The sequence below is a fragment of the Peromyscus californicus genome, unplaced genomic scaffold, assembly GCF_007827085.1.
Source record: "Peromyscus californicus insignis strain IS unplaced genomic scaffold, ASM782708v3 Scaffold_10__1_contigs__length_136768540, whole genome shotgun sequence".
NCBI classification, from domain to species: domain Eukaryota; kingdom Metazoa; phylum Chordata; class Mammalia; order Rodentia; family Cricetidae; genus Peromyscus; species Peromyscus californicus.
The window spans coordinates 101037615-101180977 of record NW_026294391.1 but is presented as its reverse complement, the minus strand read 5'-3'; the positions used below and the strand labels follow the sequence as shown (position 1 = coordinate 101180977).

General features: G+C 43.4%; 8 protein-coding genes, 1 non-coding gene and 1 pseudogene across 9 annotated transcripts; 8 read left to right on the top strand and 2 right to left on the bottom strand.

Moving 5' to 3' along the window:
* The first annotated feature begins 1516 nt into the window (after positions 1-1516).
* Positions 1517-5898, top strand: LOC128115780 (rhox homeobox family member 1-like; annotated as a pseudogene).
* Positions 5899-17091: 11193 nt separating this feature from the next.
* Positions 17092-20669, top strand: LOC128115772 (rhox homeobox family member 2-like). Its single transcript, XM_052746820.1, has 4 exons — positions 17092-17158; positions 17327-17705; positions 19213-19258; positions 20619-20669. Exons 1-4 carry the CDS (start codon positions 17092-17094, stop codon positions 20667-20669), a joined length of 543 nt encoding a protein of 180 aa, XP_052602780.1.
* A 33477-nt stretch (positions 20670-54146) lies between these two features.
* Positions 54147-58968, top strand: LOC128117497 (homeobox protein Rhox5-like). Its single transcript, XM_052749434.1, has 4 exons — positions 54147-54201; positions 54371-54788; positions 57205-57250; positions 58918-58968. Exons 1-4 carry the CDS (start codon positions 54147-54149, stop codon positions 58966-58968), a joined length of 570 nt encoding a protein of 189 aa, XP_052605394.1.
* Positions 58969-64458: 5490 nt separating this feature from the next.
* Positions 64459-64565, top strand: LOC128118424 (U6 spliceosomal RNA). Its single transcript, XR_008221212.1, has one exon. It is a non-coding gene; the product is annotated as a U6 spliceosomal RNA (small nuclear RNA).
* A 2864-nt stretch (positions 64566-67429) lies between these two features.
* On the top strand, positions 67430-70138 carry LOC128115765 (rhox homeobox family member 2-like). Its single transcript, XM_052746808.1, has 4 exons — positions 67430-67626; positions 68751-68947; positions 69212-69542; positions 69799-70138. The coding sequence occupies exons 2-4, from the start codon at positions 68866-68868 to the stop codon at positions 69872-69874; spliced, it is 489 nt and encodes a 162-aa protein (XP_052602768.1). The 5' UTR covers positions 67430-67626; positions 68751-68865; the 3' UTR covers positions 69875-70138.
* A 10759-nt stretch (positions 70139-80897) lies between these two features.
* LOC128115758 (protein BTG1-like) lies at positions 80898-81539 on the top strand. Its single transcript, XM_052746795.1, is given in 2 exon segments — positions 80898-80996; positions 80998-81539. Coding segments are annotated over 2 exon segments (519 nt in total). The 5' UTR covers positions 80898-80912; the 3' UTR covers positions 81433-81539.
* A 4400-nt stretch (positions 81540-85939) lies between these two features.
* Rnf113a (ring finger protein 113A) lies at positions 85940-87009 on the bottom strand. The gene has a single exon (XM_052738215.1). It carries the CDS (start codon positions 87007-87009, stop codon positions 85981-85983), a length of 1029 nt encoding a protein of 342 aa, XP_052594175.1. The 3' UTR covers positions 85940-85980.
* Positions 87010-87187: 178 nt separating this feature from the next.
* Ndufa1 (NADH:ubiquinone oxidoreductase subunit A1) lies at positions 87188-90510 on the top strand. The gene is made up of 3 exons (XM_052738218.1): positions 87188-87404; positions 89347-89436; positions 90357-90510. The coding sequence occupies exons 1-3, from the start codon at positions 87303-87305 to the stop codon at positions 90375-90377; spliced, it is 213 nt and encodes a 70-aa protein (XP_052594178.1). The 5' UTR covers positions 87188-87302; the 3' UTR covers positions 90378-90510.
* Positions 90511-103182: 12672 nt separating this feature from the next.
* On the top strand, positions 103183-115741 carry Akap14 (A-kinase anchoring protein 14; the record flags this gene model as incomplete). The annotated part of the gene is made up of 5 exons (XM_052738204.1): positions 103183-104020; positions 104111-104202; positions 107710-107913; positions 114727-114779; positions 115541-115741. Coding segments are annotated over 5 exons (1281 nt in total), but the record flags the coding sequence as incomplete, so codon positions are not given.
* Positions 115697-141698, bottom strand: Nkap (NFKB activating protein). Its single transcript, XM_052738196.1, has 9 exons — positions 141173-141698; positions 137658-137738; positions 131755-131825; positions 131437-131577; positions 129877-129940; positions 124473-124582; positions 124309-124384; positions 123022-123171; positions 115697-119635 (listed from the first exon to the last, which is right to left on the bottom strand). The coding sequence occupies exons 1-9, from the start codon at positions 141550-141552 to the stop codon at positions 119461-119463; spliced, it is 1248 nt and encodes a 415-aa protein (XP_052594156.1). The 5' UTR covers positions 141553-141698; the 3' UTR covers positions 115697-119460.
* Between the last annotated feature and the right edge of the window lie 1665 nt (positions 141699-143363).

Below are 143363 nucleotides of genomic sequence, written 5' to 3'. Positions count from 1 at the left end.
CAGCCACTCTGGAAATCAGTATGGCGGTTTCTCAGAAAACTGGGAATCAGTCTTCCTCAAGACCCAGCTATACCACTCTTGGGCATATACCCAAGGAATGCTCAATCATACCACAATGACACATGCTCAACTATGTTCATAGCAGCATTATTTGTAATAGCCAGAACCTGGAAACAACCTAGATGCTCCTCAACTGAAGAATTGATAAAGAAAATGTAGGACATTTATACAATGGAATTCTACTCAGCAGTGAAAACAATGAAATTTGCAGGCAAATGGATGGAACTATAAAATATCATCCTGAGTGAGATAACCCAGATTCAGAAAGACAAACATGGTGTGTACTCACTTGTAAGTGGATACTAGATGTAAAGCAAAGGATTACTAGACTACGATCCACAGCTCCAGAGAAGCTAGCTAACAAGGAGGACCCCAAGAAGGACACATAGATTGCCCAGTGAAGAAGAAATAGATAAGATCTACATGAGCAAACTGGGGATGAGGGGGGTTAATGGAGGGCGAGGGATGGGGGATGAGAACATAAGGGAACAGGAGGTTCGAGCTGGAATAGGGACAGTGTGGGAGAGCAAGGAAAGAGATACCATGATAAATGAAGACATCATGGGAATAGGGAGAAACAGGGTGCTAAGGAAGCTCCCAGGAATCCACAAGAATGACCCCACCTTACACTACTAGCAATAGTGGAGAGGGTACCTGAACTGGCCTACTTCAGTAATCAGATTAGTGAACACAGTAACTGTCATCGTAGAGCCTTCATCCAGTGACTGATGGAAGCAGTTGCAGAAATCCACGGCTGGGCGACAGGCCAAGCTCCAGGAGTCCAACTGATGAGAGAGAGGAGGGATTCTGCGGGCAAGGGGCATCAAGATCATGATGGGAAAATGTACAGAGACAGCCATCCAAACTAGTGGAAACTCGTGAACTGTGGACCAATAGCTGAGGAGCCCCCATGGTACTGGCTAGACCCTCTGGATAGGAGAGACAGTTGTTTAGCTTGAACTGGTTAGGGGCCCCCCAAGCAGTGGGATTGGGATCCATCACTGGTGCATGAGTGGGCTTTTTGGAGCCCAGTGCCTATGGTGGGACACCTCACACAGCCATGGTGCAGGGGGGAGGGGCTTAGACCTGTCTCAACTGAATGTACCAGGTTCTGCTGACTCCTCATGGGAGACGTTGCCTTGGAGGAGGTGGGAATGGGAGGGGGGAGGTTGGAGGGCAGGAGGAGGGAGGAGAGAGGGATCTGTGGTTGGTATGTGACATGAATAGAAAATTGCTTAATAATTAAAAAAGAGTAAACTTCATAGGCAACGATGTCTTGTCACAATGCCATGCAAAATAAAAATGTAATGTTCTCGCCACCTGTTTTTAAAAAAAAGCCATTTCAGTATCTCTACTTGCCCAGGAACTTTGCCCTCCCTACAAACACATCCTGCTCGTTGAAGTATCAAACTGCTCTCATTTGGGTACTTCAGGGCCCAATACACAGCAACAGGTAATGGGTATGAAGCCAGAACAGTACATCTATAACTGGACACATAGTAATGGGGAGTAGGCTGGAAGAAATCTCTTCCAGGTCAAGGGTCACAGTTCTACTCTATAACGGAACTAGAAGAGGTTACAGCTCAGTCTACAGATGTAGAACAAAAATGAACAGCATCCAAGGTATAGAGTGTTACAAGATCAACTACTTGTTCAATCTTGGAGTTGATGAGGATGAGGGAATAGGAGGAAATGGTCAGTAATCAGTTCAGAATGGTGGTTTAACAATCTCCATAAGAATAACGGTTCCACACACTTCCGGCTTCGCTGCAATTTCACACCTACACTGGGCCCTCTCCCAGGTGCCTCACCTTCTTGTTTCCCCACTTCCAGGTACGAAGGTTTTACCAGCTAAAGAGGGAAGAAATGAGAAAGAGTGGGGACAGCGTGAGCCAGGGTGGAGAGCCACAGCGGCAGAAGGGGAAAGAGCCGGAGAATTAAGTGGAGAAGGCCACACTGCTGCTGGAGCTGCAGGCCTCGTAGATGACGACATGAACCAGGAAGATGGTGGAGCTGGAGGAGGCCAGGAGAGTGAGCAGCAGCCAAAGGAGCTGATTCCTGAGGGTATGGAGAGGGAGAGCGTGCAGTCTGTGCCAAGGCAAGTGCCTCGACGTCGCCTACGACATAGATTCACCCAGTGGCAGCTGGAGGAACTGGAGCGTATTTTCCAGACCAATTACTTCATCAGCATAGAAGCAAGGTGAGGATTTTGCGGAGCCTGGTGTCTTATTTGAGGGAAGCACGCGCTGGTCCACGATGACGGTTGACTTTCTCTCTGGTCCCCCACATGCCCTCATTTTTAAAAATTACATATTTTTTAACTTCATTTATTTGTTGGTGTGTGTTAGTGAGTGAGTGAGTGAGTGAGTGTGTGTGTGTGTGTGTGTGTGTGTGTGTGTGTGTGTGTGTGTGTGTGTACACGCACCATTTGGCACATGTGGATGCCAGAGGACACTTGCAGGAATAAGTTATATGATCCATCATGTAGATCCGGGAACATCAAACTCAGATCATCAGGCTTTCAGGCAAGCGCAGTTTCCCACTTTGCCATCTTGTCAGCTAGTCACTTGGAAAATTCAGGCTTCTGTATCCTGTCTTCTGCACTATGATTCTAGGGCAGGGGTAAGAGTCATGCAAAATTTGAATGAAGGTATTTTCATACAATATGTAAATAAATCAAGTGGAAAACTTCAGGTAATGTCTGCTATATTAGTAAGGTCCTTTTAAAAGAGGTGCACAAGGCGGGGGTATGGTTGGGATAGTACAGAGTGACATCCTGTACTTGTTAAAAGTTTTAATGAATCTGTACATCGTGTATTTTCTTTTAGTTTTTATAATTATAAACTCATTGGAACATTTTTCTCCTTAACCCCCACCTCTATAGTCTCACTATGAATCCCTTCCTGGCCTGGAACTCACATTTGAGGCCAGTAAAGCATACTGGACTCAAACCCACAGAGACTCACCCACCTCTGTTTCCCAAGTGCTGAGATTGGCCAAGCCTGGCCCCCCAACTTTCTCCTGCTATTTTTGACCTCCCTTTTTTGCCACCTTTTCCACCAAAAAGAATCCATAAAAAATGATATTTAATATTGGGCTGAGATCTAAGGCATACTCCAGTTTACCTGGGTTTTTTTCTGTTTAGTCTTGTTTTCTAATGGATGATCTCACTCTGTAGTCCAGGCTGGCCTGGAACCTGAGCCTCCCTCATTCTGGGAATTCTGGAAGGGACTGCTGGTATTGTGGAGGATTTTTTTTTTAATTTTCCTTTTCTGTCTGTTGTGGTTTAAATATTTTATTTCCCAGGGCTAGTGAGATGTTCAGCAGGTAAAAGCACTTGCTATCAAGCTGGAGAACCTGAGTTCCATCCTCAGAATCCATATCCATGGTGTCCTCTAACCTGCACATGTTTACTATGGTGCTGGAGCACACGGGCGTACACACACACACACACACACACACACACACACACACACACACATACACACACACACACAATTAAATGTAATATTCAATTTTCCCCAATGATCAGCACATTGGATGTCCTCGTTAGAAATCCTCATGTGCTCTTTATTTGTCCATCTTCTTTTGAGTTTATTCTTCTGTCCTGACAAAGGACCTCACACAGGGTTTTGTGTATATATTTGCTTTGTAAGCTTTTTTCTTTGTTTTGTTTTCTTTTGTTTTTAGAGGCAAAGTCTCCTATACCACCACACTCAGTGTTAGGATCATATCTTTTGAGGTTGTTGGTGTCTGTGTTGGTGCTTTTAAAATTGCTTATTGGGGACATGAATGGGTTTTCATGTCTATAAATGGCATATTAATAATAAAATAAAATTGCTTGTAGAATTTGTTTAAAGCTTCAAAATCTTTAAGGTGAATGTCACAGAAGGTAGGTGATGGGACTAACATTTTAAAATAAATATAAAATGTCCTTCACATATTATTTCATCTATAATGCTAAATACTGAACATCTGCCATTTTTACCCTCAGAAAACAACTAGCCAGATGGATGGGTGTGAGTGAAGCCACAGTGAAGGTCAGTAAACTGAAGAAAGCCATTTGGCAGGAGAGCCATTCTAGAACTTGTTTTATGTCTTGGGCTCTTTTATCTTATCCATGAAATTATTTTGTTGTTGACATAACACTGTTTCAAAATGATTATTAAGATTTACTTTTCTAATTTTATTATGTGTGTGTCTCTGTGTACATATACAACATGTGTGCAAATACCTAAAGAATCCAGAAGATGCCATAAATGCCCTCAAGCTGGAGTCACAGGTAGTTGTGATCCACCCACGATAGGTGCTAGGAACCAAACTCTGATCCTTTGCAAGAGCCACAAGTGCTCTTAACCACTGAGCATTTCTGCATTCCCCTCAGAGTGACTTTTGAGCTTTATGGTCTTTGTAAGTAGAAACAGAATAAGGAAGCCTCCCTACAGAAAGGGCACATTTCAAAATGGAACATAACTTTCTAAAGAAACAAACTACTTTTACTCCATACACACATATATGTTACATATACGTATATCCTATGGATAAGTTACAAACATACACTTTTTAACTTATAAAATAGGTATATAGTGTTGTGGGATGTTCTCTATGCTGTGAATGTATTGCTATCATTGATTGATAAATAAAACCCTGGTTGGCCAGTAGCCAGGCAGGAAGTATAGGCAGAACAAATAGAGAAAAGTCTGGGAAGTGGAAGGCTGAGAGAGAGGAGATGCTGCCAGCTGCCACAATGAGGAGCTGGATGTAAAGTACTGGTAAGCCACGAGCCATGTGGCAAAGTATAGATTAATAGAAATGGGTTAATTTAAGATAGAAGAACTAGATAACAAGAAGCCTGCCATGGCCAGACAGTGTGTAAGCAATATAAGTCTCTGTGTTTACTTGGTCGGGTCTGAGCAGCTGTGGGACTGGCAGGTGAGAGAGATTTGTCCTGACTGTGGGCCAGGCAGGAAAACTCTAGCTACATTTATGGCCAAAAGACCAAGCCTAGCTATGACATCCTCTGCTCCTTAATAGTCCTACCCAAAAGTATTATAAGTAAGCAATATAAGTCTCTGTGTGTTTATTCGGTTGGGTCTGAGCGGCTGTGGGACTGGTGGGTGAGAGAGATTTATCCTGACCGTGGGCCAGGCAGGACTGGAGAAAACTTTAGCTACAATGTAGTATATATACATTTATATTAATTACATATAGATAAATAAATATATACATTCAGTGTATAACTGTGCAATTCCTTGTAATGCTGATGTCCTTTAGGTAGGGTTTCTCTGTGGAGTCATACTGGGTTTGTGACATACAAAGGATTCAAATTAGTGTAGCTGGGGGCTCCACGGCCCTGAACTATTTGAAACACTAAAAATGAAGCATAAATTCTACTCTTACAGGAGCAATTTGAGTGAGGTGATAGCTCACAGACTGAATCCAGGACTCATAAAGCTGATATAGACACCGGTGTAGCCACCTGAAAATGCTGCTAACATTCTCCAGGGTGCATTGCAGTACAGAGGGAAACAAGGCATGCAACCTTTGAACACTTTTCCTGGGACTATTTTGCAGCTCTGGGGTGGAAACCAGGGCCTCCCACATTCTAGGCAAGCACTGGACCCTGGGCCAGCTCCTCAGCCCCTCACAGAATTAGAGCAATGAAACAGCAGGTTCTTCTGTGCGATCTAAATTATCACTGATATGCAAGGGTACATGATATGTTTTTCAGTTGTGGTCCTTTAAGTTTACTACGCTGAACCAATTCCTTTTTCTCACTCATTGCAGAGATGGTTTCGGAAGAGGAGAGAACAATACAGGAGATATAAGAGGCTCTAAACACTCAGGGGTTCTCCTCCTGCTTCCCAGAACATCTTTCTCTGAAGATTGTGGGGGAGCCCTAGAGTGCCACTCTCACCCAGGTGCCAGATACAGATGACATTTTGCTCTGCCACCAACAATTTATTATTATACTCTTATCTCCAAAGCACTTGTATTTCAATAAAGATTATGGATTCACAATAAGTATACTTCATGTGTCTTCTGGTTTAGTAAAGTATATATGTAAGCTATCAAGGAAATTTCCTTTAGACGGACTAACAAGGCCTCCTTGCATGAGATGAAATTGCTATTCTACCTTAGGCAGGCCTTTTATATCACAAGACCTTTCCAAGTTGCATAGTAGGTCTTCACTGACCCACACATTCTTTTTTGTTCACCTGTCATGCTGGGCTCACCCCTTCTCCTACCATTTAGAACCAAAAATATATAAGAGAGGTGGGACAAGACCCTGGGCAGAGAAAGTGTTTATCTAGACAGAGCTGATTCTGGCTATACTCAGAATTTTATTTCAACCCTGATCTCTGAGAAACTTCCTTATAGGCCACTCATAGGATTCTTGGGAAGCAGCACAGTGTCTTTTCATTTAGGCTGCTCCACAAACTCTTCTCTTCTATCCCTTTCCATGGCATACAGAGGGCTCTTCAGCCATTCTCTCAGAAGTCTTGCTGCTTCAAAGGGAAGAGAAGAACCCATCCTCTCCAGGCCGTAATAAGGCTTCTCTCTGTCCCCCAACCCAAACCCAGTAGGCGTATTGTCCCTCTTCCCCAGAGCACAAGCTGACTGACACTTAAGATATCTTCTTGCAGGTGGATCTCTGTGAGTTCGAGGCCAGCCTGGTCTACAGAGCGAGATCCAGGAAAGGCACAAAGCTACACAGAGAAACCCTGTCTCGAAAAACCAAAAAAAAAAAAAAAAGAAAGAAAGAAAAGAAAAGGTATCTTCTCAAAGTATACATTTCTTGTGATTTCAGAATGAGACTAATACTTGAAATCTTTATTTTATCAATATTGTAACTTCTTAAATAGTTCCTGTAAATGAGATACCCCTTAAAAATTCAAGAAACCCCCAGCATCCTACATTATTGTATCTACCTGTGGCTCTTCGTGCCTGGAATGTTCCAGAGTCACAGATGATGTGGAAAGACACTGCGAAGAAGCAGGATGTCTCCACTCCCAAAGCTCCCAGTCCCAGTGATTTCATTATTGATGCAGAAGTTGACACTCACCCCACCCCATGTATGGCTGGAATTCCTCAGCAGCTGCTCTGTCAGACTCAGACCCCAGCTGCCCGCATCTCCTGTTGTGCTCTGCCCCTCACTTCTCATCCTGGAAACACAGACTGATGCTCCCAAGAGAGGCAAGAGTGGCGTCCTTCATGTAAGTGAAAAGAGAGGCTTGGGGTGATGTCTGCTCTCGGGACCTAGAGCACATAGCTAACATGCAGGCATCCAGCAGAAAGCCTCAGTTTCAAGAGTGACTTTTATGATACAAATATACAAAGACAGCACACTAACGCTGACCCTGTTGTCAGGGACTCAGGTAAGCTAGCCCTGAGGGTGTGAGAGCAACAGAGCTGACCCTGCCCATCGCATGGCAGATGAGGGAAAGATGCCCTCCCCGCTCCACCCCTTGCTAGGAGAGAGAGCTAGCCCCAGGGTCATGAGTGAGAGAACTGGTCCTGCCCTCACCTGCTGCAGCACACAGGAGAGCATGCCCTGCACCCCACCGGGGCAACACACTACAGCCAGCCCTGAGGGCATAAAAGCAGGAGAGCTACTCCCATCCCTGTATTCCCCTACAGTAATCCGGAGAGAGGCCCCCGCACCTTGCCTGGGCAAAACAGTAGAACAGGCCCTGGTGGGGTGAATGTGAGTGAGCTGGATCTGAGGGCCTGAGAGCAGGAGAAATGGCCCCCACTCCTTGCTGCAGGCTGAATTGGATGAGCTGTCCGAGGCAGTGCTAGAGGGCTCATTGGGGTAGTGATGATGAGGGAAAACTGGCAGGCTGACCAACCCAGCTACCACCCAGGCCCAGAACCAGGGCTCTGTTGGCCCACCCCAACATCCACAGAATCTATGAACTGTTAGAGCACGTCAAGGGGACAGACCTATAGATTCAAATCAGCAGGATCTCTACGACACAGGACAACAACAAGAAATCCAAGAACAGCCCCAGTGAGGGCCCATTATCAGTGGTGTAGCAGAAACTAGACGCCTCAAACCAGACCAGTGACTTGTGGCAATGAATACTTGCAAGTAAAGAAGAACGGACTAAAGGGCAAACTGTGTGACTCAAAGGGCCACACCACAGCTTCCACGATGAGATTCTGCTCCTTTTTTGTTTTGTTTCTTTGTTTTGTTTGTTCTTTTAAATTGAGTTTTGTTTTTGGAGGGAGGTTACAAAGGCAGAGGGTAGATGTGATGGGACAGGGAGACAAGTGGGATTGTAATGTATGATGTGAAATCCACAAAGAATCAATAAAAGTTAAAAAAAAAATCAGAGACCATCTTGCTCACACACTCCAAACACATGGCAACACTCTAGTCCCAGGACATCCATCCTCTCTCCCATCTTTTAGACTGCTCAGGTACTGCATGCACATGGTGCACAGACATTCATGCACACAAAATCCCAATATATATAAAACAAAGGTATTTTAAAAGAAAAATCTAGAAAAATATACAAACAGACAAGTAAAATCCAAAGAAATGTCCCAAAACCTTGATAACAGACAAAACTTAATTCTAGGCAAAAGACTTCAGTGAATCAAAGATCACTTCAAAATCATATAAACTGATATTAAAATAGGGAGGTAATACCTTACTTCCAAATATTATTGATTTTTCTTTACGGTGTTGTGTGTGTTGATGGGGTTGCATGTGTGTGTTTATGGATGTGGAAGCCAGATATCCATGTCAGGTGTCTTTCTCAATTGTTTTCTACCTCTTTGTTGGGGGTGGGGAGTTCCAGACCAGGTTTCTCTGTGTAACAGCCCTGGCTGTCCTGGAACTTGCTCTGTAGAACAGGCTGGCCTTGAACTCACAGCAAAACACCTGCCTCTGCCTCCTGAGTGTTGGGATTAAAGATGTGCGCCACCACCTCCTGTTCTCTACCTTACTTTTTGAGACAAAGTCTCTCAATGAACCTGGCATTCCCCAGTTCAGCCAGTTAGCCCTGGGGTCTTTGTATCTCCACCCACACCCAGCTCTGGGTTTAGAGGTGGCTACTGCAATTGCATTACCTGAACTTTTTATGGGAATAAAAGATAAAATACTTGCAAGCCAAATACAAGCATATATATATATATATATATATATATATATATCAACAGAGTAGCAGGATACAAAATCAAATTACAAAACCAGGCCAGATGGTGGTGGCACATGCCTTTAGTCCCAGCACTCAGGAGGCAGAGGTAGGAAGATCTGTGTGAGTCCAAGGCCAGCCTGGTCTACAGAGTGAGATCCAGGACAGCCAGGGCTACACAGTCAAACTCTGTCTCAAACAAAACAAAACAAAACTGCAAAACCAGTAGCCTTTTCTATACACCACTAACAAACATGCTGAGAAAGAGATCAAGGACATGCTCCATTTACATTGGCCCCAAAGAAAATAAACTGTCTACGAATAAACTGAAACAAAGAAGACCTCTCCAATGGAACAAAAATTGATACCAAATGGACTAAATTGCTAAAGGCCTCGGTATGAAACCCTGCAAGATACCTACAAGATGCATAGGAGAGGACTTTCTGAATAGGGCTCCATTTGCTCAGGAATTAAGACCAATGATTGACAAATGGAAACTCATAAAATGAAAAACCTTCTTACAGCAAAAGAAATAATCAAAACTTTTTTTCTAATTCTGTGAGGAATGTGGGGATTTTGATTTGGATTGCACTGGAAGCCCTTAAAGCGAATGAGAATCTTTGCCAGCAGTATATTTGAAGAACAATTACTAGCCATAATGTAAAAAGCACTCAAACAAACTAATAAAACCACTAAATTCAAGAAAACAAATGACCCTACTTAAAAAAAATTGGCTATGGATCTAGACAGGGAGTTCTCAGAAGAAGAAATAAAAAATGATTAAAGAAAATCTCAAAACGTGTTCAACATTCTTAGCAATTACAAAAATGCCAATGAAAACTACTTTGAGATTCATCTTGCCCTGTCGTCAGAATGGCTGAACTCCAGAAAAGAACCGACGACAAAGACTGGTAACGATATGGAAAAGGGAAAGGTTTGCTCACTGTAGATGTGGCTACAAAGTGTTGTTGCCACTCTGAAAATCAGTTTGGAGAAGTCTCAAAAAGGTAAAACAAAATCCACCAGATGACCCAGCTACTCCTTGGCACATGTCCAAAACATCCTATTCCACAGAAATGTGTTCAGCCGTGTTCACTGTTGCCCTATTCATAATAACTTGGAAATGGGAACAACCTAGATGTCCTTCAAGTGATGAATGGATCGTGAAAATGTGGTACATACACACTATACCATAGTACTCAGCTGTAAAGAAAAAATGAAATTATGAAATCTGCAGTGGATGAAACTAGAAAATTATATAGCGTGAGATAACCCAGACCCAGAAAGACAAACGTAGCATGGTCTCCCTCATGTGAGAATCATAGTTCCAAACCTTCAGATGTTTGTACATAACCAGAAAGCAGCAAAGTAAAAAGGGACCATGGGAAGGGGGTAGCACTAGAGAAGAGAACAGCGCTACCCAAATGATTTGAAGAGGGAAATAGGAGTTGGGAGGAAGGTCAATAAAGAGAGAGAGAGAGGGTAAAACAACACTAATGATGTCTGAAAAAAAAAGGAATTATTTACCTAAAATTACGCATAATACATGTAAGTCTATGTGTATAAGCACACATACATACGCTTAGAGTGTGTGTGTGTGTGTGTGTGTGTGTGTGTGTGTGTGTGTGTGTGTGTGTGTGTGTGCTTAGAATAACTTAGGAAAAAATACATTTTCTAAGCTAAGTTATCCCACTCGGGCTGACAGTGCTCCCCCCAAGAGGCATAGACTATATAACAAAACCCCCAGTACCAGGCATGAGAAACCCCATTTCAAGTTGTTGGCCAGGGAAGGCAGTTGGAGAGAGTGAAAAGATCTGAGAATCATCTGGCTACTGCTGTTGCTTTTAGTGGCCTCCCAGAACTGACAGTTAGTCCGTATTGCTGGAGACATGACACACTTCACACACAGGACTTGGAGGAATAATACAGCTGGAACTGACCTGGAAGCCTCCCCTCCCCCACCCAGGACTGGTCTCAGAAGGTGCAATGCAAGCTGCCAAGGGAGAAAAGCAATCAATAGTCTACCCAGCTATAACTCCTATGTATATTGTAACCACAAGCAGTAAAATGCACTTCTCTTTTCAAACATCCTAGGAACATTTTTGAGGAAAGATCACGTGTTAAGACAAGGAGCATGTATCAGTGAATTCAAAAATTAAATCAGGTCCCATTGCCTAGTACCATATTTGAAAATGGAGATTTTGGAATTTGGGGGAGGAGATGGATTTTTTTTAGACAGTGTGCATGTGTCCCAAGCTAGGTTCAAATAAACTGTAGCTGAAGGTGAAGTTCTACTCTTTCTGCCTCTACCTTCTGAATGCTAAGATTACAGGCATTAAAACCTCAGACTCCAGGCTGCCTTTATACCTTGCTGAGGAGTAGCCATGAATAGTGTTATGCATACTAGGCAAGGGCTACATGCAATAAGCCACACCACCAATTCAGAAATGAGTATCTTTGCAATCTTGACCAGAATTAGAGAGTAAAAATTCTCAGGGTCTGTGCTCCTTGACGCTAGCAGTTTCGGGCTACACAGCAAAGAGCAAAGAGCAGGAAACAACATATGGAGATTTAGTTGGAGATAGTTCCAGATTCTGAGGTATGTCTTTCAGTGGGAGAAGAACTCCTCCTCAGGCATGCTAGAAAAGGAACTGCCTGGGGATAGAGATATTGGAGCTTTGGGATCCTTTCTAGTCTCAGAGTGACCAGGACATGTTGTGAAAACTTGTCTCCTTAGGACCAGTCTGACCACATGTCAGTGAAGGGGCTGCTTGACTGACAGTTCCTAGATGGAGATCAAGGCCTGGTCTTGACCCTTTGATCATTCAGAGATGACATTAGAAGTGTATGTGTTCAAGAAAAAGGTGAGGAACCTCAGCACAGATGTGACAATTCTCACAGGTTCAACAGTACTTAACAGCACTAACAAGGCTTAACAGTACTACTAAACCCCAATCCACGCCCAAGCTCCAGTAAAGGTAGACCATGCAAATAAGACAGACTCTAAATTCACTTTCTATGAAAACCCAAAGGAAAAGACTGTAGATGTAACCAACCATCTTATTAAATAAGAAACACAGAGCCGATTCAGAGAAGAAAGCCAAGAGGTCAGAACTAAGAGCCTTACCCTTCCTGCTTCAGCCAAGAGAGCTCTCCGAAGAGGGAGCTACTTCCTGTCTGTTCATCTTTATATAGACTGTCTGTTCTGCCTTCTTATTGGTTGTAAACCCAAACATATGACTGCCTCGTCATTGCCTGTATGTACAGCCCTCCAGGTCCTCTATGGTATTGAGATTAAAGGCGTGTGTCTCCAATGTTGGCTGTATCCTTGAACACACAGAGATCTACCTAGCTCTGCCTACCAAGTGCTGGGATTAAAGGTGTGCACCACCACCGCCATGCTCTTGCTATGGCTCTAATAGCTCTGACCCCTGGGCAACTTTATTAACATACAATTAAAATCACATTTCAGTACAAATAAAATACCACCATATTTCCCCTTTTCTATTTTAATAAAAAGAAAAACAGAAAAAGGTTATAACTAACAAAAGAAAAACTATATACAAAAGTACAATAACTATATACAATATATACAAGTAATAAATACCTAAACAATGTCTAGTCCATTTGTATTTGACAAATTCAGAGAAAATAATTTCATTATCTATCTTATTTTGGTAAGTCCAAAATGTATCTAATTCACTTTCTATCCTAAATAATCTTCAACTATGACTAACTAACCTTCAACTATAACTAACTAATCTTCAACTCCCTCAGAGGCCCAAGAAGGAAATAATATTAGTTAACAAAAACAAAAACAGAAAGTGCATGCAGGCAACTTCCAAAAAATTTGTGAGTTGACAGAAACAGCCAGCTGCCTGGACAGTCACCTGAGGTTTCTCTGCAGTGCTGGGGCATCATCTTCAGCCTATAGGCTTAGCGTATCTGACAAACTCATTTGTGAAGTAGGATGTACAGAAGGTCAACAGTTCAACCTCACATTGGGTGAGAGCAGTCCATGTACCAGAAACACCTGAATTCCACTAGTGTCATGTCATGATTCAGGATTTTAAATTCTGGAAATTGTTGATGGTTTTTTAATTCAACTGTCCATTCTTCTTGGCTGTGTATATATGGCTTCATCTCAGCATCCTGTTCTTCTCCACATCCCTCTATCAAATGCCAGTCTACTATTGAGAGGCGTGAGCTTAGTTACTCTTCAAGAATAACTGTTTCAGCTGCTGTTCCATTGCACATCAGAAGCCATCGGCCCACTGCCTGTTCAGCTGCCTTCGAAGAAAAGGGCACTGTACCTTTTCTGGATTGTGAAGGCCACTTCAGGGATGGTGCCATATTGTCCTGGCCTCAGAAGATGCCTTTTGATAAAGCCATAACCACACTTGTTTTGGCAAGAATCAGTAGTCCTTTGTTTCATGTCCTGTCTGTCCATTTTGTCAGCAGTTGATTCAAGGATACTTTGTTGTCCAGTAGCTAACTTTTGCCACAATGAAAGTTAACTCCATATGCAGTTTCTTCAATGCCCATATTTTCTCTGAAGTAGATTGGTACTGCCAGGAGCCAACATGTCTCAAAAAAGAAAAATTTTCTAAGTTATTAAAACATTTTAAATGCCATATTCTGTAGATCTCTGAAGGGTTTGAAGATGACTTGTCTAAAATATATCTGCTCAATTTTTAAAACATATCTAATATGACTACAAGTTCTATTGTAATGTCTAACTGCTAACTTTCATTTCTTTATATCCTAATAGTTGGTAATAATAACATTCAAGGATCAGAAAATTGCATTGTTAAATGAACGGTATAAGTACGATTAGAAATATACATATAGCATTTTCTAACAATATCAATTTCAATATATATAATTTGTATACAATATGAAACAATACAATCCAATGTAAAGTATTTAAAACTAGTAATTGTCTTTTTCTTCTTTTCTTTTTTTCTCTTTCTTTTTAAACAAGAACCTTAAATCTAATCTCCTTTGCTTAGCCTTTTTCCTAACCCTTGACGACAACTTGTAACCAACCCCCTTAAACAATGAAAATTATCCCAGACCCAAAACCCATTAAAAAGACCAAAAAACAACCCGCCCCACACCACCTCTTTGGGAATGTGGGCGTCGTATTCTTAAAATTGCTTCCTGCTGGGTATGGGCGAAGTTATCTTTATCCTGAAAGAAAAATTTTAGGTTAATTGTCAAATTCTAGGAAAGGTAACTATATCCTTCATTATCCAGTCTGTGTATAATGCCAAAGTTCAGGGTTTATCTCAAGTCCTTATTCAAGTAGTCTTTGAGACTGGATCATCTCAGCTAGTCATCTCAAAATTAGCTCTACCTTTAAAATGGTTAACAGACAAGCCTGTATGGGTCCAGCAATGGCCTTTAACAACAGAGAAACTACAGGCTTTAGAAGAGCTGGTAGAAGAACAGTTAAATGCTCAGCATATTGAAGAATCAACCAGCCCTTGGAATTCTCCTGTATTTGTTATTAAAAAGAAATCGGGTAAATGGAGAATGGTAACAGACCTTAGAGCAATTAACAAAGTAATTCAGCCAATGAGCTCTCTACAATCTGGAATTCCTTTGCCTACTCTGTTACCAAAAGGATGGCCTCTCATAGTTATTGATTTAAAAGACTGTTTCTTTTCAATACCCTTACAAGAAAAAGACAGAGAAAGATTTGCTTTCACAGTGCCTACTTATAATAATTCTCAACCGGTTAAAAGATTTCAATGGAGGGTCCTCCCACAGGGAATGTTGAATAGCCCAACTCTGTGCCAATATTTTGTACAACAGCCATTGGAAGTGATATGTAAAAAATTTCCTAAATCTATAATTTATCATTATATGGATGATATTTTACTAGCTGACTCAAATGCAGATACTTTAGAATGTTTGAAGAAGTAAAGAAAATTTTGCCTTGCTGGGGATTACAAATTGCTCCTGAAAAGATATAAAGAGGAGATTCTATTAATTATTTAAGATATAAAATAGGTCTACAAAAAATTAGACCCCAAAAGGTGCAAATTAGGAGAGATAGATTACAGACTCTTAATGACTTTCAAAGATTATTTGGAGATATTTCTCATCTACGAACTATTGTTGGGGTAAAAAATGATGAACTGCATAATTTGTTCAAAACCTTAGAAGGTTACAAGGACTTAAATAGTCCAAGAGAATTATCACCTGAAGCTGAGAAAGAATTGGCCTTGGTAGAAAAGAAAGTACATGAAGGGCACGTGGATCGTATTGATCCAAAGCTAGATTGCATTTTGGTTATTTTACCTTCTAGGCATTCTCCTACAGGAATATTAATGCAGAGGGAAGATATTATATTGGAATGGATATTTTTACCAAATAAACCAAATAAAAAATTAAAAACTTATGTGGAAAAAATCTCTGACTTGATTTGACCCAGCAGAAATTGTCATGCCTTTAACTAAGGAGGACATTGAAAAATTATGGACAGAAAGTGAACCTTGGCAAAGAGCTTGCAGTAATTTTTTGGGAGAAATTAACAGCAAATATCCCAAAAGCAATAGAATTGATCTTATAAAGAGAGCTGATTGGATCTTGCCTCGAATTGCACGGGAAAAACCCATGTCTGGAGTTCATACATTTTATACAAGGCAGGTTACAAATCAGAAAATTTAAGTAAAGTGGTTCAAAGTCCTTATAATTCAGTTCAAAAATCAGAATTGTATGCTATTCTGTTGGTATTAATGGATTTTTCAGAACCTCTCAACATAGTAACTGACTCTCAGTATGCTGAAAGAGTAGTATTACATATTGAGACTGCAGAATTTATCCCTGATGCTTCAGAATTAACTTCACTATTTATTCAATTACAAGATACAATCAGGAAAAGGAATCATCCTTTATATATAACTCACATTCGATCCCATACTGGTCTGCCAGGCCCTCTAGCACAAGACAATGATGAGATTGATAAATTATTGATAGGAAATGTGCTGGAGGCCTCAGAATTTCATAAAAAACATCACGTCAATAGTAAAGGTTTAAAAAAGGATTTTTCCATAACCTGACAACAAGCCAAAGAAATAGTAAAGAAATGTCCTACTTGTTCCTTCTACAATCAAACGCCATTACCAGCAGGATGTAACCCAAAGGGTACTCAAAGGAATGAAATCTGGCAGATGGACATGTTTCACTTTACAGAATTTGGAAAATTGAAATATGTACACCATACTATTGATAATTATTCAGGATTTCAATGGGCAAAAGACCTCATGGATAATCTTTATTTCTGTTCTCTGTCAAGTAATAGGTGCCTAGTGTGAACTACTAGGCCTTGAGAAGGGATTGTCTCACTGTGGTTCTGTCTGGCCTGGAAATCACTGTGTAAAACCAGACTAGCCTGGAACAGATCCACTTCTTCTGTCCCCAGAGTACTGGGATTTAAATCATGAAAAAGCACCCCCAAGTAACCAAGTGATAGTCTAAAAACATTTCTCCAAAGCCTCCAGAGTTTTTCTTCTTCAGTATAAGTCTGTTGGCACAATTGACCATCACACCTTTCCTAGGAAGATAATTCACCAAGGCAAAGCTGCAACTTGGAGAGTCTCGCGTGCATCCCAAGGACAGTGCCTTCCCTGCAAACACAGCTTGCTCATTTCTGACCTAACTTCTCTGTTTTGTACTTCAGGGGCTCAACTCATAGCAGCAGGAGGTCAAATGGGAGCCAGGATAACCTTCTCATGATTGGATAGTTAGTAACCTGTGCTACTGGCCCCCAGGGCAAAAAGAGAACTCTTCCTGGTTGAGAAGCCCGGGCTTTCGCAGTCGCCAGGAGCTCCACCTCAGAATCTGCTGAGGCAAGCTGCAAGTGAGCATTCAAGACATGGAGCGCCGAAAGACCAACTACCTGCTTCATGGGGGACTCGATGAGGATGAAGAAAAACTGAATGGTCAGTGCATGTTGGGAATGGTGGGTTGGAGATATCCATGAGGAGAGGAGTGTTCCACAGAGACGACTAGACAGGTGCTGTGCACTGCCGGCTTTGCCGCAACTTCACGGCACCGTCAGACCACCCTGGGCTCTGACTCTTTATCTTCCTCTGTTTCCCTACTTCTAGGTGCAAAGGCACAGATGCTTTTGCCGGCTGGAGAGGGGAGAAATGAGGAAGCGAGTGGACAGGGCCAGCCTGGGCGGGAAGCCGCAGCAGCGGAAGGGGAAAGAGCCGGAGAATTAAGTGGAGAAGGTCCCTCGGCTGCTGATGCTGCAGGCCTCATAGATAATTTGAGCCAGAAGGACCATGGCACCAGCGGCAGCGACCAAGAGAATGAGAAGCAGCCAAAGCAGCCAGTTGGAGAGGGCCCGCGGGTTGCAGAAAGTGTGCAGCCAGTGTCGGTGCTGGTGCGCCAGCGTTGCTTCCACTACAAGTTCCGCCAGTGGCAGTTGCAGGAGCTCGAGCGGATTTTCCAGCATAGTCACTACATCAGTGCAGAAGTAAGGTAAGCCGATAGCCTGGCCTTTACTCCCTGTTTCCTGGGATGGCTTTTGGCTTTCTCCCTGGTCCTCCTCCTGCCACCCCTTCAAAACTGCATGTTATTTATTCCTTTGTTGTGTTTTGTTTGTGGGTGTGGGAACGTGTTTCTGTTGGCGTAGGTTTCACTTGACACACGCAGTGGTCAGAATACAGCTTGAGTTAGTCTCTTCTCTCCTTCCACTGTGTGAGTCCCAGGATCAACCTCAGGCCATCAGGCTTGCTGGCCATCACCTTTACCTTCTGAACTATCTCCTCAGCCTCTCTCTTACCCTATCTAAATAAAAACCCCTTCCAAAATCAAGGCCGCCAGACATCCTGCACTAGTGTGCTAGGGTAAGGGTGAGAGTCATGAAAAATGGGTGTCCTGGCTAGTTTTATGTCAACATGACACAAGCTAGAGTCATCAGAGGAGGGAGCCTCCATACGATCAGGCTGTAGACAAGGCTGTAGGGTATTTTTGTAATTATTGATTGATATGAGAGGACCCAGACCACTGTGGATTCTGGGTTCTAGAAGAAAGCAGCTGAAGGAGCCATGAGGAGCAAGCCAGTAAACAGCTCTCCTCCACAGCCTCTGCATCAGCTCCTGCCTCCAGGTTCCTGTCCTATTTGACTTCCTATGCTGACTTCCTCCAATGATGATCTGGAAGTACAAGCCAAATAAACACCTTCCTCCCCAATTTGCTTTTGGTCATGGTTTTCTCATCACAGCAGTAGTAACCCTAAGACAATGGGAATGAAGGTATTTTCATATAGTATTTCGATGAATCAGAGTGGAAAACTTTGGGCAATGTCTTCTATATGAGTAAAGTCCTGTTAAAAGAAGTGTGAATGGTTGAATGGTTAAAATAATAGAGGGTTACGTTCTCGGTGGAAGGAGAGAACCACCACCCATCAGTTGCCCTTTGACCTGCCCAGGTGCACCATAGCACAGGTATGCACACCCCTACACCTATGGAATGCATGCACTAACACATGCTAAATAAATTAAACAAATAAATGTAACATGTCATTTCCCTGGTGATCTGCAGGCTGGACATCCTCATGAGTTAATTAAACATTAGAAATCTTCAGATGTTCCCCATTAATCCATCTTCTTTTATTTGAGCTTGCCCTTCAATCCTGACAAAAGCCTCACACAGGTTTTTCCTCTTTATGTTTGTTTTGTAGCTTTTGTTCTATTATTTGAGAAAGTCTCCTGATGTCCAGAGCATTTCTTTTGAGGTTTTTGCTGTCCATATTAGTGTTTTTCAAATTGCTTATTAAGGATGTGGTGTGTTTTTATGTCCGTTAATGGATGATGATAATAAACAAAATTACCAGTAGAATTTTTTAAGCCTCAAAATCTTCAAGGTGAATGTCACAGAAGGTAAAGGATGGGACAAACATTTAAAAACACATATAAAGTATCTTTCACATACTTTATTTCACCCAAGATGCCCAGTACTGAACTTCTGCCGTTTTTGCCCTCAGAAAACAGCTGGCAAGATGGATAGGTGTGACTGAAGCTAGAGTTCAGGTAAGGAGAAGACAATTTGGCAAGACAGCTGTTCTAGAACTTGCTTCTTATCGTGGATACTTTCATCCTGTGGGTAAAGTTGTTGTGTTGTGATTTTTTTTAACCTCATCATGTTTCAAAATGACACGTTTTTTAATGATTTTTTTAAACAATTCATGTGTATAGATATGTCTGTGAATTCAGGTACCCTCAGAGGCCAGAAGAGGGTGTCAAGTCCCCTGGAGCTTGAATTACAGGTAGTCATGAGCTACCTTATATAGGTGATGGGAACCAAACTTGGGTCCTCTACAGGAGCAGCAAGTGCTTTTAACTCTTAGAGATCTCTACAGGCCCCTTAAAATGACTTTTAAGCTTTATGCTACTTGTGGGTATAAAATGGAATAAAAAAATCCAACCCACTTAAAATGGCTCATTTCAAGATGAAGCGTAACTTCCAAAAGGAGCACACTCCTTAGACACGTATGTATCACACATACATGTATCCTGTAGATAATTATGAATATTTGTGTTTTAACATATAAGATATGTACACATTCTATGAATTAATTGTATTAATAACATATTGATATAGAAATGTGTGTGTAACTCCTTGTAACACTAATATTCTTAAGATAGAATGTCTCTGTGGAGACATCCCACTAGAGTTATGAAATATAAATTTTTCAAATTAATTCAAATAAGTTAATCTGAATTAATTTGAAAAGAATCAGAGAGTTCCGTGATCCTAAATTGTATTTTATTTTATTTTTTTGGTTTTTTGAGACAGGGTTTCTCTGTGTAGTTTTGGTGCCTGTTATGGAGTTCACTCTGTAGACCAGGCTGGGCTGGAACTCACAGAGATCCGCCTACCTCTGCCTCCTGAGTGCTGGGATCCTAAATTATTTGAAATACTGAAAACTAAGGATAGATTTATCCTTACAGGGCAATTTGAGTGTGTGGATAGTGGACAGGCAGAACCCAGCACTGATAATGCTGATGTAAGCTTGGTTAAACAGAGACTGATGGGAATGGGAAAGCAGAGTGCAAATGTCTGGTCCCTCTGTTGTTTTAAAGCACCTGGTGAAGCCACACAGATAAGAACACCCAACCTTATAATTATCTGAAGCACCGCTGGTGCATCTGCCTGGAAATGCTGCTGACTTCCTCCAGAGTGAATTACTGTAGGGAGAGGGGAAGGGCATGCAACGTTTGTCCAGGGACTATTTTGCAGTCCTGGGGTGGATACCAGGCCCTCCCACATTCTAGAAAGCAGGTTCTTCTGTGCCATCTAAATTATAGAGGGCAGCTAATGTTACACGGTGTGTTTTCTGATTATTATCGTGATTACTCTACTGAACGGATTTTTTTTTCTGGCTTGTAGAATTGGTTTAAGGGGAGACGAGAACAATACAGGAGAGATCAGAAGCTATAAATGCTCAGAGGTGCTTCTTTCCCCGAAGACTGTGGAGGAATTCTAGAGAACCACCTTTGCTCAGGAGCCAGATGCTCATAAGCTTTTGCTGACACTAACTCTCTTATATTTTCAATAAAGATGTGACTTCTCTGTACATTTGCTCCATTTGTTTTCAAGAATTAACAAGATGGCTGTGTAAACTATCAAGGAACTGTCATTTAAACCCAATGACAAGGTCTCTTTCCATAAAATGACACCACTGAGTCAGCATCAGTATACCCTGAATACTGCCGGCGTTTCCCAAGTACCATAGTAGGTTTGCACTGACTCATTCATTCTTTTCCATCCCACTATCATCTGTTCCCCCACTCTTAACTTGACAGACCACAAATGTTGAAGAAGGGGAGGACAAGTCCCTAGGAAGAAACAGTCTTTCCCAAAAACAGAGCTAATTCTGCCCATCCTGGGAATCTGGTTCTAACCTTGGACTCTGACAGAAACCTTCTAAGAGAATATTCAAAGACTTCTTGGGAAGCAGGTAGCAAAAGTCTATCTTTCTGCTCCAATTCTCTCCACTGCCCTCCCACCGTATGAAGCACTCAGGGAACTTAGGAGTGACTCTGCCAGAGGAAAAAAAAACACTAGAATCCATCCCATCCAGTCTGTAGCGGGGTTTCTGTCTCTTCTGTGTCCTACCCCCAGTCCAGGAGGTATATTATCCCTTGTCCCCAGAGCAGACGTTGACTGACACTCCTTAAGGTGCATTTTTCAAACTGTATAATTCTCATGATTTCAGAAACAGGGTAATACTTAAAAATCTTTTTTATACTCCTGATAAACTGACCATGACTTTAAAAAATCAAAAAAGAAAACAAAACACCCAGTGTACGACGTTATTGTGTCCTTCATGCTGACTCTATGTGGCAGCTGTACACTGAATAGTGTCAAAAAGAAAAACAAAAAGGTTACCTACTGCAGCCAGGATCTGTGTTGATGGCCATGGCTCCTGTTACCATCAAAGGCTGGGCTGATGCCTGGGGTTTGGGCTGCCACCTGGTGACATATTGGCTTTTGGGGTCCACGATGATGATCTTGGTGATCTGCAATGTCAACTAGGGTCAGGGTGACATCGGGCCCAGGCTGTTACCAAGAACCTACTCTGTGCCTGTGGTCCTACCACAGCCTGAGTCTGTGCTGATGTCCATGGCTCATGTTGCCACCAAAGGCCACACTGATGCCCAGGGTCTGGGCCTCCACCTGTGGCCTTCTTGGTGCCTAAGGGCTGTGCCACTGCTGGGCCTATACAGACCTGAATGACAAGCAGCTACCACCCAGGGCCAGGGCATCACAGGGGTCCAAGCTGTGGCTGGGGCCAAGTCTGGGTCTGTGACCCTGCCACTTCCAGATTCTGCACTGATGTCCAAGGCTCCTATTGCCATCAAAAACTGTGCAGATGCCCAAGATCAGAAACCCCACCTGAGGCCATGTGAGTGTTCAAGGGCCATGCTGCCAATGGGTCCATGCTGATCAGAGGGACCTGCATTGCCAACTAGGGCCATGGTGACATCAGGCCTAAGCTGCTGCGAAGGACCGTGTCTGGGTCCATGGTCCAACCACAGCTGGGGTCTGTATTGACATCCGTGGCCCATATTGCCACTAAAGGCCATTCAGATGTCAGGGGTCTGGGCCACCACTTAGGGCCATATTAGTGTCCAAGGGTTGAGCCTCTGTCGGGGCCATGCAGATCTGAGTAGCCTGTGCCACCACCAAGGGTGAGGGTTTCATCGGGGCCTGGGCTGCTGCCAAGGTCCGTGTCTGGTCTGTGACCCTGCTGCAGCTGTAGCCTGTGATGATGTCCCTGGTTCCTGTTACCCCTGAAAGCCGTGTGGATAGGCCTGCACAGAGTTGGTCCTGCCCCTCACTGGCTGCAGCTTTAGAGAGAACCGTTCCTCCCCCCCCCCACCAACTGCAGCACTCAGAAGAGTGGGCCCTGCACTTTGCCTGGGCAGCACAGTAGAGTTTTCCCTGCTCGTGGAGGTGGGATGAGCCGGCCCTGAAGATGTGAGAGTGGGAGAGCTAGCCCCATGGTCTGTCACATGGTAGCATGAGCAAGGGAGAGATGCCCCCTTTTCCCTCACCCCTCGTCCCTTGCCCCCAGCCCTACCTTACCTACTGCAGGCGAGAAAAGCTGGTCCCAGCATCACAAGAGTAGAAGACCTGATCCTGCCCCTCACAGACTGCAGCACTCAGGAGAGTGGGCTCTCCCAGGCAGCACAGAAGAGCTGACTCCCCTTGATGGGGGTACGAGTGATCCAGCCATGTGAATGCAGGAGGGAGGTTAGGCCCCACCCCTCATCTGCCATGTGGTGGAGTGGGCCAGAGAGATGACCTCCTTCCTCCTTCTCTCACCCCTTGTCACCCCTGGTGGGTGAGTGAGCTAGCCCTGAGGCAAAGGCAGTTGGAGAACAGGCACTGCCTAGCACTGGCAGTAGCACTCTGGAGAGCAGGCCTGTAGTTTGGTTGTGTTTTACTCTTACTCTCTTGCTCTTTGCTCTTTGGGGGGGCCAGCCACCCAGCTCCCAAATAATCAAATGGGGTTTTATTCTTACTTATGAATGCCGACCTTAGCTTGGCTTATTTCTAGCCAGCTTTTCTTAAATTATCCTATCTATCTTTTGTCTCTGGCCTTTTACATTTTTCTATTTCTGTATATCTTTCTTTACTTCCTACTCTATAGGTGGTTTTGTGGCTGAGTGGCTGGCCCTTCGCATCCTCCTACATCTCTCGCTCCTAGATCTTTCTCTTCCTAGATTTTCCTCCTATTTATTCTCTCTGCCTGCCAGCCCCACCTATCCTTTCTCTTGCCTGGCTATGGGCCATTCAGCTCTTTATTAAATCATCAGGTGCTTAAGACAGGCAAGGTCACAGAGCTTCACAGAGTTAAATAAATGCAACATAAAAGAATTTAACACATCTTTGCATCATTAAACAAATGTTCCACAGTATAAACAAATGTAACACATCTTCAATTAATATTCCACAACACAGGCCCCGTACCTTACCCAAGAAGCACAATAGAGCTGTTGTCAGGGATGCAGGTGAGCTAGCACAGGAGGAGTACATGGATGAGGAAAAGATGCCCTCCCTTGTATGTCATGGGGTGGCAAGGGTGAAGGAAATATGCCCTCTCCCCTCAACACCCCTTGCCACTTGCAGCAGGCAGGAGAGCCAACCTCGGGTGCATGAGAACGGAAGAGCTGGTCTTGCCCCTCACCAACTGCAGCAATTGAGAGAACAGGACCTGCACTTCTCCTGGGTAAAACAGTAGAGCTGGCCCTGGTGGTGTGAGTGTGGGTGAGCTGAACTCAAGATCTTGGGAGCAGGAGAACTAACCCTACTCCTTGCTGTCTGCTACATTGGGTGAGCTAGCCAGGGCAGTGCTGGAGAGCTTGTCTGGGTGGTGAGGATGAGGGAAAGCCAGCAGACTGACCAACCCAGCAACCACCCAGGTCCAGAACCAGGGCTATGAGTTGGTCCACCCCAACATCCACCTCATCTATGAACTGTTGGAGCATGTAAAGGGGAAAAACCTACAGATCCAAATCGGCAGGATCTCCATGACAAAGGACAACTTCAGGATATCCAGGGGGAGTCCCAGTGAGGGCTCAGTATTGATAGTGTAGGAGAAGCCAGCAGCCTCGAACCAGACCAATGACTCCTTGCAATGAACACTTACAAGATATATGGATTAAATGGTACACTGTGTGACAGTACAGCTTCCACACCAAGATTTGTTTTGTTGTTGTTGATGTTTGTTTTGGGGTTTTTTTTTGTTTTTTCCTTTGGTTTTACTTTTTTTTTTTTTTTTTTTGAGGGAGACGTTGCAAGGGCAGAGGGCCAAAGTGAGGGGATGCATGATGCGAAATCCACAAAGATTCAATTTTTAAAAGTTAAAAAAAAAACACAACAAAGCAAACATGAAGACAAATGCTGGTGTGGATGAGGAGAAAGATGAACATTTATTCATCGCTGGTGGGAGTGCAAACTGGTACAGCCAGTGTTGAAATCAGTGTTAACTTTCCTCTAAAAAGAGCTACCACATGATCCAGCTATACCATTCTTTGGCATATACCCAAAGGACATATATCTGACAACAGAGATACTTGCTCATTCATGTTCATTGCTGCTCTATTTACAATAGCCAGAGGTTGGAGATAGCTTAACTGCCCATCAACTGATAAATGGATAATGATTTTAGATACAGTTGAATATTATCCAGCTGTAAAAGTGAAATTATGAAATTCACAGGTAAAGGAATAGAGCTGGAAACAATTATTCTAAGTGAGGTAGTCCAGACCCTGAAAGACAGATGTTGCACGTTTTCTCTCATTTGTGGATGTTAGCTTTGAATCTTGAAATATGTGTGTTCCATTTGAATACCCATAGATATCAGAAAATTATCAAGAATCCATAGTTGGAGAAGGGGGCTATCATGAAATGAGAAATAGAATGCACCAGTATAAATGGTTAGAGGGGAATAATGGAACAAAAAGTGTTAAATGAGGTGGGGGAATGGGAGAGCAGAATATAGGAAGGAATATGAGGAGGGATAACTGACACCCAAAAAAAAGTCATATGGAAACCTGTTATATGGAAGCTTCCTAAAATATATACACACAATACATGAAAAGATATTAAATGGGAGCCGGGCAGTGGTGGCACATGCCTTTAATCCCAGCACTCAGGAGGCAGAGGCAGGCGGATCTCTGTGAGTTTGAAGCCAGCCTGGTCTACAGAATGAGTGCCAGGACAGGCACCAAAACTACACAGAGAAACCTTATCTCAGGAAAAAAAAAAAGATGTTAAATGGAGTATAACCCATGGTTATACCCTTTGATATGCTGATAGATGGCATGGGTCTCTTCTGCCAGAGGTAAGGGAAACGGTTCCTTTTGGCAGATGGGAACCAGTTTCTTAAATTCCTAAGGAATACGGGCTTTTTATCTAATCACCAGAAACCCTCCCTTAGTCTAGGTTGAGCTCATTTCTGGCTATTTGGAATGTCTTTTGAAGTGTGGGGAATTGGAATTCCTTTGGCCCTGACAGTAAATACCTTCCTTTGAAACATAATTATGGACCTCACTGAACTGCCTCAGGTCTAAGGCTGCAACCTGCTAACCTCGGAGCAATCTTTCTCAGACTGGGTGGAGGCTTTCCGTACCGGCAGACAAAAAAGGATATTTGGAGGCCCAATTGCTCTTTTTTTTCCTTTTAATTTATTCTTCCTCATATATTACATCCTGACCTCAGTTTCCCCGTCCTCCTCTCCTCCCAGTTCCCCCCTCCTGCCTGCCCTCTCCCCCAGATCCACTCCTCCTCCTTTCCCTTCACAAAAGGACATACTTCTCAGGGATATCAACCAAACATGGCATATCAAGTTACAATAAGATTAAGCATATCCCTTCATGTTAAGGCTGGACAAGGCAATCCAGTAGGAGGAAATGGGTCCCCAAAACAGGCCAAAGAACCAGAGACAGCCCCTGTTCCCACAAGAACACCAAGCTACACCACTATAACATATATTCAGAGGACCTATGTCAGACAGGCTCCCTGATTGTCAATTCAGTCTCTGTGAGCCCCTGTGAGCCCTGGTTAGTGGGGGTGGGAGGGTAGGGGTAGAGAGAACTGGGAGAGATGACTGGAATTGGGGGGGGGCATTTCAATGGTGAGGTAGAAACCTAGTACAAAAGAAACTCCTAGGAATCTATGAGGGTGATCCTGGCTAAGACTTCTAGTAATGGATGACACAGACCCTGAACCAGCCATCTCCTGTAAGCAGACAAGACTTCCAATGTAGGGATTTGGACACCAACCCACAAAACTTTTGACCTACAATTTGTCCTGCCTGCAATATGTCCTGGGGTCTGTCCTCATTATGCATCTGTCATGTGGCAACATGAACAGGGGAGAGCTATCCCTGAGGTCATAAGGGCATAAGAACTGCCCCTGCTCCCCTCTCCATAGCTGCAACACTCGAGAGAGCAGGCCATGCACCCTGCATGGGCAAAACAATAGAGCCAACAGCATTGGTGGAGGTGTAGATGAGCCAGCCCCAAAGTTGTGAGCATGGGAGAGCTGTCCCTATTACTGATCTGTCATGTGGCAGCATGGGTGGGGGAGAGATGCCACCCTGCCCCCCAACCAGGCAGGTGGCAGAGCTGGCCTTGAGTCATAAGAGTGAGAGAGCTGGTCCTGTCCCTCATCAGCTGCAGCACTTGGGAAAGTGGCTCCTGTGCCATGCCTGCACAACACAGTAGAGCTGGCCCTGAATGTGTAGGTGTGGGAGAGCTGACCCCGAGGACATGAAAGCAGGAGAACAGGCCCTGCCCCTTGCTCATCACTGCAAGGGATGAACTAACCATGGCAATGCATGAGAGCTCACCCTGGTGGTGAGGACAAGGGAGAGCTGGCAGGCTAACCAACCCTGCAGCTGCCCAGGCCCAGAACCAGGGTTATGTGTTGGCCCACTCCAACATCCACCCCATCTATGATCTGCTGGAGCACGTGAAGGAGCTGGTCCTGCAGACCCAAAGCTGCAGGATCTCCACAACCCAGGGCAACAGCAGGATAACCAAGAGGAGTCCCAGTGAGGGCCCAGCATCAATAGTATAGCAAAAACCAGAGGCCTCGAACCAGACCAATGACTCTTTGCAATGAACATTTGCAAGTAAAGATAAATGGATAAAAGGGTTTACTGTGTGACTCACTGTGTCACACTACAGCTTCCATAATGAGTTTTCCTTCTCTTTTTTTCTTTTTTCTCTTAAATTTTGTTTTATTTTATTTTGGGGAGGAGGTTGCAAGGGCAGAGGGTAGATATGAAGGGACTGGGAAATGAATGGGATGGAGATGTATGATGTGAAAGACACAAAGAATAAATAAAAAGAAAGAAAAAAAGATATTCTGGGGTAAAGGTGGCACAAAAATTGTGGGAGTGGCCAATCAATGACTGGTCCAGCTTAAGATCCATGTCATGAGAGGAACCCCACCCTTGACACTGCTTGGAGGGCCAGGAACCAGAGGCTGGATAGCCCAGAGACCTAGGATAGAACCAAACATGCCCAGCAGGAAAAAAAAGTCAATGAAATGATTCCTAATGATACTCTGTTATACTTGTAGACAGGAGCCTAGCATAATCATCATCAGAGAGGCTCTATCCAGCAACTAATGGAAACAGATGCAGAGCCCCACAGCCAAACATTAGGTGGAACTAGGGGAATCCTGTGGAAAAGGGCAAGGAAGGGTTACAGAAGCCAGAGGGATCAAGGACACCACAACTAAATGCCCAACTTCTCTTAAAAGAGCTCTTCCCTCATTTAGGAATTACTGTTACCAAAAGATTAGACAGTGGACCAGCAATTATGGCTGAAGTAGTACAGGTAGTGGCTAAGGGGCTAGAGAAGTTTTACACGTAGCAAACCACCCTGCTCCGGGAAGATGGAGTATATGAATCAGACGCTGAAACCACAACTAAGAAAACTGTTTCAAAGACTCACTTCCACTGGAATGAACTGTTATCAATCACTTCACTAAGAATTGGATCTCTCCCTGCCAAACAGACAGGGTCTTCCCCTTATGAAATTCTTTATGCTTGCCCTTCTCAAATTGTTAAGTGCATATAGAAAACCTTAAAATACCACTTTAAAAGAACAAACGCTTGCCTTAGTTACTACACACCACAGTGTCTGGGAACAGTTGCCTGTGAGCTTGACCCCAGATGCCCACTCCTTTAAACCAGGAGTTGCAATATGGGTACGAGAATGGAATACCTAGCCCCTGAAAGCTCTCTGTAAATGTCCACCCAATGTTGCTTTATTCACCCCCCACTGCAGCAAAGGTAGCAGAGGAGATTTCTTGGATCCATCCATTTCCTGGTGGCGAGGCACATGTTCCTAACCCATCAATACCATGCAAGCTGACCATCTGGAGAAGCCAAACGTTGGCACCAGAGAACTCAATGAAACCAGAGGGCCTGAATAGACCAGAGGCCTCTGAGAGGTCTCTACAGCCCTGTACTGATCACACCAGAAGCTGGCCAGTCCATGTGTGGAGGAACCTTAAGGAGTTGATGAGTCAACCATCCAATTCATTAAGTGAACTGTTTTTGTGCCATTGTAATGCTCTGCAACCTTTTGCCTAGATCTATTGCTCTGATCCTCACTTTGGCTCTTGCTGTAGATTTGGTTGAAGCAGCCCCAGCTGACTGGATTTGTGGTGAAAAGGGTTTCGGGTGGTTTCACCTCTTTGGGATAGGATATATAATCTTCGTCTGCTGCTCCTAATCTGCTCTCCTATTGTGATTCAGAGCCCTCCTCCAGTGAACACTGTATTCATCTAACTCGATCAGGTCAAGGGCTTACTTGGATCCTACTTTACTGTAGCCATTTATTTATCAAAAGCTACCTACCCCTCGATGGGCTGGTGAGATGGCTTACCAGTTAAGAATGCTGCCTACTCTTCCAAAGGACCCAGACTTGATTCCTAGCATCCACATAATGGCTCACAACCATCTGTAACTCCAGTTCCAGGGGATCTAGTGACCTCTTCTGGCCTCCACCAACAAACAGCAGGCATGCATGTGTTGCACAGACATATATGCATGAAAAACGCCTGGCTTAGTTACTGTCCTATTGCTGTGAAGAGGCACGATGACAAACAAAGGTAACTCTAATAAAAGAAAGCATCTAATTGGGGGCTTGCTTACAGTTTCAGGGGGTCAATGCATTATCATCATGGTGGGAAGCAAACAAGCATGGCACTGGAGCAGTAGCTGAGAACTTTACATCTTGATCCATATGCAACAGGCAGATAGCAAGACACTGAGCCTAGCAGGGGCTTTTGAAACCTCAAAGCCACCCAAAGTTCACCCCCAGTGACACACCTCTTCCAACAATGTCACACCTCCTAATCTTTCCCACGCAGTTAACTAAGCTGGCAAATATATGAACCTATAGGGTTCATTCTCATTCAAACCACCACAACACCCATATACATTTTTTAAAAGATTTGGGTTTTTAAATTTTTTTATATGTATGGGTGTTTGCCTGCATGTATGTCTGTACACCACATGTATGCAGTGCCCATGGAGGGCAGAAAAGGACACTGGATCCCCTTGGAACTGGAGTTACAGGTGGTTGTAAGCCTCCAAGTAGTTGCTGGGAATCAAACCCAGATCCTCTGGAAGAGCAGCCCGTGCTCTTAACCACAGAGCCATCTCTCCAACCTCAACACACATAATTTTTGTAGTTGATCATCTAGCCAGAGGTTGAATGAGTCAAAAGATAAGGCTCACTAATTTAAAACAGCCAGTGTCAATACTTTTTGACTTAAGTGAAATCATAATCGAGACCTAAAAGCCCTTAGTTGAATTATGCAGTGGGCTATCCTGGGAATAAGAAAATGGGCTAAATGATAAATACTGTGTGAACAGACCTCACCTTGGAGTTTTGTATGTTATCCCCTCTCCCCAAACCTATCATCCTACCTGAACAGGAATTATTTGGGCCACTTGGCAGAAGACAGACTAAATGGTACTCCTTCAAAATGAAATTACAACGCAAGACTTTTAACTGGGAACCTGTAACCCTTTTAATTTCACTATTCCCAGCACAGAATCAGGGACCATGTTACACTTCAAAAAGGTTTCTGTCACCCTCAAAGCCATGTTATACCAAGTCTTCCAGTTCTTCTATGAAGAAATAAATAGCATCCTACCCACCAAATCCCTGCTGTAACCAGAAGTGTGTTTCTAAACCTGGCACAAAACAGTTCAGACTCTTAAGGTCTCTTCTTGCTATGTATGTAGAGGAACTATTAGAGGAGCTCAATGGCCTTGGGAAGCTAGAGAGTTTGATCATCTCAAACTTTATGATAAAAAATGGGATGCTCCCAGTCCTACTACCAGAATTTGGCTTCTTAAAACCTCAGTGATAGGGGAAAACTACTTTTCCCCATGGGAAAAGCAGTTCAGTGTTTCTCTGGGAAGCCTAGCATGTCTGAACCAAAGGCTCTATAATAAAACTGCCCAGAAAACTCAGTAGTGGGGATCCCCCAAACCATTCAGAACCAGTCTCCCAACTTTTGTGTGACTTATCTTACCTCTGGCAGGCACAGGGCACTGTGGTGCTAACATCAAAAGGTAAGGGCCCAGGTACACTCTATTGGCTATGTGGGAGAACAGCTTATGCTATACTTCCTCCAAACTGGTCCAGATCTTAAGATCTATCCAGCCCTCCTCCTTCCTACTCCCATTTGCCAGAGGAGAGTGCTTGGACATACAGATATATGAGGACTGGGAGAGCCAAAGACTGAGCAATCTTATAGATTGTTGACTGTAAAGCTAACAAATGGCCCCATGAACATATAATTCATATTATGATTCAGCTACCTGGGCAGAGAATGGATCCTGGGGTCACCATATCTCCATCTATCTATATGTTAAGCCACATCATCAGATTACAAGCTGCTGCTGCTGCTGCTGCTGAAATTATAACTACTGAAACTGCAAAGGCCCCTAATATCTTACCCAAACCACAAACCAAAATGCACAATGCTATTTACTAAAACCATTTAGCTTTAGACTATTTACTTGTTTCTAAAGGGGGAGCTTGTGAATAGTCCAACATGAGCAACTGTTGTATACAAATAGATGATGAAGGAAAAGTCATAGAAGAAGCCACCAATCAGATGAAGATTGCTCGTGTTTGGATCCAGACATGAAGTGGCTAGAACCGAGATAAATGATCTGGGGATGTTTTTCCTCTTTGGAGGGGATTTGAGAGTATCATTTTGATTCCAGGAACATGTTTTATTTTAGTTTTCATAGTTACCCCAGTCATAAGATTTATCTCTAGCCTCATAGAAGCCATGGAAATATAGACCCCTAAACCAAGGTAATATTCTTTTACCCTGAGGAGGGCTTGAGCACCAATGTAGAAGAAGGGGCCCTAAAGAGCAAGAAGAATGAAAAATAGGAAATAGCCATGAGGTCTGGTCAATGTCCATATGTACATGCAGCTGACCAGTACTCTCATGTGTACATGTGAACTGGCTGTACAACCGAGGACATGGCCTCTCCATGTGTGGCTAAAGGAAAGTTGGGTTTTGTTTTTTTGGTTTTAGGTATTTTTTCTGTAGTTATGAGGAATAGTAGAGCCAGAGGCCTCTGGAAGAGTACAGAGCAGAGAGAGAAAGTAGTCGATTAAACATGGCCAGTAGACTGGACCAGGCCAGAGTGGGGGTTGGGGGCAGTAAGGAAGAGAAAGAGTGTGGGTAAAGGAAACCAAGAAATAGAGACAAGAGAAGGGGGACCAAGAAAGGAAGACAAAAGGGAGGACCAAGAAAGTGCATGGCTGAAATGGCTGGGTTATACAGGAATGAGAAGCTGGGGGAGGGAAGCCCAGGAGCTGGGGAAGCTTAGGGCAAGGGCCCAGAGCCACAGGTAGTTTCAAACCTGAGGAAGCCTGGAGGCTATCATGAGCTCTGGTATGCAAACAGGCGCCACAATTGCTATCTTTCCCTTTCACACAGTGATAAGGAAATGGCTCCTTTGAGAGAGGGTAACAGACCAGAATTTGGAGGAATGGAATTTCCTTTAGACCTCACACTGACCATGTAGCCCCTGCAGCTTCTTTCCTTACCCCTCCCTTCTCATTCTATTAGTCACTGCCTACAGTAGCTTAAAAGCACTCAACCAGAGTGTATGTAACCATATATAAAAGACAAAGACACCAATGATGTATTAATGCCTCAACCTGGTGCTGTTTGGGGCTCTCTAGCCTTCAGATATCAATCCTCTAAATATATTGTTTCCTGGTAAAACAAAGCCGTTGAATCCTGTTTCTTGAGCTGGAAAGCCTGCTACAAAGTTAATGTACTGTACAACACTACTAAGTTCAGAGGCCAGCTTGGGGTGGACTCTCTCCCCTTGAATCACACTACAGCAGCTTTTGTTTGCTTTCAAAAAGCAGAAAACTACTTAGGGTCTCTTTCACAAGTTGGAAGCTTAGTTCTAGGAGGTCTTACCCTGAGGGTCCTTCCTATTGGACGAGAGTAGAGTAGGAGGCCTCACTTTGACTCTGCTAATCTTCACAACTACAGCCTCAACAAGCCTTGCTTGCAACATCAAGCTCCCTAGAGCTCTTCTTTTCTCCAAACTGAACACTTTGTTTTTCTTCCTGCCCCACTTGTTTTTCATCGCAGAGCCACAAATGCATTATTATTACTACTAACCGTGCCACAGATTCACTATAATGCTATCTGGAACTTTCCCTTCATTAGTCCATTACTTTTCAATTTAGCCTCAGGCAAATTATTAGGATGAGCAGATGGCAGCCAGATTCTTTGCCAAAATATCACAAGAATGTCCTCTACCCCAGTTGCTCCCATTTTCCCGCTCTGAAGCCTCTTAATCCAACCCTCCATGGTTTGCAATGCTCCCAGCATTACTGGCTTCCAGGCTCCCACTAGGATAGTCCCCTAGGCTCTGTTTACAGTGTGCAACTATGTTTCAAGTCTAAAATTCCAAAGTCTTGCACATTCCTCAAAACAAAAACAAAAACAAAACATTGTCAAGTTCTTCACAGCAGTAGCCCACATTCGGGTACCAATTCCTGTATTAGTTACCTGTCTGTTACTATGATAAAATGCATGACCAAAAGCATCTTATAGAAGGAAGAATTTAGGGGCTGGAGAGATGGCTCAGAGGTTAAGAGCACTGCTTGTTTTTCCAAAGGTCATGAGTTCAATTCCCGGCAACCACACGGTGGCTCACAACCATCTGTAATGAGAACTGGTGCCCTCTTCTGGCTTGCAGGGATATGTGCAGACAGAACACTATTTTTTTTAATAAATAAATAAATCTTTTTTAAAAAAATCACTCCCTTAGACCCTTAGACCTTTATAACTTACAGTTGCACTCCTTAAATCACTTTCTGACACCCTAACAACTTACTGAAGCTTTTACATCCTCAGACCTCTACAACTTGCATTTATATACCTTAAATTACTTTCTTAGACCCCCACAGCTTACATAAACTTCAAATCTTTTCTTTTTCCTTACAATCATTTACCATGAGACACAGGTGGTTGATTACTGACAGCAGTCATGGCAAAGCAAGCTCATTCAAATAAAGAGTAGTAAAGAGTGACATTGGAATCTGTGTTCTGAGTTTATCTCTTTATAGGTGAAGTCTACCAGCAAGCTAAACTGTCTGTGAGTCTGATTTTTACATATGAAATGGACTGACCAGGCAGCTGCAGCCTTTGGGAGGAAGGAGGAGCTGTGATTGATACTGTGAAATTGATACAACTACAGTTGGCCATCAATCACCATTGGAGAACTGAGAAGGATAAATTAGAGCAGTAATTATTATCCAAAGGGCCTCTGTATCATTTAAAATGACAGACTTACCTGCTATATGGACAGTTACCCTAGGCTCCCCCCCTCATGGTGATCACAAAGGGCAGAGGGCATTGATTTTCAGCTGTCACATAGTACAGCATTAAGCCCTCAGCTGCCACAGAGGGCAGCATTGGTCTTTGGCTGCCAGACCAAGAAGATTCCAGAGACTTTCCTGTAGATAAGGAACTTGAGAAAACTGACCTACCTCAGTGAAGCAGAATAGGGCAGTCAACCAGTCTCCATAGTTTGAGCAGGCCCCCAGCATCAGGCAAGGCATGAGGCATTTTTTCCCCAGTTGTTAACATTACCACAATCCAGGTGACATCGTCTGTGCCCCCATCATCTTCTCTGGAGACCTTGCGGTAGCCTCTAGGAATTGATATTTTTGTCTGCCATGGGGAGATTTTTCATTAAACATTTTAAATGTCATATTCAGCAGATCTCTGAGAGGTTTTGAGAACTGTGATCTATTAAACATACTCATTTTAAGAAAACTACTTGGTTTTAGTTACTTGTTTCAGGATTAACCTTGAAAACATAAAGAAGGCTAAATAAAGCTTGTCCCTGTAAATGAATTACATTTCTACTTAGCATGACTACAAACATATATACATACATTAAAGAACTTGACCATTTATAAGGCGACTGCCCGTTAACTTGAATGTATTATCTTTAGCATTTTACAACAAATTAGTATATTTTATAAGATTAGGATTTTATATCTTTACTCCTGCTAAATTTTAGCCTTAAATTTTTGAGTTGTAGATTTAATTGAAGATACTTTAGCATCAAAGTAAAATTTTAAACCATAAATACAGTTGCAATGACAAAGAGGCTAGACGTGTATCTTCAAGTCAGTGTCTGCTACCTGAATAGACTTTAGGAATTTATAAGCCTTATTTACCAAATATACCTTATTCATCAAAAATGTTGTTTATTTAAAATGTTTTACAAGTCTGATGTTGAACAGTTAGCAAATACATAAGTTGTTAGACATTCATCTCTAAGCCAATTTCTGTTAACCTGAGTATACCTTTATAACCTGAGGAATTTATAAATTTTGGCATCCATATAAAGGCATTGAAAGATCCTAGCTTTCTTTATCAGGATTTGGGGCCTAGGCCCCACCCCACCCCCCATAGCAGGTCCTTGCAGAAGACACCATGATTTTATCAATGCCAGGTCTAGTTGCTTGGTAAGGAGTTTTGTCTGTTGGGATTGAGATGGTCTGGGATTCCTAAGCTTGTAGAGTGCACTAGCCTGTTGCCTGTGAGGTTGGGGAGCAGGATTGAACACACAGCTTATGATCACACAGCCACATACCTTGAGCTAGGCCTCTCTTTGTGCTGGATTCCAAGATCTCCTCTTCTACGTTGGACTGGGCTCTCAGCCCTTGAATCACATGGCCACTAGTCACACTAATAAGTAGTATGGACACAGGAAACCCTCCTATAGGCTTCAAGGACTAAGATTTATGGGCTCTATTCATCCTTATTCTTATTCTAAACCTTCAAAGAGAGAAAAACAGGGGCTGGAGAAATGGCTCAAAGGTTAAGAGCACTGGCTGCTCTTGCAGAGGTCCAGAGTTCAATTCCCAGCAACCACATGATGGCTCACAACCATCTGTAATGAGATCTGGTGCCTTCTTCTGGCCTGCAGGTATACATGCAGACAGCACTGTATACATAATAAATAAAATCTTTTCTTTTTTAAAGAGAGAGAAAGAGAAACATTGGTCTATTGCATTGAACACTCAGTGACATAGTAACAAACCCCGGTGGGCACATCTATTCAACATTGAAATTTAAAGCTACAACAGAACACAGACTCTAGAAGATTTACAGCACATGTCAACCTTCAGCTTCTTCTTAGTGACCACCTACCATGAGCAGAGCTCTGGAAAGGCCCTGGTGTTTCGTCTCCTTTCACAGTTGATGAAATGTAATGGCTCTCCGGTGTGAACACTCTGCCTGGAGACAGGACTAGGACAACTTTGTCATAGCTGTCACCCTGACAGCTAGCTGACAGCAAGCTTTGTAGTAGCCATTATGCCCATATTTAGGAATGATGTCACTCTTGTTTGAGGGAAATATGATCATGACAAAACCCTGTTGCCCCCACCCCCCATTTTAAGTCACATCACAGAGAACTGTCTTTCATTTAAAAATTCATTTTGGACTGGAGAGATAGCTCAACAGTTAAGAGCACTGACTGCTCTTCCAGAGGTCCTGAGTTCAAGTCCCAGCACCCACATGGCAGCTCATAACTGTCTAACTCCAAGATCTAAGACCCTCACACAGACATATGTGCATGCAAAATACCAATGTACATAAAATAAAAAGAAATAAATTTTTTAAAAAAATTATTTTCAGCAGGAAGTAAGTATTCTACAGGGGGCAGGAACTGTTCTTAAAGCAAATCATTTCCTTGAAGGAAATCTCAAGGATATTTATGCTTTAAACTAAGCCTCTTGGGACTGGAGCTATTGCCCAGTGATGAAGAGCAGGATTTGATTCCTAGCACCCCCATAATGGCTCACAACCATCTGTAACTCCAGTTCCAGGGGATCTAGCACCCTCTTCTGGCTTCTACCAGCACCAAGGACATGAACATTGCACAGACACACATAGGCAAAACATTCATACACATAAAGATAATTAAATTAAATTAAAAATAAACTAGCCTCTAAAGAGTACAAGTGTGCTTGGAGCAAGGGATATGCATTGCAAGTACCCAGATAGTTTCTGGATTGTCATGTGTCTTCACCAGAGAGATGTATGTGGTCTGAATACATCTATGGTAGTTTAACCTATGTTTGAGGGACATTGAATCACAACTGGCTCACTTTCACAAAAATGCTCAGAAACTATTCAAGTAGGGTGTAGCCGCTCACACCTGCAAACCCAGCATGTGGTAAGGAAAGGCAAGAACACCCCAAGCTTGAGGCTAGCCTGCACTATGTACGAAGCACATAAAAGACTTGCCTTAGAGCAGACTGTTTGAAACCTTCCTAGTGCTGTGACCCTTTAACACAGTTCCTCATGTTGTGCTGACCCCAATCATAAAATTATTTCCGTTACTACTTCATAGCTGTAATTTTGCCACTGTTATGAATTGTAATGCAAGTATCTGTTTTCTGATATTCTTAGGCAATGAAATGAAAGGGTCATTTGACCCCCAGAGGGGTCATGGCCCACTGGTTGAGAACCACTGTTTTAGACCCACAGGGGAAAAATTCCCTTGATGTCCCAGAAGGCCCTGTGTCCACTCTGTAGTGCAGGTTGCCAGTGTTCCACAAGTGCCAACACAACTGAGCACAGTTTGGCTCTGAAACACAGAGTAGAATCCAGATGGGAAAGTAAAGGGTGACCCTGGATCAGTCCTTGAACCATGTGCCATGGCAAAGAGAATCTGCATAGTACACAAACATGCAGCCTGAGGAAAGTGTTCTCAAGATGCAGAAGTTGTGAAATGGGAGCATGGGATGAGTCAAATGTTACATTCAGGCTGTCTCTATGATGCAGATTTTTGTAGGAGAAAATGCAAGTATGATCTGGCGACCAGCCTACCTGGCACACCGCAATTCTTTTTTTTTTTTTTTTTTTTTTTTTTGGTTTTTCGAGACAGGGTTTCTCTGTGTAGCTTTGCGCCTTTCCTGGAACTCGCTTTGGAGACCAGGCTGGCCTTGAACTCACAGAGATCCGCCTAGCTCTGCCTCCCGAGTGCTGGGATTAAAGGCATGCGCCACCACTGCCCGGCTGGCACACCGCAATTCTAAATAAGCATTGCACACCATGCTCCTGGGTATTCCCAGAAGTCAGAACACTGAATTATTCTGAAGTAGCGTGACTAGACAGTAGCTGGCCTGCACTCTCTGCATAGTCCCCTTTAATATGCTTTTCTGCAGAGACCGTGGTGGTGTGAGCTAACCAATCACAGTTGATAGGCTTCCTCTATATAAGTGATTGTTCATGTGCAATAAAGCAGACACTGTTCCCTGAAACTGTCTCCTGAGTGGTTTATGTCTGCACCCTTTACTGACCCATGGGCATTGCTGTCTTGTCAGGGGACACCCGGTAACAACAGCAGAACTTTTGAAGCCACAGGTAGCAAGGGACCATAGATATGTCAGAGGTCATGGCAATGTAGGCAGGTCTTTTCTTGATGCTGACAGTTCAGAGGACCTCCACTTGCCTTACAAACATTTCCCCCTCCTCATTCTCCATCTGCTGCAGCTTCTCTAGACTCAGGTTGGATAAGCGTGGGCTTCTCTTCAGCTCCTGCTACAACCTCCATATGATGGGAGGCTTCACATTTGGAAAGAAGGAAGGGAGAACACATGGCTGAGGACATTTAAGCACAAGGTATACAGGACACTCAGATAACGAAAGTACACCATCTCAGAGCCATGGGGGCAGTTATAAAACATCTCTTCCATTCATCCTGGTGGCGTTGGGAGCCGAGGTGTGTCATGCAGTATACCTTTTTGTCCAATCAGCTTTACTTGAAAATGTTCATTGCAATGAGTCATTGGTCTGGTTCAAGACCTCTGATTTCTGGTACACCATCATCACTGGACCCTTACTGAAACTCCTCTGGAATATCCTGTGGCTACCCCAAGTCATGGAGATCCTGCAGAACCAGTCCCTTCACATGCTCCAGTAGGGTCACAGATGGGGTAGATGTTAGGGTGGACCAACCCAAGGCCCTGAATGTGGGCCTAGGTGGTAGCTGAGCTGATCACCCTCAGTAGAGGGGTGGAGCCAGCTCTCCAATGGCCATGCCATCAGGGCCAGTACACCCATACCCATGGTGAGGGGTGGGGCCATCTCTCCGGAGTGTGAGGGGAGGGACAGCTCTACTGTTAGAATTGAAACCAGCCGTCTTGCTGCAATGTTCAGCAAGGGACAGGGCCAGCTTTCCCATGGCCAGCGAAGGGCAGAGCCATCTCAGCATGGCCCTCTGATTTCATCACTCATGGTTCCTATGGCTCCCTGAAGTGACACAGGCCACAGACATCAACACAGACCCCAGCTTCAGCAGGACCACAGACCCAGACATGGCCCTCAACAGCAGCTCAGGCCCAGATGTCCCCATGGCCCCGGGTGGCAGCATAGGCCACCCAGATCAGTATGGCCCTGGCAGTAGCATGGCCCTTGGACACCAACATGGTCTCAGGTGGCTGACAAGACTCCAGGAATCCATGCAGCCCTCAATGGTAACAGGAGCCATGGACATCAACTCAGACCCTGGCTACTGTAGGGCAATGGACACAGACACGGCTCTTGGCAGCAGCTCGGGCCCAGATGACACCATGGCTCTGGGCATCAATGCAGGCCACTCAGATCAGTATGGCCCTTGTGGTGGCATAGCCCTCAGACACCTACATGGCCACAGGTAGCAGCCCAGACAGTGGGCATCCTTGTGGCCTTTGGTGGCAACATGGGCCAAGGATGTGAACATATACCCTGGATGCAGCAGGACCACAGACCCAGACATGGCCCTTAGCACCAACCTGGGCCTGGACATCTCCATGACCAGGGTGACAAGCAGGCCACCCACCATCAGCCTGCTCGCTTCTTCCGTTCCACCTCTTTCCACAGCACATGAACCATTCTGCCTCTCTTTTTCTCCCATTTCTTCACCACACTTTTGCTCATCATAATGGCACCCATCTGCATGGTGAGCCCATGGATGTTTTCCTGCCAGTCCAGGCCTTGAGAACCCAGGCTGGCCTGTGGGTGGCTAGCACCCACCTGAGCAGAATGGTATTAGGCAGGCCTACGGATGTCTTTCCACCAGTCCAGGCCTTGAGGACCCAGGCTGGCTGAAACAAAATATTTTTTAAATGAAAAGGAAAGAAAGTCATCAGGCAGTGACACAAAGAATTGAGCCCATTCATAGGGAAAGGAGTAGCAGAAACAATAAGAGCTGAACATGGCGGCAAAGGTCTGTAGTCACAGATAAGAGCCATGGCCTGTTATCACAGAACTTGATGTGTGATGTATGTGATGTAGCTGAATGTATGTGAATCAAAATTTCATGCTCATCCTTGGCTACACAGCAAGGAGGATATCCTGCACTACATGAGGCCTCCATCTCAATTTTTAAAAGTGGGGTGGGAGTGGGCTCAGTAGTGAAAATGGCTCCTAAGCAAGCATGAAGATCTAATTTTAACCCCCAACGTAGATGTAAAAGCCGCCAAGTACAGCAGCAAACATTTAAACCTGGGTTCTGAGACAGAGACAGGCCAGCCAGTCTAGCTGTAACTATGGGATCCAGGTTTAGAGACAGATTCTGTTTCAAAAACAAGGTTGAGTTGCTGTTGTGAGGACCAGCCTTCAGCAGCTCAGGAATAGAGTGGGGAGCCACAGAGTTGGTGACCTGAATCACTCAATTTGACTTTTTTATCTGAGGAAGCAAAACTTAATTCTCTGGGGCTGGAGAGGGGAGCTAAACTTTACTATCTGTGGCCAGTGGAAAAAAAGTAAAACACACACATACACACACACACACACACACACACACACACACACACACACACACACACACACAAACACACACACACACATACACACACACACACACACACACACACCCCTCCAGAATCTTTCTATCATCTCTCTGTCATCTCTTTCTTTTCTTACCTCTATCCAGATGTATCTCTTGATGTCTTCCTTACAACTAACTTTATTTTTTCCCTTACAGCTTACATACGCCAGCAAAATCTTTTAAGCAGTATAAAATTATAATGTGGTTACATTTTATTTTTCAAGTGAATGATTACAATGAATACAAGTAAAAAACATTGCGATTCTCATTTCCCTTACATAATTAAACATTTTATGTATTACAGGTGGAAAACAAATATCTCCAAGGATCCACATACATTCATGTCCAAGCAATTTGTTATAGATTAACAAAGTGTAAGCAAGCAAGGTATTTTTCTCAGCCAGTTCCTTTGCTGGCAGGCTGCATTTTGTGGTTACAAAGAAAGAACAGATGCCCATATCTCAGCACAAAAATACAAACATGAACATCTGAGACAATATGCCTCCTCCGGAAAACAGTACCATATTGCAGTGGGTTCTGAGAAAAGCAATTCGGCTGAAGCATGAGACAAAGACTTCAAAATAGCAATTATAAATATGTTCAAGGACATTAAAGAGAATATGAATAACTACCTTAATGAAAACACAAACAGTTGAAAGAAATAATGAAAATATTTAAAGACACAAAAGTTGAATTTAACAATGAAATAGAATCACTACAGAAAATTCAATCTGAAATGAAAAACTTAGAATGTCAAACAAAAACCTCAGAATTAAACCTCACCACCAGATTACAAGACATGGAAGAGAGAATTTCAGGTCTTGATGACAAGGTGGAAGAAATGGATCGAATAGGCAATGGAAATATTAAATCTAAAAAAAAAATCCAGGCACAAACATCAAGGAAATGTGAAACACTATGAAGAGATCAAACCTATCAATAACAGGTATAAAGGAAGGAGAAGAAATCTGTGTCAAAGGCACAGAAAATGTTTTAAACAAAATCATAGAATAAAATTTCCCCAATCTAAAAAACAAGATATGTCTATCAAGGTACAAGTATGCAGAACACTAAATAGACTGAACCAAAAAGGAATTCCCTATGACACATAATCAAAATACTAGATGTACCAAACAAAGAAAGAATACTAAAAGCTTCAAGTAAAAAAAAAAAAAAAAAAAAAAAAAAAAACAAGAGGGGTTGGGGATTTAGCTCCGTGGTAGAGCGCTTGCCTAGCAAGCGCAAGGCCCTGGGTTCGGTCCTCAGCTCTGAAAAAAAAAAAAAAAAGACCAAGATGCATATAAAAGCAGGCCCATTAGAACAACACCTGACATTTCAATGGAAACTCTGAAAACAGGTCTGGAAAGACATGCTACAAGCTCTGAGAACTATAGATGCCAGCCCAGACTACTCAGCAAAACTACTGATCACAATCAATGGACAAAGAAAGATACTCCACAAAAAAAACTAAACAATTTATACCTACCAATCCATCTCTACAGAAGACACTAGAAGGAAAACTTCAATCTGAAGACATTAATCACAACCAGGACAACACAAGAAATAAACGATACAAGGAAAGTAAATCAAACGAGGGGGGACCCACACCACCACAACAAAATAACAGGAATCAATAAACACTGCTCATTTATAACTCCCAGTGTTAATGGTCTCAATTCCCCCAACAAAGAGACACAGACTAACACACTGGATTAGAAAACAGTATCCACTTTTCTGCTGCATACAAGAAACACCTCCCATGTCCTGGGGTAGCTGGCTGTTTCACTTCGCTGTCCAGGCTCTGTGGAACCATCTGGCACTGATTGAACCTGGCAAGATGCTGTTCAGATGGATCCAAGTCGACTCCCTGGAGCTCACAAGACATTGTAATGAGGTCACCAGCCAAGACGGAGGAGAGCCACGTGGTTGCTGTTAATAGTTACATGCACATACACACAGAATTAAACAGGAGTTGAGTAAATAGAAAGGGAGAACCATGAGTGCTGAGCAAGATAAAGCTGGCTTCTCCATCTCTGATTCCCATGTTGCAACAAATAGAACATTTCGAGAGAAAGATCAAACTGACACAAGCGGGTCTTAGAGCAGTGTAGTTGGAGTTTTCCTGCCTGGCCCACAGTCAGGACAAATCTCTGTCACCCGCCAGTCCCACAGCCACTCAGACCTGACCAAGTAAACACAGAGACTTATACTGGTTACAAACTGTATGGCCGTGGCAGGCTTCTTGCTAACTGTTCTTACAGCTTAAATTAATCCATTTCCATTTATCTATACCTTGCCACATGGCTCGTGGCTTACCGGTATCTTCACATTCTGTTTCTCATCGTGGCGGCTGGCAGCGTCTCTCTCTCTCAGCCTTCCACTTCCCAGCTTTATTCTCCTCCTTGTCCCGCCTACACTTCCTGCCTAGCCAATGGCCAATCAGTGTTTTAATTATTGACTAATCAGCAACACATTTGACATACAGAACATCCCACAGCACTTCCCCCCTTTTTTTTAAAAAAAATAAAAGGAAGGTTTTAACCTTAACAAAGTAAAATTACATATAATTTGGGAATTTGGGCGTAGCTTCTCTTACTACTTCCTGCTGGAGGGGGGCGCTGTATCTTATGGGGATACAAAGAAAATTTTAGGATCATGGAAAAGTCCATGAGGGTGTATCGTCTGAGCCAGTTGCCTTCAAACCATTCTGGATGTTGGATCATCTGGGCCATGGTGTCATCGGAGACCTTTCAGGGGGTCTTGGCTGGTCAAACCTGATGTGTCTTAATCTGGAACAAATCCATAGCCTCTGGCTTTCTGTGGAAACAAAAGCAGAGTCTCCTTTCCAAAGTAACATATCCTTATATTCAAATTTTGAAGTCAAGATACCTTTAAAATATACATTTTGGCGTAACTCAACAGCTTTTACAATGAAATGTTTTTCTGCAGTTAAAAGTCCCAAAGACAACACAATGCAGATTCTCTGTGTAATATCCATTTTTACGTGGCTTATTTTTTATACTACCTTTACTGTCTCTTTAAAGACTTTATTTTTTAAAACTATGTATTTGTTTCTATAACTCTATATATCATCTTTTTTGTCTCTTTCAAGCCTACGTATCTTTTACACACATTGTAAACTATTACATCTGAATCTGTCTTATTGTGAATCTATTGCCTTAAACTGCAGCAGCTGTGGCTGCTGGATCCACCCACCTCAGCTTCCCAACATGGCCATGGTTTACCGCCAGCTCTGGGAGCTATCGGGGGTCTATGCTTTTAGCCAAGCAGCATGTAGCCCAGAAACCTCCCCTTTTGCTCTGCACCAGCAAAGGCTAAATCCACCATGCAGCTCAAAGTGCCACTTGCAAAGGCCTCATTCCCGCCATAGGCAGGTCGAGCACGCACGCTAGGAACCCGCCAGTAGCTCAAACCAGCAGCTGCCGCTCATTTGAGAGAGACAATTAGGAACTGTTTTTAGCTCCGTTTTAGAATCTTTTCTCAGGTTTTTAGGTGGAAACTCTTGCCACCACGTTGGACGCCATATGTAGTTGGAGTTTTCCTGCCTGGCCCACAGTCAGGACAAATCTCTGTCACCCGCCAGTCCCACAGCCACTCAGACCTGACCAAGTAAACACAGAGACTTATACTGGTTACAAACTGTATGGCCGTGGCAGGCTTCTTGCTAACTGTTCTTACAGCTTAAATTAATCCATTTCCATTTATCTATACCTTGCCACATGGCTCGTGGCTTACCGGTATCTTCACATTCTGTTTCTCATCGTGGCGGCTGGCAGCGTCTCTCTCTCTCAGCCTTCCACTTCCCAGCTTTATTCTCCTCCTTGTCCCGCCTACACTTCCTGCCTAGCCAATGGCCAATCAGTGTTTTAATTATTGACTAATCAGCAACACATTTGACATACAGAACATCCCACAGCAGAGCAGAAAGGAAGGAAGGAAGGAAGGAAGGAAGGAAGGAAGGAAGGAAGGAAGGAAGGAAGGAAGGAACGAACGAACGAACGAACGAAGGAACGAAGGAACGAAGGAAGGAACAAAGGAAGGAAGGAAGGAAGGAAGGGAGGACAATTCTTTCGAAGTTCCCTGACTGCCTGGTCCAAGGAATATTGAGTCCAGTCTCACGTTCAGGGGAATGGTCAGAGGTGGGTAGCCCCACCAGAGACCCAATTGTTGGTATTGGATGGCAAAGCTGTGTGTGAATCAGAAACCAGATTTGTTACAGGTAGTAGAGAGAAATCTCCTGTGAGTGGAGCAGGCGTGTAGGGTCCCAGCGTGAAGTGGGTATCCTTGGCAGGCCCTGTCAAGGTATGCCATTAAACAAACACGCCACAGGCAACAAAGTTAGTACAAGTGGTTTGAGGAAGGGGGAGAGCAAAAGAGTAAAAGAGTAAAAGGCTGTGTCGGAGAAGGGACTTGATAAGAGAAAGCTTGAAAGTAGGGTACCTCCTTCCATCTGTCGGATTGTTGGCAGAAGTTGCAAAGGCCCTATGAAATACCAGGATATGGGGTGCCTGTAAGTGGCCACTTGAATTGATATCTAAGGGGTATTGGGGCAAAGGCGGATAAATTAAGCCCTTAAGTCAGGTGTAGATATGGAAGCAGGTGCATTTTCCATGAGTGAGATAGAAGATCCAAGGGCTGGAATCTCTAGTGTCCCGGAAATCCAGCGAGGACCAACAAAGAGGCACAGGCTGCTCAGTGGACATCCAAAACAGCAGGGGTCGATGGGCTAAGAACCCCAGTGAGACACAGTTGCCTGATACCAGGACTTCTAGAGAAGCCAGAAGGCAAGGACTGTGCTTAAGAAAGGGAGCCTCATTCATGGGAAATGGCCAGAAGTGAAAAGAGGGAAGGGTGGACTTACCAATCATCAGTGTTGGATGGAGAGTCCTAGCAATCTGATAGGTAAGAAAGTAGGGCTGTTGCCCGCAGACCAGCCTCCAGGGTCCTGGCACATCGCAGACTTCCAGGACAACCTACCAGAGTCACAGCACCAAATGTTGTATTTTAAAAGCAGTGGGAGAAAGGAGTCACATCATACAACAGGGCCCATGTGGGAGGTTTATTGAGGGGAGGGTACTGAAGGGGCAGAGAAGGGGGCAGAGAACAGTCCATGGGGACGAAAGCAAAGGAAGAAAAAGAGAAAGAGCCTTCTTTTTATAAGGGAACGTAGCAAATGCACACAGGGGGTGCTCTTATTGACTGCAGCTAAAGATGTATCATGTCAGGACCCCAAGGGCAGGCCAGTACAGATGCCTGAATGCTAGCAGGTATCCCATGACCCTGGCATCTCTGCTTACTACAGCTGGAACACAGCCCCTCTTTCAATCACATCTTTCCCAGCTTTCTGTCTTTCACTGCCTAAGATTGGCTATCCTGAAACTTGCTCTGCAAACCAGGCTGGCCTCAATCTCAGAGATCCACCAGCCTCTGCCTTTCCAGTGCTGGGATTAAAGATGTAAAGGTGTGCACCACCATACCCAACTCTAAGCTTTTCTTTGGTTTCTTTCAACAAGTTGGAAACTTAGCTGGGTGGGATCTAGCCCTGAGGTCACCATTCCCTTTACTCCATTTCTTAGTCTGTTTATCTCCTTGAACACAGGCTTTAGCTCCATTCTACTTCCTGGTGCTCTTTTTCTCCTCAAAATTTACTTTTTGTGATTTACTTTTTATAAATTACCCTGGCAATTTACTAACTTTTTTATTACAAACTACAAGAGGAAAAAAATTAATTATCTACATTACCCAGCTGCAAACTATACCCTACAACAACTACCTGCCTATAAGATATGCTGGTGTCAGTAAGAGAGCTGGCCGTGAGGTCATAGAATGGGAAAGCTGCCCTTGCCCCTCACCAGCTGCAGCACTCAGGAGAGCAGGGCCCTGCACCTCGACTGAGCAGCACAATAGAGCCAACCCTGTTTTCATAGGTGCAGGTGAGGCTGCCCCGAAGTTGTGAGTGTAGGAAAGCTATCCCCACTACTTGTCTGCCATGCAGTGGCATGGGCGGGGTGAGATATGCCATTCTTACCCCTTGCCCCTCACTGCCTGCCTCAGACAAGGGAGCTGACCTTCCCCTTACCAGCTACAGCATTCAGGAAAGCGGGCCCTGCTCCTTGCCTGGGCAGCACAGTAGAGCTGACCCTGCTGACGGGGTGGGGGTGGGGCAAACTGGCCCCTAGAATGTGAGCATAGGAGATTTGGCTCAACTCCTCATCTGCCATATGGTAGCACAGGCAGGCAGAGATGCCCCCCAGCCTCACACTACCTGTGACAGGTAGGAAAGCTGGTCCTGAGGTCATATGAATGGGAGAGCTGTCCCTGCCCCTCACTAGCTGCTGCACTCAGGAAGAGTGCTCCAATACCTTGCCTGGGCAAAATAGTAGAGCTGGCCCTAGTCCTGTAGGTGTGGGAGAGCCAACCCTGAGAGTGGGAAAGCAGGAGAACTGGCCCCGCCCCTTGTTCATCACTACAAGGGATGAACTAGCCAGAGCAATGCTGGAGAGCTCCCCCTGGTGGTGAAGATGGGGGAGAGCTGGTGGGCTGACCAACCCTGCAACTACCCAGGCCCAGAGCCAGGGTTATGAGTTGGTCCACCCCAACATCCACCCCATCTGTGATTTTCCAGAGCACGTGAAGGAGCCGGTCCTGCAGACCCAAAGCTGCAGGGTCTCCATGACACAGGCAACAGCAGGCTGTCCAAGAGGAGTCCCGGTGAGGGCCCAGCATCGATAGTGTAACCAAAACCAGAGGCCCCAAACCAGACCAATGACTCTTTACAATGAACACTTGCAAGTAAAAATATATGGACAAAAAGGTTCACTGCATGACTCACTGTGTCACACTACAGCTTCTATGGTGAGAATTTTCTTTTTTCTCTTAAATTTCATTTCATTTGGGAGGGGGGAGATTGCAAGGGCAGAAGGCAGATACACAGGGAGATGAATGGGATCAAGATGCCTGAAGGGAAAGGCACAAAGAATAAATTAAAAAGTTTTAAAAATACGTACTGGTGCAATGGTAGCACAAATGTTATGGAATAACCAACCACATTTTTTAATGAATTTAAGGGCCATTGCATGAGATGGAAGTGCTGTGGGATGTTCTGTATGGCAAATGTGTTGCTGATTGGTCAATAAATAAATCACTGATTGGCCAGTGGCTAGGCAGGAAGTGTAGGCGGGACAAGGAGGAGAATAAAGCTGGGAAGTGGAAGGCTGAGTCAGAGAGACACTGCCAGCTGCCACGATGACAAACAGCATGTGAAGATGCCGGTAAGCCACGAGCCATGTGGCAAGGTATAGATTAATGGAAATGGATTCATTGAAGCTGTAAGAACAGTTAGCAAGAAGCCTGCCACGGCCATACAGTTTGTAACCAATATAAGTCTCTGTGTTTACTTGGTTGGATCTGAGCGTCTGTGGAACTGGCAGGTGAGAGAGATTTGTCCTGAATGTGGACCAGGCAGGAAAACTCTAGCTACATGGAATACCACCTGACACTGCTAAAGTGGCCAAGAATCTTGGTCTAGAAAGGCTATGAGCCTATGGGACAGCCTAAGACATTCTGCTAAAATAACATAGCAATAAAATGACTCCTAATGACTTACTACTATACCCTTCCATCAGTGTATCAGTCAACCTACATCACAAAAGCTTCTTCTTACAGTAGATATAACTTAACACAGAGACCCACAACTGGTCAAGGTGCAGAGAGTGAGAGACATTCAAGCACTCCATCCTAAATGGGATGTCTTTATCAAGCCTTCTCTTCAGGGCCCAGAGATCTATGTGGAAGAAGAGACAGACTGTAAGTGTCCGAGGTGACAGCAGGTCTGAAGCACATATGAAACTACGGAGACTGTGAGAGCATGCACAAGACTTGCACAAGCCAGATGGGATCCCAGCACTGAGAAGGGAAAGTGGACATGGAGTCTCACCCCTACCCAAGAAGCTATTTGTAATTGATATTCACTGGCAAAGGGAAAATCAGTTTTCTCTAATGAAATGTCACTGATTTTATCAGCCACACTCCAGGGCAGGCACCATGCCCAGGAGTAGTTGACCAACACAAAAGGAACTCCATGGTTTGTTTTTATTTGCTTAGTTGGTTCGGTTTGGGGGAGTGTGTCTCTTTGTGCGTGCGTGTGTGTGTGTGTGTGTGTGTGTGTGTGTGTGTGTGTGTGTGTCTGTGTGTGTCTGTGTCTGTGTGTGTCTGTGTCTGTGTGTCTGTGTGTACTTTATGTTTTGTTTTGTTTTTTTTTGTCTTATTGGTCCTTTGCTTATTTGTTTTGATTTTCATTTTTGGAGATTTTTTTTTAACTTTTTATTGATTCCTTGTGGATTTTACATCATGCATCCCAATCCCACCCATCTCGCTGTCTCCTCACCTCTGTCCTCTGCCTTGTGAGCTCCCCCCAAAATAAAACAAAATTTAAAAGTATAGCCTAAAACCAAGGTAAAACAAAACAAAAACAGAGAAAGAAAATTTTGGTGTAGAAACTGTAGTGTTGCCAAGTGAGTCACACAGTTTACCCCTGAGTCCATACATCTTTACTTGTAAGTGTTCTTTTTTTGTTGTTTTTGTTTTTTTGTTTTTCGAGACAGGGTTTCTCTGTGTAGCTTTGTGCCTTTCCTGGAACTCACTCTATAGCCCAGGCTGGCCTCGAACTCACAGAGATCCGCCTGCTTCTGCCTCCCGAGTGCTGGGATTAAAGGCGTGTGCCACCACCGCCCGGCTATAAGTGGTCTTTACAGTGGATTGTTGGTCTGGCTCGAGGCCTCTGGCTCCTGCTACCCTATTGATACTGGGCCCTCACTAGGACTCCCCCTGGCTATCCTGTTGTTGTCCTGTGTCATGGAGATCCTGTAGCTTTGGATCTGTAGGTTCATCCCCTTCACATACTCCAGCAGTTCATAAACGAGATGGCTGTTGGAGTGAGCTAACCCATAGCCCTGGTTCCAGGCCTGGGTGGTAGCTGGGTTGGTCAGCCTGCCAGCTTTCCCTCATCACCACCACTTGGGCAAGCTCTCCTGCACTGCATCGGTTAGCCCATCCAATGCTGCAGGCAGCAAAGAGCAGGGCCAGTTCTCCTGCTCTCACACCCTCAGGTCCGGCTCTCACCCACTCACACCACCAGGGCCAGCTCTACCATTTTGCCCAGGCAAGTCATATGGGCCACTCTCCCAGTTGCTGCAGTTGGTGAGGAACAAGGCTAACTCTTCTGTTATCATGTCCCAATGACAGCTCTCTTGCCTGCTGCAGTTGGCAAGCCATGGAGGGTGGAGGGCATATTTTCCCCACCCATGCCACTACATGGCATATACTCTCACATCCACAGGACCAGCTCACCTGCACCCCTGCCAACAGGGTCAGCTTTAGTGTACTCCGCAGGCAAAGTGCAGGGCCTGCTCTCCTGATCTCATTCCCCCTGGAGCCATAGGTGGCAAGGGGCAATGGGGGAAGAGCATCTCTCCCTCACCCATGCCACCACGTGGCTGATAGGGGTGGGGGACAGGTCAGTTCTCTCCTGCTTTCATGCTCTCTGGGCTGGCTCACCTGCACCACCACCAAAAGGGTCAGCTCTCCTGTGCTGCCCAGGTGAGGTGCAGTGCTGATAGAACTTTTTAATGATAGAGAGAAGGAACACAGAGTTGGACGGGGAGGGAGGTGGGCAGGTTCTGGTAGGAGTTGAGGGAGGGAGAAAACATGATTAAAATACATTGTATGAAAATTTTTTAAGTAAAAAGATAGCCATCACACCAAGAAAAAATAAATAAAAATTCTACAGGTACAAAATAGCATCTAGGCTAGTGAGATGGCTCAGCAGATAAAAGACCTTCCTACCAGACCTGACAACCTGCTTTCCATACACCTTAGACCCACTTGGTGAGAAGAGAGAACTAACACAGGATGTCCACATATGCACCATGGCATGCACAGCCACCCATGAGCAAACAGATGAATAAAAATATATATTATAACAAAAGTATTTATGAGACAAATATGAATAACATAATTGAATAAAAATCACTGAAGGGTGGGCCTAGCATGTGTGAGTAGGCAAAGAAGGTAATCTTGAAGAGGGATCAATTGAGATTATTAAGTCTGAGGAATGGACAAGAAAACTATTGAAAAATATCAGCACAAGACACCATGAATCATGAGGACACCTGAGTAACTGCCGGAGATTTTTGAAGGGATGGAGAAAGAAGAAGAAAGAACATTTAAAAAAACAACATCAAAATGACTAAATCTAGCAAAAACCCTCTCCAGTAGCCATGCCTGAACACCTTAAAGCACAGAGCCAAAAACCACCCAACAAAAACCCCAATCCCAAACCTGAGAAAATCCCTTTGGAGCTGTTGGACGGGGTTGTCCAAAAGACTCCCAAAACATACAGCCTATGTTGCCTTTTGTTACACGCCAAATGTGGAAAGTAAGTCCCTATTGCTGAAGACACCATGCACTTCAGAAACAGGCCCAGAGACCCCTGAGCTGGAACTGACCTGAATACCCCCTCCCTAAGAACTAACTTTCATTGTACCAGAAGGTGCCATGCAAGCTTCAGCGGACGGAGGCAACCCACTATCCTACCCAGCTATGATGCCTAGGAACCACATCAATGGCCAGCATGACACAATAACCCTAAGGATGAAGTGGTGGCATGCATACCTTGTCAGTAACAAATTGTACTTAAGACCCACTCAACAAGAGGAAGTACTAGAAACCTTGACTAGGCTTGTGAAGTCATGGTTATTGGAAGAGAATAACTGCAACCACTAATTTATTAAACCAGCATAATCCCTAACAAAAATCTATAAACATTTGTCCTTATACCCACAGATAAGTATAGTCTTCACTCCTCGTCAAGAACACTTCTCTTTATTACAGATGGACACCACTACAGAAAATCACAACCAATCAAATGAAGAGTTGTGGAGCCCAGTCTCAGTGGACACATCTCCAAAACACTCCTGTACCTAAGACTCCAGGAAAATTGCTGAAGAGGGGGCAGAGAGATTCTAAGAGCCAGAGGATCAGAGAATTTGTTGTGGGATTATGTCCTAGTAACACCAGAAACTGTACCCATGAAGTTTAACCAATATGCCCATCCGAAGGTGAGCTGAACAAGGATGACACAAACGAGCATGGCAAACTTCACAGGGAAAAGTCCAGGAGGTCTTAACCCTACACACAGAACTACAGGCAACCGAGGAAAGCTAGGGGCAGGAGAGGTGGTCCTCCCCCAGGGGAAAAGCACACCAGCTGGTTGTCCGGTGCCAAATGGTCAGTCCTAAAAACATACATACAAGTAACTTATGTGAACTCAACAGATTATATTTGGGAACATATATGTATATGCAAATACATATATGCATACAATAACAATTGATGAAAAAAGGTCATAAATTTGAAGGAGAGCAAAGAGAAGTCTATGGGACCACTTAGATGGAGGCATGAGAGGGGAGAAATGAAATGAAATTAATATCTCAAAAATAAAAAAAAGAGCCAGGCGATGATGGCTCATGCCTTTAATCCCAGCACTTGGGAGGCAGAGGCAGGTAGATCTCTGTGAGTTTGAGGCAAGCCTGGTCTACAGAGTGAGTTCCAGGACAGACAGAACTACATAGACCTCATATCAAAAAAACCAAAACAGCAATAACAAAAACAGGTAAGCCATACCACTGATGCATGTACAATTTATTTGCATTTCTATAGAAATATAATATGCAAAGTTTATATATTTGAACCAGCCATTAATTTAAAGAAGAAAAAAATTAAAATTAAATCAGTCCATTGTTCACTGCTTTACAGAAAAAAAAAAGAGATTGCAGAAAAGAAATAAAGCCTTTTTCCCCCCAAAGAGTCTCAAGTGCTGCAAATTGATCTCAAGCACATCTGTAGCCTAGGTTACTCTGAAGCTCTGATCTTAATGCCTCTCCTCCCCAAGTTCACAGATAACAGGCATTACAGGACTGGAAAACACCAGATCAGTCTCATGTAGTTTGGGAGCTCTAACCTATGATATTATTCAGGTGACACAAGGACACTGCCAATAAGCTACATCCCCTGCCCAAAAATTGGTATCTCTATGACTGGCCAGACTAGACAGAAAAATTCTCCTGTTCTCAGCACCTTGCCAACCACAGTTTCAGGATTTAGAGCAAAGACGAGCAAAGGGCAGGAAATATGTATGTGCAGCTTTAGTATATATCAAAACTGGGAGGTAAGTCTTTTTCTAGGAGAAGAATTATTGGGGGGGCGGGTTTAGGGTTTGTTTTTGTTTTTCTTTTGGTTTTTTCGAGACAAGAGTTTCTTTGTATAACAGCCCTGGCTGTCCTGGTGCTCACTCTGTAGACCACGCCTACCTCTGCCTTCCGAGTGCTGGGATTAAAGGCCTGTGCCACACTGCCTAGAAGGATTCTTACTTCAGTACCAGGACTCTTGAATATTGCCAGCTCAGACATGGAACTAATGGAGATACACTAGTGTTTTAGGGCCCCTTCTATTTTAAGAGTGACCAGAACATGTTGAGAATAGTTGGCTGCCTTGGAACCAGTCTGACCACATGCCAGCGAAGGGGCTGCTTGACTGACAGTTCTGGGATGGAGACCAGGGTGTAAAGGCCTGCTCCTGACACTTTGACCATTCAGAGAAGACACTAGAACTGTGGCGGGGGGGGGGGGGGGGGGTAACAAGAGAAAGATGAGGAACCTCAGCACAGGTATGACAATTCTCACAGCTTTTGCCAGCAGCCATGAAGGCTGAACAGTACTACTCAACTCCTCCCCAGTATCCCTGGTGAAGATGAGCCCTCTGATCTGCCTGCTGAGCGGCCAGCAGGCCCTGCAACCCTGCCCAGCTCCTGGAAAGGCAGAGCATGGAAGCATGACAGGCTCTAACTTCATTTTCTGTGAAAGCCCAAAGAAAAACCTCCCAGATAAACACATTAGCTTGATAACCCTTCTTTGCCAAGTACCAGGGACCCAGTGTGGAGTACTAGACCAAGAGATATGGTCCTCATATTTCCACAAGGCCTCAAGAACTATTGTTTTTTGGGTTTTTTTTTTTCTTACTCGCTGCAAATCAGTTCCCGTAGTTGACCCCCACCTGTTCCCTAGGAAGAAAATTCACCAAGGCCAGGGGACTCAGACTCAACTTGGAAGGCCCCTTCTACAGCCTGCTTGTCCAGGAGCCATGTCTTCCCACAAACGGCCTGCTCATTGCAGCTCCAAACTGCCAGCAGTCCGCACCTCAGGGGCTCAGCCCACAGCACCCGGAGTCAACCGGAAGCAAGGATAGCTCGCCCATGACTGGATACATGTTAACGAGGTGTACCAGGGTGCAGGACCGGAAGACAGCCCCTGCTGGCTGAGGTGATCTGCTTTAAGAACAGTAGGGGGCTCCAGCTCAGAATCTTCGGACGCCGAGCGGCAAGCGGCTTCGACAGTGTTCCGAACATGGAGCGTCACCTGCTTCACGTGGGACCTGACGAGGACGAGGAAAACTGGAGTGGTCAGTGTGCGCTAGGAATGGTGGGTTGGTGATGTCCGTGAGGGGAGAAGTGTCCCTCAGAGGTGACCGGACGGGCACTGCGCACTGCCGGCTTCGCCTTCCCTGGCGCCATAGCGACTTCGCACCACCCTGGGCCCTGTCACCCAATCTTTCTGTTTCCCACTTTCAGATGCGAGGGCACCCATGGCCTTGCCGGCTGGAGAGGGGAGAAATGAGGAAGCGAGTGGACAGGGCCAGCCTGGGCGGGAAGCCGCAGCAGCGGAAGGGGAAGGAGCCGGAGAATTAAGTGGAGAAGGTCCCTCTGCTGCTGGTGCTGCGGGCCTCGAAGATGGCGGGAACCAAGAGGATCATGGCGCCAGTGGTGGTGCCCGGGAGAATGAGCAGCGACCTCAGGAGCCGGTTCACGAGGGCATGGGAGACAACGAGGGTGTGCCGCCGCCGCCGCCGCCCCCACCGCCGCCGCCTGTGCCAGCGCCAGCGCCAGCGCCAAGGTGCAAACGCACCTCAAGCAACAGGTTCGCCCACTGGCAGCGGCACGAGCTGGAGAGTGTTTTCCAGCATACTCACTACATCACTGCAGACGTAAGGTGAGCAGATAGCCTGGCTTGGTGGCCTATTTGCTGGGAGTATGTGGTCGAGGGTTGTTGCTGCTTTTTTCCCCTGGTGCCCCTCTTACCCTCTATTTAAAATTATTTTATTTTTATTCATTTATTTTATTGTGTGTTTGCCATGTCATATGTACTGAGGTGCTAGGACAACGAGGGGAATCAGTCCTCTCTTCACCATGTGGCTCCCAGAGTCAAACTCAGGCCACTAGGTTAACCAGCAAGTGCCTTTTCCTGCTAAACTATCTCTTCAGCCTCTCTCTTGCCCCCTTGAACAAAAGTCACCTGCAACATCCAGGCTGCCAGACCCCATTCTCTGGCACTAGGGTTCCGGGATGAGGGATGAGAGCTAGCCAAACTGGGAATGAAGGTATTTTCATATATTTAATTGTATAAAATTGGGTGGTGTCTGTTGATGGGAGGCCTTTGTTAAAATGTTTATACCTTTGGGGCTGGCAAGATGTCTCAGTGGTTAAGAGCACTTTCTGCTCTTAAAGAGGACCAGGTTTGTTTCCCAGTACCCACATGGCAGCTCACAACCATCTGTAACTCCACTTCCATCTTCTGACCATCTCCCTGGGCACCAGGCAAGAATGTGATACACATACATACATGTAGGCAAAATGTTCACACACATGAAATAAATGATTTTAAATTTTTTTGATATATTTGTGCATCATATATTTCTTAAGTTGCATAAATATAGCTATTGGTACAGTTCTCCCAACTACTGTCTTTTGGCCTCCCATTAAAATTTCTACTCCCTCCAAAAAATATATTCTCCATAAAAACAAGATTCAATATTGAACAAGGTGGCTTCTGTCTGTAATTGTAGCACTGGATGGGCCAATCAAACAACAGGAGTGAGTTCCAGGTAGCCTGGACTACAGAGTGGTAGTGTCTCAAAACAGAAAAAAAAAATCTTCTGTAATCTCAGTAATTGGGACGCAGAGACAGATAGATAAAAAGTGCAAAGAAATCCAAAATTGTCCTCTGTTACATCATGAGTTCCAAGCCAGCCCAGTCTCTGTGAGTCCGTTTATGCAAGAATCTTGGACTAGTCTACCTTGCCAGTGTTGTTTTTCTCCTGAATTTCCTGGTACAGGAACTCACTTTGTAGCTCAAGCTGAACTGAATCATACAAGGAGCTTCATTCCCCAACTTCCTTCACTGGGAAAATTCAGAACTGGGCAGCCAGTATCATGAAAAAAAAAAGCATTCACTTTGTGTCTGTTATGCTTTTAATATTTCATTTTCTGGGGTGGATGAGATAGCTCCGTGGGCAAAGGTACTTGCCACCAAGTCTGAGAACCTGAATTCATCAGTACACACACAATAGGAGAGAACTAACTTCTATTAGTTGTCCTCTGACCAACCTGCACAGGTGCACCCTGGCACAGACACATCAAATAAATAAAATAAATGTACCGTATCACTTCTTTGAAGGTTTGACACCCTCCTATATTAAATGGACATTAGAAATCCTTGGGTGCTTGTGGTGATATTATGTTCCCCAAAATATTGTGCACCCTAATAAACTTATCTGGGGTCAGAGAACATAACAACCACTAGATATAGAGGCCAGAAAATGGTGGCACCCATGCCTTTAATCCTAGCATTCCAGAGGCAGAGATCCGCCTGGATCTCTGTGAGTTCAACGCCACACTGGAAACAGCCAGGAGTGGTTACAAGAGCCTTTAATCCCAGGAAGTGATGGCAGGAAGCAGAAAGGTATTTAAGGCGTGAGGACCAGGAACTAGAGCTGGTTAAGCTTTTAGGCTTTTAGCAGCATTTCTGCTGAGATTCATTCTGGATGAGGACTCAGAGGCTTCCAGTCTGAGGAAACAGGATCAGCTGAGGAATTGGCAAGGTGAGGTGGCTGTGGCTTGTTCTGTTTCTCTGATCTTCCAGCATTCACCCCAATACCTACCTCCAGGTTTGTTTTTATTAATAAGACTCTTTAAGATTCATGCTACAGGTACTTCCCATTAATCTATCTTCTTTTGTTTGAGTTTATCCTTCTGTCCTGACAAAGAGCCCCACATGAGTTTTTCCTGTGTGAATTTGTTTTAATAGCTTCTGCTTTTTTTTAATAGACAGTTTCCTTCACTACCACACCCAGTTTTAGGAGTACCCCTCCTTTTTTTAGGTTTTTGCTGTCAATATTAGTGTTTTTCAAGTTGCTTATCAGGGACAAGCTTGGCTTTTCATGCCTGTCCATGATGGGTTGGTAAAATAAAATTACTGGTAGAATTTGTTAAACTCAAAATCTCCAAGGTGAATGTCACAAAAAGGGGGAGGATGGGACAAACATTTAAAAAGAAAGATAAAATGTCCTATCCATATTTTATTCTAGCCATGATGTCAAATACTGAACATCTGTCATTTTTCCCCTCAGGAAACAACTGGCAGCATCCATGGGTGTGAGTGAAGCCAAAGTGCAGGTGAGTGAACGGAAGTCTGACGGAATGCCGTGCTAGGACTTCCTTCAGGTCTAGGACAGCTTTGTTCTGTCCATGAAGTTGCTGCCTTGTTGTTGACTTCACACTCTTACAAAAAAAATTACCTTTTAAAAAATATTTTTGTTGTTGTAATATTTTATATTTCATGGTTGTTTTGCATGCATTTATGTCTGTGAATCATGTGTGTTGTCTGGTGCCTGAAGAAGCCAGAAGAGGGTGTCAGATCTCCTGGAACTGGAGTTAAAGATGGTTGTGAACCACAATATGGGTGCCAGGAATCAAACCCAGGTCCTCTAGAAGATCAACCAGCACTTTTAACTGCTAAACCATCTCTCCAACCATCAAAACTACCTTTATATTTATTTTTTATATTTATATTTATATTTATTTATTTATTTTGGTTTTTCCGAGACAGGGTTTCTCTGTGTAGCCCTGGCTGTCCTGGAACTTGCTCTGTAGACCTCAACCACAGAGATCCCCCTGCCTCTGCCTTGGGAGTGCTGGAATTAAAGGCATGTGCCAAAACTGCCCAGCCCAAAACTACCTTTTTAAAGGCAGATTTTCTTTTTATTTTATTTACATGTATGTATGTGTCTGTGTATACAACATATTGTGGACATTAGATCATCCAGAGCTGGAATTACAGGCAGTCGTGAGCCTTTCAATCTGGATGCTCGGAACTAAGCACAGGACCCTTGCAAGAGCAGCAAGTGTTCTTACGTACTGAAACCTCTCCCTAGCCCTGTCAATTTGACTTTAGAATTTTGTGATCTTTGTAGAAAAGGTAGAAAGGGGAATAAGATAGCCTTACCATACAGAAATAGCTCATTTAAAGATGGAACACAACTTCCTGAAGGAACAAAAAAGGAGCGAGTACTAAGCTACCTTCACTCCCTAAATACATATATATTATACACACTTATCCTATGGATAAATCATAAATATGTGCTTGAGTTATAAAAATGCATGCACAGTATATGCACACATAGTTGTATTATATATAGATAAATAAGATACATAAACATGTATATATCTTGTACAACTCCTTTTAAGTATCCTTTAAGTAGAATGTCTCTGTGGAAACATCTCACTGTGGTTATGACATACAAAGGATTCAAATTAGTGTAGCTAGGGGTTCCATGATCCTAAACTGTTTGAAATACTGAAAAGTAAGCATAGATTTTATCCTTACAGGAGTAATATGGGTGTGTGGATAGTGGACAGGCAGAACCCAGCACTGATAATGTTGGTGTAAGCTTGGTTAAACAGAGACTGATGGGAATGGGAAAGCATAGAGTCCAAATGCCCGGTCCCTCTGCTGTTTTGAAGCATCTGGTGAGGCCACACAGATAAGGACACCCAGCTTTGTAATTATCTGAAGCATGCTGGTGCATCTGCCTGAAAATCCTGCTGACTTCCTCGATAGTGAATTACTGTGGGGAGGCCGGAAGGGCATGCAACGTTTGGACATTTGTCCAAGGACTGTTCTGCAGTACTGGGGATACTGTACCATGTTCCACACCCTCAGCCCCTCATAAATTAGAGCAGTACAGAAGAAAGGTCTTCTGGCAGATAAAGTACATGATGTATTTCAGGTTATTATCTTAATTATTTATGTGGTAAACCAATTTCTTTTTCTCCCATTATAGAATTGGTTTAAGAAGAAGAGAGAACAATACAGGAAATATCAAAAGCCATAAATAAAGGCCCAGAGATGCTCCTCCTGCTAGGCAGACCACATTTCCCTGATGACTGTGGAGGGGCCCTAGAGTTTCATCCTTTCCCAGAAGCCAGATGCAGATGCTTTTCTTTCTGTTACCAACAACTTATTATTATACCCATATTCTCCTCAGCACTTGTATTTTCAATAAAGAAGTGAATTCTCAATATATTTGTTCATGCGTCTTCTAGAATAGTAAGATACTGATGTAAGTTATCAGGGAAAGACCTTTAAACAGGATGACAGGGACTCCTTCCATGAGGAAGTCGTCATCAGTAGGCCCTGTATATTGCAGGAGCTTTCCTAGTGTGAGAATAGAGTTGTACTGACTCACACATTCTTTTTGTCCCCCTTCCATGCTGTCCTCACCCCACCCTTGATAATGTGCAAGAGAGTCAGGGCAAGTCCCTAGGGAAAGACAGTGACCCAGTACCAGACCCTACTACTGGACCACCCTTTGAGAAACCAACTGCCATCAATCCTGCTTGATGACAACCTGCAGCTGTTCATCCATGACTGTCTTGAGGTAACAATGGTGGTTCAGAGGATCCACCAAGGAATAACAGACATTCCCCTGAAAGATCCCAATGTAGTACTCTCTGTGGATGGGAGCAGCTTCATTAAAGATGGAACCAGGTATGTGGGGTTTTCAGTAGTTATTGTAACTGAAACAACTTAGGACCGGGTACCTCAGCCCAGAGAGCTGAACTGATCACTCTAAGCCAGGCTCTCAGGTGGGGAAAGTCCATCACCATATACAAAGAGAGTCACTATGCTAACTACCACACATGTCCACAGTATGAATGAGGGCTTCTCACCACTGAGGAAAAGGACACTGAAAAAAATAGAGAAAATCTTGACCCTCCTGGAGGCTATTTGGCTTTCCCTACAAATTGCTATCCTTCACTGTTGAGGACCTCGAAAAAAATTATTCTCCTGAGACAAGAGGTAACCAGGCCTCTGACCTGCCTGCCTGGAAAACAGCCTTAAGACCAGTGGGGCCTATTGATATTCCACTGTTTTTCCTACTCTCTTAGCTGACACTCTGTAGCCTAAGGTCTGTAACTCTGGCAGCAGTCCCTCAGTGGCTCTCTTACAGTCTCTGGTTTTCCAGCTCAGGCTGCATTCTCTAACTCGTACTGTGAAGACAAGGGTGTTTTTGACTAACACCCGCTCTTTCCTCCCTTCCATCTTTACAGTTTTTTTAAGGAAACAACAACAAAATCCACCCCAAAATCTCTCCCTCCTCCCTTTTTTTTCCACCCCGTGAGGAACACTGTTTGCATCCGTGTGCTTGCATCTCCCTCACGTCCCACTTAAACTATTTTAATCCTTGGACCCAAGGAGGAGGCTGATGAAGGGGTGGATTAAAAAAAAGTTCTTCCCTCCAGAGATCCAGAGATCTGTGATTGATATGTAAAATGAATTTTAAAAATTCTTAATAAAAAAAGAAAATATTTTCAACTTAAAAAAAAAGTTCTTCCAAAATAGTGTGCCCTGGGAACAGGGTGGGGGTTTCGCAGCCCCCACTGCTGCCACGAATGTAGTATCCACATCAACAGCAGCCTGAGCAGCAACCTCGGCAGGCAACCTCGGCAGGCTCCGAGCATGCCAAGGCGCAGTAGGCAGGTAGTGACTCCAAGCACCCAGACTGAGCCAAACCTACCAGCCAAGGCCAACAGCACCACGGTGCAGGCAGGTGTTGTTTCCTCATATGGAGTCATGACCTGCGCTGCGAATGCCCTGTGGGGAACTCTGAGCTCCGGCCATGCCATACACTCCCTCCCCCAGTATCCCCATCCGAGTTTCCCAAGCCTGCCTTGCTCATGGACCATGATTATATCTCCTGGGGCACCTTCCTTCAGAGCTGCGCGTGGCCCTACTGCAACCCCAGAGCCGCTGGACCACCGACAGCACTCCAACATTCAAGCTCAGGATCTTCTTTCTCCCAGGGACGCCGGGTGCATGGAGATTGTGCTCTGCGAACCTCTCCTGCCACACGAAGTTCACAGGAAGCAAGATGCTGTCACAGCAAGTTGACTTCATGTGCTCCATGCTGGTCCTGGTGTGCTGTGCATGAGGCCTCTTCAGAAGCTTGAGCCACAAAACAGCTTCTTCTAGCAAACATGTTCTGCCAGACATGTAGCAAAATAGAAAGTTGTTGGCGCTGATAAATGGAACTCTGCCAGCTAAGAACGGCACAGATCCTGCAGTTCACGAGTTCCCCACAGACCTGTTCTCCAACAAAGAACGACAGCATGGCACTGTCCTACTAAACATCCTCAGTGCTCTCTACATGTTTTATGCCCTGGACATCATGTGCGATGACTTCTTTGTCCCATCCCTAGAGAAGATCTGTGAGAAACTTCACGTGAGTGAAGATGTGGCTGGTACCCGCCTTCACGACTGCAGGAAGCCTGACACCAGAGCTGCTTGCTTCTGTTGTTGTTGTGTTCATCACCCACAGAGATGGTGGTGTGGGGACTATTGTGGGCTCTGCTGTGTTCAACATTCTATGTATCATTGGAGTGTGTGGACTCTGTGGTGGACAGGTGGTGCGGTTGACATGGTGGGCTGTGTGCCATAACTCAGTGTATTACACGCTATCCGTCGTCATGCTCATTGCATTCATATATGATGAGGAAATGGTGTGTGGACAAGGTGATTGATGCTAGCTGTGTTCTCAGTGTTGGCAAGAGTTTGTTGACAAGCAGCAAGAAGACAGTGCTGTATCAGATTAGACACTTGGGCCATTTAGTAGAAACCAACCAAGGAAGCAACAGGAACCAAAACACTTAGTTGGAGCTTCTGATCCACAGAGGGTTTCAAGTAAAATGCATTTGGGGAGTGTGACTTTTGAAGAGAAACTGTGTTTAACTGATTTACTGTTTTAGTGGGGTTTTGTTTGTTTGTTTGTTTGTTTGTTTTGGAGTGGATTTTGGAGAACAGGGTTTAATTTGGGGCATGTGAACCCAGTTAATAACTTTCTGGAATTTGACAGATTGCTTCTTTTAATTGACTAAAAGCAGTTGTCTGAAGGACAGAATGGGTCAGTATTAGTTTGTGTTAATGCACCATATGCATTGTTAGTAGGGAATGTAAATATTTCTAATGTGGTCACATCAGGAGATTACTGATTTTAAAAAGGCAAAGTTGGATTTTGATGCAGCTAAAACTGCTAAAGACATCCTGGACCAATCTAAAAAGGCTATTCCATTTTGGTCATTCTTTACTCTGCTATTAGGAGGTATTGCAGCCACAGGAGCATGTGTATTGCTGGGCATTGTTTGCTTGCCTATGATTATCAAATTACTTGTGAACTCTCAGTAGAAAGTTGGTTCAGAGCTGCATGAAATTAAGCTCCGTACCCTCCCTTGAGATTTCCAGAGGCTGGTAGTCAAAGATGGGTAAGTCCTTTTTACCACCTTTCAAACTAAGACAGGGTATGAATGACAGAATTCATGTGCCAAAGATGGGTATGGCTGGATGGTTGAAAAAGGCAACCTAAGACAAGCATAGTCATCTGAGGGGTTCAGGGGACCTTTCAAAAAAGGGGAGGGCATTGTGGAAGCCCACAGTGACTCCATCTTGTGGCTTGATTCCATCTTGACTTAAGATCAGAGAGTTCAAGCTTGTTTTTGCTCCTCAGGGCTGAATAACAGGATGTTTTGCCAAAGGCCATGGTTACCAGATGACCTGAGAATTATGTTTACGCTTGTCTGTTCCTTGAACCATGGTGTCCTTAAGATAAGGAAGTCTTTTTGCCTCCTTGCTTTCTGTATATAAAGGCCATGAGAAATAAATTTAGGGCTGCAGTATTCACTGACAGTCCTCCCAAATCTATCCCATGTCTCTGTCTTTTCTTTTATGTCTCTGTTTTTTCTATCTGTCTTTTCTTAATTCTCACTCCCCTATTCAGGTGGTGTTCCGCAGGGAGTCAAAGAATACTGAGTGTTACCGCTCCAGTGGAAAAGCATTCTGGTAACCAGGATCCAAGGAATACCACAGCATCACAGTGAGCATATCAGCTTACAGCCCTGCTCCAGGGAAAGGTCTCTCCAGTGTAACAGCTCTGCTCTGGCAGGGGAGGGTTTCCTCAACAAAGCTGTTACAGTTCTGTTCTGGTTTCCCAGAGTGTAATAACTCAGCTCCACTGGGGAAGAGTTCCCCAGAGAAAGTGGTATGGCTTGCTCTGCTCTGTCTCTGCTCCATCTGTGCTCTGGTGAAAGAGGGTTGTCGCGCAAACCTCATTTAAGAAATTTATTGGGAGGGAAGAATCTAGGAGAGTGGCTGCCTCAGCCAGTGTGGAAGAAGGCACCAGAAAACCGAAGAGATGCAAAGCTTATATTGGGCTTCTTAGAGGTGGAGTTTTTTTCCACCGAGATTTTCAGGGTGGGAATTGATCAGATTTCAGTCCTTGAGCTCAGATTGACTAGATCTTATGCTCAGGGATTGGTTGGTTTTCTACTCAGGGGGTTCATTTTCCTACTCAGGGATTGCTTGGTTTTCTGCTTAGTTGGTCAAGGGCAGATTTGGCTCTAGTTTCAGGGCCAAAGTGTGTTTCTCTCACAGGCTCTTTTTTATTTTTTGGCTCTAAATTCAGCGCCAGGGCATATTTCTTTCACTGGCTCTGATTTTAGGGCCAAAGTGTGTTTCAGAGTTGGGGCATATTTCTTTGGTGCTGGGTTCAGGATTGAAATGTTTCTTTCACTGGTTCAGTTCTTACAGCCAGGTGGGTTTCAGGGACAGAGTAGTTTTCTTTGGCTGGCCCTTTTACCCTACAGGTACTACATGCTCTGCAGCCCTATCTAGAGATAAAGGAAGATCCATTATTGTATAAGCATTCTTGGATAGTGAACACTGGGAAGTGTTCAACACAACCAGCACAGAGCACTGGGGCATTTTGCAAAGAGTGTCTGGACAGAGAAGATGGATCAACAGTTAAGGTGCTTGCCGCCAAGCCTGAAGACCCAAATACAGTCCCTAAGACCCACATAATGGAAGGAGTGGCCAGACTTGTAAAAGTTGTTGTTAGAATTCCTAGCCACTCCCCCAGCTACAAGACTGCACATGCTCTGTCCAGGAGCCAGGCAAGATGCTCAGTCATACTAAGGTCTTACATCCTACATAATCCGTACACTGCGTGGTCACATAATCTATGCACATGCATGGTGTAGCTATGTAAGTCCATATACACATGTTTGCGGAGGGGGGGACCTACAAAAGCAGGTTCCACCTATTTCTTCTCTCTCTTCCTGCATGGTCATTCCATAGGCCTATGCACCCTTTCTATTCCCTTCCCTTAATAAACTCTTACAGCGGGTTTTGTTGTGCCTCGTGGCTTCACTCACATGGTAAACAGTGCTGCTTAATAAGTAACAGTTGTCCTCTGGCCTATACACACTACCATACAAACACACACATAAACAAACATAATAGAAGATAAAAATATTTAAAAATCAAGCAGGGAGTGCTTGCTTCAACAGCACATATACTAAAATTGGAATGATACAGAGAAGATTAGTATGGCCCCTGTGCAAAGATGACATGCTAATTCATGAAGTGTTCCATATTTTTTTTGGTTTCAGAATAAACTATTTCTTACTTCCTTTGAAAAAAACAATAAAGCAGGAAGCTTTCACGTGTGATAAGTTTTAGGCCTGCTGAAGGCCTTTCCACCGTTGCAACAAACCAAATCAGGAAAAGCCCAGGTTTAATGGGTAAAGTGCTCCCAGGCAATTCCCCGGCCCCCAGAGAGGAGACGAGACAAGAAGAACCACAAGTCTGTTTTCTGGGAGCCGGCCCCCAGAGAGGAGACGAGACAAGAAGAACCACAAGTCTGTTTTCTGGGAGCCGGCCCCCAGAGAGGAGACGAGACAAGAAGAACCACAAGTCTGTTTTCTGGGAGCCGGCCCCCAGAGAGGAGACGAGACAAGAAGAACCACAAGTCTGTTTTCTGGGAGCTCTGTGGGAGTCATCCTGAGCCTCTCTGGAGGAGGAGCTGTGTTTGGCAGGCTTTGAAGGGGTGGGTTTAGGGAAAGAGATGGGGAAGGTAGCCTAGTTGGATCTTCCATCAGACTCCTTCCAAACATTCCAGACTCTTTGGGTATAGGGACACCTGTTCAAGTCTGACTACTTCCTGTGGGCATTGGGCAATGTGGGAAAGAGGAGTCAGGAATTGGTGAGCTCACATTCAACAGGAGGTGTGAGTGGAGGAGCATCCGGTTAATTGTCATCCTGGAGACCTCAGGCATCTGTTTCTTGAGGAAGCAAAGAGGGCAAGTTTCTAGGGAAAAATAGATTATTAACATCTGCCCTAGTTGTACTGTAAAGATGAATGTACAGAGCAGAAGAGCAGATAGGCCCTTTAGTGGGACATCTTGGAAAACTGGAGGGTGGGGGGTCCCAGCTGCTGGACAGACCATGTATCCTGAATAGGTGCCCGCTTGAGCCTGGTGAGATGGTACCAGCAAGGATGTCCCAGGAGCTTGGTGGCCGAGGGGGTGGTGAGGATCACAGTATAACACCCTGTCCATTGGGGCTCAAGAGACTTAAGAGCTACCTGTTTGAGGAGTACTGGGGAGAGTGGGGCAGGCTCAGGGGCAGTTGGGTCTGTTGGTGGGGGGGCAGGGAGATAGCTGTCAGCATGTGAATGGAGAAGGGACCTCAGAAGAGAGAGGTAGGGAAGGTACCTGGCCAGTGGGGAAGTTTGGGCTGGGAGGTGATGATTGAGGAGGAAGGGCCTTCCGTAAAGGAGCTCAAAAGGGCTCAAACCTGTAGGAGAGTATGGGTTGGCCTGGAGGCGGGTAAGGGCAGTGGGGAGAAGAGAGGGTCAAGATAACCTGAGTTCAATGGAGAGCTTGGTGAGCTGTCGTTTGATGAGTCCATTGGCCTTCTCAACCTTTCCTGGTTGGTGTCCACAAAGCTGGTGCAGAGGCTGACATATCTGGAGGGCCCCTGTGAATGGACCTGTGAAATACTCAAGAGAGTGTGGGGGCCAAGGTGAGTGTGACCCCAAAAAGGCTGAGAACATTGCAACCAAGCAGAGGTGCAGGGCAAGCACGAATGACCAGAAAAAGTGTGAGAAGAATCACCCTGCAAGAATGCAGGGAAGTGTTCAGAGTCTTAAGTGGGAAGGAAGGGATCCTGTCCACCCTTGTGACAGAAATTCGTGAGGGAACCGTAGGACCTGAGTGAGATGTCAAAACAGAATAGGTAGCTCCCGTGTCCAAAAGAAAGTCAAGTCAATGGACTTACCCGTTACCTGCAGCATCACCCTAGGCTTGGAGAGGGCAATGGGAGTCAGCAGGTCTAGACCATGTCAGTTCTCCACCAGGCTTAGGAGTTCTCAGTTGCCAGAGTTGGTGAGACCTCCATGGCATGGCATAGAGGACGAGCCTGCATAGGGACATTCCGATTTCCAGTGCCCAGGCTGTCTGCAGACAGAGCATGGCCTCCTGGGTGGCTGGGGGTCAGGGCAATACTGTGACCAGTGGCCCTCCTTGCCACATTTGAAGCAAGTTTTTGGTGGAGTTGACTTGGGCTGAGCTCTGGTGGGATGGAGCCTCATGGCCGACTTCCCTTGTACCCCTTGTGGGGGGCCTGGTGACCTCAGAGCAGCTGCTAAGGCTTGGGCTTGGAGTGTATTCTGTTGCAGCCTTGTCTGTCAGGTTGACTCGGCTGTCATTCTCGAGCATTAAAAACTTTAGAAGCCGTTTTCACCAATTCCTGTAGGGGAGTTTGGGGACCCTCCTCAGCCTTTTTTAATTTTTTCTAACATCTGGTGCTAACTGAGAAATGAAAATGGGTGGGAAGGCAGGAGTCTGGTGAGACTGAATATAAGAAAGATTTGAGGGCGTTAGGCCAGTGTATAGGCTGAGGTATTGGGAGACAGGGAGGAGCAATGGGGGGAGTGGAGGACAGGAAGGAGGGTAAGGAGGAGGAATTTGGTCTTAGATTTTTGGTCGTGGAGGAGGGGGTTGGGTAGGTAGAGTTTGGGGGAAGTGGGGGAGGGATCAGTATCTCCAGTAGTGAATGGATCCCCTGTAGGGAGAGTGGGAATGTAGAACCCAAAAACCGTGGACGTAGAGCAGTTCTGTCCAATTATCTCAGATAGCCCCAATTTGAACAGATTTTGTAAAAGACCACACAGGGGTATTTGGGGATCAGGCTTTGAATGGCAAGTGCCGTTTCTCAAGTCTATGCCAAGACCTGAAGCCTAGCACAATGTGTCCACTGTGGTAAGTCTTGGGTCAAAAACGGGGGTGGGTGGGAGGTGGGAAATTCCCTTCAACAGAACGTCTTCTGGAGAAAGGGTCCCACAGAACAAAGGCAGCCCTTTGCACCAGAATGGTCAGGTGGAGCAAAGGCAGCCCTTTCCACTAGAACAGGTCGTGGGGAGCAAAGGCAGCCCTGTGCTCCAGAATGGGTCAAGGACCTGGCTCTGCTGCGACTCCGGCAAGACACTCAGAAAAATAAAGAGGCCCTGGGCCTCCTAGGCAAGAACTTGGAAAGGGCAACTTACCCAGCCGAGAGTCAATCTTAGTCTAGCAGATGTGGGGGAGAGGGGTGTTTTCCCACCAAGCGGCCCTGGGACAGTGGGGAAAACTCAATCCCCCCTCGGTGGAACCTCCAGATGGTAAGTTTTAGGCCTCCTAAAGGCCTCTCCACCAAGGCAGCAAACCAAATCAGATAGAATTGGAAAGCCCAGGTTTAATGGGTAAAGCGATCCCAGGCAATTCCCTGGCCCCCAGAGAGGAGACAGGGACATGAGACCAGAAGAATTACGGGTCTGTTTTCTGGGAGCCACTTATACATCCCCTGTGGGAGTTGTCCTGAGCCTCCCTTTCAGGGAGGAGCTGTGTTTGGCGGGCTTTGAAGGGGCGGGTTTGGGGGAGGAGCTGTGTTTGGCAAGCTTTGAAGGGGCGGGTTTAGGGAAAGAGATGGGGAAGGGAGCCGAGGTGGATCTTCCACCAGACTCCTTCCAAACATTCCAGACTCTTTGGGTATAGGGATGCCAGGGTGCCAGGGGCTGAGGTGGAGCTCCCACTCAAACAATGTGAGCATCCAGAATCCCAAACTCCAGCAACACGGACACCTTGCCACACATGGCTCACTGAGCTTTTTGTATGTATGTGGTTGGGCAAACTCATATTGTGTAAACTACTGCTTGATTGATTTTATTTACAACTTAGGGACTTTAGGAAGGAATGGGTCAGAACCCTAGGGCAAGAAGTGTTGCCTTTCTTCTGAGATAGCTGAGCTTTGAGAGACTACTCCAGTCTCCATCACTCTAGCACTTGATGCACCAAGACATCACACAACAAATGCGCATGAGCACCTTGGGGGCGGGGCTTTCACCACAGTCTCATAAGTTACGCGAGATTTCACTCTCTCGCTCCTCTGCCCCTCCCCCTATAAGCTTGCCCTCCCAACAGTCACCCAATCCCCACAATCTTACGTACTTTGCAGTCTGCCCAATCCCCAGCATAGTGTGTATGCACATTCCAGTCCACCAATCCCTAGCATTGTGTGCATAAGTGTCCCAGCCCATCCAATGCCCAGGGACGGATGCCTCTAGACTGTCCAATCTGCAGCGTCAAATGTATCACAGTCCGTCCAATCACAAACCTTTAGCGCGTCCTAGCCTGTCCAATCACCAGTGTAGTAGTACCTGCAATTCGTCCAATCCCCGACATCGAACATTTCACAGCCGTCCAATCCCAAGCTCTGCGAACGTCACAGTCGGTACAATTCCCTTAGGTTCGTTCGCTTCTCAAAGCTTGGAGCAGAACGGTTGGCGGTGGCGCAGCGAGCGGTCGTCCAGCTGCCATCTTGCCGAGCAGACCTACTGAGAGAGCTCGAAGACACCTTCGAAATGGATCGTCCCCTCAACTTTGAGCACGAGGACTCCAGCTACCAGAGCCTAGGAGTTGGTGCTTACTTGGAAGAAGCCAAAGGTCGGTGCTTGGGCTACAATTGGGAAATTGACGGACCTCTCCCCACAGAGAAACCTCTGGGGGAATTCGGCGGCTAGAGCCCCCAAAAAACAAGCTCTGTGGGGGACATAGGTGGATAGGGTGGTACTGGACGCCACCAACGCTACTCCTTGGTGGTGGCACTTAGATGTGGGGTGTGGGGCCGAACGCCTTTGTGTGTTTCTGTCAGTAGTCTGTCTCTCTATCTCTTGGCATCTCGATCTCTCTCTTTATCCTCCTTTTCAGAAGCCAAGCCTCCTGAGATCAATGTAGGGGCAGGAGGCGATGGTGGTGATCAAATCTGGCCTAAACCCGATTTGGGAGTAGCTGCGGGAGAGGGCAGCGCTTTTGGTTTCGTAGATGTCGGTGCGGGAGCACCTGGCACCAAGACCGATGAGGAAAACAAGGGCTATGGTGTGCAGGACCAGGACCAGCCAGCCCTCGAGGCTGCGGCCGGGATGCCGCAACTCGAGGATGATGCTAATCTCCACATGATCTGCAGCACCTTCAGCAGGCTGCAGCTTAGCGAGCTGGAACGCATTTTCCAGCGCACTCAGTTCCCCGACGTGTTTGTGCGGTAAATCTCTTGCTCTAGGGGACAGGAAGTTTCTTCCAGGGATGCCTTGGGTTTCTCCCAGTTTCCTTCTCTCCCCTCCGTAGTCAGAAGCTGTAGGGCCCACTGGGTGGGAGCAATCATCTTTGCCAAGCTTAGTGTCCCCAACTCTTGGGATCCTAGCACTTGAGAAGCAGAGGCAGGAGGGTCACCACCAGTTCAATGCATTTCATTTTACCTATAACAAAATCTTGAACGTTTGCTGTTTTCTTCCCCTTAGGAAGGAGCTCGGAATACCGGTGAATGTTGAAGCCAGCGCCGAGCCCTGTGAACCTGAAGATGAAGTGTCCAAGTAGTCTCTCTAAAACCCGCAAAAAGATTTTCACATTTTTCTCCTAGTTATCCTTATATTAATTGACTACCTGCCCCATGTTTGTGAAATTAGTAAAATTTAGGAGGAGTAGGAAATGGAATAAGCAAATTTCATCATATTTCGTTACCTAGCCAATATTTGTCAATTAAAATTTAAAATTGGCATTTGGGGTAATAAAAATGGAATAAACATCAAATGGGAATCTCACAAAAAGAATAGTAACTTGCTAATGGAAAAAAGAAAAGGAACCAACCTGCTGCTCCTGTTCACTGTCTAAGACTAAATAAAATTTAACTGTTTTAACACTGCTGCTGCTGTTGTTTAGGGAATACTGGGTGGAGCTGCGTTCCGTACCATTCTAACCTGGGAAATTTGCAAAGTGGTTCACCGGGACTTAACTTTGTAATTCCCATAATCATTTTTAAAACAGGTTTGGAAAGACCACTCAGCAGTTAAGAGCACTAGCTGCTCTTCCAGAGGAATCAAGTTTAATTCCCAGCACCCACACAGTGGTTCACAACTGTCCGTGACTCTAGTTTCAGAAAATCTTGACACTGTTCTGGCTTCCCTGTGCACATGGCACACACGTGGTGTACAGACACATACAGTCAAAACATCCATACAAATAATTTTTAATTAAAACACATAGACTTAGTTCATTGAATGAGTTTATGTTTTAGCATTGGAGTAAAAAAAAAAGTTTACCCAGAACACACCATATAAACAAATATATATTTAGATCTGATGAGGGAGGTAGCTCAAAAGACAAAGCGTCCAATTGCCCTGATTTTAGCCTATAGTAATGTCGTATGGAAAGTCCTAACTCAGGGTTTTCATCTTTCTAGAATAGTTGTGTCATCTGAAGTCACTGCCAAAATATATCAGGCTGGAGGGTGGGTAAAACATTTACAAATTGGCTATTTCTCTAAAATTAGAACAAAGAACAGTCCAGGGGCTGGGGCAGGTGGCTCAGAGGATAAAAGTGTTTGCCCAAAAGCTTGAAAACCCAGGTTCAATTCCAGGATAGAAGGAGAGAGTAGACTCCAAAAATTGTCCTCCACAGCATGCCCTCAGAACGCACACACATACACACAAAAAAAAAAAAAACCTAGATAAAATGACTCAGTAGTTATGAGCAAGCTGTATTGCTCTTGCAGAGAACTCTTTGGTTCCCAGTACTAAGGTCAGGTGGCTCATAAGCCCTTATAACTCTCCAGGAAATTTTATTCTTTTGACTTCTAAGGGCTTCTGCACTCCTGTGCACATACCCCCACACATTCACACATCTAGAATAAAGGATAACAATGAATTAGATGACAACTAAATATCTTGAAGATAGGGCACAAATTGAACTTTGAATATTCTCCAGAAATTTCCAGTGTTTAAGACTTTTTCAGGTTATCTTGTTAGTTTTTTTCCCTTTGTTTTATTTAAGACAGGCTTGTTATAGCCCTGGCTTCCCTGGTAGTAACTGTATCCCAGACTGGACTAGGAATGCACAGCAACCAATACTCCTGTCTGAGGTACCCAGGTGCTCGGATTTATCACAATGCCTATGTTGTAGTACTCTGTGTGTGTGTGTGTGTGTGTGTGTGTGTGTGTGTGTGTGTGTGTGTGTGTGTGAGCATGCACGTGTGCGAGTGTGCACATGGAAATGGAGACCCAGAGTCCACACTGGGTCTTCCTCAGGTCACTCTCCACTTTATTTATTGAGGTAGAATCTCTCATTGAATCTGGAACTTGCCAACTCCTGCTAGTCAAATGAGCCAGCCTGCTCCTGAGTGATGGAATTACAGACTACCATGCTTCCCTGGCTTTTTATGGGAGTTCTAGTGTTCCAAACTCCTATCTTCACACTTCACACAGCAAGGATTTCATTCTAGGGAGAGCTTATCAGGTTTTCTCTATAGTGTGTGTAGTGTGTAGTTATGGGAAGAAGCTGCAGATATGGTGGTGATTTTTAGTGAATTTGGGTCCAGTTTGTTTAGATTCCTAAACCAAGGCTAGGGTGAAGGCTCAGAGGTTACAAGTGCTTGCTACTTTTGCAGAGGATCAGAGTTCAGTTCCCAGCATCGGGCAGCTAGCAACCACCTGTAATTCTAGCTCCAATGGATCCTATGCCCTCTTCTGGCCTCCTCAGGCACCAGCAAGCACATGCATGTGCCCCCCCCCCAACACACACAAATAATTTTTTAATCTAACACACACATATACACACATATAAATATATATTCTTAAACTCTATAGGTTGAAATATCAAATCAGTGTTAAGGAACTCAGTAATTGTCTTATTGCAGCTAGGCAGGGCGAAAGCTTTGGGCCCCATATGTCCAAGGTTTTGTCAGGTTTTTTTAATTCAACAAGTTTTGGAGGACATCTTCAAGAAAAACTTGTTTAATACCCAGCCTGGGATCAGCAAAATGGCTCAGTGGGTAAAGGGCTTGCCACTAATCCTGACTACTTGAATTAATCCCTGAATCACAGCTGGTGGAGAGAACCTACTCATGCAAGTTGTCCTCTTGCCCCCACACATTTGTTATAGTATGTGTACATGCACACAAACATATACAAATAAGTGTAAAAAAATTAAACCCAGGCACAGTGGCATACACCTGTAATCCCAGCACTAAGGAGACAGGGACAGGCAGATGCCTGTGAGTTTGAGTTTGAGTTTGAGTTGAGCCTGTGAGTTAGTGCATTGCAGGACAGCCAGGGCTACACAGTGATACCTTATCTCAAAATATTAATATCTGTCTCACTTCTATAGTCTACTTACCTCAGACTGAAGATGGGATTTTCAAATAGGAAGCTGTTCCACTTAGTATCATTTAAAGCAGGGACTACATTATACTGTATTCAACAACCTCCAAATGAGGGGAGAGAGAGAGAGAGAGAGAGAGAGAGAGAGAGAGAGAGAGAGAGAGAGAGATCCTCTCTCAAAAAGGATGGGATCAGTCATGCAGCTCAGTCACTAGAGTGAACAGTGGCCATAAAACCCTAGGTTCAATCCTCAGCATAAACTGAGTATGGTTGTACACACAAGCAATACCCAGAACTCAGGAGGTGGAAACAGAGGGGCCAGAAGTTCAATGTAATCTTATGGTACAAAAGCCAGTTCTAGGCAAGCCTGGGATACATGAGACCCTATCCTTAAAAGAATTATGTCTGACATGGTGACATACGTACATAATCCCATCACTTTGGAAGTGGAAATGGAAGCAGTAGGAATTGGAGTTCAAGGTCCTCTTCAACCTAAGTTAGAGGGAAATGTCTCAAAGGGGTGGACAAAAGCAAACATGGTAGGAGAGAGACCAGGCTGTGAAATGCTCCACAACTTAACTGAATGGAGGGAACCCATAACTTCACGAAAATAGTTACCAATTGTTGCTGGATCCTAACGGTTCCCTCAGGAGAGGGGGTGAGAAGCCTCGGTGTCAATGACACAGACACCGGGAGTCAGGTGAAGGCAAACAGCAGACTCGTTTATTCAGTAATGGGGAAGGCCTTATATACCTTCCTCCCAGCACTCAAGCTGTGTCCAAATCTGGTGATGTTGCTTGGTCGTCCCTCATTGGCTGGGCACAATCAGGAACTCTGACAGCACCTGTTGCTAGGCCCTCAGGCAGACTCCAAGTTGGCTCATAAGGAAGTATGTTATGTGCATGCCTTAGAAACTGGTTTGAGGTCTGGAGAGATGGCTCAGAGGTTAAGAGCACGGATTGCTCTTCCAGAGGTCCTGAGTTCAATTCCCAGCAACCACATGGTGGCTCACAACCATCTGTTATGAGATCTGGTGCCCTCTTCTGGCCTGCAGTCATATATGCTGTATACATAATAAATAAATAAATAAATAAATCTTAAAAAAAGTATTCCATTATAATGCTGGGTGGTGGTGGCACACGCCTTTAATCCCAGCACTCAGGAGGCAGAGGCAGGCGGATCTCTGTGAGTTCGAGGCCAGCCTGGGCTACAGAGTGAGTTCCAGGAAAGGCTCCAAAGCTACACAGAGAAACCCTGTCTCAAAAAAAAAAGAAAGAAAGAAACTGGTTTGAGCCAATTTCCTCAACCCTATGAGCCTGTCCTACTACAACCAATAAGAAGCAGCTTCTCAAAGGTATAATGAATTATATAGTGTACAGCTTCCTTTACTGGCATTGATTGTCCCTATTATCATCAGATTTCAGGTTTGGTTTAAGAACCAGAGGGTCACAGTAGAGCCTGTGTCAGAGGACATTAATTAACACCCAGAAATATGCTCCCATTTCCCAGGGCTCTGTAATACCATCCTTGCTCTGGAGTCTGATTGGAGATGGGGTGCTGCTGAAGTCATTGTCAGCTGGACCACCTATGCCATTTATGTCTTCTCTTCCCCAGCCCCCTTCGCTCTTGTTTTCCTTTTCCTGGCCTCAATTTGCCTGGAATAGGCAGCTGGCATCAGCAGTCATTTTGTAATACTCTTCATTTTTGTTCTGTTTTATTTTATTTTTTTTGTGATACAGGATCTCAGCCTATGGGGTCCTGGAAATCAGTATGTAACCCAGACTGGCCTTAAACTTGTGATCTTCCTGCCTTACCCTCCAGAGAGCTACAATTAGAAGGGAGTGCAACCATATCCATCTCCCAGGGATTTTGTTTGTTAGTGGGTTGTATACTTATTATTATTATCATTATCATTATTATTATTTTTATTATTACATTTCAATTCATGTACAATTTTTAATACACACACCAAAAATCTAAAGAGCCATGTATTATGTTTCTTTTGAAAGAATTATTCCAGCTTCAATCTTGGTAGCAAATTTTTCTGTAGAGGAGCTCACATATGGATATGTTCTAAAACCAATAGCACTTTACTTAACTCCAACTGATTCACAATGTTATATCATACACACCACTGTTGTGGACTCCAAGATGACCAGGGAAAGACCACCAAACAAAATTAAATTTAAAAGATAAAATAACAAGGTTATTTTATTTATAGCAATGTTGCAACAACCACCTTCTTTGCAAGTCTGAGAGCTGCTGCAAAGGGGAAAACCAGGAGCTGGAGTTTTTAAAGGAACAAACCACAATTGTCTCAACTCTGGGGATTTTCTGTTACTTGAGAAATTGTCATGTTTGTTAGTCTTTTTGTTTTCTGAGCAAGCAAGTGGTTAAGGAAGGTTACAGAATCAGAATGAGCATCTGGTTAATATTTTAGGATAACAATTACACAATAAGAAGTGAGCCAGGTGGCTCTAAGATCAGTCTCCTCTTCAGATTGCTGTCAAGACTCAATTGTTGACATGACTGACCTTAGGGTCATGGTCTAGACATCTCATGGTTAACAACCCTTAAGCTAAGAATAAGGTCCTGCTGACTCCTAGGTTTTTTCTTTTTGACATGGTAACTTAATTTGAAACTCAGTTTGAAATGGAGCTACTTTTTAACCATTATAGTACACACTCAAAATTTCCATCTTTTGTAGAACATTATTAAAATCTTTAGAAAACTGGACTACCAGGACCAGAGATGTTACAGAGGGCAACAGTTCAGACAGGTAATGACCAAGGAGTTGTTTTCTTTAGAAAATAGTTCTACTAAAAGCACAGGACTAGAAGTAATTTAAAATATTCAAGACACATTAGCTGCGTGACAGAGACTCAAAATTGCCATTTAGTATGCTTTGTTTTGGAGACCTATATGGCTTTGAGATTGGCCTGGGCTGGGGCAACAGAAAATGAAGAAAGGACAAGACAGAAAAGGTTGAGATGGTATGGGCTGTGTGCTCTGATAAAGATGCACCAGCAGTAGCCAGGAAACTAAAGCTTGTTTATTATGTACAACACCAAGAGGAGGCAGGTTAGCTAATCTCGGTAGGGGATGTCTATAGGAGAGCAGTCTCAGGCTGTAGTCAACCAGGACCCAGTGGTTTTAGATAAAGGTCAATGTAAACACTGTAGTTAGACTAGGGTAAGGCCTTGCCATTCCCATGGGTCTGAAGCACTGGGAACCTTGACATGGTGGTGCTTATGCCAATGATACACATTCATTCATATAGAGGTACACTTGCTAGGCACACTTTGCATTCTTCAATATAAAACTAACTGCTCTTTATGGAATTTTAAGCCAAGATAGTCATAGCATTCTGTGATTCAATATCCTAGTATTTTCTGGTTGCACTAAGAAAATAGCCAACCAAGGAAGGCATGGTGGCACATGTCTTTAATCCTAGTACTAGGGAGGCAGAAGTAGGCAGATCTCTGTCAGTTTAAGGTCACCCTGGTCTACAGAGTTCCAGGACATCCAGGGCTACATGGTGAGACCCTGTCTCAAAAGAAAAAAAAACAAGTGATGATATTGCATCTTTAAAAAATCACTTATGAGCTAATTGTGGTGGCACATACCTTTAATCCCAATACTCAGGGGGCAGAGACAGACATATCTCTCTATGAATTTGAGGCCAGCCTGGTAGATGCAGCAAATTCAAGCCCAGCCAAGGCTGCATATTGAGATTTAATTTATACACACAACTCTGTGTGTGTGTGTGTGTGTGTGTGTGTGTGTGTGTGTGTGTGTGTGTGTGTGTTGGAACAATGGCTCAGTGATTAAGAGTACACTGTGCTTGCAGAGGACCTGAGTTTGGTTCTCAAAACCCAAGTCAGGCTGCTCACAACCATCTGTAACTCCAGCTCCAGAGGATCCCATTCCCTTTTCTGGCCCCCAAGGGCAACCAGACGTGTGTGGTATTCATTCACATGGACACATGAATATACACATAAATTTTTTAATGAAAAAGTTAAAAAGCATTTACACTTAAAAAATGAGATGAACTAGGGTTCCCCCCTTTTAAAAAACTGTTTCTAGAACCATTAAAATATTCACATTTACTGTTGCAGAGAGCCCACCAGAGATGACCACTCAGACACAGTTTATAGCTGATTAAAACTCTTTATTCTATCTGTCTGGTGTTGTAGAATATTATTTTAAGGTGTGTTACTTTTGTTTATGTTGCATTTGTTTAACTCTGTGAAGCTGTGATACTGTGCCTGTCTAAAACACCTGATGGTCTAATAAAAAACTGAACGGCCATTAGCAAGGCAGGAGAAAGGATAGGCGGGGCTGGCAGGCAGAGAGAATATATAGAAGGAGAAATCTGGGGACCAGTGGGTGGCAGTGGCTTCTGGATAGGAAACCTATCCCCAGGGTCTCTTCCTGTGACATAGAGTCTGATTCCCCAGGTTCTCCCTGTTTCCTATAGGCCAGAATCTTTCTTAAGGAATTTCTAGACCTTTAATTTTATGGTCATTGGGTTACATTTTCCTATTATGCATTCTTTGGGAGGGGGCTTTCTTTATGTGTGTGTGTGTCTGTATGCAAGTTTTTCAATGGAAACTCTCTTGTTCTTTGCAACTATGGGGTGTCATGGGGTTTTTATTGCTGTGAAGATACACCATGACCACAGCAACTCTTATAAAGAAAACATAGCCGGGCGGTGGTGGCACATGCCTTTAATCCCAGCACTCAGGAGGCAGAGGCAGGCGGATCTCTGTGAGTTTGAGGCCAGCCTGGTCTACAAAGTGAGTTCTAGAAAAGGCACAAAACTACACAGAAAAACCCTGTCTTGAAAAACCAAAAAGAAAGAGAGAAAGAAAGAAAGAAAGAAAGAAAGAAAGAAAGAAAGAAAGAAAGAAAGAGAAAGAAAACATATAATTGCAGTGGCTCATTTACAGTTTCAGAGGTTCAGTCCATTATCATCATGACATGAAGTATGGCAGCATGCAGGCAGACTCGGTGCTGGAGTGGTAGCTTAGAGTCCTACATCTTGCAGGCAACAGGAAGTTGACTGAGACACTGGGCAGTATCCTGAGCATAGCAAACCTCAAAGCCTGCTCCCACAGTAACACACTTCCTCCAACAAGACCATACCCACTCAAACAAAGCCACACCTCCTAATAGTGCCATTCCCTATGAGATTATGGGGACCAATTACATTCAAATTACTACAGGGGGTAGACCTGCAGAACATGCATAGAATTGTAAACTCTGCATTTTTGTATGCATTGGTGTTTTGCTTGCATGTGTGTGTGTGTGAGGGCTGTGGATTACCTGAAACTGGAGTTAGAAACAGTTGTGAGCTATGTGGGTCCTAGGAATTGAACTTGGGTTCCCTGGAAGAGCAGTCAGTACTCTTAACTCCTGAGCCATCTCTCCAGCTCCAGTGAACTCTGTATTCTTATCTCAAAATATAAACTCCCACATCTTTCCTTTCTCCAATACAACCAAACACTTAAAGTGGGCATCAGTGAGCAAAGGTAAGGTCAAGATGAATATAGGTTGCTGGTCTGTAAGCACACTGGCTATCACCTCCCCTGTATTTATCTTCTTTAATTCCCTGATCCAGGCCTGAGGGCAGTGGGATTTGAAGCATGCCCTTGTATTCATAGCCATAGGACAAAACACAAGACTCAGGAGGAGGTAGAGGGGGCAGGAAGTAGAAGGATCCAGGGCCAATGAAACCTTCATTTTAATGGCTCCATAGTCTGGAAGACTGTTGTGGAATATTCATTTACACTATGTGAAGATGTGTCACTGTGATTGGTTTAATAAAAAGCTAAATGGCCAATAGCTAGGCAGGAGGTATAGGTGGGACTTCTGGACAGAGAGGACTCGGAGGGAAAAAAAAGCGGAGTCGCCAGCCAGATGCGAAGGTAGCAGGCTGGGCAAAATGGAGATGAGGTAACAAGTACGTGGAAAAATGTAAATGTAAAAAATATGGGTTAATTTAAGTTATAGGAACTAGTTAGGTACAAGCCTAAGCTAAGCCGAGCTTTTATAATTAATAAGAAGTCTCCGTGTCATTTTTTGTGAGCTGGCAGCCCAAAGAAAAATCAGTCTACAGGAGACAGTCAATTTGACAGCAGTGTTTCTGCTTTCTATACCTGTGGCGTGAACCCAGCATCCATGTGACAGTTCACAACCATCTGTACAACTCCAGTTCCAGGAGATCTGACGCCCTGTTGTGGCCTCTGCAGGTACTCTACATGCAGGTGGTTCACATGCATACATACACACCAAACACCTAAGCACAGAAAGTAAAAATAATAATGATTTTTTAGACTTAAATCTTTTTGCTTATTTTGTATTTGTACATACGTGTATGTCCAGGTAAAGGAATTCCAGGAGATTAGAGGACATTTCACCCACATCGGCTCAATCCTTGCACTACATGGGTCCCAGAATCAAATGCGGAACTTCAGACTTGGTAGCAAGCACCTACCTATACTGGCTGATACATCTCACTGGCCCTTAAAAAATTTACTGGGCTGGCAAGATTGCTCAATGGGTAAAGGTCCTTACCACCAAAACTGGTGACCTAAGTCTGACCCCTGGGACCATGTGGCAGAAGGCCAGAATGGACTCCCATGAGATATACTCTAACCTCCATATGAATGATGTGGCCTCCACGCACACCCACTAAATGAATAAATTTAATAATTTAAAAACATTTCTTTGTTTTGTACGTGCACACATGTGTATTTGCCAGGGCAAGGAAGTCAAAAGGCAAGGCTAGAGAATGAACACTTTACTTCTGCCATGTGATTGGAGGATGGAACTCAGGTCCTCAGAATTTATCTGCTGAGCCATGTCAATATCCCTTAAAAAGTTTTTGTTAGCCGGGCGGTGGTGGTGCACGCCTTTAATCCCAGCACTCGGGAGGCAGAGCCAGGCGGATCTCTGTGAGTTCGAGGCCAGCCTGGTCTCCAAAGCGAGTTCCAGGAAAGGCGCAAAGCTACACAGAGAAACCCTGTCTCGAAAAACCAAAAAAAAAAAAAAAAAAGTTTTTGTTTTTGGGGTGTGTGTGTGTGTGTGTGTGTGTGTGTGTGTGTGTGTGTCAGGTTTGATGACATTCCACTAGAGTCAGCTGTCACCTTCCATCAAGTAGGTTCCAGTAATTGAACTGAGATCTTCAGGCTGGACAGAAAGCCCTTTACACACCAAAACACCTCAGCTATTTATGGGGCTATTTTAAAAACTTAAAAAACAGTATTCGGGGCTGGTGAGATTGCACTGTGGTTAAAAGCACTGGTTGCTCTTCCAGAGGACCCAGGTTCAATTCCCAGCCCCCACATGGTAACTAACAACCATCAGTAACTTCAATCCAAGGGAATTTGATGGCCTCTCTGGCCTGGCAGGTACTCCATGCACGTGGTGCACATACAGACGTACATACAGGCAAAATACCTTTGCACATAATAAATAGATAAAATTTTAAAGCATTATTTATTTACATATTGTGTGCGTGTGTGCGCACACACGCACGCATGTGTGTGAGTGTGTAGAGGTTTCATCAGAGTTTGATTTCAGATGGTTTCCTCTACTGCTTTCCTCCATTAAAAACATTAAACTACATTTATTTATTGTCTGTGTGCTGAGGGTAGGGGTAGCTTGTCATGGTGCTCATGTGAAGGTCAGAGGACAACCTGTGGGGAGCTAGTTCTCTCCCTTCACCACGAAGACTGAGGCATCCAACTCAGGTCACTGGACTTTATTGCAAGCCTCTTTACCTTCTGAACCATCTTGCTGGCCCTCTTCACTCTTTCAAAAATTACATTGTTTATTTATTGTGTATAAAACATGTATGATGGAAGCATTAGTCTCCATCTTTTAAAAACATTTATTTGTTCGCCCCTCGGAGCTGGAAATGCAACTCTCGGGATCCTCGGAGGCTACCGAGCTGGAGGCGGAGGCCGCTGGGGAGGTTCGAGCGATGTGACCAGGCCGCTATCCATCGCTCGTCCCCCATCTCTCTTTCTCTCTCTCTCTCCCGCCGCCTCCTCCTGGTTTGAAAATAACTTTTTTTTTACTCTAAAAGAAAGAAAGGGACAAAAAATCCCCTCGAACCATAGCCGTCCGCGCCTCGCGCCCTCGCTTCCTTCTCAGCCGTCGGGTCTAGGCGGGAGCCTGGGGTGGCCGCTCCGCCGAGCCCCGGGCCGCCCTGGGCCATCCCCAACCACCCCATCCCCTCGTCCGCCGCCCCCATGCATCCCTTCTACACCAGGGCCGCCACCATGATAGGCGAGATCGCTGCCGCGGTGTCCTTCATCTCCAAGTTCCTCCGCACCAAAGGGGCTCACGAGCAAGCGGCAGCTGCAGACCTTCAGCCAGAGCCTGCAGGAACTGCTGGCAGAACATTACAAACATCACTGGTTCCCAGAAAAGCCGTGCAAGGGATCAGGTTACCGCTGCATCCGCATCAACCATAAGATGGACCCTCTGATTGGACAGGCAGCCCAGCGGATTGGATTTAGCAGTCAGGAGCTGTTCAGGCTTCTCCCAAGCGAACTCACACTCTGGGTGGACCCCTACGAAGTGTCCTACCGGATTGGAGAGGACGGCTCCATCTGTGTGCTGTACGAGGCCTCGCCAGCAGGAGGCAGCACTCCGAACACCAGCGGGAACGTGCAAATGGTAGACAGCAGGATCAGCTGTAAGGAGGAACTTCTCTTGGGCAGAACAAGCCCTTCCAAAAACTACAATATGATGACTGTATCAGGTTAAGACACATTCTATGGATGGATCATCTTATAATGGATGAATAAATTTGATTTTTTGCTTTGGGTGGGCTCCTCTTGGGGATGGATTATGGAATTTAAACCATGTCACAGCTGTGAAGATCTGGCACAAGATAGAGTGGTAATAATTCTTTTTTTTTAAGTGACAGTGCCATAGTTTGGACAGTACCTTTCAGTGATTTAAATAGCCTGTGAGTCCAAGTAAAAGGATCACTTTATTTGCTAGGGAGCGAAGTCACGGGGTGGTTTCAGTTTCTCCCAGACCTTATACCCAGTTTGTCACATTAGTCCCTCTAAGGAAAAATCTGTATTTCGAAGAACCCTCCTCCTCTGCAGTCAGTCTTGCAGGGGAATTTGCACTATTACACTTGAAAGTTATCCGTAACTTTGTTTGGCAGCTCACTAGGGAAGTTCAATGTTGTAAGCATGGTAGTACTGGAACTCTTACATGGAGACTTTTTCCTAGCACTTAAATGTATAAATGTACATAAAGACAAACTAGTACGCATGACCTGGGGAAAATGGTCAGACCTAGTATTGTGTTTTTGGCTTTGAAAAGTAGCATGTGACCAGAATCTGCCGTGGCAACAGGCTTTTAAAAGACCCTTTGGAAAAAAAAAAAGACACTGTCTCAACTGTGGTCGTTAGCACCAACCAGCTCTCTGTACATTTGCTAGCTTGTAGTTTTCTAAGACGGACTAAACTTCTTATTTTTAGAAAGTAGAGGTCTGGTTTGTAACTTTCCTTGTACTTACTTGGGTAAAAGTCTTTTCCACAAACCACCACCTATTTTGTGAACCTTGTTAGACATCTTTTCTTCGGTAAATCATGAACTGGTGTAAATTTGTACAGTTCATGTATATTGATTGTGGCAAAGTTGTACAGATTTCTATATTTTGGATGAGAAATTTTTCTTCCCTCTATAATAAATTGTTTCTTATCTTGGCATTAAAAAAAAAAAACATTTGGGCTGGAGAGATGGCTCAGTGGTTAAGAGCACCGACTGCTCTTCCAGAGGACCTGAGTTCAATTCCCAGCACCCACATGGTGGCTCAGAACCATCTGTAATGAGATCTGGTGCCCTCTTCTGGCATGCAGGGACACATGCAGGCAGAATACTGTATGCATAATAAATTAATAAATCTTTTAAAAAAAACATTTGTGTGTGTGTACACGTTTCTGTGTGGTGACACATAGGTGGAACACTGCTTCTGTGGAGGTCTGCTCACAGGCATGCCAGAAGAAGGCGATGGTCCCAGGCAGATGTGAACTGCCCAATGTGGGTCCTCTGGAATAGTAAGAGCTCTTAACTGCTAAACACTCTTTTCAGCCCTTCCCTCTTGTTTTTGAGGCAGGGTATCACTGTTTGTTGCTCTGTGTACTCGAGTTTAGCTGGCCCTTGAGCTTCTGGGACATGCTCCTGCCTCCACCTCCCATCTCACTATAAAACTGTTGGGATTCAAACACTGATGTAAAGTTTTTACATGGGTTCCAGTGATCCGAACTCAGGTCACCAGGCTTAAATTGAGGACACTCTTAACCACCCAGCTTTATTCTTCACCTTATTTTTTTCAGACGGGGTCTCTCACTGTACTGGAAGCTCACCATTTTAACTAGGCTCACTGGCCAATGAGCTCCCAAGCTTCCTGTTTTTGTTCCCACAAAGCCCAGCTTTTATACCTGGGTGCTTGGGAATTGAACTCACGTCCTCAAGCTTTCACAGCAAGCACTCTCCCCCATTGAACCCTCTCTTCGACCCCTGTTGTATTTATTTCTATGACATTTCTTCCTTTTTCTCTACAATATCCTCTTTTCTCTATTTAACTGTTTGTTCTGCTCATCTCTTAAATATTTTCTATGTGTTCTCAAGCCCCCTTTCTAGTAAACTGCTCATATACCTCAGTTATGTTACATGTACTCCTTACTACAGAATCTATCCTGTTCTATCAAGTGAGTTTGTGGGGCTTTGGAGATGATTCAACAGTTAAGAGTCCTTGCTATTCATGCAGAGAACCCACATATGAACTCATTACTGCCCCTAATTCCAGTTTCAGTGGACCCAGTGCTCTTTTCTGGCTTTCAAAGGCACTACAAACATATGATGCCCATATATACTCAGGCACAAACATACACATACACACACACACACACACACACACACACACACACACACACACACACCAAATAAATACTAAGAAAAAGTGATTTCATGTCTGTGAACTCCTAGGCTGTGTTTCAATTCTATTTTTTTTTCCCTTTGGGCATTCCAGGCACTTGCTCTTCCACTGAACCATATTCCCCCAGCCCCAGGATTGGGTTAACTCTTATTTTCCCTTTTACATTTTATTTATTTTATTCTCTTCGTGTACTTGAAGATGGAAGTCAACTCTGTCCCTCCACTATGTGGGTCCAATTCAGTGGGTCAGATTTGGGAGCAGGTGTCTCCACCCACTGAGACCTGTCACCAGCCCAAGAGATTAGGTTAATTCCAAGATCAATCCAGTATACTCTTTTTCCCACACTTACCACGTTTGTTACTACTGTTCAGTATACAGCTTTATGAAGTTGGGGCCTGTATCTGTTTTATTTATTGCTGTTAGCTCCCTATCCTAAACACAGTGCTTAAGAAAGTCTGTTCAGCTAGATGGTGGTGAACATTTAATCTCAGCATTCGGGAGGCAGAGGCAGGATGATCTCTGTGAGTTCCAGGCCAGCCTGGTCTACAAAGCGAGTTCCAGGAAAGCTCCAAAAGCTACACAGAGAAACCCTGTCTCAAAAAACTAAAGAGAGACCAAAAAAAAAAGTGTGTTCAAAGAACATCTTTTTTTTTTTCCAGAGCTGAGGACCAGACCCAGGGCCTTGCGCTTACTAGGCAAGTGCTCTACCACTGAGCTAAATCCCCAACCCAAAAAGAATATCTTTAAATGGATTAATAAATATGATTAAAGTCCACTTTAACTCAATTTATACATTCACCTGTTTCCTTATAGCAACCCAATTCTAGTTATATCACTAAAATATTGACTAATCATTTGACCTGTCCTCTTGGCATCTCAGTCATGTTAAACAAATGTATTTGCCATTCTCATCTTCCTACAGAATACAACTTAAAATTCCTCGGTGTGGACTCAAAGCTCTGGTCTAAATCCCCTCTCTTAAAACTCTCTTCTCGCCAGGCGGTGGGGGTGACACACACCTTTAATCCCCACACTCAGGAGGCAGAGCCAGGCGGATCTCTGTGAGTTCGAGGCCAGCCTAGTCTACAGAGCGAGATTCAGGACAGGCACCAAAACTACCCAGAGAAACCTTGTCTTGGGAAAAAAAAAAACTCTCTCCTCTTATCAGTTTCTTACTGTATACCAAGGACTAAGCTAGTTCCCAAACAATTTTGAATACAGGCACACTAATTTTAACAAGGAGTGATTAGTTCTGTTGGAGTCTATGAGAACACCAATAGTTTCAGATCATGGATTATAGAACATTAGGCTTTTTACCATTGCTGTGGGATGGTCTGTATGTCAAATGTGTTGCTGATTGGTCAATGAATAAATCACTGATTGGCAGTGGCCAGGCAGGAAGTATAGGCGGGACTAACAGAGAGGAAAATTGAGAGAACAGGAAGCTGGGAGGGGAGACACTGCCAGCCGCCATCAGGACAAGGAAGATGTAAAGTACCGGTAAGCCACAAGCCACGTGGCAAGGTATAGATTAATAGAAATGGATTAATTTAAGCTGTAAGAACAGTTAACAAGAAGCCTGCCACGGCCATACAGTTTGTAACCAAAATAAGTCTCTGTGTTTACTTGATCAGGTTTGAGCGGCTTGGGACTGGCGGGTGAGAGAGATTTGCCCTGACTGTGGGCCAGGCAGAAAAACTCTAGCAACAACCATCTCCAAGTTCACAAATTCAGTTAAGTGCAGCATCCAATTCAGTGGCTATCTGCACATTTCAAGCACTTGACAGCTACATGAGGCTAGTATCTATCATATTGGACAGTATCTATCATATACCATCATCTGTGAAAATGGGAGTTACCTATAGGTGCTTCAAAGAAAGCATGGACCATTTTCCAAAGATTGCAAGGAACACTCTCAAACAGATCAAGGACCAACTCAAACCCTCCAAATGTGCATTTTAAAACAGCACTTGCTCTGAAACGTAATTCATCAATTTCTAAATTATTAAGTAATATAGAAATGTGATATGATAAATAGGGCCAGTTCTTGACTTCCTCAAAACTTTGGTTCCCTCAAGTAAATCTTACCTTTTTTCATGAACTCCTCCCATCCACACAACTTGTGACACGGGCCTCTGAAAATACTCACCCGTGAAGTATTTATTTGAAGGCTAGAAAAAATCCAGATAATACCTATCTTGAAGCTTTTCATCCGGGCCCCTACTCCATCACCTGCCTTCTCTGCCACTTCCCTTAAAAAAAAAAAAAAAAAAGAAAGAAAGAAAAAGAAAGAAAGATTCCAAAAGATTTTAAGAAACAACAAAATATTTATTTTGAGACTGGGAATTATGGAAAATCTAAATAATGGGAACTGGACTCTCCTCCTCAGGGTCTTCTAAGAAATCAGAAGCACCTCCCTCTGCTTCAGCTCGATGCTTTCCCAGTTTAGCAATCAATTCTTTCGCTGGATTGAAGACGCCATTGGTCTGCTGGTCACAGACATAGCAACGAGAGGTGGTGCGGAAATGCTGCAGTGCACATTTCTCACAGAAATAATGTCTACACTTGGTGACAACTGGGTTTTGGAAGGTCTGGCGACAGATGAAACACTTGAATGGTATTTCCTCATCATCGCTTCCCACTTCGTAGTTTTCGTCCTCATAGACACCATAGCGACCCTCATCAAGCTCACGTTCGATCTGCCACCCGTGCTTGTAATCTGAACGGTCATGGAGGAATTTGCAGCTGTCCCCGAAGCCGCAGAATCCAGTCTCCTTGTAGTCCTTGCAGATGTCGGGCTGGTAATCCCAGCGCACAGTGGCACGTAGATGCTCGGGAGCTCGGATGGGGCCTTTCCTCACCATCCCGGAGGAGGCATTGCCCATGGATGTATCTTTGGGCTTCACGTATTTCTGATAATTATTGATTCCCCGATAGATCTTGTCATCTTCCTTGCCCCTCAGCTCCTCCTGGATCTTCTGGCTCCGTTCAAAGATGGATTGTGCATCGCGCTCCTTCTCAGTGTCCAGTTCGTACACAGCTGTCGCCCCCATATCCTCGGGCCCCACGGGTTTTGCCGAACGGGTCGACTTATAGACCACGCCGAGACCCTCCTGTTCATTCTCGTCCTCGCTACTCAAGTCGCCATAGTTCGCCTTCTGTTTACCGCTGCCACGCGTCTTCTGGATCATCGGATTGTGGGTCGCCTGCTTCTTCTCAGGTCGGACCACAGCGCTGCCTTCGTCGCTGCTGCTGCTGCTGTCCCCGGACTCGGCATCACAGAGCCGGCGCTTTCGGCGGCCCGCCGCCCCTTTCCGCCCAGGCTTTTTGAAAAGAAAGGTGCATACCTGGCCAGCCGAATTCCCTGGAGAAAGTTGCTCCGCCATTTGAGATCACCAAAGCTCTGAAACTGCCGCGGCGTACCGGACCTCTTCGCGCTGTCACACTTCTTATTCTCTGCGGCGGTGATTCGGACCGGAGAAAAAGAGACGGCCAGGATACTGCCTGGTTACGATTGCCAGACGGAGAACGCCAGTCTCTTTTGAGCCCCTGCGGCTGCCGTTGCTTCCTCCTGAGTCATCCAGGGCACCGCCCCTCCTGCCTGCTACCGGAAGGGAGGTGAAACCCGGTCACCTCTGAGGAGTCGGTTGCGGTTTGGAGCGTGAGTAGCGGTGAGGAGATGTGGTTCGAGATTCTCCCTGGCCTCGCCATCATGGGCGTGTGCTTGGCCATTCCTGGGGTGTCCACTGCGTACATCCACAAGTTCACCAACGGGGGCAAGGTAAGGCGGCCTACTCGGCCGCGGTTGGGCTCTGCGGACCAGTGTTCTAGGGATGGTGGGGGTACGGTGGCCGTTTGGATGCGCAGCCGTTCTGTGAGGGTAAGGACTTGTAAGTGGGTCCTCCTCTTAGTGTTGCCTGAAAGCGGAGACTTGCGGATTCCACATTTTACTTTAACAAAACATAGCTAGTTTTTGGTTGAGGAAAAGTGGCCCCAACGGCAAAATTTCCATTCGGCAGTTAGCAAGGTAGATTACAAGAGCCGGGCCCTAATTCCTAGGCTGAGGAGAGAGGTGTTTACTCGTGTCCCTTCCTCCCATCATCATCTCCTCGTGGAAATCGTTTAATTGATTTGGTGGGTGTGTTTGTGCACGTGAGTGTAGGCGCCTGCGGAGATCAGAAGAGGGCACCGGGTCCCTGAGATCTGGAGTTACGGGAGGTTAGGAGGAACCAGAAGTGGGTGCCAGGAATCGGACTTAAGTCCTCTGCAGGAGCAACAGGCACTTAAGCAGTCTCTCCACCCCTGGTCATTTTTATTTTTACGTGTTTGTGTGTGTGTATGTGGGTGCAGGCGTGTCAAGGCGCACCTGTGGAGATCAGAACTTCAACGTGCCAGAATTGCATTTCTCCTTCCACCATGTGGGTCCAGGGAATACAACTCAGGTCCTCAGGCTTAGGGCAAGGGCCTTTACCCGATAACCCATCTGAAGCCTTCCCCCTGTTGGTTTAATTTCTCACACTCACATTTCTGTAGCTATGTGTTCTGTATCCTTAATTAATCCTGCCTCCCTTTTAAACCTCCCACTGAATTTGCAAGCCTTAAGGAACTCACATCATGACTTTCATTTTCCCTCTCCTGGGCCTCTCCAGCGGCTTTAGAGTACTGTCAGATTGTAATTTGATTTTTGTTTTGGTGTTGTAATTTTCTTTCCGGTGTAATCTACCTTTATTGTTTCTTAGGGTCCCAAAGCAACAGCTAGATCTTTTTTTTTCCTTTCCTTCATTTTTCTCATTCTGTATGGCATGGCTTGCTTGGCCTTGAATTTGTGGATCCTCCTGCTATTACCTCCAGAGTGTTGGCATTACAGACATGAGCTACCATGCCCAGCTGCCATTTTTTTTTTTTCACTTATAAAAGTTAAATTCTTATTTAGTGTGTGCAAGCTTTCAGAAATCTAAGGACAACGTGCAGGCATCAGTTGTCTCCTTCTACCTTGTGGTACCAAGGATCTAATTCAAGTCTTCAGGCTTGGCAGCAAGCACCTTTACTTGCTGAGCCATCTCAGTGGCTCACCAGCAAAATAAAACAGAGCTGGGCTTGGTGGCTCTGCCCTGTAATCATAGCACTCAGGAAGCTGAGGCAGGGAGATTGATGGTGACTGGAGGTCAACCTAGGGCTATATAGTGAGTCCAGGAAAGCCTGGTGGACTAAAGTGAGTTCTTGTCTCCAAAAAAAAAAAAAGTGTAAGAAGTCAGTTACCAATTTAATCCTAAATATTAATGGTCTGGTTTTATTTAGGAGATTTGTGTTGTCCACTTAGCTTTTATTTCAACGATGATTCTGTTTTTCTAGTGAGTCATTTCTTTTTGTAAAAATTTATTGTTATTTACATGTATGTGTGTCTGCTTTTGTCTGTGTGCACCATGGAGAGTGGAAGAGGCTATGCAGTCTCCCCTGGAATGGAGTTAAAGGCAGTTCTGAGTCCCGTCCCGTCCCGTCCCCCCCCCCCCCCCCGTGTCCCCCCCCCCCCCCCCCCCCCCCCCCCCCCGCAAACAAAGTAAAAATTGTTGTGCTGAGAAGCCAATTGAGTACCCAGGAATAGCAAGTGCTCTTAACCACTGAGCCATCTCTTCAGCCCCTAGTTTGTCATTTAAGAAAAATTGTACATTTATCTTTTTATTGAGTCGCTCATATTTATAAACTGCATTGTCCTTTATTTGAAGGAAAAAAGAGTTGTCCGACTTCGTTACCAGTGGTATTTGATAGAAAGAGATAGACGTGTCTCTGGAGTCAATCGCTACTATGAGTCCAGGGTAAGATGACTGAAAGATGGTGGTGGGTTCTGGTAATGCCTTGCCTAAGTTCATACAGTACTTATTTAATTTGCATGGTTTTTTTTACTAGTGAAATATGCAGTTTTTATACATATAATGATCTTCGTTGGTGTGTTTTATGTGTGTGTAGTGTGCATTTGTACATGTGTGGGTACACTTCTCATGAATGTGCATGTACAGGACACTTTCCCATTTATTTACTTGCTTGTTTGCTGTTTTTATTTATTTTTTTAGGCAGGGTCTCAATATTTAGCCTTGCCTTGACTGGAACCTGTTATGTAGACCAAGCTGGCCTTGAACTCTCAGATCGGCCTACCTCTGTTTGGTGCTGTTTTGTGAGATAGTTTAGTGTTTTGTCCTCTAATTCATGGAGGGGCCTATGTATGAGGATCTAGGAAGTGAATAGTTGCTTCACTGTAATTCCAGTTAGGGTGAAGAAAAGGCGCGCGCGCGTGCGTGCGTGCGTGCGTGTGTGTGTGCGTGCGTGTGTGTGTGTGTGTTTGCTGCTGTCAGAAAATGAAGTGAACCAGGTATAGTTCGCACCCTACCATCCTAGTATTTGGGACATGGAGGCAGGAGGATCAGGAGTTTACCTTTGGGTACATAGGGAGTTTAAGATGAACTTGGATTACATGAGACCTTGTCCAAAAAAAAGAAAAAAGAAAAAGCCAGACTTTGAAGTCACCCAGGACTATGGAGTGAGACATTGTCTCAAAGGTCTTTATTTAGTGATTATGAAAACCAATTCAGTTTATATTGTTGCAGTTAGAGAAATGTGGGATGTGAAATCACTTGCTTTAATAACAGAATGCCATTCTGTGACACTGGAAATAAGTAGTATGGTACAATTTTTTATGGGAACAGAATTCTCACATTCTCCTTTTCAAACTGTTTTACAGGGCTTGGAGAATATTGACTAAGGAAGCATTTTCCTGGCTGATGAAAAAAAATTACTCAGCTATGGTCACCTATTCCTGCTAGAAGGCAAATGCAGCATATTATATACTATGCGCATGTTATGTAATGCCTAATAAAAATTTTAAAAAAACTAAAGTAATTTTTCCTTTTTATGAAGTAAAGTTGGGGTTTAATAAAGATATTTTGATATATGGTTGAGAGAGAAATAGAAGCACTCTGAAGAAACTTAAGATACATCTAAACACATAGTTTAGAGTGTGGGTGTGGGCTTCTTGCAGGGCATGTACAACAGTCCTTGAGATCCAGTGGGACATAGACTTAGCTTGGCCTGCCCTGCCAGAAACAGTGGCAGCTTCCCTTAGAATAGGGAAGAAGAATCCCATGGAATTTCGAGGCACCATGCCTTGTGTACAGACAGATTTCACCTTCTCGCAGGTAAATGCCAGAGCATAATTTAAGGTTATTTTTCTTAGAACATATTGTACATATGTTTGTACTCTTGTTTAAGGTATTGTACCTATGCAGCTAATTTAAAAATATAATGTAAATTTCTAGTCCTTGGAAGTTATTATTACTAACTATTTAGGATAATAAAGAAATGCAGGTTAGTAATTAGTTCCCCATTACAATCAAACTTGTAGTCATGTTTTCAAGGTCAAATAGAAATATATTTAAATAGATAGGTGGTCTTCAAACATTTCAGATACCTACAGAATATAACATTTAAGATGTTTTAATAACATAAGACTTTTCATAACAATGAGACATGTCTGCTCCTGGCAGCATCAATCTACTTCAGAGAAGATGATGGGCATTGAAGAACCTCCATATGGAGTTTGCTTTTTTTTGTGGCAAAAGTTAGCCACTGGACAAGAAACTGCTGTTGCCTCTACTGCTGACAGTATGCTGTCCAAACTGGACAAATAGGACACAAAAGAAAGCAACTGCTGAATTTTGCCAAGACAAGGCATGACAGTCCTTCAAAATTCCTACTTCACAGATAAGTCTATCAGATATGCTAGGCCTGTAGGCCGAAGATGGATGCCCCAACGTTGCAGAGGAACCTTGGGTGACTGTCCAGGCAGCCAGCTGTTTGTGTCATTTCTCACATTTTTTGGAAGTCGCTTTTTGCACTCCTGTTTAACTAGGTAATATTATTTCCTTCTCGGGTCTCTGATAGAGTTGAAGACTAAATAGTTATAGTTTTCCTTGTTACCAAATTCAGAAAAGAAACTCACAAAAGAAGTGTAAAGTGTATAAGGTTGAGAGACATAAAAGTGTAAATTGTTTATCTAAGAAAATGTTTTGAGGTCTAAAAAAAATAGTTTTGGGTTGATAATACAAGTTAGGATACAAAGTAAATTAGGCAGAAAACTTTGGACTCACCAAGCTAGAATAGATAACAGTATTTTCTCTGAATTTGCCAAATGCAAATGGACTGGACATTGTAAGTGTAATTCTTACCTGATAATTGTTCTTATTGTGTATAGTTTTACTGTGTTAGAGCTAAAACCTCTTTTTATTTAGACAAAAAGGGGAAGTAACAATATTACGATGCAGGGAGTTAGGTCTCTGTATGGTTCCATAATGGATGGTTTGAAAATGGAAAAATTAAGTGAAGGGATAATCAGCTGAGATTGATATGTCAATTATAATCATTATCAGTTTGGTAATTCATGTTTTTTCCTTAAAAAAAGCTGTTTGATATCCGTAACAAATACAAAAAAATGACTAGTAAGATACAATCCTTAGAAAGACCTACTAATGAAACTAAGAAAAATATTCACACACAGACAGAGGAGTTTATGGAGTAGAATTTACCACACCATTGCATTATGAAACTGAAGAGGAGCTGCTCAATTCTCAGTCACTTCTCTAATCATTCAGGTTCTTACCCTGATACCAGACTCCTGAATTTTTATTGATAAAGAATAATTAAATAAATGCTTCACATGGTGATGTCCAGGCCCAGGCTGCTGCTAAGAGCCATGTCTGGTTCCACAGTCCTACCACAGCCAGGGTCTGTGTGGCCATCCATGTTGCCACCAAAGGCCACAAGAATTCCCAGTATCTGGGGCACTGCCACTGGTGTCCATGAAGGTGTCCAAGAACTGTGCTGCTACCAGAGCCATGCAGATCTTGGTGGCCTATGCTGCCACCCAGGGCCATGGTGTCATCCAGGCTCAAGCTAATGGCCCTACTGCAGCCAGGGTCTGTGTTGATGTTCACGGCTCCTGTTGCCATGAGGGCCATGCAGATTCACAGGGTCTGGACCACCACCTGGAACCATGATGGTGTCCAAAGATGGAGCTACCCCTGGGGCCATGCTGATCTGGGTGGCCTGCACTGCCACCTGGGGCCATGATGACATCCAGACCTGAGCTGCTGCAGAAGACCATGTCTGGGTCCATGGTCCAATGGCAGCCAGGGTCTGTGTTGAAGTCCGTGTCCTATGTGGCAACCAGGGGCCATGAGGAAGCCCTGGATCTGGGACACAACCTGTGGCCTTGTTGTAGTCTAGGGGCCATGCTGCAGCCAGAGACATATAGATCAGAGTGGCCTGTGCTACTACCTGGGGCCATGGTGACCTCCGGGCCAGGGCTTCAGCTGGGGGCCATGTCTGGGTCTGTGACCCTACTGAAGCCAGGGTCTATGTTGATGTCCGTGGCTCCTGTTGCTATTGAGGACCCTGTAGATTTCTGGGGTCTGGTCTGCCACCTGGAACTGTGTTGGTTTCTGAGGGCCAAGCTGCCACAGGGGCCATGCCAGTCTGTGGCCCACGCCATCACCTGGGGCCATGATGACATCCAGACCCAGGCTGCTGCTGAGGACCATGTCTGGGTCCACGGTCCTACTGCACCCAGCATCTGTGTTGAAGTTCATGGCCCATGTTGCCACCCAGGGCCATGTGGATGCCCGGGGTCAGGTCAGCCACCTGAGTTCATGTTGGTGGCTGAGAGACATGCTGCAACTGGTGCCATGCAGATCTGAGTGGCCTGCACTGCTACCCAAAGCCATGGTGACATTCAGGCCAGAGCTGCTGCTGAGGGCCATGTCTGGGTCTGTGGCCCTACTGCAGCCAGGGTCTATGTTGATATCCAAGGTTCTTGTTACCATTGAAGGCCATGAGGATGTCTGAGATCATGGGCCACAATGCCACTGGGACTGTGCCAATCTGAGTGGCCTGCACTGCCACCTGGGGCAATGGTGACATCCAGACCCAGCTGATGCTGAGGACCATGTCTAGGTCTGTGGTCCCACTGCAGCCAGTCTGTGTTGCCACCGAGGATTATACGAAAGTGCTTCAGCCAGGAGCCAAGATGTCATCTAGCCCCAAGCTGCTGCCAAGGGCCATGTCTATTCCGTGGTCCTACTGCAGCTGGGGTCTGTGTTGATGTCTGTGGCCCATGTTGCCTCAAGGGGCCATGGAAACCATGTGTGATGGAATCAGAGGACCGTGCTGAGTAGACTCTGCCCTTCGCAGGCCCTGGGAAAGCTGACCCTGCCCCTCATTAGACACTTCAGCAAGTGCTGGCCCCAACCCTCATGATGACCCTGATGGCTTGAGTGTAGGGGAGCTGGCTCCGCCCCTCGCCTGGTGGCCTGGAATGACTAGCTCAACTACCACCCAAGCCCACAGTCAGGCCTGGGGTTGGCCCACCCTAACATCTACCCCATCTAGGACCTGCTGGAGCTCGTGAAGGCACTGGTCCTGTGGAACGATAGCCACGGGATCTCTGTGACTTGGAGCAGCCGCAGGATATTCAAGAAGAGTTTCGCTGAGGATCCAGTGATGACGGTGTACCAGAAACCAGAGGCCTTGAACCTGACCAATGACTTATTGCAATAAACATTTGCAAGTAAAGCTGATTGGACAGCACCTTGGCTCCCAATGCCACCGGGACGAATGAAGAGGTGTTGGAGAGGCAGGAAAGATGGAGTTTTGTTTGGTTGCTTGGTTGGTTGGTTTTTGTTGTTGTTGTTTGTTTATTTTTTGTTGTGTTTTTGTTTTTGTTTGTTTGCTTGTTTTGATTTGATATTTTGGTTTGACTTTTTTTAATTTTTGTTTGGGGGGTCCACTTCAGGGGTGAGGAGAGGATATGGAGGGACTGGGAGGTGACTGGAATTGGGGTGCATTGTGGTGGTATTTTTAATAAATAAAGTTGCCTGGGGTCAGAGCTATTAGAGCCATAGCAAGTGCGTGGCAGTGGTGGCGTACGCCTTTAAGGACCTGGAGGGCAGTACATACAGGCAGTGACGAGGCAGTCACATGATTGGGTTTACAACCAATGAGAAGGCAGAACAAGGAGACTATAGAGACAGACACACAGGAAGTAGGGCTCTCTTTTTCGGAGAGCTCTCTTGGCTGAGGAGGATCCCTGAATCAAGAAGGGTGAGGCTCTTGGCTCTGACCTCTTGGCTTTCTTCTCTGAATCGGCTCTGTGTTTCTTTTCTGATAAGACCACTGAATTACATCTACAGTGCATTAATAAAAATATTTTTAAAAATATCACTACAATAGGGTTGGAGAGATGGCTCAGCAGTTGAGAGTGTTTATTGCTTTTGAAGAAGACCCAGTTTCCGTTCCTAGCACCCACACAGCAACTCACAACAGTCTGTAACTCCAAATCCAGGGGCTCTAGCACATTCTCCTGGAATCCATGAACAGGAAGCACACATGTGGTACACATACATACATTCAGGCAAAACACCTATACACATAAAATAATAAACATACCACTATTATTAATAATGATACTAGGAATATTATCAACCATTATAAATAAAATATATGATGTATCTGGCACTGCTCTTAATCTTTGTATGAATAATTGGGCTTAATTATCATTTTTAAAAAAGCAACTTTTGGGAGGCAGAGGCAGGCAGATATCTGTGAGTTCGAGGCCAACCTGGTCTATATAGCAAGTTCCAGGCCAGGCAGGGCTAACATAGTGAAAACCGGTCTCAAAAACAAACAAAACGAGGCTGGAGAGATGGCTCAGAGGTTAAGAGCACTGGCTGTTCTTCCAGAGGTCCTGAGTTCAATTCCCAGCAACCACATGGTGGCTCACAACCATCTGTAATGAGATCTGGTGCCATCTTCTGACCTGCAGGGATACACGCAGGCAGAACATTGTATACATAATTAATAAATAAATCTTTAAAAAAATAAAATAAAAGCAAAAAAAAAACAACAAATCCAACAACTTATTCAGGGCTAAGGATGCAACTCAATTGGCAGCATTCTTGCCTACCATGCTTGAAGCCCCGGTGTGACGATGCACATTGGTAATTCCATAACTCAGAAGATGACAGAAGGAGGCCATCCTCTGCTACATAGCAAGTTCGCATCCAGCCTGGAATATATGAGACTCTGCTTGGGGGGGGATGGAAGGAGAGGGAGAGAGATTGAGAGAGAGGATAGAAGGAGGGACAAAAGAAAACCTATTCAAAATTGAGCACAATGATGCACTCAGGAGGCTGAGGCATGAGGATCTCGAGTTTGAGGCCAGCATGGGCTCTATAGAAAGGCATTGTCTAACAAAGAACAAAACTTTCTATTCTAAGCCATGATCATCTTTATTTTGTAGACAAGAAATGGAGAAAAGCTGGGTGGTGGTGGTGCAATCCTTTAATCCCAGCACTTGGGAGGCAGAGGCAGGTGGATCTCTGAGTTCGAGGCCAGCCTGGTCTACAAAGCGAGTTCCATGACAGCCAGAGCTGTTACACAGAGAAACCCTGTCTTGAAAAAGAAAAAAGAAAGAAAGAAAGAAATGGAGAGAGAAAAGCACAAAGCAAACTGTCTCTGAGTCTGTGCAGATAATCATTGTTCTACTCTCTTGTCCTCAATGCACAAAAGACATCTTTCAGAATAGTCAAGCATATAAAGAGGTCCTAACCTCAGAATGTGCACATGAGAAGGGGAGATTGTAGTCAATGATGTCAGACAGTTCTGTGTGGTGATATATTGTGTGCCCTCATAAAATTTGCCTGAAGATTGGAGAGACAAAGGAACAAGCCACTGCCATGTCTTACCTCTAGGACTCCTCAGCCCGAAAAAGCCTCTAGTTCCTGTCTCCTCATGCCTTATATACCTTATATACCTTTCTCTGCCCAGCCATCACTTCCTGGGATTAAAGGTATGTGTGCTTCCCAAGCAAAGGCATGAGATCTCAAGTACTAGGATTAAAGGTGTGTGCCACCACTGCCTGGCTCTGTTTTCTCTCCTAGACTGAGTCAATCTCATGTAGTCCAGGGTAGCTTTGAACTCACAGAGAACCAGACAGATCTCTACCTCCCAAATGCTAGGATTAAAGGTGTGCGTCACCACTACCTGGCATCTATGCTTAATCTAGTGGTTTGTTCTGTTCTCTGATCACGCAAATTTTATTAGGGTACACAATCTATCACCACAGTTCTGAGTTTCAGCTCCGGGCAATTTGCATGACATCCTCTGTGCTTTACTTCATTCAAATATAATATGAAACATTGATACCTTCCTGATACCATTGCAAAAAGTAGACAGCTTGATGTGATGCAGTGACCTGCACAGCATGCAAATGTCCAGTGCTTCTTGGCTGAGGAATGTCACATCACCAGTCCTCCAGGCAGTCCTGCAAGCTTGTCTCCCGGGAAGAAGCTAGGCTTACCTCACACAGCTTACTTCTGTTACTGAAGTCAAATGGCAGGTGGAACAGGCGTTCTCTTTCCCTCCTCTTGCTTTCTTCTCTTTTATTGACAGGGGCACATGGGCTTAGTTTCCCATTGTTGTGCTATCGTTGCTATGGCAGCATTTGTAAACATTCTCTTTAGGAACCTTGCAGCAAAGCGCTGAGAGACTGCTAAGGCTTTCCTAGCTACCCCTGCTACTGCTTCAAACAAGAATCTGCTTGTTTAGGTACTGGGCTTTCTTTGCAATGGGGGAGGCCTCAAATGGGACCTGCTGTGGTTCTATTAATCACCCAGACCTCAAAGAAGCCACTGGGAGGGACACCGAAGAAAAATGTGTGTCCATAGATGGGTGAAGTCAAAAAACTTCCTTCCTTCTTTCCTTCCTCGATCCCTCCCTTTCTGGTTTGTTGGTGTTGTTTTGGAGAGAGGGGTCTATGGAACCCAGGCTGCTTTCAAACTTGCTATGCAGCCAAAAATGGCTTTGGGAAGACTCTGTTTCTTCCAGCAGATGGTCCTGTTTTCCCCCAGCTGTAGTAAGAGGAAAACTGAGGTGGAAGTGAACTGAGCAGAAAATGAAAATATCAAGGCCTAAATGAGCATTAGTCTGTAATTATTACAGGAATGCTTAAAGGGTATGCAGATTTTTTTTGATTGATGGTCATGGGAACTTGTGTAGTGTCCACCATACCCTTGGACCAATAATGTTGAAAAAGAAAACAAAGGATTGTCTTTAATGAATGGAGCTTGCACTGAGAGTGAGATGACTCAGTGCATAAAGGTGTTCCCCAGGACTCACGTGATGGAAGGAGAGAACTGTTGATGGTTATTTTTACTCTTTTGGGGGGCCTGTCACTCAGCTCCCAAATAAATCACACACAGAGACTTATACTTAATTATAAATGCCTGGCCTTAGCTTGGCTTGTTTCTTGCCAGCTTTCCTTAAGTTATCCCATCTACCTTTTGCCTCTGGGTTTTTCTTTTTCTATTTCTGTATACCTTTCTTTGTTTCTTACTCCGTGGTTTGCTGTATAGCTAGATGTCCCTAGAGTCCTCCTCCTTCTCTGGCTACTTCTTCCTTTCAGATTTCTCCTTCTATATATTCTCTTTGCCTGCCAGTCCCACCTATCCTTTCTCCTGCCTTACTATTGGCCATTCAGCTCTTTATTAGACCATCAGGTGTTTTACACAGGCACAGTATCACAGCTTCACAGAGTTAAACAAATGCAACATAAACAAAAGTAACACACCTTAAAATAATATTCTACAACAGAGAACCAACTTCTGCAAGTTGTCCTCTGACCTCTACGTGTGTGCTGGGGTACCCATACCTCTCCCAATTAAGGAAATAAATGCAAGAGTATAAACTAAAAAGGAGACTTGCAGAAAGAAGGACAACGTTCTGGACTAGATGAATATGAGAGCAGATCCCTGGAAACCTCTTTTTCAATTTATATTTTTTTGTATTTCTTTTTCCTATCCCCTATATCAGCTGGTTCACAACTACCTGTAACTCTAGTTCCAGGGGATCCAACCCTCTTCTAGTTTCCACAGGCTCCTGAACAGACACAGTACACTTACATACACTCAGTCAAGGCATACACACATAAACTGAAATAAACATTTTTTAAAGTTAGCGTACTATTAGCTGGGCAGTGGTGGTGCACACCTTTAATCCCAGCACTCGGGAGGCAGAGGCAGGTGGATCTCTGTGAGTTTGAGGCCAGCCTGGTCTACAGAGTGAGTTCCAGGACAGCCAAGGATACCAAAGAAACCCTGTCTCAAAAAAAAAAAATGTTAGCATACTAAAATTAGGATAGTTGGTCAAGGAAATACAAAGATGTGGCCTGTGGCTACAGTAGAGAGAGACAGAATTCAGCTTGCTGAGGCTTGTAGGAGTTGGAGAGAACCAGACTGAGAAGTTGTGTAAGACAGCAGCCCTAAGAAGCTAGGGGTGGGCCATCAGGGAATGTAGTTTCTCCTTCACACATCTGTCAGCAAGCTCTTCCTAGTGTGTGCCCTCCCTAGGATACTAGAGGGCCATTTCATGTGGTCTATTCCAGTCGGCCTTCCAATGAAGCAGGAGATAGAGGAGAGTGGGTGTGGAAAGTAGCAGTGTCCATCTCATTCATAGGGTTGTGGTAGTTAAATGAAACATGGCACATTAAATATCCCAAAATTGGGAGCTTTATTTGTAGAAAGGTAAAGAGCTCAGTTTGGAAAGACATCTACTACCATCCCATCCTTCCACGTAAAGGTTTGCTGGCAAGGATGCTGGGTGTTGTATACCTAATCAAGCAGGTGGATGGATCTTTGTGAGTCCAAGGCCATTCTGGTCTACTTCAGGAACTCCAGGCCAGCCAAGGCTACAGAATAAGACCCCGCCTCAAAAAAAAAAAAAAAAAAAAAAAAAAGGTTTGCCTGAAAGAAATGATTTCTCAGAACTGGAGTTTTGTTTTGTTTTTTTTAAGATTTATTTATTTATTATGTATACAGTGTTCTGCCTGCATGTATCCCTGCAGGCCAGAAGAGGGCGCCAGATCTCATTACAGATGGTTGTGAGCCACCATGTGGTTGCTGGGAATTGAACTCAGGACCTCTGGAATAGCAGCCAGTGCTCTTAACCACTGAGCCATCTCTCCAGCCCCTAAGAGTTTTAATCGGTAGCAAGGAAAGTGAGCCCAAGACTCAAGGGGAATGATGTAAAAAGGAAAAAAAAAGAACTCCCGATGGACACATCCCTATTATGTGATAGACACCTGTCCACAATCCTAAGAAAGCCAAGGTTCAATTATTGCTGAAGGTATCAATAGATACTGAAGGCTGGCAAGACAATTGTGTAGCTTGATCTGCTTGGGGGACCCCCTGGCGGTAGAATCAGATTCCATCCCTGGTGCATAAGCAGGCTTTTTGGAGCCCACTACCTATGATGGGACACCTCATGCAGCCTTGAGGGAAGGGGAGGGGCTTGGACTTGCCTCTATTGAATGTGCCTCCCCATGGGAGGCCTTGCCTTCTTGTGGGGGGGAATGGGGGTGGGTTGGGAGGAGGAGGCTGGGTGGGGTGGGAGGAGGGAAGAGGGGGATCTTTGGTGTGTAAAATGAATGAAATTTTTTTCTTAAAAAATATAAAAATAGGGCTGGAGAGATGGGTCAGAGGTTAAGAGCACTGACTGCTCTTCCAGAGGTCCTGAGTTCAATTCCCAGCAACCGCATGGTGGCTCACAACCATCTGTAATGAGATCTGTTGCCCTCTTCTGGCCTGTAGGCAAACATGCAGGCAGAACACTGTATACATAATAAACAAATAAATCTATAAAAAAAAATATATATATATATATATATATATATATATATATATATATATATAATATAGATGCTGAAGGTATTTGAAAAACTCGAGCTGCCTTCATGAGTTTTTTAAAGTCTTCTTCAAACAGGAACAAAAATTTTCCATTTTTTAATTTTATGTGTATGGGTGTTTTGCCTGCATGTGTCTGTGTACCACATGTGTGCCTGGTGCCTGCAGAGACCAGAAGAGGGCATCAGATCCCTTGGAACTAGAGTTACAGGCAGTTATGAGCTGCCATGTGGGCGCTGGGAATCAGACCCTGGTCCTCTGGAAGAGCAGCCAGTGCTCTTAACCATTCAGCCATCTCTCCAGCTCCGCTCACTTTTTTTTAAAGGCAGAGTGTCAGTATGTAACGCAAGATGGCCTCCAACTCACAATTCTCCTGCCTCGGCCTTTCAAATACTAGGACAGGCATATGCCGTATCACCATGCCCAGCTCAAATATTCTCTCTCTCTCTCTCTCTCTCTCTCTCTCTCTCTCTCTCTCTCTTACCGTCTCATGTAGCTCAGGATGGCCTTAAATCTCCTATGTAGCTTCTGATCCCCTTGCCTCTCACTCCCAGGTGGGATTACAGGTGTGCATGTAGTTTCACACCTGGCTTATCCATATTCTTTGTTTGGCGGGTGTGGGGGCCATCCTACCCCCACTTTCCCCCAGGGTCCTCTTGAGCAGGAGCAGCAGGAAATATTAGATAGAAATTTAGAGGGGAAAGAAACAGATAGAAAACACAGGATAGCCTCGAGAGGGCCTGGATCCTAATCCATGGGGCCCAGACTGTCTCTGTCAAAGGGTTTTTAAAGGAATGCCAAGGGGTAGAGCAAAAGACCTCCCCCAGCACAGCCAAGTGCAGACCATGGCACTCAGGCCCGTGGTCCAGTCATCCTCTCTATGCAGACCTGCTGGGTAAAGCCACTAGGAAACCTAAATGGGCTCCAACAGGTGACGGGGGGGGGGGGGGGGGGGGGGGGGGGGGGGGGACGGACTTGCTATGCATTCCTTGGCTAACCTAACATACACTATGTAGCCCAGGCTAGCCTTGACCTTGCAGCAATCGTCCTGTCTCCCAAATGTTAAGATTACAGACGTTTGCCACTATTCCCAGTTTCAAATCTCAGACCATAAGCCAGCAGAAAGCAGTGCCCACTGGATCCAGATACAAAGGAGGATACTCATAACCTTGACTTCCATTTACCATTTTTGAAAGGGTTAACAAAAGCTAATTAACACAAACAACACATATGTTCAGGTAAAGAGATGGTAAAAATAATAGTTTCTTCGAGATAATAGAATTATATACCTGGAAAACTCAAGAAGGAAACACCGATCTGCTGCCATGGCTTTTGATTCAATACACGCCCGTGTGTGTGTGTGTGTGTGTGTGTGTGTGTGTGTGTGTGTGTGTGTGTGTGTTGCTAGAGATGGACTCCAAGCCTTCCCAAGGCTAGATGAGTGGTCTACTATTACTGGAATACATTTCTATTATCTCAATTCACAACTTAAAAAAAAAAAGTTCATGCTGGGGCTGGAAAGATGGCTCAGTGGTTAAGAGCACATACTGCTCTTCCAGAGGACCCAAGTTTGGGTCCCAGCACCCACATCAAGTGACTTACAACTACTCATAACCACAGGCCTAGGGCAATCTAAAGCCTTCCTTTGGCATTTCTAGGCACCCGTGTCCACATGCACAAACCCACACACATATATTTAAAAATAAAAAATGGCTGGCCGGGCGGTGGGTGGCGCACGCCTTTAATCCCAGCACTCGGGAGGCAGAGCCAGGCGGATCTCTGTGAGTTCGAGGCCAGCCTGGGCTACCAAGTGAGTTCCAGGAAAGGCGCAAAGCTACACAGAGAAACCCTGTCTCGAAAAACGGAAAAAAAAAAAAAAAAAAAAAAAAAAAAAAAAAAAGGTTAAAAAAAAAATTTTAAAAAAAATAAAAATAAAAAATGGAATCTTAAAAATAATCACGTACCCTTTGTTGTTCAAAGCATGGACTGGGTCATTTAGAGCCAGTATTTGAAGTTAGTATTCAAGGAAGCTAGGAATTTTTTTTTTTTTTAAATTCATTTATTTATTATGTATACAGCATATGTGACTGCAGGCCAGAAGAGGGCACCAGATCTCATTCAAGGTGGTTGTGAGCCACCATGTGGTTGCTGGGAATTGAACTCAGGACCTCTGGGAGAGCAGTCAGTGCTCTTAACCTCTGAGCCATCTCTCCAGCCCGGAAGCTAGGAATTTCTCTACTACATTTTGATTTAAGTCTTCTCAGTTTGAACAATGGAAAATCCTTGGTTTTGAGGAAAGGTCCATCTCAGCAAGCAGATAAAAACGGTCAGCAGTAAGTAAGGTCCAACTCCCTTTACCCCTAGTCTCTTCTCAAGAGGCAGCCAGTGTTGCCTGAGTGTTTTGATCCTCCAGCAAACAGGATGTAGGGGTTGGAGAGATGACTCAGTGTTTTATGGCACTTGTTGCTCTTATGGAAGACCCGGGTTGGATACTCAGCATCCACATGGTGGCATGCAACCGTCAGTAACTCCAGTTACAGGAGATCCGATGCCCTCTTCTAATCTCTACAGGCACCAAGCATACACACTTGGTGCACAGACATGCACGTAAGCAAAACATTCACACACATAAATAAATAACTCTAAAAACATTTTTCTAAAAAGAGAGAGTGTGTACGTATGTGAGTGTGTTTGTGCCCTGTAACCCTGCACACATAGAATCAATTCTTGAGGTTGTTTGTTTTTTTTTAATCCAGGCAAAAATGAATAACAAAAAAAAAGCCCCCAGCCCCGAAGGGGAAGATTGTGGAGAAAGCTAGCACAGTCAAGACAAAAAAACCGGACGTTCCAGATCCCAAGAATGTTGCTACAGGGTCAAAAGACAGTAAGATCGTGGAGGACCCAAAGAAGCCTGGGACAGAGCAGAAAGAGAAAAAGACTGTGACTATCATTACAGATCCTCAGGACAAAAAGAGTGTGGCCGAGCCCAAAGAAAAGAAGACTGTGATGATCTCAGAGCCGAAAGACAAGAGGATGGTGACATTTGTGACGGACCTAAAAGACAAGAGGATTGTGACAGACACAAAAGAAAACAAGATTATGTCCATAGAGACGAAAGAAAAGGTGGTTGTGCCCGTCGTGCCAGAAGTAAAAGAAAAGAAAATTGCGCCGCTGGTGGAACCAAAAGAGATCCCAAAGGTGGTTGCGCCAGTCGTGCCCGTTGTGCCAGTCGTGCCAGTTGTTGCCCCCGCTGTGCCCGTTGCTGCGCCTGTTGTGCCCGTTGCGCCAGTTGCGCCAGTTGTGCCCGTCGTGCCCGCTGTGCCAGAAGTAAAAGAGAAGATCTCAGTGCCAAAGGTGAAAGAGAAGAAGGAAGTGCCACCTGTGCGGGAGCTAAAGAGACTCAAAGCTGTGCATGTCGTACCAGAGACAAAAAAGAAGAAGGCTGTGACCGAGATCAAAGAGAAGGCGCCCGCCGTGGAAGTGAAAGAGAAGAAAATTGTGCCCGAGGTCAAAGAGAAAAGGCTTGTGGTAGTAGAAAAAGTAGACGACGAGACAAGTGAGCTAGCTCGGACTACAGCTGAGAGCGTTGTGGCTGCAGCTGTTGAATTCGTGGAAGGTAAGCTTGTGGTTTATTTGCCTAAAGGATTGTCTCATTACTGGAACAGCACACCACCAGGCAACTAACCCACCCATGCCTTGTTTTCAGAAGCCAGAACCCCCATCAAGAACATCAAGTGGATCTCTCATGGGGATTTCACAGTAGAAAAGGGTCGGAAGCAAATTGAGGAGTTTATTTCAGTAAGTGACTTTGATCCCTCCAGTTTGGTACTCCAGGGTCTGAGCAACAACATCAACAATAAAAACAAACAAACAAAAAAGTCCTCCATTGATCAAAAGTTTGATGTCATGAAAACCAAAGGGGTGGTGTCAGAGACACCTAGAATAAGTAAACATAACTTTCTAGTGAGTTCCAAAATCAAGATTGAAAAGTTTTGCTTACTTGTTTTATGTTTTTAATGGAAGCGTTGTACCCCCTTCAGGGTAATATTCTTTTCTTTTAAAAGTGATCTTTTCATTTGATGTGTACTAGTGTTTGTTCATGCATGTATGCATGTATGTGCACCCTGTGTGTGCTTGGTGCCTGTGGAGGCTGGAAGAGGGGGTCAGATGGCCCGGAACTGGAGTTAGAGGTGACTATGAGTTGCCATGTAGATGCTGAGAATTAGATGCAGGTTCTCTGAAAGAGTAGTCAGCATACTTAATAGGCCATCTCTCCAGCCCTACTTTAATCTTTTGAGACAGGCTCTCACTATGTAGCCCAAGCTAGCTTGGAATTTGCTATGTAGATTAGGCTGGCCTCAAACACACAGAGATCCATCTGCCCCTGCCTCTCGAATGCTGGGATTAAAAGGGTGCACTGCTTCCCCAGCCAGTAAGCATTTTTAACCACTGAACTATCTCTCCAGCCCCAAGGTAGGACAATCTTTGAAAGAGGAAAGTGCAGCCATATTGCTATGCATCTGTATCATCCTAACTGTACATTTCCCAAGGAAATTCCACTTAAATACTTTGTCCATGCTGCCCTATTCAATGGGGGTGAGCTGGCCTAAGGAGATAGAAGCATCTCTAAAATAGCTTCCTCCAACAATATTAGTATGTTCATGTTAACAGAGGGGATGTGGATGGGTCAACTATCTTTATGTTCATTTATAGTACTGGAGACTGAACTGACAGCATTACCTGCACTACAAATGCTCCTATTGCTGAGATACTTTCTCCACGCAGGATCAATAGTTTTTTTGCTGTAACTTTGGAATATAGTTCCTAGATGGCAATGATGTGCGTGCCCATCAAGCGTCTTCCCACCTGCAACTTGTGTCTGGCTCTGACTCTTTCAGGTGGCTTCTGGGCAGTAGAAGCACAGCTGCTTTGCATTATGAGTAGGGTAGATAAAGGAGAATGGCTTGAAATCCCTTCTCATATACTTTTTCTGAAGGGAGATTCGTTGAAATTGGAGGTGAGCTCCCCTAGCCCAGTCCAAGCCTATAGTTCCAAGGGCAGTTTCCAAGGCCCTGGCCACTATAGCCAGGTGGTCCTTGGAGAACGTAGGAAAGGCTGACTTCTCGTCCACTATGCACCATGCACAGTTTCCAGTAGGAAGGACATCTAGAGCACTCTGGAAATGAGTGCTGAAACTGACTATTGAACATCCTGGAAAAAAAAAAAAGTTATATCTGGTTTTTAATCCAGACTGTGGGAATTTGTTTTGTTTTTGTTTTTTGAGACAGGGTTTTCCTGTGTAGCCCTGGCTGTCCTGGAACTTACTCTATGGACCCGGCTGTCCTTGAACTCACGGAGATCTGCCAGCCTCTGCCTCTGCCTCCCAAGCGCTGGGATTAAAGGCATGCACCACCACGGCCCGGCTTAGACCATGGGAAATCTTACCTGCCACAATGAGACATTCTCACTTTCTTTGGCCTTCAGAGCTAATCTTGTAGGTTTGAAGCCAGGCCTTGAGGAAAGTAGCCCTGGCTTCGCAGCACGGAGTGGTCAGGAGAAGTGAGGTAGAGGAAAACACAGGATAGATAGGAGGCTGCTGCCCAGGGTCTGGTGAGCACTAACAAAAGCTAAAGTGGAATAGTGGTACCAGGATCCAAGAGGAGTGGAGAGATGGAGAGCCACAGCAGGAGAGGGCACACAGGAATGAAAGTTAATGCAATATTACGAAGGACCAAAAGGACTGAATGAACAATATGCTCGTTCATATGCCTATGTGGAATTGTTAACCTTTTTGTTATTTCTTAGGATCTGTCCAAATTGTACCTTTTTTTTTCTGAGAAAGGGCTTCTCACTGGTTGGTCTGGAGCTCACTAACTATGCCAGACTTTCTGAGCAAGGATTTGCCTGTCTCTGCCTCCCCAGCACTGGGATTACAAGTACGCAGCACCACGAATGGCATTTTTTGTTTGTTTTTTCAAGACAGGGTTTCTCTGTGTAGTCCTGGCTGTCCTAGAACTCACTCTGTAGACCAGGCTGGCCTCGAACTCACAGAGATCCCCATACATGGCTTTTTAAGTGGGTGCTGGGAATTGAACCCAGGTCTTCATGATTACGCAGCAGGCACATTCCTGACTGAAATATCTCCCCAGCCTTCCTCCCCTTTTTGAGACAGAGACTTATGTAGCTCAGACTGGCCTGGAATGGTAGTTGAGGATGACTGAACTCCCAATCTACTCGCCTTCACCCCCTAGGGGCTGGAGTTATAGTCCTATACCACTATACCTGGCTTTGAATGGATACTGATGCTGTCAGTAGTATAGTTCATTTTAGTTGGCCATTCCCATCGTTACAGCAAAAGTAGGTTCAGACAGAGGAGATACCCCAAGGTCTTCAGTTAATATCTGCACACTGGCTCTTTAAGCCAGGTATGGCAACACATACCAGTAATCCCAGCACTTGGGAGGAGGAGTAGAAGAACTCTTGAGTTTGAGGCTAGCCTGGACTATGTAGTGCGACCCTGTCTCAAAGAGTCAAAAAGACCCGTGCTGGGAATCGAACCCAAGGCCTTACACACATGAGACAAACACTCTGCTACTGAGCTGCACCTCCCCACCCCCAGCCTGCCTTTTGAGGGCATGTGAATAATCCAATTGCCTGACTTATTCCTCTTCTGGGCTTATTTTATGTTTATACTTTATTATTGTGTGAGTAGGAGGTGGGGTCATGCACATGCCACAGTGCACATGTAGAGAGGTCAGAGGACAACCTTGTGGAGTTAGTTCATATCTCCTATCTCTACATGGATCCTGGGGGTTGAACTCAAGTCTTCAGGCTTGCATACAAGTGCCTTTACTGAGAAATCTCCCCCAGAACTTCGCCCTTCTTTTCTAAACCACATATAACAACAAATGAAGTAAGTCCAAATTTACAGATACTTGATTGGGTTCATTACCTTCCAGTCATCCATGTAGGTCTCCTGGGGTAAGCTAAGCAGAACAGCTATTCCAATCACTAATTATTCTCCAATTTAGCCCCACACTTGCCTCCCAAGTGAGGACATGAAGTGTGGTGTGTCCATACACACCTTAACCCTTGCCTCATTCTGCTTCCACCACAGTCCAAAGCTCATCTCAAATGTTTTGCATTCTCAGATTATTCCATCTCTCCTCTACTGTGGGAATAATTGAGAGCTGCTCCTAGTTTGAATCAAAATAAAAAAATGTTAAGAATTCAGAATCTGTAACCCTGACTGTTATGTACCACCTTTGCTGAACTGAACTGATTCTGCTTTTCTTTCTTGGTGAGGTTTCTCTAAATCCATTGAAAAAGACTTCGGGGTTTCAAACTCGCTGGGTGTACTATGCAGATTTTATTGAGAAGAAAGACTTAGTTCACTCCTTCCACTATATCTACCGTGTGTGCTGGAGTGCCCCCACTGCTGTAAGACCCTTGGCAAGAGTCAGTGCTTTCGCCTACTTTACCATCAAGTTCAACAAGAGCAAACCTCCGGTAAGCTCTTTTTTTTTTTTGCATCCTGGTCCCTTCAGTGAAGATTCAGCAATGATGACATCTTTAGTCATGGGCATCATCAACTCCCCACCCCCACATTGCAAAACATTGGGTTTTCGTGGGGACAGGTTCTGATCTTTAACTACTTAGATAGCCAAGGATGGCCCTGAAATCACGATCCTCCTGCCTCAGCCTCCCCAGTGCTGAGATCACAGGCTGTGTACCACCATGCTCGCTCTAGCAAATTCAAGCCATTTGTTTATTTACTTATTTATTTACGTGGTGCTGAGGATTGAACTCAGGGCCTTGTATATGCTAGGCAGTTACTCTGCATTGAGCTATATCTCCAGCACATCTTACTTGGTCCAGCTGCAGCACTTAATGACGATCACTCTGTCCCCCACAACACTTTGCATCTCCTGGGGTGCCGTGTGCCTCACTCACCATTCCTTTGCAGCAGGTACTGGTGTGCCTGCCTCACACTAGCAACTTCATGGTGAAATGTCCCAATACCCAGTCCCATTCTCTGTACTTATTTTATCCAGTCATATGGCTTTAACTATGGCCCAGAGCTGAGTACGTAGATGCATGCCTATAGTCCCACCTGCTCAGGAGGCTGAAATGGGAGGATCATTTGAATTCACATACCATCCTGAGCAACAGCAAGATCTACATTTCAAACACAAGCAAAACCTCAAGTTGGGCACAGTGGCACACAGTTTTCTCTTATCACTCCACTCGGGAGGTTGAGAATCACTTGAACCCAAGAGTTTACGGCAGGGTTGGAGAGGTAGTTCAGCAGACAAGAGCGCTTGCTGCTCTTGCTGAGTTTGGTTCCCAGGACCCAAGTCACAGGGCTCATAACTACTCTAGCTCCACAGGATCCAAGACCTCTAGTGATATAGAAATGTATTATATAGAAATGATAGGATAAAAGGGTAGATTATTGAATCTACTCTGAAAAGAAAAAAGGAAGGATATGGATATGATAAGATGAAAAGTTAGATTACTGAATCTACTTTTAAAAAGCAACTACTAGTTTTAAATATTTTACATTGGATTGGATTTTTCTATATTGTATACAAATTTTTTATATTGATACAAATTTGAGATTAATTTTGTTAGAACATACTGTACATATACTTCTAATCTTATTTAAGGTATTGTACCTATACAGTTCATTTAACAAGTAATACAAATTGCTAGTCCTTGAAAGTTATAATTACCAACTAATTAGGAACTGAAGAGATGCAGGTTAGTAGTTAGTCACCGATTAAAATAAAATTTGTAGTCATATTAGGTATGTTTTCAAGGTCAAACAGATATATTTTAGATAGGCCATCTTCAAACACTTCAGAAATCTACAGAATATGACATTTAAGATGTTTTAACAACATAGATTCTTTTTTTTATGACAATGAGACATGTCTGCTCCTGGCAGCACCAATCTACTTCAGAGAAGATGATGGGCATCGAAGAAGCTCCATATGGAGTTTCTTTATGGCAAAAGTTAGCCACTGGGCAAGAAAATGTCCTTACCTCAACTGCTGACAGTATGCTGTCTAAATGGACAAGCAGGACACAAAAGAAAGGACTGCCTGCCGAATCTTGCCAAGAAAAAGTAGGACAGCCCTTCAAAAAATCCTGCTTCACAGATGAATCTGTCAAATATGCTAGGCCTGTAGGCCAAAGATGGATGCCCCAATGTTGCAGAGGAACCTTGGGTGATTGTTCAGGCAGCCAGCTGTTTCTGTCATTTCTCACATTTTTTGGAAGTCACTTGTTTGCACTTCCTGCTTACTCAGTTAATATTATTTCCTTCTTGGGTCTCTGAGGGAGTTTGAAGATTAGATAGTTATAGTTTTCCTTGTTAACAAATTCGAAAAGAAACTCACCAAAGAGGTGTAAAGTGTATAAGTTTGAAAAACATCTAAAGATAGTTTTCAGTTGGTAATACAAGTTAGGATAGAAAGTGAATTAGGTACACTTTGGACTCACCAAAATGGATAACTAATGGAGTATTTTCTCTGAATTTGTCAAATTTTATGGAATGTACATTGTTAATGTAATTCTTGACTGTATATATTGTATATACTTATTGTATTTATTGTATATAGTTTTTCTTATATTAGTTATAGCCTTCTATTATTTTAGACAAAAAAGGGGAAATTGGGTATAAATTCTAATAAAATTTGCCTGAAGATCAGAAAACAGAACAAACCACTAGATTAAACATAGATGCCAGGCAGTGGTGGCACACACCTTTAACCCCAGTACTTGGGAGTCACACGCCTTTAATCCCAGCACTTGAGATCTCACATATTTGGGAAGCACACACACCATTAATCCCAGTACTAGGAAGGAAGTGATGGCTGGGCAGAGAAAGGTATATAAGGCGTGAGGAGACAGGAACTGAAGCTTTTTCAGGCTGAGGCGTCCTAGAGGTAAGAGGTGGCTGTGGCTTGTTCCTTTGTCTTTCTGATCTTTCAGCATTTACCCCAATATCTGGCTCAGGGATTTTTATTAAAAGACCAATTTAGGATTCACACTACACTATAGCTTCTGGATATTCATAAGCATATACCCCCCACACACACACACACACACAATTTAAAAATAAAATCCAGGGCTGGCTCTGTGGTTAAGAGCACTAGCTGCTCTTGCACAGGACCTGGGTTAGATTCCTAGCACCCAGATGGCAGCTCACAACCATCTGTAACTCCAGTCCAGGCACATGCGTGGGTGCACAAACATACATGCAGCCAAAACACTCATACATGTAGCACAAATCTTTAGAAGGTCTTATTAATAAAAACAAACCCGGGAGCCAGATACTGGGGTGAATGCTGAAAGATCAGAGCATCCGAACAAGCCACAGTTCACCTCAACTTGCCAACTTCTCAGCCAATCCTGTTTCCTCAAACTGGAAGCCTCTGAGTCCTCATCAGAATGGATCTCACCTGAACTGCTGCTCAAAGCTTAAAAGCCTAAAAGCCTCTAGTTCCTGGTCCTCACGCCTTATAAACCTTTTTGCTTCCTGCCATCACTTCCTGGGATTAAAGGTGTGTGTCTTTCCCAAGCAAGATATGAGATCTCAAGTGCTGGAGTTAAAGGTGTGTGCCACCACACCTGGCTGTTCCAAGTGATAGGATTAAAGGTGTGTGTGCCATCATTTTTTGTCCTCTATGTCTATCTAGTAGCTGTTCTATTCTCTGACCCTCAGATAAGTTTATTAGGATACACAATATACCAACCACATTTCCCCTTTTTTGTCTAAAATACAGTTATAATATAAGAAAAAGCATATACAGTATATACAGTCAAGAATTACATTAACAATGTCTAGTCCATTAACATTTGACAGATTCAGACAAAAAACTCCATTATATACATTAACAATGTCCAGTCCATTATCATTTGACAAATTCAGATAAAAATTTTCATTATTTATCCTATTTAAAACAAGCAGTTCCTTTTTAAAAATAGATTCAATAATCTTTTTATCTTATCATATCCACATACACATAAATAATAAAATAAAAAGGAAAGAAACTTAAAAATGTTTATACCTAGAAAAGAACTTTTTTTAAAAAGTGTTTATACCCAGCTTTGGTGACATAGTATGATTCCTTCACCTCAAAAATAAGAAAAATGAATGTCACTTAGACCTTATGATTTCCAAATCTCTAGCATATTTTGAGAGTTAATGAACATCTCACTTACTGTTTTTAAAACTGACTTTGTTGCTGTGGTTCTGGAGGTTGAACCTAGGACCTTGGAATGCTAAGCAAGTGCTTGACCACTGAGCTGCGTCCCCAGCCCTAGAACTGAATGCTTGATTTCCCATCCCACATCTAACCCACTTCAAGTCTTTGCATCTGAGTTGATGCCTCTTCCTTGACTCTTCTCTTTCCCTTAAACCATTAAGAAAATACGTACAGAATCCCACATCCTTCCCCACTGCCCCCCCCCCTCTCTCTCTCTCTCTCCACCCCCCCCTCAGGATTATTTCAATAGCTTAACTGGTCTCTCTCCTTCCGTCCTTGCCCACATGTAGTAGCCAGCTAGACTGAGCCCTTTAAAGTAAATTTCTGTCAGTCCTGTGTTTAAAGATTTATTTCTATTATGTGTGTGTGTGTGTGTGTGTGTGTGTGTGTGTGTGTGTGTGTGTGTGTGTGTGTACACATGTGCATATGAGTGCAGCTAACATACAGAGGCCAAAAAAGGGCTTCAGATACCCTGGATCTGGAGTTTCAGGCAGTTTGTAAGCTGCCTACCATGGGTCCTCTGAAGGAGCACTCTTTAACTGTTGAACCACCTCTCCAGCCACCAGTCCTTTGTATAAAATGTCCCCCAAGTAGTTCTGGAACTTCAAAGTGCATGGAAATTACTCGAAAATCTTGTTAAATGAAGATTCTGATTTAGCAGGTCTGGGTAGGTCTAGAGATGATACATTTTTTGGGGTTTTTTTGGTTTTGGTTTTGGTTTTTGGAGACAGGGTTTCTCTGTGTGGCTCTGGCTCAGTTTGGCCTCCAGAGATCCACAGGCCTCTGGCTGCCTCGTGAGTGCTGGGATTAAGGACGTGGGCTACCACCACCCAGCTGAGATAATGCATTCTTAACAAACTCCTAGGTAATTCTAACAGCGCACACCTAGAGGCTTATGTCTGAGTAACAATGGCCTATGAGCTATATCTAATATCTATTAGCATATATGTATGTCTTTATGTGTATACATATATATATGCATATATATATATGCATATATATATATATATGCATATATATGCTATTTCTGCTTTATTAGCCTTTCCTCTTTATTCTGCTTCTGCCACTCTGATCTTGCTATTCCTCCAGTAAACCAGAAACGTGCATTGCCTGTTCCCTCTTCTCTCTACTGCTTTCCCCTTCCCCTTCTTTTCTTCCTTCCTGTCTTTTTTCCTTTTTTATGTGTCAGGGTTTCATATAGTCCAACTCGAAATGCAGTTGAGGATGGTCTTGAAATTCTGATCCTCACTCACTCTGTAGCCCAGGGGGGCTGGCCTCGAGCTCACAGAGATCCGCCTGGCTCTGCCTCCCGAGTGCTGGGATTAAAGGCGTGCGCCACCACCGCCCGGCTGATGGAAAATTTCTTATGAATCATTTATGCATTCTTCCAGGAGTATTGCTTCTAAGACCCCAAGGAAAGTCCTGAACACACTACCCCTCCCACTTTTAGGGAGATATCCTTATCTACTTGAAGGTCTTCCTCACGCCCTGGAGGTTGTGACACACATAGAGAAAACAGAGGTCTCTTTATGAGGCTGTGAGACATTCTTGAAATATCTGTCCCCTACTTACTGAGGAACAAGATAATCAAAAAGGTACACTCAAAAAGGTCAACAAGATTCGGTGGGCTAGAGGAGTTGGCCACAGTTCAGACTGCAAGCCTCTTCCCGCTGTACACTCCGACAATTATGTGGCATATACAGCAACAAAGTTAGATTAGCTTAAGTTACCACGTCAGAATTTGAATAATAAGTGCAGCAGCTTTGGCCTGAGGATTTTTCCTGGGCACTCTGACCTTGAAGAGTTAATAATCCACTGCTTCGGACATGGCAATATGTGTGGGCTGGCTTGAAAATTTTGTTTTGGTCTAGCATCCTTGAAGCAACCGAAGCTACCGGCCTGAGCACAGGCTGTCATATACCTCTAGATTCATAAAAATTGGGTTATGGGTTAATGATTAAAAATGATAACTCTGTTCATCAATGATGTCAAAACTTGAGGGAAAATGATTGGAAAAGATAACTCTGTTCTATCATAATTTACCAATGATGACTAAAAAAGGAACAAGAAAAAGTGAAACACATGTCCAAACACAAAAATGGTATGATCTATGTTTTGGAACATGAATGCATCCCTACTTACTAAATTTTGTATAAATAAAAAAGCACTCTGGCTGCTAGTCCATCAGGCTGCAAGATTCTCCCCCCCCCCGCCCCTCCCCCCAAAAATTCTGATCCTCCTGCCTCTACATCCCAAGTGCTAGGATGACAGGCATGTGTCACTATGCTCAATTTATGTGACACTGGTTTAATACATGCTAGAGAAGTATTCTACCAACTGAGCTACATCCCCAAACCCTCCCCACTTTTTGAGACAGGGTCTTGCTATGTAGCCCTGGCTGACACTGAACTCACTTGGTAGACCAGGCTGGCCTCAAACTTGTGACAATCCTTCTACCTCTACCTCCAGAGTACTGAGATTATAGACAGGTGCCATCATGCCTGGCTTCCTTTCCTTTTTAGTCAGGGTCTTACTATTGTAGCTATTGATCCTCCTGCCTCAGCAGGTATGTACCACCAGTACTGGTAGCATAGCAAAACCCCTGCTTCAATGAAAATTGCCCAACCTTGTTCATCTGTTATTTCCTTCTGGTTCCATTCCTAAGAGGTGAGAGGCATGGCTGACTAAACTGGAGTACGGAAAGAAGACAACAAAACTAAACCTTGATATAAAAACACTCAACAAGCACAACCCCTCCCCCTGCCAACAAAAGTAATAGGGCAAAAGACCGAACGAATCATGCTCTACTGAGAAACACACGCCTCTAGCAATTGTCTCCAATCCTGTGGTGTAGCTTAAGGTATCTGTGACCAAACACATCTTTGACAGAATCAGATTGAAGTGACACAGAACCAATTAATGGACTCCCAGTTAATAAAGAAGATGGGTCCTGAAAATGCAAATATATACTTATGGATAAGGGAAGAGTGGGAGAATTAAGCATTGGTGTGCTGCTCCAGGCTTAACATTTGTCCTTCTCTCTTAGGATATGCCTGTTGAAGTCTCTTATGTCTTTGAGAATTCAGGACTACTTCAAAGGTAATTAAAATTTGGAGACAAAGGTTGTCACATTCTAGGAATCCAGCAGGCCCACGGCCACAGACAATTCATGTAGGGCTCACCTCACCTTTGACCACTTACCCTACAGTATGGGCTAAAAGTAGGAGTCTAGCATTAGTCTAGAAAATTGTTTTCCTGTAATTAGAAACTTAAGGATTAGTTGATAGAACAAAGTAGGGCAAAGTGTGTCATGTCTGTTATTTCTCCAGAAACTTTAAAGCTTGAGTGTGTGTGTGTGTGTGTGTGTGTGTGTGTTGCTGGGTATCAAGCCCAGGGCCTTGCACACACTAGGCAGGTATACTCTACTACTGAGCTACAGCCCTAGCCCTCTTCAGAAAAACTTCAGAATTATACTGAGTTTACTATGATTAATAATCCCTTTTAGGCATTGTAATTCATGTCTATAACCCCAGCACTTGGGAGGTTGAGGCAGGAGAATTGTTGTAAATTTCGGACTTGTCTGGACTATAGAATGAAATCATGTTTCAGGACCCCCTTCCAATAAAGATCCACAGGAAACTCACACTGAATTCGCTCACATGTAACAACCCATGTTACTGCATTACAGCTCTCTAAAAGCCTTTTTATATAGGTTTAAAGGACGGTAAGGAATGGAGCTAGAACCCTGCCAGAATCTTGCTCACTGGGAATGTAAGGAGGGAATTTCTGCCTCAACGTTTTGCTTGATTATAAAAACTTTGTGTGGGCATGTGTGTGTGTGTTTTTCCCTTCCTCTACAGACCAGGAAGTATTCGATTCCGAGAACAATGGCTGAGGGACATCACTGAAACCAAACAAATTTTGTTGGAGTCGATCCCTTTTAAAGTTGTCTGATTCTTGTGTCACATTTGAGGACTCCTTTAACAATCAATACATTAAAAATATGAAACAGCACATCAAACCACATAATATTTATTGAATAATAAACTTGTAGTACACAACCCAACTGCGTTTTTGCTTTTATTCATTATCCATTCTGTAGTAAGTTTTGTTGTTGTTGTTTTTGAAAAGATTTTTCTCAACACTACATCATGATTTTGGAGTCTGGCAAGTACAGAGTTGAATTTCAAACATTGCTAAAGTTCACCCATTGGCCCTTAGCTGTTTGGTCCTTCTCTGTGCCTACCTCCAGGCTTGATACACATTTTTATGGGTATGCTGGGTAACAAAATGGCAACAATTCTGTAGCTCATCCTAAGCAGTCTGAAAGGTTCTCCTACTCACAGACCTCTTCTACTATAAGGTAAGCCTCAATGCCAAACTCTGAAAGGGAATGTTTTGGCTTCTAGAACACTTCATCATGTTTATTATTACAATGAAACAGAGACGGGTTACCACCCATATTTATTTCTGGTCTTGTTTCTACCTTCACAGTGAATCATCATGTATTCCTACTTTCCCAATAAGACTCCTAAGCCTGGTCACACAATTTTAAAATACTCAAGACAAAATTACTCTACACTTTGAGTGACAAAGACATACAAGGAACACAGAATACTTGTAACAATACATGTGGTAGGACTGAGCAACTTTTCTATTTTTTACTATTATCTTTGTACAACAAATTCAAAAAAGGAGAGAAAATCCCATGAACAACTGGTGAAGAGGTGAGAAACTAGCTTGTCTCTTTAGAGAACAAAATAAGTATTTCAATTACAATAGTTCTACACAGATTTTACATGGGCCTAAAGAACTAGGAAGAATACAGACAGAACTAGGAAGAATACAGACAGAGCTAGGAAGAATACAGACAGAACTAGGAAGAATACAGACAGAGCTAGGAAGAATACAGACAGAACTAGGAAGAATACAGACAGAGCTAGGAAGAATACAGACAGAGCTAGGAAGAATACAGACAGAACTAGGAAGAATACAGACAGAACTAGGAAGAATACAGACAGAACTAGGAAGAATACAGACAGAACTAGGAAGAATACAGACAGAACTAGGAAGAATACAGACAGAACTAGGAAGAATACAGACAGAGCTAGGAAGAATACAGACAGAACTAGGAAGAATACAGACAGAGCTAGGAAGAATACAGACAGAACTAGGAAGAATACAGACAGAACTAGGAAGAATACAGACAGAACTAGGAAGAATACAGACAGAGCTAGGAAGAATACAGACAGAACTAGGAAGAATACAGACAGAACTAGGAAGAATACAGACAGAACTAGGAAGAATACAGACAGAACTAGGAAGAATACAGACAGAGCTAGGAAGAATACAGACAGAACTAGGAAGAATACAGACAGAACTAGGAAGAATACAGACAGAGCTAGGAAGAATACAGACAGAACTAGGAAGAATACAGACAGAACTAGGAAGAATACAGACAGAGCTAGGAAGAATACAGACAGAGCTAGGAAGAATACAGACAGAGCTAGGAAGAATACAGACAGAACTAGGAAGAATACAGACAGAACTAGGAAGAATACAGACAGAGCTAGGAAGAATACAGACAGAACTAGGAAGAATACAGACAGAACTAGGAAGAATACAGACAGAACTAGGAAGAATACAGACAGAACTAGGAAGAATACAGACAGAACTAGGAAGAATACAGACAGAACTAGGAAGAATACAGACAGAACTCTAGCCACTATCTTGTTCATTGGGAATGTAACAAAGAAGAAATTTCCTAGCTCAATGTTTTGTTTGATTAGAAATGTGTGCGTGTGTGTGTGTGTGTGTGTTTTGTAAACCAGGAAGATTTGCTTTGGGAAACAATGGCTGAATTAGAGCTCCGGTGACAAAACACAGTTTGAAGCAATAACACAAATCAGCTGAAAATAAAATACTTTTAGCCTTCTACTTTTTTTAAGGATCTGTCGTTGACACTATTCTTTGCAGATCTTATTCAAATGACCTCCGATGCAAGGAATGGTAGGTTTTGAAATAAATTCCTACCTTTTCTTTCATTGAGTATATCTACTCTATGGAGAAGAAGAATCAAAATAAAACCCATAATACTTATACGCCACAAACTTGTCACATTTAAACTACATTGCCTATGAAAAATAAAAACATATTCATCCAGTTGCTAGGAGCCAGTTAACAAAAAATAATGCCCCTACAGAATAAATTTTAAAGTAGGGATTATAAACTTTACATTGTATTACAGGAGGAAGTGTATGGATTAATAAGACTTCCAACTTTGGAACCTAGCTTCCATTAAACTTTAGGAAACTACAGACTTACTAGACTGAGAAGTATAGATACAGTGAAACAGTTTCAAGTCCAAAGATCACAGATGTTACTACATGCTAACTGCTGATCAGTTCAGCAGTTGTGGGTTAAAAAACACATTTCCCCAGAACATATATTAAACTTATCAAACAGTGATAAAGTGAGGAGCGTTTCTACAAAGTTAAGGATTAAAGACATTGATAGATATAAAAAAGCTGAAGAGCTTAACAATGTTTAAAATCAAATCTGATAGCCAGGTGCAGTGGCACACACCTCTAATCCTAGCACCAGGAAGGCAGAGGCAGTCAGAACTCTAGGAGTCCCAGGCCATCCAGGGCTACATAGTGAGACTCTGTCTCAAAAAAGAAATCCAACTACATAAAGGACACAATTGAAAACGTTTACTATTTTACTTTCATCATCATGAAACAGCTAATTAAAATACTGACTTATATTTTCCCTCATTAGCACTCCTGACACTCATTCTTTTACATATTATCCTATCATTAAATATCAGTTTAGATAGAAATAGTCCTCTTACATTGGCACGACAACAGACTTCCCAAGACTGTATTTGAAAAAAATTTTTTTTGCACTGTTGGGGATGCAGCTCAGGGCCGCACGCATGCTAAGCACATGTTCTAATGCTGAGCTATACCCTGGCCATGGAAAGAACTGTTTTAAGTAATTTATTAAGAACTTACAACATCTAATGTTCACATTTTCTATTCCACACATATGTGAGTTAGACTTTTGGTTTGCTTGTTTTTAGAGCGGAGGTAGACTTAGCCCAAAATACATTTCTAGGGCTGACTATAGAAACAAGTCAGTTTTCAAATTCCAGCATTGCCTTTTACAGCAACACCATCATTTTGTTAACAGAAATAGCCTCCTACATAGTTTCTGTCTAGCCCATTTGTAACACATTCAAGACAGAGATATGAAATTCCCAAGTTCGGCTGGGGTAGGGGCAGACACTGAATGGAGCTAAAAATATTCACACCAAATCACAGAGTGCGATTGAAGTTTCTTATTCTGTTGACACTTTCTCGCTATGCCGCCTTCCTAACATTGCAGGATTTCCTTCAGAATTTGGACTTTCAAACCAGAAAGTTAGGGTCAATCTTAAAAAGCCCCAAGTAACTTACTAATTATATCAACAAGCATCTGTTACTGAAGGACTGAAGGATTCCGAAGGCACAGAAGCACTGAAAAGCCACTTCAGAGCACAACAGCCTTTTTGGCTGGGCATGGTGGCACCCATCTGGAGTCTCAACACTTGGAAGATGGAGGCAGGACACCCAAGAGTTCAGAGTATCCTTGGCTACAAAGCTTGAGGCCAACCTGGACTACTTGAAACCATACATCAAAAAATAACCCCAAACACAAACAAAACAATAACCTTCTTTTATGTCTAGAACCCACAATTCCCTTGTTAAAACTGCCCACTTGTAAAGCCAGCAAGTCGTCACTTGTCGTCCTTCCCTTTGGTCTTTCTGTACACCATCTCTCGAAAGCTGGCCAGAATCTTGTTCTCCCTCTTCCGTCTTTCTTCCTGGTTAAAGGATGCAAGGGCTCTCTTCTCATCCGCACTGTAGATCTGGTTCTCTTTCCGCAGCCGCACAGCCTCCATTCGGCGATGCCTGAAGACAATTTTATCTTCGACTTAATTTCTTACTAATAATTCCTACAGCATATCCTCATGAATCCTTTCTTAATATAGAATCTACTTAAAAGGTGACAACAGAACCTGGAGATGGGTCATCAAATGACTCTACATTTTATCTAGTGATGCCCCTTTTCCTTTAACCTATTGCTAGTATTCATGATCTCCAATGTTTGTCAACATAGTAGATATTATCATTCATTTCACATACTAAAGACATAATTCTGTTTTCCTTATTTCTAATAAACTGAAATGGAAAACTTATTAAATATTTTAGGTGATGTGTATTTTGGGGGTGGGGGTTGTTTGTTTTTGAAAGAGTTTCATGAAATAACTCTGGCTAACATGGCTGACCTCAAACTCCCACAGATCCACCTGCCTCTGCCTCCCAAGTGGTGCAATTTAAGGCATGTGCCACCATGCCCAGCCAGTAATAGTGGTTTTTGTCTTTGTGGAGTCCATAGCAGGGCAAATGAAAGATTTATCTTAATTAATCAAGTGGTACATCAATGTTCAACTTTACTAATACAAAGAAGAGAATCAAGTCTAAATCTATAATTGAAGAGGAATTCTGTGGCTAGTTTAATTTCCTTAGAATCCAGAAGTTTCACAAAGAAAAGGGGGATTCAGTCTAAAAGTTAGATGAGTAATATATAGAAACTGAGGAAAACTATGATGTTGGATTCAAAAGGTCTGTTATTCAGAGAGAAAAATGAATGACCTCTTTTGTGCATATGTACCCAAACCCTACATAATTAGTTGAAGAGACTTATCTCTAGAAAAACCAGGAAAGACTGGGTAAGAAGAGGAGAGAATCATTTCAGGTTAGTGTGACGGTATCTAGGGATAAGATGGGAGAGTCGAGGAAATGGCAATATACTTAGGTTGCTTAGAGTATAGTGAGTGTCCTGTGCAGTTACATGGGGCAGAAAGCAATACAGAATGATGCTATAATGAACGCCCACATGCCTGTCTCTAGTCTGTGGGAAAGATTTTCTCTTGGGCACCCCAGTGTAGTGCTGCTTGGTTATACTGCACATGAGAGTCCAACTTTCCACAATGTCACACTGTTAATGGATATACTACTAGCATTGTTTAGGAGCTCTTGTGGCACCATATCCTTTCAATATCTGGCACTGTCAGAACTTTGAACCTTTTCCTATTAAATGTAGACAAACAGTATTTCACTGAGGTCTTGATTTCCATTTCCAATAAAAATGAACATCATTTAGTTTATGTATAGGACATATGTATTCTTTTGATAAATGGCCCTTTCTGTCATTTCTTTTATAGTTGTTCATTTCAATATTCTCATTACCAATACTTTATCAATTGTGTGTATCCCAAGAATCTTATCTGAGCCTGGAATTTGCACATTTAATGGACACAAGTTCATACTTTCAGCCTAGGCAAATTTCTGGGCAGCACATTTTGTTTTGATTAGAAAATACAGTTTTATCTAAAAGGCACCCTCTCTGAAAGTATGTAATCTAGTGGCACTGCTTTTTATATCTGGTGATTCACTGTTCTGCATTCTTCTTTTAACGTACGGATGACATTTTTCCTATCCCATTTCCTGAATACTTCTTTCTACACAGATCTGACATGCTATCTCTTTCATACACAAAATTCCACACATGTATAACTGTCCTTGGACTCTGCATTTTATCCACTGAATAATTAGGTTATTCACTATGCTTCCTAAATCCTAAGTGCCTTAACTCTCCTCTCTCGTAGGTCACATCTTATTTGCCTACTCTTCTTCAGAACTAACACGGCTACTCTTAGTCTTTTAGTCTAACAAACACACTTTAAAACAGCTTTACTAAGTTTGAAATTTTATTGAATCTATAGATAAATTTGAGAGAACTGACTTTACAATATTGCTAGCCTATCTTTAAACATGGTCTGTCTCCTTTGATATGTCTTCTTTAATGTTTCATTTATTGATTGATTGATTGATTGATTTTTTTCAAGACAGGGTTTCTCTGTGTAGCTCTGGCTGTCCTAGAACTCTCTGTAGACTAGACTGGCCTCAAACTCACTGAGATCTGCCTGCCTTTGCTTCCGAGGTGCTAGGATTAAAGATGTGTACCACCACGCCCAGCTAAATTTTTTAAATTTTTATTTTATGTGTATGAGTGTTTTGCCTGAATGTATACCTGTACATCACATATGTGTAGTGCCTGCAGAGGCCAGAAGAGAACTTCAGATCCCTGGGACTGGAGTTACAGCTGGTTGTGAGCTGCCACGTGAGTGCTGGGAATTGAACCTGGGTCCTCTGAAAGAGCAGCCAGTGCTATTAACCACTGAGCAATGTGTCCATCCCCCTAATGGTTCTTAACATTTTATAGTTTTTCCCTGTGGGGGTCTGGGGATTCTTTTGTTAAGATTTATTTCTAAATCATTCATATTCTGATACTATATAATATATTAAACTATAAATGTTTAATTATAATTCCTTATATATTATACATTGTTAATTATATTAATATATATTAATGATATGTTAAATTATATTTTCTAGTTGTCTGTAGAACAACTGGTTCTGTAATAACTTTATATACAACCATTTGTTAACCCTCTGAAGAGTCTTTGGGACCTTGTATGTAAACAATCATCTCAATCACAAAAATGGCTATGTTGACCTCCTTACTGATCGCTACATCTCTAATGATTCGCCCTTATACCGTCATCCTCCAAAGTAATGCTGCTTTTCAGAAATCTAAGATTCTGAGGGATGCTTCAGAGGTCTCTGGTATCAATTCAAAATAGTTAACTATTTTAATAAGTAGTTTGTAATCTTAAAGAATCCACAGGCAGTGTGAGTTCAGTACTCCTGCCCTTCCTCTCCCCGATTAGTCAGGTATTTTCTGATTCTTCCAGAGTCCTATTTCCTCATGCTGAATCTGACATCTTTCATGACTCGTAACTGATATTCTGTTCCAGAAATTCTGGTCCTCTGAGAACTGGAGGAAGATTACCTTGGGACAATTCTTTCCTCACTACTGGAAGCCTACATTCCTTTATGATAGATGGCTGAATTTAACTCATTTTTTATTTTACAGGGGGAAAATTATACTAAAATATGAATAAGAAATGAAACTGGAAACGATTGCTTCTTTAAATTTGGAGATATTATAGAGTTTGAGGCTAAGTTTTATACGCAGTTAAACCTTTTTTAAGTATGTTTCTTCTAATGAAACCAGTACCGTGTGTGTCCGTCCGCATGTGTGTATATGTATACTCTATTTCCACTAGGAAATAGTCACTTAATGAAAACAGATCACCAAATACAATCCTAGTAGGAAGAAAGAAGGAAGAGAGCCAATTATGGAAATGGACTCAATGTCAAGGAAGTACCTGCTACCGCTCATTACGTAACCCGAACATTCAAATGATGCGATCTCTTCACTTGTCAAGCCAATTTCACCTCTTCGTGGGATTCGCTTTCCAGCTTTTACATATTCAGCCATAGCTGCACCTTCACCAGGTAACAGAGCGTGGCCATAACTACAAAGTAATTCAGAATTCACAGTAGTTATCGCCACAGAAAAGGAGAGCACAAATCATTTTCCCTCAGATAGCAGTAAGAACAACAGTGCTGAGCAGTATTGTGCCTGGTGTGAATTACTTACATTTTATTAGAGAACATGGTACTATGAGCTATATTACTAACCTAGAAATGTATAAATAATTTGGAAGAACAAAAGAACTAACATTCACAAGTATAGACTCACACTTTATAATTGTGGGTTAATTCATCAGGTATTACTATTACTGCTTCTGTCCTCAGCTCATTCTCTATAAAAAAAAACCCAATATATAATAGATCTCAAAATAACTTGTAACAAACAATAATACCATACAGTAAAAATTATCTTTTGTCTTTTATTATAAGTTTTTAAAAGCAGTTCAGTGATGGTTTCTTGCATTCCTATTAAACTTGAAGCTTACAAAATTTATACAATTATAAAGGTAACTACACTACACTATTAAGGCAAACATAAATAATAGATTGCATGGGCTGCCAAGGAGGCTCAGAGGGTAAAGACATTTACTGTCAAGTCTGTTGACCTGAGTTTAATCCCTAGCACCCATATGGTAGAAGGAGAGAACCAAGTTCTAAAAGTTGTCCTCTAATGCCTCCCCCTCCTTTTTCCCTCCCCGATACAACATTGATAAACTAATACAAACTTTAAAAATTACACTGCATAGAAGAAACAGAAAGTGCTATGAGGATTAAAGAGGGCTAGAAATCACAGCTCCTTGCAGAGAAGCATTGGGACTCACCATATGCTCCTTCTTTTGGAAAGGGGCTTTGAAGGATAGTTGAAGATCTTGTTTTTATTTTGTAGAAACAGAGTCTCATGTAGCCCAGACTGGCCTTGAGATCACAATGTAGCCTAGAATGTCCTTGAATTCCCGATCTCCCTGCCTCATCCTCCCAAATGCTGGGATCACAGGCATAAGCACCATACCAAGCTAAGAAAATACTTTAAATACTGCAAATACACTACTACTGGCTGAAGGCACAGCAGTGGCAGCCTGCTAACCTAGCATGAGCATACTCAGCACTGCAGAAAACAAAGCAAATGACCTACAACAAAGAAAACCGCCCAAACCCCACAACTGTACACTGCTACTTACTTCAAAGGCTTATCATCTTGGGAGGCAAGTGTTTTGGGAGCCTCTGGGCCAATGAGATCTGATGGTTCTTCTGCCTCTGCATGAAAGATATTAAGAAACACATTCACATCTTGACTAATCAGTTAATGTTTCATGTTTTGAGTTAGTCAGCTGTGAGAACCTACTTGATCGATCCTTCCAAGGATTCTCTAGAAATTCTTCTTGGGACTCTTTAGAGCTTGAATCACTAGACTCTTTTCTGTTCTTCTTGGACTTCTTTTTCTTGTATTTCTTCCTACAGGGATTATAATTTAATACAAATTAAGTATTCTAGTGTTAAAAGGCATTCTCAGTTTTCCTTTTAAAGAAAATTTTGTAAAGATGTATTTATCATGTATACAGTGTTCTGCCTGCATGTGTCCCTGCAGGCCAGAAGAGGGCACCAGATCTCATTACAGATGGTTGAGCGCCACCATGTAGTTGCTAGGAATTGAACTCAGGACCTCTGAAGAGCAGTCAATGCTCTTAACCTCTGAGCCATCTCTCTAACCCCTTAAAGAATTTTTTTAAGATTTATTTTATATGCATTGGTGTTTTGCCTACATGCATGTCTGTGTATGGGTGTCAGATCTCCTGGAACTGGAGTCACAGATAGTTATGAGCTGCCATATAGGTGCTGGAAATTGAACCCAGGTCATCTGTAAGAACAGCCAGTGTTCTTAACCACTGAACAATCTCTCCAGCCCCAGGCATCCTCAGTTTTCAAAGGTTAATGAAAATTATCTGAATTCCTAGCTTATTCAAACTTTTCAATTCAATCTTCTCAGTTAACCAAGTAGTATTTTACTATCAACAAGAAATGACTAAAAGATCAATGAAATACAGTTATCATGTAGAAAGATAATAGAAATGAAATAGCTTAAAACCTAACTCTCAGGCAGGAGGTGATAGCTTATGTTTGTAATTGTTATGGAACAATCTTTTAGTATACTGTAAAGAAGTGTCACTCAGACTGGTTCAATAAAAAGCTAAATGGCCAATAGCAAGGTGGGATTTTGGGGGCAGAGAGAATGTTATGAAGAAGGCAGAGTCATCAGCAAGATACAGAGGAAGCAAAACATGCAGGATGCGAGGTAAAAGCCATGAGCCACGTGGCACCACACAGATGAATAGAAATGGGTTAATTTAAGTTATAAGAGCTAGTCAGAAACAAGCCTAAACTCCGTGTTGTGATTTGGGAGCTGGCTGGTGGGACAGAGCAAGACTAGCTACAAATGGCATCCAACATCCAGGCACATATTTCCACATAAGACCTGAGAAAGCTTAAAAAATAAAAAGGCTCCAAACACACAAAAAACATGGCTTCCTAGTCCTGCAGACTCTCATCATGCAGGCTGCAGTACAGAGACACATCTCCTGGCTGCAGTCTACAGGCTTGAGCTGCCAGCTCGCCATGAGCTAAGCTGTGCAGCAGTTTAAGATTTTACTGATGCAGACACAAAAAGTTACAGATATGCAGTAAAACAGGTTCAGATGGAAAAATAAACCTCTAAACAGGTTACACTGTGTTTAACAATGTGTGTAGGCTTAATAAAAAGGGTATAGACAGTCATAAAAATAAATAGTTTAAGAATAATAAAGTCTTTAAAGAAAAAGTAATAAAAAAAGAAGCCACATAGAGATGGGAAGTATACAGGAAGTCTGGATCCTGTATGTTATTGTGCTGTTTTAATTTTCTGATTGCTGATGAACAAATGATAGCTGCTGAGAAACACTGGATTATGGAAACTGTTAAACTAAACTATCATATATATTTTTTAAATGTCTTAACTTCAAAATGGAAGCCAAAAAATACGTTGTGTTGGAGAAGAGGTTATGCTTATGTTTCCACAGAAAACAAAAGGCTGTGGATTCATTCAAGGTTAAAGAGGATCAGCTTTAATCTGGGGAGATCCTCTGAAAATCCTGGCTACAGATATAAAGAAATAAACCTAGAAAAACTGCAAGACAGGTAATGTATATCTTACCTATACAACACACAGTCCATACTTGTGTTAATGTAGATATGTCTGTTACCTTTGAATATTTATGTGTTTTCAGAGCAAGAACAGACACCAACGAAAATGAGTGGCCCAGGTGATCTAGCCTTTCAGAGTACCTCTGTAGTAATTTCCTCAGAGTTCTGCATCCAGAACAGCTTCAAGGCTGCTAGATGAGATGGTCCAGCCTCACAGACAATTCTAGCCAGGACTTGATCATTACTCTAATTTTCTCAGGGCCCTCCAAAGATGTTAGCAAAAAGCAGTCTAGAAAACACAACACTCACAATCCCAAGAGATGAGGGTGGGTGGTTCTGGGCCATGAGGTGGATTATGGATGTTTGTCATTGTTTAGGGGGGGTTGGTTACAAGTTGTTATTGATCATGGTCAGAGAGAAAGCCAAACAAAGAAGATTAGATTCAGAGACCTCTTTTTAAAAGGAAAAAGGGGGATATAGAAATGATATGATAAAAGGATAGATTACTATATCTACTTTCAAACTAAAAAAAAAAAAACAATCAACCACTAGTCTCAAATATTTTACATTGGTATGGATTTTTGTATATTGATACAAATTGAAGGTTATTTTTATTAGAACATACTATACATACATTTCTACTCTTGTTTAAGGTATTGTACCTATGCAGCTCATTTAACAATGTAATGTAAATTTCTAGTCCTTGAAAGTTATTATTATAAAATATTTAGAATAATAAATATAGGTTAGTAGTCACCTATAGCAAGCAGTCATGTTAGGTATATTTTCAAGGTCAAACAGAGATATATTTTAGACAGACAGAAGGTCTTCAAACACTTCAAAGACTAAAGAATACGGCATTTCTGCATGGGACCAACCTAGACCCTCTGCATGTAGGTGACAGTTGTGTGGCTTGGTCTGTTTGTGGGGCTCCTGGCAGTGAGACTAGGACCTATCCCTGGCACATAAGCTAGCTTTTTGGAACCTATTTCCTATGGTGGGATACCTCACTCAGCCTTCAGCCTTGATGCAGCAGGAGTTGGGGGGTGGGGGATATGACTTGGTCCTGCCTCAACTTGATGTGCCATGCTTTGTTGATTCCCATGCTTTGTTGACTCCCATGCTTTGTTGACTCCCATGGGAGACCTTACCCTTTCTGAATGGAGACAGAGGAAGAGTGACTAGGGAGAGGATAGAAGGGAGGTGGGGGGAGAAAACGGGAGGTGAGGAGGGAGGGGAAACTGTGGTTGGTATCTAAAATAAATTAAAAAATAAAAAATTTAATAAAAAAATATGGCATTTAAAATGTTTTGTTAACATAGGGCTTTTCATGACAATGAGATACATGTGTTACTGCAGCAAAAATTTACTTCAGAAAAGATGATGGGCATTGAAGAAACTCCATATGGAGTTTGCTTTCAATGTGGCAAAACTAACCATTTAGATGAGAAACTGCTCTTGTCTTGACTGTATGCTATACAAACTGGACAAGCAGGACACAAAGGAAAAAGACTGTCAAACTTTGCCAAAATAATTTCCTGCTTCATAGAAAAGTCTGCCAGGCAATTTATAGGACACACAGGAAAGTGACTGCTGAACTTTGCCAAGCCTAGTGCAACAGTCTTTCAAAATCCCTGCTTCATAAAAATGTCTGTCAGATATTCTAGGCCATAGGCCAAAGATGGATGCCCCAACATTGCAGAGGAACCTTGGGTGACTGTCTAGGCAAACAGCTTTCTCTGTCATTTCTATATGTTTGGAAGTGGCTTACACTGCACTTCCTGTTTACTTAGGTAATATTATATCCTTCTGGGGTCTTTGATGGAGTTGGTAGCCAGGTAGTTATAGTTGTAGTTTTCCTTAGTTATGATAGAAAGTAAATTAGGTACAGAGCTTTGAACTCATCAAGATAGAATAAACAATGGAGTATTTTCCCCAAATATGCCAAATACAAATGGACTGGACTAATTCTTACCTGATAATTGTTCTTATTGTGCACAGTTTTATTATGTTAAAGTTAAAACCTTTCCTTTTTATTTAGACAAAAAGGAGGAAATGTGGAATAATCTTTTTGTACACTGTAAAGAAGTGTCACTTGGATTGGTTTAATAAAAAGCTAAAGGGCCAATAGCTAGGCAGGATTTTCAGGGCAGAGAAAACACTGAGAAGGTGAGTCGCCAGCTGGATGCAAAGGGAGCAAAACACACAGGACAAGAGGTAAAAGCCACAGGTCATGTAGCAACATGTAGATGAATAGAATTGGATTAATTTAAGTTATAAGATCTAGTTAGAAATAAGCCTAAGCTATCAGCTGAGCTTTCACAATTAATAAGAAGTCTCCGTGTTGTGATTTGGGAGCTGGCTGGCAGGACAGAAAACGACTAGCTACATGTAATCCTAGCACTTGGGAGCTGGAGGCAGGAGAATCGGGAGTTCAAAGCCATCCTATACTATCTAGTGAGCCTGACGCCAGCCTGGGATATATATGACCCTGTCTCAAAAAACAAACATACAGGGGTTAAAGAAATGGTTCAGCAGTTACCAGTGCTTGCTGCTCTTCCAGAGAACTATAGTTCATATCCCAGCACCCATATCAGGTAGCTCATAACCACCTGTAAGTCCAGCTCCAGAGGATCTGATGCCCTTTTCTGGCCTCTCCAGGTACCTGTAGATGTACATGTCACAGACACAGATGCATCTTTTTAAAAAAAACATAGAACAAGCCCAAATACAAAAAAAATCCCACAAAACAAAAAAAGCAAAAAACCCACAAAACAAAAACAAGTTCTCACCAGTGTAAGCATTAATAAATATTTTCAGTATAATGGGTTAAAATATAGCAAAAATGTTTAAATAGCAGCATTCAAAGTAAACTACCACTGTTCAATCTCAATGACATACTGAATCTTGACAAAGACCAGCAGTGTTTGCTAATATGGCAAAAAGAGACAAGACATTAGTTGCCTACTGATAGTGTACACAGCACCACCTAGAAGTATTCCTGGCCAAAGTTCCAATTTGAACCTTGCCAAACTCAAGAGACACACCCAACTCTCCAGGAAATAGAGAAGACAGAAAAACATGCTAAATCACTCCAAATAACCACTATAATTTAGGGACAGTATTAGCATTCTGATATGAATAAACTGTAGGAAAAAAACTACAGAGAATTGATAGTTAACTTCTTTTTTGGTTTCTCAAGACAGGGTTTCTCTGTGTAGCCCTGGCTGTCCTGGAACTCGCTCTGTAGCCCAGGCTGGCCTCAAACTCACAGAGATCAGCCTACCTCTGCCTCCTGAGTGCTGGGATTAAAGGCATGCACCACCACTGCCCAGCAACTGTTAAATTTGTAAGCACAATAAAAGTTACTATATTTTTTTAAGGAATACCTTTTAGAGAAAGCTACTAAATTACTGAATTATTTATGGAGGGAATGATAACTTTCATTAGTACCAAAATAACTGGAGGGTGATAGAGACTACCCATAATTGGTCAGACTGGGTATATATATATATGGGGACCATTATACATTTTAAGTTTTTTCATTAAAAAAAAAGTAAAGAAAAACTGACGTTCTCCGTTTCCTCTTCTTTTCCTTTTTCTTAGCTTTCTTTGCTCTTCTTTTTGTATCTTCATCTGAAAATTAAAGCACATTATTATTGAAAAAAAATTTGAAGTTCAAAATCCCAATATTTTAACAGATAAATACTGTATTGTTGCAAATATTCATTTGTTGTTACAGAGAAATTTATTCATTCTAACATTTACTGAAACTTGCCAGGAATTATACTAGGGGCAAGAATCGAAGAAATTAAAGTCATGGACCAGCAAGATGGTTCAGTGAGTGAAATGCTTACTGTCAAACCTGATGACGTGAACTGGAGCCCCAGAACCACATGGTAGAAGAAGAGAACTGATTTCTATAAATTGTCCTCTGATCTCTACACACTGGCTGTGGCATGTATGAGTGCACACACACTCATACACACACACACATACAATAAACAAATGAATGTAAAAAAACTAAAGTCACACTAAGTATTAGTAATATCGGGAATCACTATTAATTTATTCATTGAGTTAATGGCATTGGTTAAGTAGGAAAACATCCTATTTCAAAGAGGTACATATAGAAATATTTAGTCAAGGAATGATAACTTACTCTGAATAGCTCAGCAACTTCTCCCACCCACATATTTTAAACGTCAAAATGCTTACAAAAGCTAATAATAATAATAATTACATTGTTCCCTTTACTTTCCTGGGAATTGTTAAAGTTTCACAGTGAGAAAAACAAAACCAAAAAGAAACAACTCTGTGTGCATGTGGCAGAGGAGAAGAATGCTTTCCAGAATCTCAGTGGAATGGAGGGGAGATGGTAATGGAATGAGCATAATCTGGACTAAGAGAGAAAAGCATGGGGTGCGTGAGGATACAGAGGAGTCTTGAAACCTGCCAGACAGGCATTGGCAAGACGACTCAGTTGGTAAGGGTGCTTATTGCTGGGCTTGAAGACCTGAGTTCAATTCCCCAGGACCCACATGGTGGAAGAAGAGAAATTTCAACTCCTCAAAGTTACTCTCTGACTTCCACACATATACTGTGGTGTGCACATCCACATACATATACACATATGCACAAAATAAATGAATAAAAGTGTAATTAAAAACATAACTGATTTGGGAAGATAATTAAGGAATGGTTGACCTGGAAGTGGTAACTAGTTGTTTTTTGAAATCAGTTTATTATAAAAGTAGCGCATGTCCATTGCTGCACTGTGTAAGCCCAGGTGGATGCAGGGAGTGACAGGCTCTGGAGGCAGAGGGCCTGCTGTACCAAGTGACACATCCGTAACTGCAGAAAAGAAAAGCTGAGTGGCTGGAGAGACGGCTCAGCAGTTAAGAGCACTGGCTGCTCTTTCAGAGGACTGAATTTGATTCCCAGCAACCACCTGGTGGTCACAACTGTCTGTAACTCCTGTGCCAGGGGATCTGATGCCCTCTTCTGGCCTGCACAGGCAGAGGGAATACACACGGTGCACAGACATGCTTGCAGACAAAACACGCACACACATAACATTTTTAACAGTTAAAACGCATTCTAGGGTTTGCAGAATGACATGGCTTTCTCACCACTGGAGTCTGTGTCAGATTCAGAGTCACTGTCACTATCTTCAGAATACTTCTTATGTTTTCTTTTAGATGACTTTTTCTTTCTCTTTTTCTTGGATCTTTCTTTTGAATGACTAGATTTCCTTTTCTTCTTCTTCTCATCTGTTGTTAAGTACAAATAAAAAATTAACTTCTACAGAAGTATTCCCGAACATTACTATATTTGAAATACTGAAAAGAACTTTGGTATCCTGAGTAAAAGCAGGTCTAACGTCCAATTATTTATAAACATACTTTTCAAATTTATGACTTAATAAATTCTTTATTTTACAAAATTACCTTCTGAACTAGATGCTGAAGTAGTGCTTTTCTTTGGCTCTTCATCCTCTACTGGTGTATGTTCATCAGAGCTGAATTACAGAAAACAGTTGTAAGAAATATCTACATAAAGCATTAAAATATGCACTTAAAATTTTTCAGTTTGGGCTGGAGAGATGGCTCAGAGGTTAAGAGCACTCGCTGCTCTTCCAAAGGTCCTGAGTTCAATTCCCAGCAACTACATGGTGGCTGACAACCATCTGTAATGAGATCTGGTGCCCTCTTCTGGTGTGCAGGCAGAACACTGTATACATCATAAATAATAAATCTTAAAAAAAAATTTTTTTTTAAATTTCAATTAACAGCACTCATTGCCTAAGGAACCTTCAAAGACAGCATTTAAAATTATTACTAATATTGTTGTTGTTATTATTACTATCTTATGTATATAGGCATTTAGCCTACACATATGACTGTGCCTGGTGCCCACAGAGGCCAGAGAACGTATCGGATCCTCTGGAATTTGCTATGTGGGTGCTGTGGATCAAACTCAGGTTCCCCAGATGAATAGCCAGTGCCTTTAACCACTGAACCCTCTCTCTAGCCCCCAAAGACAAGAGTATATTCAGGAGTCTACTGTCGTCATAATAAAAAAAATGACTTATATTTACATAATGCCTTAGAGTTTACACAGTACTGTTAAAAAAGCAATGTGCAAGATTTATATTTTCAGAAGAAACTCACAAAAGTTGAGAAATAGAAAACATAAGGAAAGATCAAGAAAAGGCAAACATGGAGACTGACAGAAGAGTTCATGATTTTATTATTATTTTTTGGCTATGGGGATCAAACCTAGGCCTCAAAAATGTTAGGCAATTTTGCTTTATCACTGAGAGATATCCTAGCTCCAGAATTTTATTCTAATTAGGTAAAGGATATACACTAGAACAACTCCCATCTCCCCAGAACCTAACAGACTACAGAATCTGCAAAATAAATTCTGAAAGTAAGTTTTTGTTTGGGGGTTTAAATACATTTTTTTCATTTAGTTTATTTAGAGCATGTATGTGTGTATGTGTGCATGCGTGCGTGCACGTGCATGTACACTACTGTGGAGGTCAAAGAACAATTTTCAGGATTTGGTTATCTCCTTCCACCCACTGTGAGTCCCATGGATCAGCCTGAAGTTGTCAGAGTTGGCACCAAGCACCTTTACCTGCTGAAAAATCTCACTGGCCTGGATAATTTTCTTTTGAGACAGGGTCTCTAGCCCATGCTGGGGTTGAACTCTCTATGTAGCTAAGGACAGCCTTTCACTTTTGACGCCCCTGCCTTTACCTCTTCAATCCTAAGATTATAAATCATGTACCACCATGCCTGGTTTATTTGGTGCTAGAGATCAAACCCAGGGTCTTATGAATTCTAGATAAGCACTCTACCAGCTGTTATCTGCTCAGCAAATAGAGTGTGCAGTGCTCTTGCATAGGATCTGAGTTTGATTCCCATCACCCATGCTGGGTGGCTCACAATCACTTATAACTCTAGCTCCAAGGAAATCTGATGTCCCTGGCCTCTGGGGACACTAACACCTAGCTGTGCATACCCATAGAAACCCACACAATATACATAATTAAAAATAGACATGGTGATACACACCTTTAATCCCAAAACTTAGGAGGCAGATGCAGGTGGATTTCTGTGAGTTTAAATCCAGCCTGATCTACACAATGAGTAGGCCAGCCAGGGCCACATAGTGAGACCTTGTCAAAACTAGTAAATAAATCTAAAATAAATTTTTTTTAATACTTTAGGAAAGGTTCTAAAAAATTAAAATACTTTGATGGTACCCAAGGAAAGTTCTCATATTCTATCATCCTTTCCTTTAAAGTTTTAAAGATCATACTGTGGGGGAACCCACCCCCACTTTTTTCCCAGGGTACTCTTGAAAAAAGAGGGATAAGAGATATTAGGTAGAAAGATAGAGGGGAGAGAAACAAAAATATGGGATAGCCTTGGGAGGGCCTGGACCAAGATCCACCAGCCCCCTTCTGTCTCTTCTAAGGGGACTTTTATAGGAATGCCAAGGGGTGGAGCAAAACAACCTCCCCCTAGCACAGCCAAGTGCAGACCCTTCCAATCACCTGGTAACTACACACATGGTCAAGCAATCCTCTAACTGCTGGGTAAAGCAAGCCCAGATCTCACTAGGGAACATTTGTGGGCCTCCACATCACACATGAAATAACTTATGTATTATTTATCAAAATATTTTTAGGGTTTCTTTTAATTCTCATTCAATGAGTGGTGGGGAATATTATTTTAAGGTATGTTACTTTTGTTGATGTTGCATTTGTTTAACTCTGTGAAGCTGTGTTACTGTGCCTGTCTAAAACACCTGATGGTTTAATACAGATCTGAATGGCCAATAGCAAGGCAGGAGAAAGGATAGGTGGGGCTGGCAGGCAGAGAGAATATATAGAAGGAGAAATCTAGGAAGAGGGATTGAAAAAGCAGCAGCCAGAGAAGGAGGAGGACCTCAGGGGCCAGGCACCCAGCTACACTCACAGCAAGCCACAGTAAGAGTAAAATACAGAAGTAAGAGAATGGGAAAAGCCCAGAGGCAAAAGGTAGATGGGAAAATTTAAGTTAAGGAAAGCTGGCTAGAAACTAAGCCAAGCTAATGCCGAGCATTCATAATTAAGAATATGCCTCCATGTGTGATTTATTTGGGAGCTGGGTGGTGGGCCCCCCAAAAGAGCAAAAACGAACAACAAATGAGTTCAAGTATCTATAGGAACAAGTTTCAGAAATACTGCTTTATCACCCTGACACAAATTCTAAGCTTCTTGTTAAGTACACTGTCTCAAACAAACAAACAAAAAAATCCAAGAGTGGAGCTGGGCAGGGTAGCTCATGCCCTTAATCCCCACAGGTGCATCTGAATTCAAGCACAGCCTGGTCTACAAAGAGAGTTCCAAGACAGCCAGGGCTACACAAAACCAAAAACATAAACAAACAAACAAAAGAAAAATATGGAGCCAGCAAGTTAAAGGTGCTTGCTGTCAAGCCTGATGACCTGAGTTTGATCCTTTGAATCCATTATGTGGAAGGAGGGAGCAATTCCCACCTGTGTGCTGTGGACACCCCCATAAAACATTAACATTTAAAACGAAAATAAATGTGGAATAAAAAAGTAGTCGACCTTCAGAGTATTAGATATAGGAAACACTTTTTAAATGGCAGTATATTAATTTAAAAAATTCTTGGTGACCTTACTGTACACTTGAAACTCTGAAATTTTAAGAGGGAAAAACTATCAAGATATAAACATATGGGATGAAGAGGTGGCTCAGTGGTTTAGTACATTGGCTACTCTTCGCAGAGAACCCAGGCTCAATTTCCACCACCTACATGGCAGTCCACAACCATCTGTAACTCCAGTTTCACAGGATCTAATGCCCTCTTCTGACCCCTGCAAGCCCAGGGCATGAATACAGTACACTTACACACAATGTAGGCAAAACACTTATAAAATAAAATAAATATTTTTTCAAAAAAGATAGGCATAAGCAAGAACTTTCTAAATAGGATGCCAGTTGTTTACTAAATAAATCCCCAGATCAACAAATGGGACCTTGTGAGATTAAAACACCTTGTACAGCAAAGAAAAACAACTGAGTGAAGAGAGCACCTAAAGAATGGGAGAAAATCTTACATCTGGCAGATGAGGATACCAAGAATATACACGGAAACAAAAAACTAAAGAAACCACTACAATAAATGGGCTAAGCTAGGTGGTGGTGGATCCCACCACTGGAAGGCAGAGGCAGGCGGATCTCTGTGAGTTTGAGGCCAAACTGGTCTACAGAGTGAGTTCCAGGACAGCTAGGGTTACCCAGAGAAACCCTGTCTCAAACAAACAAACAAACAAACAAATACATGGGCTAATGAAATGAACAGACATTCCTCAAAAGACAAAATACAAATAGTCAATAAACACACACACAAAAAATGTTCAACTTCACTATCCATCAGGGAAATGCAAATGAAAAAGACACTGAGAGTCCATCCTACCCCAGACAGTATGACAGCCATTAAGAAAGCAACTAATGCCAGGCAGCGGTGGTGCATGCCTGTAATCCCAGCACTCGGGAGGCAGAGCCAGGCGGATCTCTGTGAGTTCAAGGCCAGCCTGGTCTACAGAGCTAGTCCAGGACAGGCTCCAAAGCTACAGAGAAACCCTGTCTCGAAAAACCAAAAAAAAAGAAAGCAACTAAGTACAAATGCTGTTGAGGATGTAGAGACCAGGAAGCCCTTATATACAGCCAGTTGGAATGTAAACTAATTCAGCTTCTGTGGAAATCATATGGAGGTTTCTCAAAACACAAAACTAGATCCTCCACAGAATCTAGCCATACCACTCCTGGGCATCTGCCTGAAGGATTACAAGTCATCACATCACAGAGACACTCACACAGCAATATAAACTGCAGACTATTCACAGTAGCTCAGTTATGGGGTCAAACTAGGTATCAACAACAGAGGAATAGACTTAAAGATGTAGTGTATGTGCACAGTAGAAACATTTTCAGCCAAAAAGAAGACTGGGTTACATCATGTACAGGAAAATGGATGCAATAGGAAATAATCCTATTGAGCAAATTAAGCCAGTCTCAGGAATACAAACTTCATGTTTTATACACTTTGTGGTTCTCGGATTTCATGTAGTCACATAAAATCATGTGTGTATGTATAAAATGAAAGAAGAAATGAAACTGTTTAGGGGAACAAGGGGATGCATTGTGGGCAATAAACAGTGTTATGTCTTATGAACTTTTTTTAAATTTAGGGGCCAGAGAGGTGGCTCAGTTGATCAAATGATTGTCACACAAGCACAAGGACCTGAGTTCAGATCCCCAGCAGCCACAGAAAAATGATGGGTGGGCTGGCACTCACCTGTAATTCCAGCATTTGGAGACACAGAGACAAGACAGAGTGAGTGAGTGAGTGAGTGAGTGAGTGAGTGAGTGAGTGAGAGAGAGAGAGAAATGTAAATTTTAAAAGGTAGACAAGAGATCACAGAAAATTTGACTTCAAATTCTGGCCCCCAGCACACAATCACTCACACACACTACTTTTTTAGGATTTTGAGTGTCTACTTTTCCCAGCTCACTAGCCCATTTCCACCCTCAGAAGAGCCTTCTTTCTTAGTAAATTACCTCTATTTTATCACTTATACTAACACCTAGCAGTCTGATAGTGGGTTAGTTGAAAAAAAAATGAAAAATAATATAAACACAATATAAAATATAATGAATCTTTCTGAGTAAGAAATTAGTGCTTCAAGAGTTATAATTTAAAGACAGCAATTAAGCTGGGCATGGTGATCTATGCAAGTAATTCCAGCATTCAGGGGGCTAAGGCAGGAGGATTGCTGTGAGTTTAAGTCCTGCCTTGGTTGTTACACAGTGGGTTCCAAATAGCCTGTATTACAATACAAAACAAAACGAACCCCCACAAACAATGAATGTGCTAAAATCTACTAGCAGTATCTGTAATCATTACCCATGTTCCATGTTTTTTAATATAAAGGGTAAAATAGCATAAATCATAAGAAATCAAAAAAATCTGATAAGTACTTGAAGCTCTTCACTTAAAAATTTTGACAGTAGGGCTGGCGAGATGGATCAGTAGGTAAAGGTGCTTGCTGCTAAGCCTGATGACCTGAGTTCAATCCCTGGGACCCACATGGTGGAAGGAGAGAACCGACTCCTGCAAGTTGTCCTCTGACCTCCACCTGTGCACATACATACATGTACAAATAAATAAAATGTGAGAAAATATAATTAAAAATTTTTTGACTGCAGACCAGGATTTAAACAAATGCTATTAACATTGTAAAATAATATGTTTAACCCACTTACTCTGGTTCAGGATTCTTTGGAGAAAGTCCCCAAACTTCAGGAGCTCCCAATTCTCCAATTCTCTCTCTTTCACTTAATCTCCTGAAAGAGATAAATATTTAAATTATAATTCAATGGATGAACTGTTTCCTAAGCATATAATAAAACTCAACAGGAATCAAGTCTTCTAGTATTATTTTCCCCATATATCTTTGAGACAGGATCTTACCATGTTGCCTAGGCTGGCCTTGAACTCCTGGGCTCAAGTGATCTAGCCTTCCAAGAAGCTGGGGCTACAAGAACACCTGGATTTATCTATATGTTTGAAAAATTAATAAAAACTTGGTTTAAATATAAACTCATTAGGTAGGATTTGATGTTCTGATAGCATCATAAACTTGCATAAACTATGGAGTGCCTCAGTAGCAGTGGCAGAAATGGCAGTTAGACAGACTGTCAAGGGCATCCTTTTTGCTGAATGTGTGGCATAACTACCCATTTAACTGTAAAGTGTAACAGAAAGGTTTTGTGGGGGGAGTGGTTTGGGTTTTAGTTTTCGGTTTTTCGAGACAGGGTTTCTCTGTGTAGCTTTGGAGCCTGCCCTGGATCTCACTCTGTAGACCAGGCTGGCCTTGAACGCCTGCCTCTGCCTCCCGAATACTGGGACTAAAGGTGTGCGCCACCACTGCCAGGCTAAGGAAGTATTACGTTTAAAAATAAATTCATTTGTTTATGTTTATTTATAAAGGCAGGGAAATCTTTTGATTTGGTCAAACTTTCAGTTTTCAGGAACCTAGGAATTGGTGAAGAAGATAAACATGAAATGAAAATAAAGGGGATTCTGAAAAGGAAGAAAAATTTTCTTTGACAAAAACTGTCCTTATTAAGGTTTATTACCAGTTTTTCTTTTAGATCCTTTTTGGAGAAGGAGTACATTCTCTACTTTGGGGAGAACACTTTTTTTTTCATTTTACGTATGTGACTAATTCTGCTTTAATATTTACTACTACTCATAAACTTATAATACAAATTCTGGGCTGGAGAAATGGCCCAGTGGTTAAGAGCACATACTATTCCTGCAGAGGACTGGAGTTTGATTCCCAGCATCCAAGACGGTTGGCTCTCAGCTGCCTTAATTCCAGCTCCAGGAGATCTGATGCTTCTGGGTTCCCAAGGCATCTATGCTCACATGTACATATCCATACACAGACATACATGCATACACATAATTAAAAATATAATAAAAATAACACCAGGTATGGTTGATCGCCTCAGTCCCAGCACTTAGGAGGCAAAGACAGGCAGGTCTCTCTCTCTCTCTATTTGAGGCCAGCTTAGTCTACATAGTAAGTTCTAGCACAGCTATAGACAGACCTTGTCTCAACTGCCCCTCAAAAAAAAATAAAATAAAAATAATTATTTGAAGGGGGGAAGCCTGAATTCTTTATTCCTTAAAGTGTAGTGGCTTAAAACTCACAGGTTTTTTTTTTAAAGCATAACAATTACAAAAGAAATATAATGGGCTTGATTTTCTTTTATTTTAACTTCTTTAATCATGGGGAAAGGTATTTGTAACTACACAGAGCCAGACTTAGAGGGTGTTTTATTTGATTAAAAAGATAATTTAAAAAGGGATACATCTGTTTATAACTGCTGGGGGGAAAATGCCTGCCCAATCATGAAGAACACAAACAGTCTCATACCTGTTGCTCCTGTAAGGCTTTAAAATTTCTCATTTTTAAACATTCAGTACAAAGCCTAGCACTGTGCCCAAGACATAATGTTTAATAGAAACAATAAACTTCGTATCGTCTAAAAGTACAAATGCAAATTTCATCATAGCAAGTATAACATTCCAGTAAATCCTCTCCACCTCTTTTTGAGACTGGATCGCATGTAGCAGGGTCTAACTAGCCTTCAACTCCTGATGGTTCTGACCCTTTCTCAAATGTTGGGATTAGAGACATGACCTCACAAAACTCATGGCTCACCATTTGCTTTTCGACTGTCATACTCTGTGGGTACTATACCATGCTGAACAATTTAAATTGGATAGGTAAGTCTCTAACAATTCAGAACTGTCTTACTGTTTCTGTTTCCATGCACTTATGGAAGTTATTACAACCTTAAAAGCCTTGTTACTAATTTCCCTCAAGCCTTTCTGGAGTACTGATCCAACCAGGGCCTCAGGTTTGCTAGGCAAGCACTCTTCCACTGAGTTACAACTCTGGCTTCTCCTTTTTTAATGGTGAAGAAGTGAAGATCAGAGAGGTCAACAAACTTGCCCCAAACTACCCTGCTTCACGACAAACAAAGCCTTCAAACTCAAGCAGAGTGATTGTGAAGCCTGCCCTTTTTATAATCATACTTTATTTCCTCCCCTGCTGGAAGAAAAAAAATCATGAAAACAGTTCAACAGTTGGAAAGTTAACTTGCCCCTCAATGCCTGTAATGCTTAAAGTTTTATCCCTTTTAAACACATGGTACAAAGCCTAGTACAATGCCTAAGACATAACGTTTAACAAACATAATAAATTTCATAAATATTAGATAACTAATGCAGTAATATAAGCCTCTCTCTCAAAGTCTCACTTTCCCTCAGGCTGACCTTAAATTTATTCGGTAGTTCAGGCTGGCCTCCAACTAATTGTGACAATTCTGCCTCGGCTTTCTGAATGCTAGAATCAAAGGAGTGAGCCATCATGCTCAGCTTTTTTTAATTTAACTATTTTTTGAGACATGGTCTCATGTATACCAGGATGGCCTTAAACTTGCTATGTAAATGAAGACGACACTGATCTGACTTCCCTCCAGGGCCTCACAGCTGTTGCAACTACAGGTCTGTGGGTCTTTTAAAATAAGAACTCCATTAGAGGAGATCTGATCTCATTCCTGCGTTTGTTTTTCATGATCAAGATGGCTGGGACCACTTCACAAAACTCTTCCTTAACGTAGCCCCATCTACAGCTTGGCAGAGCATTTTTTTTTTACATTCATCTAATCATCTTGCATAGAGGAAGGTTTCCTCCTATCCAATACAGATCCTTAATTACAATCCTTCCCAATTCCCCGCAAAACTTTTCCACTGACAAATCCTGTTATCTCAAACTTGTCTGTTCCTTCATGCAACAAGCAACCGTTGCAGGCCTCCCAAGAGGCAGGCACTACTAATTCTGTGATCAATGAAATAGGACCTCCACTTCCACAAGTTCGGTTCAGTGTAGAATAGACAAGCTCACGCATAATGACGCAACCAAGGAAATACAATAGAGCTGAGGCTCTTAGCGATATCTGCCTGCAAAGACAGGAGGGGGGAAGTGGGTGGTGGAAAAACGGGATACTTTATGAAGGAGTCTGGGGATGAATGAAAATATAAGTTAGAAAAGGATAAATAAAAAGGTCGTGGGGTTGATTGAAGAAAAGGATGAAAAAAGTGCGAGGCGGGTGGGAAGCGAAATACAAACAGAAACAATGAACGACAAGCCGGACTCAAAGACAAGCGGACTCGTCCAAGAGGGTGCGGCGATCTCACTCACTTCTGCCGCAGACTCTCCTCTCTCTCCTTGTCCAGCAGGCTTGGCCATGGCTTGTCGCCCCCGTAGGGGCGCGAGTAGCCGCCATAATAGGCAGACGAGGATGCAGAAGCAAAAGGGGCACTCCGCTGCGCAGAGGGCCGCTCTCGAGAGCGCGATCGAGAGCGGGAGCGGTAAGATTGATTTCGAGAGCTTTGGCTGAAGCCACTGAGCGAATGGCTGAGCCCATTCCGGTCACAGAGACGAGAACAAGAGCGCGAGCGGGAGCGGCGACCCCGCGGGGAGCGGGAAGATTTGCTGGGCTTAGGGCTCCTCGACGAACTGCGACGTTTTCCCCCAGAGGCCTCCCGTTCAGGGCTACGCGAGCCTGAAACAGGAGCCATGGTGGTGGAAGCTGAACCCGCCAAGGGGCGGAACAAGGGGGCGCTCTCGCGGCCCCCAAAGGTCTAGGATGCCTAGGGTCCGGGAGCCTGCAGCGTTTATCAAACCAGAAAAAAATCTTGGAAGCAGTTCCGGGTACGACGGTAAACCCCTTCCCCTGGACCCAAGTTCCTTGCAGCCAACAGGAAGGGATGTGTGTATTAGTATATAGAAGCCGGTCAGGAAACTGGAACATGGACATATACGGTTCCTAGTGAGGTTTCTGAAATCTAAACTACACGGAACACTAACCCTTTGCTGAGTCTGAAACTCTAAAACCTGAAGGAAAGTTACGATGAATGCAGTACATATTTCATTGAGTAGCTGTATGAACAACACTGCCAATTCTCAATGTGTTTCCTGTGCGATTATATTTGCCTGTATGGTGTGAACTTATGAATCTATGTGTGTATTATAACACAAATACACCCACAGCCACAGCCACACACTCCTACCTCCCACCCACCCCAACACACACACTGCTCTTTTTTTTTTTAAATCCTTAACTAAAGAGGGTTTATCGCCGGGCGGTGGTGGCACACGCCTTTAATCCCAGCACTCGGGAGGCAGAGCCAGGCGGATCTCTGTGAGTTAGCCTGGGCTAGAGAGAGTTCCAGAAAAGGCACAAAGCTACACAGAGAAACTCTGTCTCGAAAAACAAAACAAAAAAAAAGAGGATTTATCGCGATTAGGGTTTTACACACACACACACACACACACACACACACACACACACACACACACACCTCGTTCCTTTTTTTTTCTTTGAAATCCCAAACAAACTAAAGAGGGTTTATCGCTAATTTTGATTAGGTTTTTAAAATCTCTTTTGAGGCCGGGCGGTAGTGGCGCACGCCTTTAATCCCAGCACTCGGGAGGCAGAGCCAGGCGGATCTCTGTGAGTTCGAGGCCAGCCTGGGCTACCAAGTGAGTTCCAGGAGAGGCGCAAAGCTACACAGAGAAACCCTGTCTCGAAAAACCAAAAAAAAAAAAAATCTCTTTTGAAATTGAAATATGATTACATCATTTCCTCCTTTCCCCCTCTAACCCTTCCCTCCTCCTTACTCTCTTAAATTCATAGCCTCTTTTAATTGTTGTTACGTGTGTGTGTGTATATATATATATATTCCTAAATATGTAAATATAACTGTTTAACTGTTGTTGAGTATTCAACAGAGAAGACTGCTTGTACATGCATTTCAGCCAATAGAAAGTCTTTATTAGACAACCAGCAAATACACTGGGTGTTCGGGATCTCAGTTTAGCACCAAGACTTTCTCAGGGTGAGCTTTTAAGAACAAACAAATTCAGTTAACAAGAACAGTTAGCCAGAAATGGAACTACAGAAGCCAAAAGACAAGGTTAGTTCATTTAGAGACTTTCCCAGAACTATGTACTTTGATGGATTAGGTCTTTTGTTTTGACAAGTGGTACTGTCTTCATGCTGAGTTTTACAGCCTAAATGGTACTTCCATCATGGAGTCACTTGTGCTAAGGTCTGGAGCCCTGTTTCAATAACCTACTCATGAGTGTGCATACATTATTACCAGTATGTATATTTCTGGGCAGGCCACTTGGTATTAGATAATTAACTTGGGGAAGACTATTTCTCGTAGCTCTCAGCATTACTCAGTTGTGGGAGCCCATCTTCAGGTTCCTAGTGGCTTTACCCAGCAGGTTTGCATAGAGAGGATGATTGGACCATGGGCCTGAGTGCAGGTGTCTGAAATGGTCTGCACTTGGCTGTGCTGGGGGGAGGTCTTTTGCTCCACCC

Coding starts and splice junctions, on each gene's coding strand:
- LOC128115772 (XM_052746820.1), top strand. CDS start 17,092: ATGGAGCGCCGAAAGACCAACTACCTGCTTCATGGGGGACTCGATGAG. Junction 17,706..19,212: donor TACATCAGTGCAGAAGTAAG/GTAAGCCGATAG, acceptor TTTTGCCCTCAG/AAAACAGCTGGCAAGATGGA. Junction 19,259..20,618: donor TGACTGAAGCTAGAGTTCAG/GTAAGGAGAAGA, acceptor TCTGGCTTGTAG/AATTGGTTTAAGGGGAGACG.
- LOC128115765 (XM_052746808.1), top strand. CDS start 68,866: ATGGATCGTCCCCTCAACTTTGAGCACGAGGACTCCAGCTACCAGAGC. Junction 68,948..69,211: donor TTACTTGGAAGAAGCCAAAG/GTCGGTGCTTGG, acceptor CCTCCTTTTCAG/AAGCCAAGCCTCCTGAGATC. Junction 69,543..69,798: donor TTCCCCGACGTGTTTGTGCG/GTAAATCTCTTG, acceptor TCTTCCCCTTAG/GAAGGAGCTCGGAATACCGG.
- Ndufa1 (XM_052738218.1), top strand. CDS start 87,303: ATGTGGTTCGAGATTCTCCCTGGCCTCGCCATCATGGGCGTGTGCTTG. Junction 87,405..89,346: donor AGTTCACCAACGGGGGCAAG/GTAAGGCGGCCT, acceptor CTTTATTTGAAG/GAAAAAAGAGTTGTCCGACT. Junction 89,437..90,356: donor ATCGCTACTATGAGTCCAGG/GTAAGATGACTG, acceptor ACTGTTTTACAG/GGCTTGGAGAATATTGACTA.
- LOC128117497 (XM_052749434.1), top strand. CDS start 54,147: ATGGAGCGTCACCTGCTTCACGTGGGACCTGACGAGGACGAGGAAAAC. Junction 54,202..54,370: donor GGACGAGGAAAACTGGAGTG/GTCAGTGTGCGC, acceptor TCCCACTTTCAG/ATGCGAGGGCACCCATGGCC. Junction 57,251..58,917: donor TGAGTGAAGCCAAAGTGCAG/GTGAGTGAACGG, acceptor CTCCCATTATAG/AATTGGTTTAAGAAGAAGAG.
- Nkap (XM_052738196.1), bottom strand. CDS start 141,552: ATGGCTCCTGTTTCAGGCTCGCGTAGCCCTGAACGGGAGGCCTCTGGG. Junction 131,578..131,754: donor TTCAGCATCTAGTTCAGAAG/GTAATTTTGTAA, acceptor ACTTAACAACAG/ATGAGAAGAAGAAGAAAAGG. Junction 123,172..124,308: donor CAAGATGATAAGCCTTTGAA/GTAAGTAGCAGT, acceptor ATTACTTTGTAG/TTATGGCCACGCTCTGTTAC.
- Rnf113a (XM_052738215.1), bottom strand. CDS start 87,009: ATGGCGGAGCAACTTTCTCCAGGGAATTCGGCTGGCCAGGTATGCACC.